Source organism: Euprymna scolopes, chromosome 35 (assembly GCF_053919585.1).
Source record: "Euprymna scolopes isolate OS-2025 chromosome 35, ASM5391958v1, whole genome shotgun sequence".
In the NCBI taxonomy this organism is placed as follows: Eukaryota; Metazoa; Mollusca; class Cephalopoda; order Sepiida; family Sepiolidae; genus Euprymna; species Euprymna scolopes.
The window spans coordinates 61,176,976-61,289,475 of NC_136516.1; the positions used below are offsets into that span (position 1 = coordinate 61,176,976).

Sequence of the window (112,500 nt, forward strand, 5' to 3'; positions counted from 1 at the left end):
ACACACACAGAGTTCTCAGGTTCTTAAATAAACAACGTGAAACCAGGTGGTTTCGTCTTACTTTCTAACCTGGGGGGGGGGACATAAAAATGGGGACAACTTTTTATAATTCAAATATACTAAATTTGTACTGAAGTTGATTCATAGTCATTAGTAGGGCTGTGACAACAACATTTTCTTTTTTTTTTATTGTTTTACAGAGTATATATCTAAAACAGTTACACATAGTTGTCACCCCCTTACTTCGTTACACCATCCGTATTTAAGTTGAAATCTACTTACCAAAGTATTCTTATGTACATCTATATCAAAAACACTTGTAAACATTTTTTTTTTTTATCTCCATACTTTGGGGGCCAAGCGCGAACGCAGACCCCACAATTTTTATGAACCACCATTCTGCCAGATCAAACATACCCATTCCTGTGTCTCGATACATCTTCTATCATTATATGTAATCAGTTTTTTAAAATAGTCAACAATATAGGAGCTTATTCGTGACCAGACACACAGACATTCAGCTTTATATTATAGACTAGCGGGGCATACCCGGCATTGCCCGGGTGTTTGGAGGTGTGTGTGTGAGTTGGGGGGGGGATAGCTCAAAACAACCCAGTTTAAAAAAAAAAAAAAACATTGGCCGGGTGTTTGGAGAAAAAAAAAGTTTTAGTAGAGAGGTAGGCTTGAACCCCGAACCTTTGAGGCTGAGGTGGAAAGGAAATGGAAAAAACAAACCTGCGACCTAACCATCTCAACCACGGGAACAGATAAATTGATAAGTGTGTTAAGTTGACGTTTATAAAAGCGAACTTAACAGGTGCGAGAACGTAAGTTGCGTGATGTTTGACCTAGTTTTGCATGGAAGCAAGTTTCTCTTTTCCCTGCTATGTGGCGATCAAAAAATATCTCGAAAATAGCTTGTAAAAGTCAGGTAAATTAAAGATAGCTGCAATCAGAGTTCCTTAGTCGTAGATATTATTATTTAGACAGCATATAAAAAGTTTTAAGAATGAGCGAGCCAACCGAGAATCACGACGAAAAAAGCCTTTTGTAGACATACAGAAAAAGCGAACACACATACATTTTAGCTTCTGTGTATATATATATATATATACACACACACAGACACACACATATATATACATATTGTGAGAAATTCCACATTTAACTGCCACGTTTCTTTTAGGCCACCTGCACGGTTTTGTAAGTGGTCTGTGATTGGTTTAAATTTGAATGTATCAGGTGATTTGACTTTGCGCCTTTTTTTGTATTCATGAATTTATTTTTCAATCTGAGAAAGAACACGGAATGATACAGACTCAAACTAGCGGTTCCCTCACTAGGGAGCCAAGACAATTCCTTCATGGACACCAAACAGTCAGTGAACGAAGGACATATCTCTAGAAGTAGACAACTTATTTTGCTAAACCTATTCAGATCCAGCATGACATTCAAGAAACTCTTCATGTTATTATCCAATTATTGGATCTTATTTCATCTTGAGTCCCAAGGGGCTCACATTATGCCTGATTATAGGCGCCATCATTCTCGCTGTGTTCTCCATGATCAGGAACAATGAACTAAAATTCCAACAATAGGAATTCATACTAAAGGCTCAATGCGTATGGTAGCAAATCAGGCCACCGTTTTGCAAAATGACTTACCAAAACTAAAGAACTTTCAATGCTGTTACATTGTGAATAAATTTTGAGTTTAAAGTTATGGCTTTTGTTTGTGCAATTCATTTGTTACTTTTGAAAAAAAAATTTTTTTATTACATTTTCACCCCAAACAAGGCGCATTGCCACTTTGGTGTAGGGGGCTACTATCAGGGGCAGCAACTAATTGGGCACTATGTTGGGATTTGGGAAGCAAGATGTCGGTTCACGTTGCACTTGAACTTCTGCATGTCAGTACAGTTGGGGAAGCAGGAACTTGGAATGGAATTCCAGAGTCTAGCGGTTCTGGGGAAGAAACTACTGGAGCAGAAAGATCTTTTATATCTAGGGATCTCTACTGTGTGGGGGTGGGATTTAGCTGCCTGTCGGGTTTGTCGAGGGTGTCTACGTCGTGGGGGCACAAGTGTCTGCAGTTCGTCAGAGCATTCACCATTAAAATACTTGTAGAACAGGCAGAGGGATGCAACGTTTCGTCAATGGGACAGAGGCTGAAGCTTAGATGCTAGTTCAGGGCCTATCAGATTTGCGACTTTTTTTAACCTTGTCTAGGAGCAAGAGACTAGTAGCAGATGCACCGGCCCAAATGTGACAACAATACTCCATACATGGGCGAATGGTGGCCTTATAGAGGTACAGGATAACTTTCAGGTGTCAGCAGTTTTCTAGCACGGTAGAGAGAGCCTACCTTTTTCGCAGCTGGCCTGGCAATGTTTTCAATATAATCGTTCCAACTCATGTTTCCTGTGAATGTTAGGCCAAGCAGTTTGAAAGATGTACTCTCAGACAGGGAGTCACTGGCCATTGCTTTTGGTGGCAGAGAAGGTTTCTTGTAATTATTGAAAGAAACCAGTTTAGTCTTGGCAGCATTGAATGTGACCATCCATTTATGTCCCCATTCCACTACAGATTGGAGGTCATCCTCTAGTGTTTTTGCCCTTTCTTTAGATATGTGTTCGTTTGTTTTCCTGTCATGCCTGTTATAGAGTGTAGTGTCATCAGCATATATACCCATCTCAGAGGCAGTTTTGTCGGGGAGGTCATTAATAGATAGAGGTCCAAGGAGAGATCCCTGAGGCACTCCTGCATTTATATCACACTGTTTAGACGTACGACCGTCGAGAACAACCTGGATTTTTCTCTTATCTAAGAAGAATTTAATTATGTTAAGTATTCTACCAGTGATACCGTATGATTTAATTTTCCTGAGGAGACCCTTGTGCCATACCCTGTCAAAAGCCTTAGATATATCTAGAGCTACCGCTCTGCCCTCCCCCGCTTTGTCCAGTGAATGGTATATACGTTCAGAGATTACAGTGAGGATGTAAGCTGTGGAACGGGCATGTCTAAATCCATATTGTTTGTCAGTCAGAAGTTTAGCATCTGTAAGGTGCCGGACTAGAGCATGGTTAATTATGGTCTCAAATATTTTGGCAAAAAGTGGGAGGAGGCTAACGGGACGATAATTTGATGGGTCAGTTCTTTCGCCAGAATTCTTGAATATTGGTACCACAGAGGCGGTTTTCCAACAGCCTGGAAAGCATGATTCATTAAGGCATTTGTTGTAGAGTTTGGAGAGAACTGGGGCTACTTCAGCTGAGCACTTTTTTAATAGCACAGCTGGGATGAGATCAGGTCCACATGCTTTTGAAGTGTCAAGGTTTTTATGATAGCGTGTACTTGAGCAGGGGTGATTTTTAGATCATCTAGCGTGGCGTCTGTTCGCAAAGGAAATTCAGGCAGGGGGTGGTTGGTAGCGTCCAGTGTGGAGTTCGAGGCAAACCGGATGGCAAGCATATTAGCCTTGTCGGTTGCTGAGCAAACAACCTCGTGATTGTTGGTTAGCGGGAGAATTGTTGATTGCCTATTATTTACTACACTGTTGTAGATTTTCCAGAAGTCACGATTTTCTAGTTTTTGTGCTTCGATGCATTTTTTAGTGGTTTCAGTAAATTCTCTCTTAGCTGTCGCTATTTCTTTCTTAACGTTACTTCTAGCTTCTATGTACTTCTGTCTGTTTGAGCTGGACTTATGTCGGTTAAATCTGCGGTATGCATGCTGCCTTTGAGCAATGGCAGTTCCGCAAGTCGAAGTAAACCATTGGGGAGAGTGGGGCTTGCTATAAAATTTCCGCATGGGAACATGTGCTTCCATTGCTGTATTGAACCATTCAGTGGTCTCATTTGCGCACTGTTCAGCAGGAAGAGAAAAAATATTTTCCCATGGTGCATCTCTGATAAGATCTCTGATGGCTTCCCAGTCAGCCTTTTTATATCTCGTTGTTTTGAGCACTGGCTCTTCAGTTTTGGGTCTAGAATTTAGGGCGATTTCTACCATTATCACTGCATGGTCAGCGTTCCCGAGTGGGCTGTCAGCATTTGTTGTACAATCCTCAGGAACTGTAGTCAGAAACAGATCTAGAAGTGATGCTTGTTGTTCTTGCTGGTCAGGGAAACGGGTTGGAAACGTAACCATTTGTGATAGGGAGTGAGATATAGCAAAACTATGTGTTGTGCTGCCCGCTGCATCTGTGTGAGTAGAGAATTTAAGCCAGTTTCTGTGGTGAGCATTAAAGTCAACAAATACATGTACCTGTGCGCTAGTGTCAAGGGAGAGTGTTGTGTCTATGCTGTCAGAGACTTTGTTTATTATGGTGCAGTCCTGGGTTGAGGGAGAGCGGTAGAGAAAATAAAAGTAGCTAATGTTGTTTTGTATGTTTAGTCTAAAGCACATAAAGGCTTGATTGTCCATTTCTAGGTTTGTTTCTCTAGTCAGGGGGAGGGTGTTACGAATGTAGACTCCAAGTCCGTGCATATGTCTGTCAGAGTCCTTACGGCAGGGTGGGAGATAGCCAGGCATGTTAAAGTAGTTAGAGGGGATGGAGGAGTGTAGGTTAGTCTCGCTTAGTGCTAAGATATCCGGGGTATTTGTTAGGAGAAATGCTTCAACATCAGCTAAATTAGTTCTAAGCCCACGGATGTTAGTGAATGCAAGCCTCAAGGGAGGAGGTGAGTTGGATTTGTTTGTCTCTAGGCCTGGTTTAAGCTTATTTTTTGATTGTACTGTCATCATGTTTTTAAAGAGTTTCAGTTAGATGAGGGGGAGCTGAACAAGAGGTTATGCAGGGTAACAGACATGCAACACAAGTAGACCATTTGGTGACCTTTCTTCAACTAGGACTGTGGCCTCGGGAAAGCCCATCGGGGATGAGTGCAGGGTCCCTTTCCATGCGCGACATGGCACTACAAACATCCCGATATTATACAAATGTTGATGTAGCAGCCGCTCTAAGCGCTACTAAAGAGTTAGGGCACCTGTACTACCAGTCGGAAACAGCAGCCAGGAACTGTCAATCCGGTACCCTCAGCCCATCAGAAGAAGATCACCCCAATCTAATTGCACAGGCATGCGTGGTACTCAAGCACTCCCAAGTGCCCAGTTATGAGGGGTGGGATGTGTCGGGAGTGGGGGAAGAAGGAGTATGGAAGCTGGCGATAGACAGAGCCTATCTACTCCTTAAGCAATTTAGGTTTGCAGATCGGTAATTTGTTTGAGTCACCAGCTCTAGGAAGGTTGTCGTCCAAGACTAGAGAGGCCTCCCTTCCTTTTGGTTTAGTTTCAGAGTTTTCCTTCTCCTAGACGGATGATCTGGGAAGATCTACTGGGTCCATCAGCCCTGAGAGGGTTTGCTCCGCGCCTGGGTCCTACTCCAGGTATTTCTGCGACCCCGCGTGGTTAGTTAATGTTACAGGGTTAGTTTGTAGAGGTTATATATCTAATGAATAGTTACACTCCTCAAAGTGATTTAGGGGCATGCAGTGGAAGCGGTTTTGTGGGGAGGCTTGTTAGAAAAGCATTAGTGCGGATTAGGACTCTTACCTGAGGTTTCCCATTTTTTTTTTTTTAAGCTTTATGTTAGTTTAGGTTCAGGATAACGTTATAGTCTGAGTAGGTATTAGGAATTGAGCTAAGAAATTTAGTCCAGTCACTGTATATTTAGGTTTACAAAAGTTAAGGTGTAGGTGCAGTACACTCAGGGTGTAACTGGAGGTACATTTTAAGTTATGGTGTATTTCGTATGTATAATTAAGTAAATAGATATTTGGGCAAGGTTTCAGTAGGTGCAAATAGAAGTTGTGTCAGTATTTCTACTATTGAGGGGGAGATAATTTCATTTTTCATTTAAGAGTCATAGAGAGTTTTGCATGACAGGGAGTATCGGATTTGGTTTAGTATTGTTTGTTGCAAAACCATCTAAGAAGAGGCAATTGTTATCTAATGAAGATCGCTTTGCATCCGAGTGCATACTTTGGCTAGTAAGTACCTAACTGGATAGGAATGAACTCTAATGTATGTCAGGGGTAGAAATGTATAGATGTTTAGTGAAGACTGTTAGGCGGTTAGTATGTGAAAGTTAGGAGCTGAAGGTTAGGGATTCCACTACTAAGGCGTATGTATAATGTAGGGTTTTAGTGGCAGCTAGTGGGGGGGGGCAGATTGTTAGCTTTCAAGGGTCAGGGTTATTTACTATTTTCAAATACAGTAAAGTTTCATTTGGATTTAGAGTTTACAGTATTGTTTTAGCTTGGGAGAAAATAAAATCTTCCTTTCTTTTCCCCTATTTTGCATGCAGGTTAGACATATGCAGTCATAATCTTATTTTAATCATAAGCTCGATGTTTGTGAAGATATGACAACAGAGCATATATATATATATATATATATATATATATATATATATATATATATATATATATATATATATATATATATATAAATAAAATAAGAGTTTTGTTATATAGCAAAGTCCAAGATTTTATTCATCTTACAAATCTTTTTTTTCCAAAACAAAACTTTTGTTATGTAAGGGTTTTATTATTATTATTAGACGAAAGTACCACTTGTGTGCGTATGTTATGTGAGTTCTTATTAGTAAAGATACGAGTCTTAAGTGTTCATGCTTAGTAAGAGATATTCGAAGGTTCATGTGTGTGATCATGTTGTGAGATATGGAAACATTAACAGGTGTATATAAAGAGAGAGAGAGTGTACATATAAATAAACTTTGAGAGGTGATTCGCTATCTAGATAGACAGACCGATAATTGAGAGGTTTGCATTTATGCCGATGGATTGACAGTTCGTATGAATGGGAGTGTTTGTATAACATAAATAGACACATTTACTTTCTAACACATATATTTTTTAGATGATGAATTTCAAATAGTTTGTACACATAAATAGACAATACCTTTTTCAAGTAATGATGGACACAGGAGACAGCAGCATAAAAACACATTGAACATTTATTCTTCCCTGACCGGTTGGGGCTTTGCGTCCAAGAATTCAAAGCTTCACATATTAAGTTTCAAAGTGACCGTCTCGCTTCCTAGACGTTCAAATTCCAAACTCCAAACTATCATCTGTCGTTCTCAAATGCCTCTGAGTTTCTCACTAACCCTCCAACTCACTAACTAACTCACTTCCTATATTGAGAAATCCATGCATGTCTGGCCAACGTGACCAAACTCACGTGCCACCAACATGCGCGACTTGCAAGTTTCCGACATTCTGATTTCCCAATAACCTATTTTTTCTTTTGTTGTTTTCACAAAGGAATTCAACCTGCATATCTAATTCATTTAACCCATATTTTATTATCCACATTCTTTCTAACAATTGAATAGTTTATTTATTATTTATTTCATCAGAATTAATAATTTACTGGACATTCCATTTAAACCTATTGTTCTTTAAAACTTATATCCAAGGTTCGATTTCTGCTTTTTCTCATTTTATTTTCATTTTAAGTAATCTCTCTATTTTTATACTTACATGAAAAGGGGACAGCCCTTATCATGTAACACTTTGACACATCTATTTTAATCAAAGGGAAACAACGGATATTTGTATGACAGTACTGGATATTTCCTCTTTGGACTCATCAGAACAAACAAAGTTCAGAAAAAAAAAAAATACAACAGATAAATGTAACAGATAAAATCCATAAAGAACAAAAACAGTTCACATTGACTATTTCCAGTTGTGGGAGTTTTTTTTTGTTTGTTTGTTTAATCGCTACGTATTATAGGCCACCATATATATAAAGTTTTGAAAATGTATATGGCAATTAAGCTACACAGAATTTTCAGTAAACACTGAAAATTCTGTGTAGCTTAATTGCCATATACATGTGAGAATTTCACAGCTAATAGTCACATTTCATCCTTATGAGAAGTCGTCAGAAGGATGAAATGCAGAAAATTCTGTGTGGCTTAATTGCCATAAATACATTTTCAAAGCATACATAGCTCTATTTTACAGATCAAACATTGTTGAAGTAAATACTGAAAACATATACATATATATATATATACTTTGTTTCAAAAAGCTAAATGATAAAATTATTGTCCAAGACTTATTCTCTATCTCAATAAAAACATTGTTTCCGAAACGATTGTACAATTTATTGATTTTGTTTGTTCTTCCTTGTGAAACCGATTTTTAATTTTAATTATAAATTACCAATCATCTTACTCAATATTAAAATAGCTCTAGGATATATATGCCTATCGAGCTTATTATATATCTACATTACAATGAGCACTGTTTTCTTTTATTTTATTTTAATTGTATTAATGAATGTACTAATACATTAAAATATACTTTGCTCTTTAGACTCTTGTTCTAATCCCCTTAAAAAATATATACACACACACACACACACACACGCACGCGCATGTGTGTGTGTGTGTGTGTGTGTGGTTGTTAATGCTGTAAAAACAATCAACCACAAATTGAATATATCATAAGTCTATGCTAACCTGTACTTGAATTTTAATTCTACATATTTTTTTAATGTTAATACGCAAATGAAAATGTTTTTGTTTTTTTGTGTAGTGGTTGTGAGGGGTCTGTACAATTTAAAATATTTCTACACATTAACTTACTGGAAAAAAAGAAAAAGTAAAGAATAAAGTAGTTGCATTTACTGCAGGGAGGAATTTGAGTGTGTAAGAAAGAAATTTCTTACACTTCTCATTTTATTGCAAAAACGGATCATTTAGAAAGATTCTTATTTTTGAAAAAAAAAAAAAAAAAAAATGATCATTTTATTGTAAAACGTGCTAGCTTAAAGATTCTCTTTTTGTTGTACAATGTTAAAGAAATATTCTCTCTTTTTATTGCAAAACGTAGAAAAAAAAAAAGGAAATGATTCTCTTTGTGCAAACGCTTAGATTCTCATTTTTTGGAAAATGGCTTGTTTAAATATATTCTCAGCTTTTTGCAAAGCGTAATAACATCTCATTTTTTTTGCTAACATAATGATTAGTTATAATTTGTGTCAATTCTTGATTTAAGACGAGTAGAATTTTTGTTTTCATAATTTGCGCAGATTAAAAGATAAAATTTTTTTTCTGTTTCGTTAAATCAGAATAGTAATTTTATTTTGTTAATGTTAACTTCTGTCGCTAAAAACTAATAAGACTTAGTAAGTTTCGATTGACAATATGTTTGCACTCTTAAAAAAGTAAGAAAAAAAATTGGAATTCTTCTTATGCTTAAAATTGCGTTAGATAATGATTTAATTCGACCTTGAAAGTGGGGTCGTAAGTTACTAGCGTATTATAGTTGCATTTTTTTGAATGAAGATCCTACGTGGATCATTTGTATGTGACTAAATTAAGAAGAAAAATAAAAACAAACCCCAGTTCAAATTCTGTAGATGTTAAAAAAAATCAGGAGGTAAAAAACCGTTAATGATTTTTTTTTTTGCAATTTACATGTTAATTATGAAGTCACACTATCTAAATGTGTTTCTTTTCACGCATTGAATATAAATTTAATTTTAGATTAATTTGCTAATATTTGATTTGTGGTTAGTGCCATGTTTTAATGTTTCATTGCATTTGTGCTACTGTTGTCATTTTTCAGAAATGTTAAAGCTTTATTTAAAAAAATAGTCTTGGTCTTGCTCGGGAATTTCAAATTCGGTTATAAATGTGTAGCTGGATCATATTCCTTAGAGCTTTGCACAAATTTTGACTTTATTAATTGCTGGTAGCCATTTCGTCAGCGTGGTTTATTTGTGATTACAATTCCGGTTTGGAATAATATTGGCAGTTTTTGCCACCTTAATATTTGCAGATAATTATATTTTATTAATTGTACTCTCAGGCGACATGTCCTTCTGAAAATACCTTCCCGTTGAATATTACAAGGTATTCCAGCTTATCTAAGGCAATCAGCGTCTTAGAAAAAGTGTTGAAATTTTATGATTTGTTACGCCACCGTAGTGCTGACAATTTTAATAGGGCCAAATTATTGCAATTTGCTAATATGCAAATGGAGGCTTTCCCTCATGAACTAGGTTACTTAAAACAACCATCCGGGAAAGTGCCTTCCCCTAGGGTAACTGCCTTAGGGTTATTCCTTGATAAAGATGGGTTAATTAGAACAAGAGGTAGGATAGAGAATTCTGATATTCTGCCCTTCGAAGTTTTCCCTTTTGTTGCGAAAAAAATCATTATTTAACAAAACTGGCGATTAAGGAAGCTCATCTTAACTGTTGCCACATGGGGGTTAATTCAACCCTCAATAAGTTAGGGCTGTCTGCGGTTTGGGTCCCTCAGCCGTAAAAGCCTTTGTGCGTACTTGCACCGTATGTAAAAAAAAAATAAATGCTCTGCCTTGTAAGACACCTGCAGGGTCATTTTTGCCTGCTCATAGGGTGAACTTTGTTCGTCCATTCAAACAAATCGATATGGATTTCACCGATCAATTTTCTATTAAAGTTGGAGAGGTAGAAGTTAAAATGTACATATTACTCTTTACATGCCTGAGTTTGTGTGCAATTCACTTAGAATTATTGCTGAATATGAGCACCCGCTCTTTCATGCTGGCCTTTGTTAGGTTTACCAATTTATTTGGTATCCCTATGCACGTATATTCCGATAACGCGAAATCTTTTGTTGTGTCTGGAATATTGTTATCAAATGTGCTCGAATCGGACGAGTTGAAGGAACCATTTAAATCCATACACATCATCCATCAAACAATCCCCCTTTAATCTGCCTGGCAGGAGGAGGGGGCGGGGAGAGACTAATTAAAGCTGTCAAGCAATGTTTGAGGAAACTGTTGGGCAGTGTGGTTAAAAGTAAAGAACCTTACCTCATGCATCGTGCGGCTAGTGTTAGGAGAGAAAAAAAAAAGAGAAAATAAAAATGGCCGCCCTCTGGTATTTATGAACTGATGATCACATGATGTGAGGAGAGGGGGGAGGGGTATGCAAATGAGATGTGGTTGGGTCTCTATAAAAGAGCCGTCTTCTTTATTTTGGGGATCAGTTTGGAAAGTGCAGTGAGAAGAGAACAGTTGGATTTTGGAGTTGAGTTCAAATTTAACGTCAAGCTATTTCGGCGCAGTGACAAAAATGGGTGACCGAGTAAGATTGAGCAGTGATATCCTGAGGCCATTTACTGGAGAAGGTGACGTGGTTGCGTAGCTTAACAAGCTGAAGTTGGTGGCAAGGCTGCAGAAGATCGAGGATGTAGCCACGTTAATACCTATGTATTTGGAAGGAAATGCTCTAGCGGTCTATCTAGAAATGGGAGAGATGGATCTGGCCATTGCTGAGAGCATCGAGAACCGGTTAAAGACCGCATTTTCCGAGAGCGCGTTTGAGGCTTACAACAAGCTCAAAAGAGTCACCTGGACTGGGGAGTCTGTGGACGTGGCAGAGATAAGGCGACTAGCAGGATTGGCTGGATATGGGGGACGCAGCCTTTAGAAGACTGTAAACTGGTTTCCCTGATCGCATCTCCATGGAACTGCAATGACTTACTGATATCGAAACCATGGAGGTGGAGGAGATTCTAAGGCATGCTAGAGTTTTGGCGAAACAGTCCAGTGAGCTGGGGGCGGTCACAGCTGCTGTGGCAAGCGGAAAGGAGCGACCAGTGATGAAGCAAGGCCATGGATTTACCAGTAAATGCTTTCGATGTTAAGGACCACACCTGATGAGAGACTGTAGGGACCCACGGCCAGACATTATCTGTTTTCGGTGTGGCCAAGTAGGGCACATTAGCAGGAATTGCCCTTCGCTTCTGGGAAACGAGTAAAGGGGTGCTATTGCGCCAGTAGTCACCCCTTTTATACTGAACAGGTGTATGAGAGTTTGTTGCCACAGTTAGTGATCACAATCAATGGAAAGAGGGCTAGAGCTCTTGTTGATATTGGATGTACAACAACCCTCATTACTACGAGTGTCGCCAACTCTTGGAATGGAACCAGCAACGTTAGAGCGGTGGATGGCAGATAAATGGAATGCTGTGGAGAGGCTGATGCAGAGATTGTAGTAAGGAATATGCCATTGCGGCTAAGAGTGATCGTACTGGATAGACTGATTGCAGGAATTGATGTGGTGCTGGGCCTGGACGCGATAGACCAACTGGGAGGAGCTACTATTGCTAAAGGCCAGGTGAAGTTTGGAAATCAGAGTGCACCGGGAATAACAGGAAGTGTAACCAGGGGTGATATCAACCAACCGTCGAAACCCCGACCATGTCTGATTGAGGATGATGACTTTCGAGCCTGCTTCGATGGCGAAAAATGGATGGTAGAATGGCGATGGACCGCGGAGCCACCTGTATTGATGAACCGGGTCAGCTGCTACAAAAGCACACTGAAAGGAGCTGTGGAGCCGCAGTTTGAAAAAGAAGTTGAGAGATGGATAGATGAAGGAACATTAATGCCGTGGTCAGGGAAAGTTGAAGGAATTTTGCCACTCATGGCTGTGGTCCAACCTATTAAGAGGAAAGTTAGGCCAGTGTTGGATTTCCGTGAGCTGAACAAGTTTGTCGCTTGTCACACGAAGGACGGAATCGATGTGTGTGAAGAAGTCGTAAGGAAATGGAGGAGGATGAAGCAGGCAACTAAAATGGTGGACCTGAAGTCAGCCTACCTCCAACTTCATGTGGATGAGAAATTGTGGAAATATCAATTGGTAGAGTACAAAGGTCAAGTTTATTGTCTGACCAGATTAGGATTTGGTCTGAACTCCGCACCAAAGATAATGACGGCAGTTCTTAAGACAGTGTTGTCCAAAGACGATGCAGTGAAGAGAGGCACCTGCTCTTACATTGACGATGTACTAGTGGACGAAACAGAGGTGACTGCAGAAAGAGTGAGAGAACATATCAAAGCATATGGACTGACGACAAAACCGCCTGAGTCACTGGAAAACGGAATGGCTTTGAGATTTCGACTACAGAACAATAAGGCAGGAAAATTGATGTTTGGGCGAGGAAATGAGATCCCTGAAGCCAAGGTTGACCTAGCCAAGAGAGAGCTTTTCTCTATATGTGGAAAGCTGGTTGGCCACTACCCAATAGCTGGATGGCTGCGAACTGCCTGCAGTTTTATTAAAAGGCAGACTGGGACAGACAGTTGGGAAGATGCAGTTGATCAAAAAGTGCTTCTCATGATACAAGTCATTGCAGAAGTGAAAAAAATGGACCCTGTAAGAGGAGAATGGCATGTAAAGGAGGGCCATGAAGGGGTGATATGGACTGATGCTAGCAGTGTAGCATTAGGGGTATTATTGGAAATGGGAGAAGTGGCTGTTGAAGATGCTGCTTGGCTACGCAAAAAGGATGATAGCGCCCATATCAATGTTGCGGAACTCGATGCTGTGATGAAAGGCATCAATCTGGCTCTAAAATGGGGCTACAGATAGTGAACGTTAAAACAAACTCTGCAACAGTGGTGTCGTGGATTAAATCGGAGCTGTCTGGTGATAAGTGGATCAAAACAAAAGAAGCAGCGGAGATGCTTATTAAGCGTAGACTTGGAGCGCTGGGAGACTCGGTTCGAGAATTCGAACTAAAAGGTAACTATTACCTTAGTTCCGTCACAAAAAAATAAAGCAGATGGGCTGACAAGAGTCAAGAAAGCCTGGCTACACAAGGAAAGAGACGGGGCTCCAGCATGTTGTGCAGTAGAGAATTTAAAAGACCTGCATAACCTGCATCATTTTGGAAAGGAACGGACCCTTTACCTGGCAAGAAAAGTAAACCCGCACGTCACAATGCAAGACGTCAAAAAGGTGGTGGAACAATGTAGGGAATGCCAATCAATCGACTCTGCACCGGCTAGACATGAAAAAGGGGAACTGCATGTTGAAGAGAATTGGCAGAGATTGGCCATTGACATCACACATTATCAACATGAACCGCATGTAACTATGATTGATTGTGGGCCTGGGAGAGTAGCGATATGGCGTAAAATCAAGAATGAAACAGCAGAAGAGGTAAAGAGAGTTGTCGATGAGGTTTTTTATGGAAAGGGGGCCAGCCAGTAGAAGAGGTGTTGGTGGATAATGGTACGTATTTCCGCTCTGAAGTTTTTAGAGACTTATGTGTGAAGTGGAATGTCGGGCTATATTTTAGAGCTGCATACCGTCCAAGTGGAAATGGAATTATAGAGAGGCACCATCGCACTATAAAAGCTGTGGCATCAAGAAGCCAGATTTCGCCCCAAGAAGCAGTTTTTTGGTACAATATGACGCTGAAGGCTGGTCAAGACAAAAATTCAGTGCCGCACCGGTCTATTTTCTCTTATGAATGGCGACATCCATTGGCTGTAACACAGAGAGAAGAACAGGCCTGCGTGGACATCGCAGTTGGTGAAGAGGTGTGGGTGAAACCACCCAATTCTCGTTGCACGACTCGCTGTGGAAAAGGTACAGTGACTGAAATATTCTCCAAAAACAAGATAGCGATTGACGGAATGCCTCGTCACATTTTAGATATACGGAGAGTCTCCTTGCCATCAGAGGAAGAGGAGGTTGATGCTGATGTTGAAGTGTCTGAAGAAGAGCCTCTTCAATGATCAGTGAACAAAGACGCCCAGCGTGGATGGCGGACTATGATACTAATTATTGATCTTAGAGATCAAGGGGGCGTGTGGTTAAAAGTAAAGAACCTTACCTCATGCATCGTGTGGCCAGTGTTAGGAAAGAAGAAAAAAAAAAAGAGAAAATAAAAATGGCCGACCCTGGTATTTATGGACTGATGATCACATGATGTGAGGAGAGGGGGGAGGGGTATGCAAATGAGATGTGGTTGAGTCTCTCTATAAAAGAGCCGTCTTCTTTATTTTGGGGGTCAGTGTGGAAAGTGCAGTGAGAAGAGAACAGTTGGATTTTGGAGTTGGAGTTGAGTTCAAATTTAACGTCAGACAGAAGAAAGTTGGATTATTTTGAATTTCTGACTGCACTTTCTGATGTGCAAAAGGCAATAAATGACAGAATCCTCACTTATATTGCTTCTGCTGACAAAGACTTTAGTATTTTAACTCAATCATTTTTTTCAAGCAGGATATCAACCTTGTTTGCTTATTAATAATAATTAACAATAATCGGGAGCAGTTGTCCCTCCAAGTTATCTGTTGGAGAGATAGCACTTATTAAGACTCCCAACAAAACCAGACAATTTTGGAATCTTGGTAAAATAATCAAATTAATTACTGAAAGCGACAATAATGTTCGTTCCACGGTTGTTTTTAAGGATGGGTGTGAACAGGTCCATTCCTTAAAAAACCTTGTGCCCTTTGAAATTAAGGGTAATGATGATATTGCATCAACTGAGTTTATAGAAGAAGGAGGTCCCTTTTTCTGTCCAACCTGTTCTGTTCCTAATGATGGAACATCGCCAATGTGCTGCGATTCTTGTGACAATTGGTACCATTTTAGCTGCGTGGGAGTTAATCATCAAGATATCTTAGGGGAGTGGTTTTGTTCTAATTGTAAGGATGAAGCTCCTCAGGTCAGTCCATATAATGGAAATTAGCTAATGTCTGGATGCATGAGAATTTTGAAGTTTAAACTGAAAATTGACAACAGACAGTGGCACAAATGTATTATTAAAAAAAAAAATTTAATTGAATTAAAGTTGTAATTAACTTGTATTGGGAAAAAGTAATGATTATCTCTTACTTTGTCGTCTCCTTCTTAGCAGTGTAATATTAAGATTTAACTGAATCAAAGTTATAATTTTGAGTCTCAATTTGAATTGTCAACAAATAACCATATTAAAATTAATAAATTTAACTGAATTAAAACATATTGAAATTATAAAATTGTCTAAGTTAAGACTTATGTTTATTAGATTAACTTCCTATTCGTCGTTTATCCAACCGTTTTATTAATTAACTTTTATTGGGAAAAAAGTAATGATTATCCATAACTTTTTCCTCTCCTCCTTGGCAGTGTATGAGAAATTCCACATTCAACTGCCATCTTTCTTTTAGGCCACCTACACTGTTTGGTAGGCAGTCTGTGATTGGTTTAAATTTGAATGACCTGGCGCCTTTTTTGTATTCATGCATTTATTTTTCAGTCTGAGAAAGAACACAGAGTGGTACAGACTCAAACCAGTGGTTCCCTCACTAGGGAGCCAAGACAATTCCTTCAAGGACACCAAACAGTCGGTGAACGAAGGACATCTCTACAAGCAGAGACAACTTATTTTGCTGAACCTATTCAGATCCAGGATGATATTCAAGCAAACTCTTCGTCATGTTATTATCCAATTATTGGATCTTATTTCATCTTGAGTCCCAATGGGCTCACATTATGCCTGATTATAGGCGCCATCATTCCTGCTATGTTCTCCATGATCTTCATGGATCCTTCCAAAGGAACAATGAACTAACATTCCAACAATAGGAATTCGAACTAAAGGCTCCATGCATATGGAAGCAAATTGGGCCACCGTTTTGCAAAAGGACTTACCAAAACCAAAGAACTTTCAATGCTGTTACATTGTGAATAAATTTTGAGTTTGTTTGTGCAATTCATTTGTTACTGCAGGGAGGAATTTGAGTGTGTAAGAAAGAAATTTCTTACAATATATATATATGCACAAACACATATGATGATGATAATTGCAACGTCTTTTCAGACGAGTGCCACTCCCTCAGACACTTAAAGTCCATGAGCCAAACATGATTTAAAAAAAAAATCTTTTTTTTTTTAAATTCTACCAGCGAATTCACACGCTCAAGACATGACACTGAAGACGGTCATTGCTATACATACATACATATGTATAAATGTACACCCACACATACATACATAATACCCATACATACACACACATATACAAATACACGAACATATATACAAACACACACACACATATATACATGCACGAACATATATGCATACGAACACACACACACACACATACGAACATATATACATACAAACACACATATACATACACGGACATATATACATACAAACACACACATACATATATATACACATACATACACATACATATATATACACACACATATATATATATATATGTGACCTTACACGACCTTAAACCTCTGATCGCGGCCCAGTTATGATCTGCAACCTGGTCGGTACAGTTATGATCTTAACCCTGGGTCGATGGCCAATTATGACTATCCTAGTCACCGGGTAATTAATTATGTCGACTGGGCAACCAGGTCTGCCAACCGTTGGTACGTCGCGTCACCCAGTGAGTCCTCGTCAAGGCGTTGGAGGACTCTTCTCGGTTGCACGGTCCTCAAGGCCTGTTCTTCTTGATCGTCTAGTTGGTCGTCCTGTTGACTGGGTGTTCGTTAACGGGAACGGGGTCACAAGTGGCAAGTAAAAGAAATGTTGTTACATGGAACAACAGCACATCAGCAAACAAACTCCGGAGGTTGGTTGATATATAATGTATTTAGGAAATTCATAAATGATTATCTACAGACGTATGTACAATTGAAGATTAAATGGAAGCAAGCAATTAGATTTGTGAATGAGCTTCTTGTTGTTGAAATACTCGGCCGGAGTCGCGGATTGTTGTAATTATCGTTAAGGTGTTCTGGCTGGTCTTTTCCTAGGTCCTCTGAATTCTATTAAGTTGCAAATTGAGCTCTCTGGCGACCAGCGAGGGGGAGAGAGAAGTTGGGTGGCTGGGTTCCTCTGCCGAGACCTTTGTCTCTGTCTCTCCAAAGATCTCTCTCTGTCTTCTCTCTTCTTCTATCTCCTATCTCCTTCTATCTGATTAAATCTAGTTTTACAGATCTTATATAATAAAACCCTTGAATAATGACGACGCCTACGTTCGTCTTCGACCAATCAAATTGATTGATAACAATCCACCTGATTCCTTCTCATTGGTCGATTTGGCCTGTGGCAGGTATTATTTTTCCGCCCCCCAATTTCCAAAATGAAATTGACTCCTCCCCAACTTGCCTGACCCCACCTTCTCGATAATGGTTGTTTTTTTCCATATTATCAACTGATAATCAGAGGAAATATTATTTTTAGCTTGTAATAGATCACCAGAATTCATCTATTTAAAAATATTCGTTTGATCTTCTTTCCTCTTTGAATTATTTGTTTTGTAAAAACATCCGTGTGATTTAAAAAAAAAAAATATTCTTTACATGTCAGAATTCCCCTTAGCGCCCAAAACAATTTGCTAAAAGACATTTTTAGATAAGTCATAATTGGAAATAAACACTGGCTTGCTTTTGAAGTCCTTTGTGCATCGGCAGATTGAGTATTTCCTCAAAATATTCTATTTACGCCCAAAACATATTATCATTCTGAAGTTTCTCAGATAATACATATTGGAAAACAATTCATGTCGGACCTTGGGCTAACGTCATTAATTCTTTTATCAGGCCCGATCTGTTTCGTGTGTGTGTGTTTCTCAGATCAAAAACGATCCGACATTTCACCTGTCAAACACCACATTTCAAGCCGACCGACATTTCAAATCTCTGTTTCGGAATATTTTGTGTTTAGTTCAAACGCGAGTGTATTTTGGTTAAAAAATGTTTCAAGTAATCTTTCGCTTTGAAGTTTAGCATGCGATTTCTATTTTTATCCCCCGACCGTATGGTATTTCAACAAGATTTTGACACATAAAAATATTAACTAAAAAAAAATTATTTTTTTTTTCTGTAACCGGCATTCGCCCGGGATTGAATATTACATTTAACACAAAAACGTCACATCGACCCTACTGATTTGATGTGGCCCCCCTTTGGTGTTACAATCGCCCCCCAGGGGGCGGCGCACTCAACAGGAGGACGACGCCCCATGTCTTTAACACCCAAAGAGATTCTCCCAACTAATAATACAATTATGGCCTACTCTGAAAGTGAGAATTAATTGCAGAATTACATGCAAAACAAACAACAAAAAATTCATGTCATGCAGAAGTGGAAAGTTCATAGTTTCGGATAAATGGCTACTGCCTTAACTCAGAGTGTTCAATAACATAGTTCGTGGTGGTGGTTTCATAAGCACAAAGTTCGTTTGTAAAAAAAAAAAAAAAAAAAAATTAGTAAAAAAAAAAAAAAATATTTTTTTTCCTTTTTGGGGTATTAAGCATGCAAGTAAGTCCTACATTTGAAATCACTAAATAGTGTTAAAAATATTCAGTAGGTTCAACTTCTTGATGTAAGGGTGGAGTTGGGGCAGGTTCCTCGTCGCTCGTCTGTAGCTTAGCCAGGTTAATGCGGACCCTTTGTGATTCCTGACCAGGGCTGCTCCCTTCAGGGCCATGGGCTACCAAGAGGCATCTTGAACACTCACTTCCACTCATCCACTTCTTCAAACAACACATCACTACCATCACTAATACTACTATAACCCCTACTCCACCCGTCAAACCCCCCACCATTACCCACTTAGGAGGGTCGCTCGTTGATTCTTGCTCAATTATGTGGTCCAACTGACGTTGTAAGCTATCTACATCGACGTCCTCAGTGACTTTTAACAACTCGGGAAGTTTTACCCTTGTTTGTAATTTAGCCTTCCTAATTAGGGGGTCCCATAAACTGGTGAGATTAGTGAAATAGGTGTTCACCCTTTCTAGCCCTGGTATCTCGTTAAGGTACCTCTGTTCCGATTGATAGAAGGCAGGCAATACCACACTCTTACCATAAGCTCCACACCCCTTCTCCAAATCCACCAATGTCATAGGGGGAGACACCTTAACGGAGCCAGAGGGCGCATCCCCACACACCCTCGACATCTCGAATTCTCTCTGGGTGGCCACTGCCCAAATGGCGTCTGTCACTCGTATGGCCAGGGGCAATAAGTTCTTAGTCGCGATTTCGACCCGGCACACCATGTTGATTTTGCTCTCTTCCCGCTGGTACAACGCCAGCACACACAACTCGTGATCTCCTGTTACATATATCGGGCTCGCTGATTGACAAGTGCCCAGCCCATTACTCTGGCATTTCTCAGCCTCCTCTTTATCCAATAGCATAAACCTGTCCCTAGCCATATTAAAATATAATTTCTGACTACACGATATTTGGCCACCACACTCAATTCCATTGAAAATCCATTGTTTGCTTTTTAAAACATAGCAACTTTTTATCGGGACATATTTTCATTCATAATAAGACATGAAAAACAGATGTGCGCAGGTGAGATTTATACAATAGATTATCATTATAATAGATTATCATATTCTAGGATTTGCTTATTAGCAGTTCAAGGATATTTTAGCATCAATTTGAGTTAAAAAAGGATATTTCTACTTGTTTTCTTATTAAATCTATTAAAAATTACTAGTTAACTTTTATAAAGCAATGTCAGAAAGTAAAGAAAATGAAAATACCACTTCATTTAAAATATGACAAGTTTTTCACATTTTAGTACTAAGTTGCAAAACAAAAGTTAGAATAAAAAAAAAAGAATATAGACATTGTTCTTTAACTTTTTGAGTATTAAGTTATAAAAGTATTAAGTTATAAAAGGAGTCAGCATTTCGAAAAAAAACAAAAAACAAAAAAATGTTGGATTTAAATTATGATAAAGATGCATTCTTAATTTTCCAAGAAAATAGCACTTTATCTAAATTTTAAGTTTTTCACCTAAACACTTAAACGTAATAAAAATACTGAGTTATAAAAGAAAATTTAGAATTAAAAAAAGTAAAAGCGAGATTTTTCCTATTTAAACAAACTGAAGGAATTTCTACCAATTAGCAGAAAACTTATCTCCAAGCATTATGAAAGCATAAAAATAAAATTGCATTCATTTACCTTAAGTGTACCACCAATCCAGTATGAATAACACGTGTCATCAGCCTTATTAGGTCGTCCGTGGAACCCAACTTGCTGTCGCAGGACACACCATCTTTGCAAATGTTTTAGTTCTTTTGGTGTAAAGACTTCATTTAATCGGCCCATAAGAGCTACGGTGGCCACAGCACAAAATGTGGGCCCTCCTAAAGTAAGATAAAGAAATCTAATATAATAACTGAAAACCAATGCATATAATTTTTTATAAGCAACCTCTCAAAATCAGAACTGAAACGAGATAGCAGACCTTGTAAACAGAAATGGCTTAATGTTTTGTTACACCTTGATAACAATAACAAATGTAACTTAATTTATTGTTAGATATTGTGCCTTTCACTACTTGTTTTATAATACATTTGCAAAGGTAAATACTCTTAAATATCTTTTATTATTATTATTATTATTATTATTATTATTATAGTTATGATCTTTCATGCTAGCTGTTTCCAGATTTGTCACAATTTTTCAGCTCACATTTCATACCCTCAAGATATTCAAGGAACACCGAGTTGCACTTAAGATTTTCAAATTTTTGGATCTGGTGCAAATTATGATGATGCAGGTTACCCTCTTCAAATTGTTAAATTACAATGATACCAGTTGTTAAATTACAATGATACCAGTTGTTAAATTACAATGATACCAGTTGTTAAATCTCAACCTCTGGTATGAGTTATTGTAAATAAATGAGCATATGGAAGAAAGAATGACAGACAAAGAAGTTTAATGTAAAACTTTTATTTTGGATGGGTTAGCGAGGTTGGTATTATCCTGTTAATTGTCAAGATGTGCCACTGTCCACCAAATTGGGAAAGGTAGCCAATTTGGTGTAGATAGCAGTCCTTGTTCCTGGAGCTGTTGATCATGTTGATTGCTGGCGATTACGGTGATGGCGTTTCTGCTTGATTGTTGAGAAGATGGCGATATTGTCAGCAGTGCTGCTTGACTATTGAAAAGATGGTGATGGTGGCAGCGCCACTGCTGCTGATTGTTGTGGAGATGTCGATGATGACGGCCGCGCTCCTCGAGGTCTGGGCCCACTTGCTATTTACGTTTTGCGTATGTAAATCTGGAGAGATATACAATATAACAATGCACTCCACCCCCACCCCAATCAGATTTACATAAAGCATATGGAAAACTGTTCCTATTTTTTCTTGCTGGGATTTTCCTGGTTTCGTCATCTTGCAAGTATGGTGCACAATTCTTGTCTGCGTTATGGGCAGAATTGTTCAAAGGCTGTTGTTTGTAGTTGTTGCATGGTGGAGGTGGAATGTCTGTGATAGATATGTGTGGTGGACGTGGAGACAGACATTGGATATGTGCGAGGTGGATCCAGACTGTGATGCCATTCTCATCATGTTGTTTGTCTTAGTGATTGTGAAGTCTCCATCCCAATGTAGATGGGATTATTGGACCATAGTTGATTGTGGCCGATGGAGAACTTTGTCTCTTACTTGAAGCTGGCCTTTATAGGTGAACTGCATTGCATTGTTCTCCATTTTTCGATCAGCTTCATCATTGGCCAGGGCAATGCGGTGGTGGATCTGTCTTAGCAGGGCATTGATTTGCATGCCATATGTTCCCGGATGGTTGCGCCTTTTCTGTGAAGTCAAAGTAGATCAATATTGGAGTGAAGGCCAGTGATCACATAAGTGGGGAGACACCAGTGGCCTTGTCGGTTGTGGCATTCATGGACAAAACAACAGATTTGAGAACGTCTGGCCACTCACAGTTTCTGTTCTTGCATAGCATGTAAAGGGCATTTAATCTTCATCATTCGGTGTTGTCTCTCAATGTTTCCTGAGCTTTGCAGATGCCAAAGACAAAGAAGTTACTGTGTAATAGACGCAGAATTTTCCATAGACTTCCCCTGTGAAGTGTGTGCATTGGCTGGAGGATATGATACATGGGATCTCTGTGTTGAAAGAAGAACTGGTACAGTGCATGGGCATCATCAATATGGTCTCTTACTGGCTGTGAAGTATCTGCTGAACCTATCCAATATCGTAAGGATATATCATTTTCCCTCTAAGTTAGGCATTTGATGAAGTCTATGAAGACAAGTTTGAACGGTCTCTTCCCCTGTTTGCAGTGATGATTTGGGCTAGTGGGTGCGTCTACCATGGTTCCCTTTGCATATTGCACATGTGTTGCAAGAATCCGTATATAATATAACCCTCTCTCTTCTCAGAGGGGCGGGCCGCATCCGTCGCTATCCTGGTTCACGGGAGCATACTTGTGATGTACTTCTGCCCGTGTTCGTTGCTCCCAGCTCACAGGACCATAGATGCAACCCAGCAGGGCTACATTCTTACTTGTCTAGTGGTGGACCCCTCAAGAGTGACCAGACTAACTGGTCACTGGAAAATATCTTTCTGCTGCTCAGGGCACACGAAATGTGCATGACCCTAAGTCCGTGTGGCAACATTGTCGATTTCGGCTGTCACTCTGGCTTTGTGCTGGATCCAGTCTGTCTCCATCATCTGGCGTCAGGGCATACCTGAAATAAACTGCATCTTCATCCAGGCTGGCAAATCGAGAAACAAAGAAAAACTCTGGGACATTTTTATATAACGAAACAAAATATTCATAAATCGTTTTACACTTGTTTAGTCGAGTTCTTTGATTCAAGCTTCATGATGCAGGTTGTATACTTAAGTTCCACTAATCAATTTCCCAGCTAAGAACAAGAGCTTTTATCTGCCCCTTCCTTTCACTTGTCAATTAGTCATAATTGGCATATATGCGACCTGCACCAGAAGCCTGACTCAAAACTAGTAATTCTCCAATCAGTCAATAAAAAGCAACTGAGAAAAATTTGTCCATTCAGCATGCAAAAATGTTCTGATCCAATAGTTCTGGTTGTACTGCTGTGTATATTACAATGTAGCATGTATGCATGCACAAGTACTTTTATGTAGTTCATAGTTCTTATCAGAGAAAATGAAACTCACTCAATAACCCAAACATGCATCCATGCAATTGTAAGCTTCCACAGCTCATGAGTCATGGATTTCTATACTCGCCTACACATGCATTTTTTCAATTGATAAACTCCCTTTTTTTTTTTTTACTTTACTAGTCCTTTTAAGGTGACTGCAACTACGTACATGCAAAACAGTTTCTCTTCTTTATTTTCAGTCCTTCTGTATAACTCATCAAACCATGTACATGCAAACATGGGGTTTCTTTCATTTTTTTTTTTCTTTTTTTTTCTTATTTACTTTCCGTCTATCTTCACGACTTAATCTATGTGCATGCAAAACATTTTTTTTCATTTTCGGTCCTTCTCTATGACTTAACCTATGTGCATGCAACCGTGAAAAGATAACCATATTCAGTTCACTATCAAAGGAGGGTTCATACACCCTTTAAACTACTTGCTCATTTTCTCTTTCTCACAAATCATAAACAATCAGAAAAATATTTGCGCTTTTGATATTTGTTTTTTTTTCCATTCTTTTTCTTTTTTAATAATGGCTTAGGGACTGACTTTGAGGTCCCTGCTTGTAACCTTGGGTTTTGTCGATGGTTGCAGCTCATGCACGCTATCCAGGTTTTGGTAGAGGGCACTCATTGGTATCCCCACTCCGCTCAGGTGCTGTTGTCAGTTGCCAGTGGTTTGTGGTTACCTGATTTCTTCCTACATTTAAAACCGGGGAATTCTTTCATTATTGACTCCCACATTTTTATCCAGCTATCTGCTAATTAAAAAAACAATCTCCAGATTTCTCTCACACCTCATTGAGTAAAAGAAAGGTCAGATCCTTTCCACACATCCATTTTTCTGATATTTCTCTTCTTTTCCAAATTTAGTTAGTCCTCAATTAAACTATTTCTTTTCAGTCAGAATTCCCAAATACAATTAATTCTCTCTCCTACGAGATTGACAAAAGTTTTCAGGCACACTACCCACATGCACATTTTCCCATGCATTGAGCCAACTGATGGTAATAAGATCTCATAATTCACACGGACTCAAACAGAGATCTCTATTCATTTCTGGTGTGATTTACCCTCTTTAACTTTGTCTTCTTTCAAACACTGTATCTCTGCATGACTAATTTATTGTTCCTCCGTGGGTCTAATTGCTCCCCTTCAAATCACTATCTTCAAAAAAATCTCACTTAATTCTCACATGATTATCTGAAGCCAACAAAATGAAAACGAGTTAAATGTGGTATTCTGGTGACTGAAATAACTCTAACCAACGTGGCACAGTCAAGTCACATTTACGCCTCTATTTATCTATTTCTACTTGTTCAATGGCAATCCATTCTTCAGCTATACAAAAATTCAAATTTACCATCAATACTGTCGGTTTCAAATCCGAGCGACATGTTGGGCACAAAAATTATTAGCTATACTCCAGTAGAGTGTTCGATTACAAAAATATCTAAAAACCTTCAGTGCCATAATTTGTCTCAGCAGCGCCATTCTAGCCAGGGACCAAGTGTAACAACTGTTCCAACACTACACTCAACATATTCAATCCCCGTCCTGTGAAGGAGAAATCCTTCTTGACTGAAGCATTTTTAATTTTTTCCAAACAGAATAATATCAGCACCATTAGTTTCTTTAAGAAATTCTACTTGACAGTTTAAATGCTTCAAAACTATTTACCATGCGATTGATTTCATTTTTTTCAATGTAAATTCCCAGGCTAAATGATTTTTTCTTTGTCAGCCTAAATATTTTAATGCCACTTCCAACCAATTTACCATCTCACACCCTGTGAAAACTCTGACCAAATAATTTTCTATTAAACAGTTTAAATGCCTTAACATCACTTCCAACAATATATTATTACATTTCATGAAAACTCTCAGGCCAACTGATTTTCTATTCAACAGTTTAAATGCCTTAACATCACTTCCAACAATATATCATTCACATTTCATGAAAGTTTTCACACTTAATGATTTTCTATTCAACGCAGGCGAGAATGCTACACAACAATTACACACAGTATCAGTCCTCATCTAAAAGAAATTTTTTTTTTTCCAAAACAAAATTAGTACATTTCCATACAATTATTAAAATAACGAAGCAGTTCCATTCATTTCTGTTTTTTTCTTCAATCAAATCACAGTTCTATCAAACTCCATTTGTTTTATCCTAAAAAGATTTAAGATTCAATTTCATGATACACATGTTTTAGTTTCTCTTCTGTCTATCCCCATTGGTTTCTATCTACTAGCACATCTGAAAGAGCGGCCCGTGCCACAGCCTGTCAATACCACGTGCGCACAAGGGCCCGACATGCACACAACAGCACCAACAGTTGCAACCCAGTCCATTATCAAATTGCTACCTGGTTAACTACTTCTGGTCTACCTGGTTCATTGTTCTTAGGCTGACAGGAACCTTGCTTCCCCCAATCTCAGTTTTTTTTTTCCTTTAATTTTAATAAAATTCTCCAACCAAACGTCCCTTTATTTGACAGTCTAAATGTCTCACCACTAATCTCAGGCAAATCATTACTTCAATTTATTCTTATGAGAGCTTCTATTCATTACAAAATCAGCACGGCATCGATACCGCCAGTTTCTATTTCTCTAAGGATCGGTATACTTCTCTCAATCCCTATATTGGTTTCCCTTTTCACAACCATTCTTCAGGTTATCTCGGCATGAGCGTCTTTCTTTCTCTCTCACTTATTGACCATTCTATCTCATGGTGCATTATTCTCAAGAGTTTCCCCGTTCATCAGTGGTGCACAGTGTCTGTCACTGCGGACCGGCGGAGAGATCACATATCTATGATATTCGTATTCTCACATGCCTTTTCCATGGCATCTCACGCAGACACACCCAGTGTCTCGTTAAATCTTTGACCACTCAATTCTTCATGCCTTTACGACTAGTACACCTTGTACATTTCTCTGTTTCTACTTTTATAGCTCATACACAATGCACTCTGCACTTTTTCACATCCCTCCCGGGGATCACGTCACACCCAGCCAATTCTTTCTGGCTCCCTCGACACATTTTTTCTTCTAAAACTGCCAACTGTCGTTCTCTTTCTGTCTTAGTTCATTTCTTTTTTTTTTTTAAACTGTCAACTGTCGCAGTCTCATTTCTTTTCTTCACTCATCTCTACTTTGTCTTTTCTTTTTCCAACACCGTTCGTTTCCAAACACGTTCGCCATATCTATCTACTGCTCTCTCCATTCTGCTTATTTCTTTTCTTTATTCATTTCTAGTCTCTGTTTCTCTCTTTTTTTTTTTCAACCACACGGCCACTAAACACTCTTACCGCTAAGCCTAACTCAAGGGTTGACCTTTCCTCCCTACCTTCCTCTTTATCATATCTACTAAATCTGTTTACTGCTATACCCTTTAAGGGGACTTGCCTCTCTCTCTCTCATATCAGTGACAACATATGCGTGTCTGTTCTTATACAACGACGGCATATCAACCAGTCTAATGAATACATATTTCATTTTCACTTTTTCCTTTGGGGGTGGAAGAAAAATCAACAATACTTTGCATATTAAGACAAAACTTTCGTTACGGGAGACTTAATCACTGACAACCGCACATAAAAAAAAATTTGAGCGAAGCAATAGGAACCAATAAAAATCTGCCCTTACCTCTCTTATCGTCTGCTTCGTTTCTTTCCATCTCTATTTTTCTGTCTCTCGTCGTCTTCCTTGTTCCTTGCAGCATAGCTTTTTCATGCATTCTGACGGCTGGCTATTATGTTTTTAGCTATGCCTTCAAAGTTCAATTTCAATCTTTCTTTTCTTTCCGATAAATTCAATGTCAGTCTTTCTTTTCTTTTCAATTGTTCTTTTTCCTCCCGATTTTTTTTTTTTTTTTAAAACATTTTTCTGTGCCATTTACCTTTTTCCTTATATTTTTCAATGTTTTTTTTTTCTAAGAAAACTGATTTCCAGACGCTTCAAAATGTGTTCGTGGTTACTCATTCGTGCACATCTCAGATGTGATGTCCTAAGTCATCGGCACCAAATATAATATATATCCCTCCTCGTCCGAGGGCCGGGCTGCATCTGTCGCTATCCTGGTTCACGGGAGCATACTTGTGATATACTTCTGGCCGTATTAGTCGCTCCCAGCTCACAGGACCATAGATGCAACCCAGCAGGGCTACATTCTTGTCTAGTGGTGGACCCCTCAAGGGTGACTAGACTCTCACTGGTCACTGGAAATATCCCTCTGCTGCTCAGGGCACGCGAAATGTGCATGACCCTAAGTCCATGTGGCAACATTGTCGATTTCAGTTGTCACCCTGGCTTCGTGCTGGATCCAGTCTATCTCCTTCATCATCTGGCGACAGGGCATACCTGAAATAAACTGCATCTTCATTTTAGGCTGGCAAATCGAGAAACAAGGAAAAACTCTGGGACATTTTTATATAACGAAACAAAATATTCATAAATCGTTTTACACTTGTTTAGTCGAGTTCTTTGATTCAAGCTTCATGATGCAGGTTGTATACTTAAGTTCCACTAATCAATTTCCCAGCTAAGAACAAGAGCTTTCAACTTAGCTCTTATGATCTGTGCAGATAATTAAGGAGCAGTTGTATAGAAAATAGCCGAATTTCAACATGGCCCACTTCACAGCATTCAGTGCGAATGCAACTGCTATGATATTCTTCCCGTTATCAATCTCTCACATTAACATTGTCCCACATACAACATCGTTGATCTGTAGAGAGTATGAAGAGTTTGGAGAAGTTTAGAAACGAGATGACAGGTGTAAAGGGAAAGTTGGTCTCTGATTTTTCTAAAGGACCTATTCAACATTCTCCGTCCAGTGAAATGGTTTATTAGCCTTATTAAGCTCATGTATCGGAGCTATGAGCTTCGAGAACATGTTCGATTTGATTTGTTCATGTAGACGTGTCTTGAGGAATTGTCTGATCCACAACAATCAGCTGATTAGACTTTGTAGATCTTTTTTTGAAATTGGGGCTTCATTTCTCTGATGGCATGAATGTATCTAGGGTCGGCCTTGAACTGTTCAGTATGTGTCCAAGGAATTTAGCTTCGCATATGAGGAAGGAACATTTGTCTGGGTTTAGCTTGAGCCCAAAGTTGTTTGAAAGTGAGCATGTACTAATTAAATGTTCTAGTCCGAGCAAAGTTTCCGTTGATATAGGGGAGAGATATTGTCACGTAATGTGACTGTGGCTAAAGCTTTTGTTATGCAATGGAAAAGATTTGTGCAGCATAGGTAAGGCTAAAAGCCAGGTGTGTGTATTAATAACACTCGTGTTTCATTTTGTGTTGGTCTTGTTTGTCAAGTTCGATTTGCCAATATCTGTAATATAGATCGAGGGAGGCAAAGTATATGTTGCCTTTGCCGATTTTGTTGAACAAGTGATCGATTCTTGCCATTAGATCCAGATCAACTAAGACTGTTTTAGTGTTCTTTTGAAATTAGCGACGATGCAGATTGATCACTATATTTTAATCTCGGAGTTGATATCAGCTTCCAAGGCTTGAGCAATCACATTTCTGGTTGCGTGACTAGCTGTTGGTTGGTATCCAAATAGTTTGAATGAATGAGCCCTTGCCACCGTTTTCCATACTAATGATGTCAGTGTAGCGAATGAGGTTAGCAGTAGCCTCTAACTCGTTTCCGTTGGGTTTGGTAGTGAAAGTCCCATGTTACGTTTCATTCATGTTAGCTTTTCCTTCAGGGTGCAGTCCTATAGTTGAATGATATTGGATGATGTTAGTATAGGTGCTGTAGATAGAATTGCAGGCCAAAGCATGTATTTAAACATCCCGTTGAACATCCTGAGGGCAAGTGTGCGTTTGAACTCTACTTTTGCTTTCTGGTTATCGATCAAGTAAGAACTGTGTATATCGTGACACAGGATATTTTGGCTTGGTGTAGCCTGAGTTGTTATCAGTATGTTTACATAGCTAAATACAGGCGAGTCCTGGCAGTCAATCGTGATGTCACAGGCCAGTTTGCCAAGGGGGATGGGGTCATGCTGTCATTGATTCCTTTCACTTGGACGTCAGAGTGGGTCATATTTTTGGCCTTGTCTGGTAACTGGAATGCTGGTATGATGCAGGTTGAGCATTCAGACGTTAGAGAAGCTTATGTGCCTGATGTTGAAGGTGGAGTAAACGAATGATGAATGGTGAGCGTGTCCCTGAAAGTTCAAGATGTGATGACTAATGTTGGAGTGGGCCAGAGAAGGCATCACATCTTGTCCTGACTGAAGGGAAAATCCTAGTCCTCTATCATTGGTACGTTGTCATCTGTTACTACGACATGTATTTGAGTAAGGGGTAAGTGTCAATATCTGCAATTGTGCTTATGTGTTTTATTGCTATAATTAAAATACATTATGACAATTTATTGTCATAGTAAAAATGTTTTTATCTCAAGAAGGGCATTTGAGCATCATGATGATTAACCGAAACTATAAAAATGAGAACTTTTGGGGGCATCAGAATCAGAAAAATTTTAACCATATTTCTGATTCCAAAAATGATGCCTTTACTTTTTTTCTTGACAAAAAACCAAAACACAATTTATTTATTAGAACAATGTTTGTTTAGAACATAACCACACTGAACCAAGATTTAACATTAACTTGCTGGATTTAACATTAACTTGCTGGATTTAATTTTAACTTGCTGGATTTAATTTTAACTTGCTGGATTTAATTTAATTTTTTTTTATCAGGTTGACAAGAAAGTTCTTGCAGTATTTAACTTTTATACTTAGATGCACATATCTTGGCTAAAACAAAAATTTATTGATTGAAATAAGCACCATGAGAAGAACACACTTTTGCCAACACAAAACACGTTTATTTATGCTAATAATGTAAAACTATTGCGTTCTGGTAGTGGTGAAGTCGCTGAAGACGTTTTTGATATTTTTTAGGTTTTTAAAGCATGTCTCATGTAGAAAGTTGTTGAGATTCTTGGAAAGTGGTAGTCGATCGGTGAGAAGTATGGAGAGTATAGCGAATAAGGCAGAGTTTTGTAGCCCAATTCATTCAAGTTCTGCAGGGTCGGTTTAGCGATGTGCGGTCGGCATTGTTGTGGAGGAGAATTAGGCCTTTTCTGTTGACTAATGCTGGATGTTGTTGTCCAAGTTTCCAATGCATTTCATCCATTTGTTGGCAGTACTTTTCTGCCATAATGGTTTTGCTTGCATAAAAAAAACTAATGAATGAGACCGGTTGCAGATCACCAAACAGTCAGCATGAGCTTGTTGCTTTATTTAACCAGCATATCAACCTTCGTTGGGTCATTTAATTGCTGAAGATCGTTTTGATTTGTTTTATTTGTTTCAGTGTGTTTGTTTATGTATTTTTTTTGGATGCGGACAAGGTTATCTGCTTTAATTGAACGTTTTTTTGTAGGGGCTTGAGGTATAGTTTGATCTCTTTCAGAAATAAGTGTTTTTAAATATGTCTTTCATATTGTTGGATTTTAGGTGGTGTTTTCTTGCGGTAGCGTAGGCACCACATTCCACAAAGATATGATCCGACATGTTAGGCATTGTGGTGGTTGCTCTTGCCTAATTAGCATAAGAGTAGAAATGTGGATATAATTCTCTAACAAGATTAAAGGAGGCCAATAACAAGATTAATCTCACATCTCACAACACAAAAAAACAAAAACAGTTTTTGAAAATGTTTCAGTTGTTAGACTGATACTCTCTTAGCAATCATATTTAAAAAGGCAGGAAACATTTTGGGAACTCCTTAAGTGTTCCTTGTTCCTTTTTGTTACCACTGTTATTTGCTTTACCCTCGTCATACTTAGATCTCTCCACTGATTGTAACTTTATCATGCTGCTATGCTGTAACGCTATATGAAAGATAAACTAATTCCTAAAATGATAACAAATTGCAAAGCACAATGGTACTACGAGCAGTGTGCATAATTACCGTGTGACTCTAATCCGGGTCCTTGTCCTATACCTCCATCATAAGACTGAAATTTAAAAAACATTTTTTAATAAGTTAAAGCAAGCTTTGTAATTAAATGTTTACAAATTTTTTTTCAAAGAAATTTATATACTTCATAACCAGGGTTCGTACAGATTTGCGATGTCCATTTTCAAAGACTTTTCAAAGTTTTTCAAGGCCTTCTCAAGATAAAATTGAGGTCTTCAAAATAAAATTTGGGATGTTTTACAATCCACAGCAATTCAAAAAGTGGTACAAAATCAAACAACAAATAAATGTTACGATAGCCAATAAAAGTTACTTTTTAATCGACCTGCATCATTATTTTTTTTTTAGGGGGTTTTAAATAGTTTAAAATACTTTTTTTTATTTTTTTTATTTCATCTCAAATATTAACTCTATGGCTTTTAAATTTCCAACCAAGATTGCTACTGTCTTGTCCATTTTATTCAATCTGATTTTATTTATGGCAGCCGCACTACCCCCAAATTAAATTATAAATGAAAAAAAAAAAAATAGAGGGAGATTTATTTTTATTTTATTTTTCACTAGCGGTGTGTTTGGAGGTGTGTGTGTTAAAAAGAGGTGTAAAAGAAAAAAAAAGTTTTGGTTGGAAGGTCGTATTGAACCCCGAAGCCTTGACGTGAAGGTGGAAATGAAAGGGAAAAAAAGCCAGTCACCTAACCATCTGTGCCACGATGGAGAGGAACTGATAAGGGCGTTATATGAAGGTTTATGAAGCGAAATGAACAGGTGCGAGGAAGTCTGACCTATTTTTGCGCTGCAAGCCAAAGCATTCGCGGACATACACAAGAAGAAGCGAACACACACATACACATTTTCGCTTTTATATTTATCAGATTTTTTTAATCTGAAGTCAATAATTAAAGAAAAAATTATAAAAAAAGAAAATGGTTGCAATAAAAATGTTGATATAAAAGTTTCATTTTTTTCATGCTAAAAATTTAATATAAGCATTTTCTTTTGCTGTAGTAGGTTGCCTAAGTAATTTGCTGCCAAAGTAATTTGCTGCAAAAGTAATTTGTTGTCAAAGTAATTTGCTGCCAAAGTAATTTGTTGTCAAAGTAATTTGCTGCCAAAGTAATTTGCTGTCAAAGTAATTTGCTGTCAAAGTAATTTGCTGTCAAAGTAATTTGTTGTCAAAGTAATTTGCTGTCAAAGTAATGTGTTCCAATTTACAAATCTTTTGTAGCTATATAATAAACATCAAGATTTGGTCCAATGTTCTGCTGGTTTGACAGGCTGAAAAACTCAGTGTTCCATTGAATAATATTGATGGAGAGGTACTTGAAAAGCCAAGTAAATTCATGATGATCCCATGTGTGATGTGATATTGATAGATCCAAGCAGTTGAGGAAGTTTCATGTATGTGAATCTATTGTTTCACTTGTTTTTACAGCAATTGGCATGAATACGAATCTGTCAAGAAGACGAGCATATTTTGATTGTCTGTGGCCCTTTGTTGATGTTACATAGCCAGAATTTATCGGCAATATCGTTATAGACATTGATGCAAACGTTAAATTGCAGCCCCTATTAACAACTTGCTGTTTCAGATTATACAAGCCATTTTCCAATCTCCATCATTGAGATTGACAAATACAAGAATCAATCGAAAGTCACCAATATCTAAGACTAGTTGGACAGCAACATTGAGTTTTGTGATTAGGAAATTTAATGGCATTCCTAAGAAACTAAATTTCCAATGGAGATAACATACTTCACTTTTAAACTGTAAACTTCAAATATATTTCAGCCATTTTAACACAGGATTTAAGTAGCTTTCTAACTTTTAATAGATAAATAAAATATTAATTCATTTGTTAAATACAGCCCCCCCCCTACATACATAACTTAAATTTGAGATAATGTTTCAGTTTTTAAAATCTCAACGAAAGATAGGAATTTATTTTTTATTGTTGACTAATATTTGAGTTCATGTTATACAGCATTTCTTTCTCCTGTCTACTCACTTTCTTCAGTTTTAATCTTTGTTCTTTTCACTTAATTAGTTCCTCACATCTTACTCCTTCATACTTCAAAGCACACCGCACATATATACATTTATGTATGTTATCCACATACAGTACATTTTGCTGTATCACAGCTTATCAGTGCAGCTAAACTAACAACTACCTCAAGCCAGGTGTAAAACTCGACTGCCTAAGTGACAGTCGGCGCTCCTAAGATGAGCATGTGAATTAATGTTCAAACACCTAAGCTCTATTTAAAGAGCATTGCTTAATACACTTGTGGCAGTTTGTTTATCACTTCCCAATATGCTCAACCCAAGATAGAGAGCATTTATAAAGGTGAGGGAGTTTGTCTGTTCTCTGTAGAAATGAATAAGTGTTCGAGTTAGTGAATCAGATACAGCTTTTCATTAAGAATTTAAATGGTGTACATAATTTTTTTTTTTTTTTTAAATATAAAAAGGTATTCAAGAGAACATGTAACACTCGGAAAAACATGTTTTAAAAAATTGCTATATTCTGGAATAATTAAAGGAAAAAATACTTGAAAATTAAACATGAATTATGATCCATCTATCAGAAATTAAAATAATTTAATAATCCATGAATCAAAATTTAATTAACACTATTTCTTTTCACTTAGAAACAATGAAAGAAATAATTTCCTTTCTCAGCATAAAATTGAAGAATAAAAGTGTAAAATTCAGCTAATGATACAAATTTTTTTTATGTCAACTTCCATGTTAAATTAGACATGGAAGGTTGATTAGAAAGATGATAAAAATGTGAAATGTGTCCACTTACCAAGCTGTTTCGTATATAAGATATTGCCAAATCTCGATCCATTCCACTCCAGTCATCAAGTATATAACAAATACAGGCTGCACAGTAGACAAACCTCATGTCATTTTCTCCTCCTTCAGTCACTGGACAATAACTTTAAAGAAAAAAATGGATGATTTTGACTTGGTTTAGAAAAGCCAGAGATAGAAAAATTACATTATTTTCACAGTATATCTACATGAATGTAGCTATGTTGTTTAATGCATTTGAAAGAAAAACTATGTTGGTAAGAGCATCATATATATACAGGGTGCCCCCCCCCCAAAAAAAAACATAGAAATTATATCTAGAACATATGCTGTAGAACGAAGAAAAAAAGGCCAAAGACCCTAATGTTTTGATGTGATGTTTTGAATATAATAAACTAGTTATGACCAAAGTTTCATTTCATTCGGACAAAACACTAAGAAACGGGGCCCAATTAGAGTTAAGGCCCGTTTTTTTGGGTCACCCTGTTTATATTAAACATAACATTATATATAAATTAGTCACTTGCATTTGCATTTTCTGAGTCAATAAAAAAAAAAAATCAAACTCAGGCTGGAATAATCCCCCTCCCCCCATTGATTAGTGGCTGACCTAATCTATATAGATCTATTATTTTACTATATATGAGTTCATGGACATTTATTTCCTTAATGCTTATATATATGCACACACATTACTGATATAATGGAAGATCCTGACACCCCATTGAGAATGGATTACTCAATCTATAAATGATGCTAGCAAGCAGTGACCAATAGGAGAAAGTAAGCTAATCTTGATACTCTGGCATTCACAAAACATTCAAGTGCCAATCTCTTATTTGTTACATTGTATCTTTTTGTACAATAAACTTGCTATAACTTACTCTGTGTGTTGAGTCTCATTTCATCTGATTAATATACACTGATTATATTCCCCCCAGGGATATCAAATTTGACAACAAAGAATTTGAGTACAAAATGATGTCTAATCTACAACAGATTGGCGAAAGCGGATTTAGAGGATCTATATAAAATTGGCGACTGGGAATTCAACTGCGAGCTTTTGACAAATCTATACAACAGAGAATAAGCTTTCAGCAGAATCAGTTTGTCTAACTTGGACAAACGATGTAGAGCTTTTCTGTCACTGTATTAGGTGGACGATCGAGAAATTAAAAAACAAAAACAAATTAAACACACCTGAAAATACAAGATACAAGATTTAAATTATTAAAAGAATTTCAAACAAGCGCAACTAAATAAAGTGTCTCATCTGAGGACGGATGAAAAATAAAACCAAGTGACATCTAAAAAAAAAGTTAAGGTAAGAAGTATATTTTTTCTCCCTCTTTCATCGAAAGAAAAAAGTAAAACTATGTTTTTTTACCTAAAATATTTAATTGGTTGGATTTTGTTTTACATGTATATATTGTTTTACGCTAAATATGGAATAAGTTACAGAATTGACAAAAACGCTAGGCACTGTGGTACAACAATTTTAACAAGAATATTTACAGAAACAACAGAGATGTGCAAAAACAAAAAGAACAGGACATTTTGCAAAAAATATTGTTAAAACAAGGCGAATGAGAGCAAGGTTCAAACATTTTTCCTGTAAAGGACATAGTGAACTCACTGTCAGAATTTATATATAAAAAACGGAATAACTTTTCCTGCATACTTCAAAACAATTTTTACAAAAAGTGTCAACTATGGTCCAATGAAGAAAAAAATTGTTAGTACTACAAAAGTTAGGCACGAAAAATTGTAGACATGAAAGTCAACGGTCGAAATATTGGATTATGTATATAAAAAGAAATTTAATCATTTTCAAATTGAGTGAAAGCATATCTTTTTTTTGCCAGTGGAAAAGGATGTAAAGAGAGAAGGAGAGAAAATCTATAAACAGAGAAGAGTGCAAATGGAGAAAAGAAAATAAGAGAAGAGAGAGTAAAGGAAAAGATCAAATGAATGGGTGAGTCCTTCCTCTCAGGACTCTGAAGTCTAGATAGATGGTGACTTAGTCATTGACCTGGTGAAGCCAAAGTGGATCGCACCTAGCTGAACTCTCATGTTAAGGAAGAAGAGACTAGAGACATTTTTAGCACTTTTTGGCAAGCAGTCAAGGCTAACTGATAGAGAATGAACAACAAAGAAAAAAAAGACAGCTTTAACTTTGATAAACATGGAACATGAAGTAAAACTAAACAAGCAAACTTGTTGACACCAGAAAAGAAAGAAGTGAAGAGATTAAAATGACAAAAAGAAAAACATGACTTGCAAAAATAAGTCAGCATTTAAGGGATTGCAGTGTCGGAAAAACTGCTTTCCTCATAAGACATTTGACTGGTGTATTTAAAAAGCGAAATTTGTCAATGTGAACTGAAGGTTAAATGGAAGTTTAAATTTGTCGATGCAGATGGCTGTTGACTGAGCAGCAAAGGAGATGAGGGCGACAATGTGCTCCAGAGTTATGGACATGTCTGTGAACATAATAAAGCAAAGCTAACCAATATGGAGAGAACAAAAAACTAAAATAATGAAACTTACCAACGCAAAGGCCGAGCACAGCAATACAACAGTTGAAATCCCACATAAAAAAGAATGAAATGTACGTTTACTCTTTTCCTCTTTCATGCGACGAATTGATGTTTCTTAATGTTTTGCATTTTTATTTATTTTTCTGCTCGGCATTTTTAGATATTATTAGGTTGACTAGAACGTTCTTGCAGTATTTTAAATTTGGATTTCGAATAAGTTTTTGTTATAATAGATTTACTTTGTATACCATTTTAAAGAGCGTTTTTCACTATCTAATTGTTTAAATTACAATCGTTTTAAAACAATTATGTATTCAACGTTCTAAAAAGAAGACAAGACGAAAAAAAAATTCTTATTTCAATTCATGCTAGGTTGAAAAGCTGCTGAAACAGCTTGCGATATCAACGAAGCGTTTGGTCTTCCAGGAACCATTACTAAAAGCACAGCACAATGGCGATTTAAGAAATTTTGTGCTGGCGACGAGAGTCTTGAAGATGATGAGCGTAGTGGTTGGCCATCAAATGTTGACAACGATCAATTAAGAGACTTAGTCGAAGCTAATCCACGCACAACTGTTCAGAAACTTGCTTCTGAATTAGATGTAACATAACTATTTCTAACCATTCTTTGCTGATGATATAGTACTGATGGCACACGTCCTCAGGAATTGAATGACATTCTAAATGACATCCTCTCTAACAGCAAACCGGTTAGCTTCAACATGCATCTTGGGAAGACCAAGGTGATGTTGAACCAGCATGCTGCTAAGTCACCAATAATTGTTGATGGAAAGACCATGGAAGAAAGTTGAAAGCTACATCTACTTGGGAAAGAAAATTATGAAAGATGGAGATCTTCCGGAGATAAAGAGAAGAAATTGGGAAAGTGGATAATAGAAGCCGAAAAGCAAGTATGGCAATCAAAAGTAATATCTTCAATGAATATATATTATCTGTGATGATCTACAGTAGTGAAACATGCGGTCTGATGTCTTACTAAAGTGAAGTCTTGGCAATAGCACAAAGAAAGATGAAGAGGATAATGTTAGGCATCACTCTACCTCTACAAGACAGAAAAACAAACATTTGGATCCGCCAACAAATTGACATCAATACTGCCATTAAAACATCGAAACAGATGGGCAGGGGACGTAGCCAGACAACATGACAAAAGATGGTCCATCAGGACAATGGAATCAACACCATGTGAACTTAAGAAGCCAAAGGGAAGACCAAGAACGAGATGGAGGGACGACATAATACAACACATGGGTCCCACATGGCAGGAGATAGCTCGGGACAGAGTTGGATAGCTAAAGTCTAGGGAAGAGGGTAGTTATTGATTGATTGAGATTGGAAAGACAAAAAACTTGATAAATGGATGCCTCACGAATTGAACGACAACCAAAATAAATGCTGTTATGAAATGTCATCTTCCCTTATTAATTGTCTATAGTTCTGGGATGAGGCGATTTCATTATGGATTTCGTTTTTTGGACTCACTTCCTCATCTTCAGTGTTTTTTTCCTCAACGTTTCAGCCAAGGTTCTCTATTATGATTAGAGGTTCCCAAATTGTGTTCAGTTCTATACTCAGTTTGCTCAGGAGGTTTTTATGTCCTAGCATGTGTGCTGTTTCTTTGAGTTTTCGCACTTTCCAGTGGGGCTCACTATTTATTATTTTAACTTCATCTCAGAGGGGGCGATGATCACCTTTTTCCTTCCATACATGGTAGGCTATACCTGACTTTTTCGTCTCCCCTCTAGTCACTGCTTCTCGATGTTACATTAAGAGGGCGACATGTTTCGCCCTTGTAAACCTTGCTGCAGCAAAAAAACAGTTCCCGAGTTCGAGATACACCTGAAGAAGGCTGAAGGATGACACGACCGAAACGTAGTGGAAAAAACACCGAAGATGAGGAAGTGAGTCCGAAAAACGAAATCCATAATCATCTTCCCTTCTTTTAAGCAATAAAAATAACCCGTTTCTCCACCAGGTTGTGACTTGCGATAAAAATTGAGTACTGCTCTGCTCAGTGGTTAGACGCCAACAAAGTTCCACGACACTTCCTGAGTTGCACCAAAAAAGGTCATGCTGACCGTTTGGTAGTCTGCAACCAGTCTCCTCTATTAGTTTTTTGAATGCAAATGAAATCATTATGGTGGAAAAGTACCATCAACAAATGAATGAAATGCATCAGAAACTTTGACAACACTCAGCATTATTCATCAGAAAAGGCCCAATTCTCCATGACAATGCCCGAACGTATGTTGCTAAACCGACCCTGCAGAAGTTGAATGAATTGGGCTACAAAATTGCCTCATCCGTCATACTCTCCAGACCTCTCACCTACCAATTTTCAAGCATCTCAACAACTTTCTGAGTAAGCTTTAAAAACCTAAGTGATATCAAAAACACCTTCAGAATGCAAAACTTTTACGTTACTGGCATAAATACACTTGTTTTGCGTTGGCAAAAGTCTGTTAACTCTGATGTTTATTTTGTTAATTTTGTTTGTTTGAGCCAAAAATTATATTCCTTTGAATTTAAAAAGTTAAAAACTGCAAAAACTTGGTCAACATGATAGCATCTCCACAATTTGTGTGTTTTTTTTTTTTTACTCCCTTATTTTATAAATAAAATTACTTAGAATTTAAAAATCTATGCAGGTTTTTCCACTGTTTTTTCGTCTGCCTTATTTTGCATTTTTTTTTTTATGGTTTGAAGGAGCTTACCCTCTCCTTTTTGTTCGACATGATACATGGAAAACCTTTTTCTTTTCATTGTTACATAACAATGCTTCTTCGTATCTCAATGGAGTAGTGTTCATAACAAATTGTGGTCTTGAGTCAATATCAACTCTTCCTCCATAAAACTCAAGACAGACCGTGTAGGAAAATGGAAACAATAGACGCAAAATGGCTGAGGTAAACAACATTATAGAATATCCCATGTTTGAGGGTTTGCATAAACTAAGAATGATATTATAATTTAGACTTCAGTCAAGTCATGAGAAAATACAGATTAGTGAGAATAGTGACAAAATATCTGGTCGACAATAACTTAGTTGACAAAGCAATGCTAGAAGTATGAGAAGAAAAGTGACAAGAATTCTACCAGGAAGATATTAACCGTAAGATAAATGCTGAAACATTCTCAAATAACTATGATGAATGTAAAAACAAACCTAGCAACTAGTCTAGAGGGGCTAGACAGTATATCAAAGCAATATGAAACAGCCATAAATGAGTAGTTATGCTAGTTCCTCGCCCCATCAGCTCTCTCCTGACCCCAGAATAGTGTGTGGACCAGAAAAACAGTAGTCACTAGTTACAAAGAAAAAGAATATGGAGGGGAAATCCTACTGCATTCTCACCATGCCGCCTAACCCGTAAGCAAACAACTGAGTACAATAGGTGAGTTTAAGTTAAAGTTGATTGCAACAAAAAATCTGTTAGTGAGGATGACAAAATCTGGACAACCAAATACAACAACAGTAGAATAAAAGTTAAAAAAGGCAAAAATTCTGTAACTGATTCTGAGGATGACATACAAAATTTTGAGAATGAAAACAATATTGATGATGCTGAAATAATTTTGAGAATGAAAACAATATTGATGATGCTGAAATAATTTTGAGAATGAAAACAATATTGATGATGCTGAAATAATTTTGAGAATGAAAACAATATTGATGATGCTGAAATAAGGTCACGATTTTTCTATTGTACAAGTGTTATAACAAATTCTCCACCGGAGATGCGGAACAAATAGCCTACCTGAATATTGAGGAAGATCGTCTCTACTAATACTACTACTACTACCAATGTTGCTACTTCTGCTAGTCACAGCTGCCACTGTTACAACCTATGCTAAGAAATGGTACTCACAGTATTTTTAGAGCTGCAGGAACATGCCATCTGACAAGAAGCCACATAATGCGTTAGTTAAGAAAATGTTGAGCGATGATGATAACGACGATAATTAGATGATAATAAAACTAAGCTGGACTACGTTGATGGTAATGATTATGAAGATTAAACGATGATGGTGAGGACTATGACAATGATGATGCTGATAAGTTAGATGATGGTGATGACAGATAAAAAAAAAATAATTCCAATGATAATGATAACCCTGATAATAATTAAGGAGATGACAAAATTAGGGGTGATAAGGGTGATAAAAATAAACTAGCTTCTGTTGGCGATGGTGATTGGAAAAATAAATTAAGCAGCAAAGTATGAGAAAGGAGACAACATAGCCAACCTACCCCTTATGAAAATATTAAATTACAATGTCTTTTTAGCATATGGGAATCTGCGAGGGAAGGGTGTCTCGCTGCTGGTGACACTGTCCACGACAGTAGATGTTGTTTATAGGGACAAGGTGGGCAGGTTGGTCATGGCCAATATTGCTGCCAAACAATGTGTTTTAAGTCAATGCGATTCATGTACGAAGCACTGCTTATGACAGGCTCCTTCTTCCGCAATCTCGACGCTTTTATTGTGCATAATTCTAGTTGTAGGATTGGAATGCCATTATTGACCCCAGGATAGATAATGCAAGAGAGGGAGCTAGAGGGTCAGAGAAGTGCAAAACCAGCCTGGCTTATCTGATGGCTAGATCAATCTGATCAACAGGTTCTGTGTTAAGCATCCTGGGTGGGAAATATGAACTTGGACCAATAGTGCCAAGTGCTGATTTCTATTTAAACACTTATTCAGATAGTATGTTAGCTAAAAGAGGAGACATAGATTTCTTAGAATGTCCTACTTTCCACTGGCTTGGTCAGAATGTCCTACTTTCCACTGGCTTGGTCAGAATGTCCTACTTTCCACTGGCTTGGTCAGAATGTCCTACTTTCCACTGGCTTGGTCAGAATGTCCTACTTTCCACTGGCTTGGTCAGAATGTCCTACTTTCCACTGGCTTGGTCAGAATGTCCTACTTTCCACTGGCTTGGTCAGAATGTCCTACTTTCCACTGGCTTGGTCAGAATGTCCTACTTTCCACTGGCTTGGTCAGAATGTCCTACTTTCCACTGGCTTGGTCAGAATGTCCTACTTTCCACTGGCTTGGTCAGAATGTCCTACTTTCCACTGGCTTGGTCAGAATGTCCTACTTTCCACTGGCTTGGTCAGAATGTCCTACTTTCCACTGGCTTGGTCAGAATGTCCTACTTTCCACTGGCTTGGTCAGAATGTCCTACTTTCCACTGGCTTGGTCAGAATGTCCTACTTTCCACTGGCTTGGTCAGAATGTCCTACTTTCCACTGGCCTGGTCAGAATGTCCTACTTTCCACTGGCTTGGTCAGAATGTCCTACTTTCCACTGGCTTGGTCAGAATGTCCTACTTTTCACTGGCTTGGTCAGAATGTCCTACTTTCCACTGGCTTGGTCAGAATGTCCTACTTTCCACTGGCTTGGTCAGAATGTCCTACTTTCCACTGGCTAGTTATGGTCCGTTTGAAAGTAGGGAAGAAGCCCAAACTAGGCAGGTACTGGAAGTTGAAAACCTCCTTGATGGAGATACAAGACTTCTGAGTGAAACTAGCTTGACTTATCCAAGAGGCTCTATTGGGGGCAGTTACCAAGTGTAAGTGGTGGGTTAACCTAAAATCTAAGATTAGGAATTTATATAGTACCTTGCCAGAAAGAAGAAGCAGCTGGAAGAGAAGATAACTTGGGTGGTGGGTGAGGGGGTACTGTTAGTCAGAAACTAGCTAAGCAGGACCTTCGATGCAAGACTATGCGACATGAAGGCTAAATAATGAGGGCTAGGCTTAGAAAAGTATCCAACGAAGCCGTGAACTCTGATGCAGATGTGCGTAGAGAAGTTTTCATACATGGCTTGGATAAGTACATCATGAGCGTCAAGCACCTGGAAGGACATTAAGATCCTCAGCATGTGATTCTGAGTACAGTCTCCAGTTTGAAAAGAATGGGTTGGAGGTATGGTCAAAGGTTGAAGCTGGTCGGCTTGTCGGTTCAAAGGAAACTTTTCTTAAAGGGTAGAGCAAAGGCGTGTGCCACTTACATCTCTCTTCTCATTCTCTACCGACTGGCCGTACTTCCTCTGCTTGTGAATTATATAAAATCTATCCTCACTTCCTTGGGACAAAGGTAGGCATTGGGTTCACAGACGGGTCTGTGTTTAACGTTCATGTGAGGGAGGCTTGGGACTGTCCAACTTGAGGTGTCATCGAGACGCTGAAAGACTGGCTTTCCAGAGTTGAACCTGTCAGAAGAGTCTGCATGGAGCTTCGCAGTCAATGGTGCCTTTCCTAACCTCATCCTCAACCACTTGATCAAGACTCACTGTAGGCCATGGATTGACATGCAGTTTATCAGTGAGTGTAGAGCCATGCTTAAGCATCTCCCAAGGTCTAGCTACCTTTCACGGCTTTCGAAAAAGAAACTCTATAGAGAATTAGTGAGGGAGTCCAACAACCTGCTTAAATGAGGAGATTCGCTCCTAGTAGAGCTGGGAGCTAAGTTCAAGTCATCTCAACAACTGAGTTTTCCTTAACCTGGCGATTAACTAGAAACATGTTAAAACCACAAGACCAACTCCTATCCACAGGAAAACAACACTAGAAAATACACTAACCCCATATCAATACAGGCCCCCATACTGCAGACCTCACAGCACACATCCACACACCAACAACCCAAACCTGAACCAGCTACCAGACCCGCTTTTCAACATCTTTGCACCAGAAAACAAACAAAACCCCACCTTTTAACTTATGGATGAACAATTGCAAAGTTGACCCCTTGTCTGGTGGTAAAGACCTGTCTTATAGACAGAGAAAGAAATTATAACCTCTAGTAGACTACCATCAAACACTGGGTAAATACATCAAAGAACTATCCAATTTCCCAGCTGCCTCTCTCGTGATCACCATCATTAGAATTCCAGCTGGTGGGAAAAAAATTCCATCTGGAAAATGCTAGAGAGCACAGAGTGGGTATTTCCAGATATAGATCTCGTTACAAAGAATGACCCTTCTCTGAACAAACTTTTGCCCGAGTGCAAGGGAAGAGTCTCAGTTTTGGTCCATCCAAGCATGTATGGGGATTTAAGACTAACATTTTCCCCAATATGTCGGTATCATGCAGCGAGGACATGAGAGTGCTGATGACTTTGAGAATGGCATATAGCATCGGTGTTCTTTTTACCGGCGGACTTTGGAATTGGAACCTTGATTCCAGTAAAGCAACTGGCCCTGACGGCATTCCAATTATAGTGCTGAAAAAGCTTCAACCAGAACATGCCCCCATACTTACAAAACTCTTTAAGCGTTGCCTTAAGAAGTGCTTCCCAACACCCTGGAAAACCTCGTCAGTATGCCCTGTATTTAAGAATTCAGGTAATAAGTCGCCTCCCTCTTAGTACAGACCAATAAGTCTCCTGTATGTCATGAGTAAGTTGCTGAAATCTATTAAATAAAGAAGTAGTCAACCACCTCAACAGAAATAACCTTTTTAGTGACATGCAATATAGTTTCCATTCTGCCAGATCTACAGCAGATGTGCTAATGGTTATATCTCATAGGATATGTTAAACTCTCGACAAAGGCTTCATTTCTAGGGCAATTGCTCTTGACATATTAAAGGCCTTCGATAAGGTTTAGCATAAGGGCCTACTTCACAAGGTATGACTGGAAATGTTTTCTCAACCATTACATCATTTCTCTCTGATAGGCTCATAAGAGTAGTGGTTGATGTGTAAAATTCAGAGGCTCACAGTATTATCACTGGAGCCCCTCAGGGGTCCATCCTGGGCCCAACTCTCTTCCTGATATACATCAATGATCTCCCAAAACACATACTTAAATCATTCGTTGACATCTATGCTGATGACACGACCATCTATGGCAACACATCAAAGGCTGTAACTGACAAAGTTCTCTCTGATTCTCTCTCCTCTGATCTTGAGCACATGGTACAGTGGGGGAAGAGGTGGCTGGTTACTTTTAATGCATCTAAAACCAAGATCCTATCTTTACATCATCAGCGCTCTGATCTCCATCTGGCATCAATTGAAATGGATGGCTCTCATCTAAGGGAAGCTGCATGTTTTGATAAGTTTCTGGGCTTGACCTTTACTCCTGACCTGAAATGGAACACGTGCATCAAGTCAGTTACCAAGGTCGCTGGAAAAATGGTAGGATCGTTCTACTGCTCCAGAAGATATCTCACTGCTGATGCAATTCTCTATCTATATAAAAGCCAAGTACGTCCAAGGATGGAGTACTGCTACCACATCTGGGCAGGAGCTGCTAAAAACAGCCTATCCTGCCTTGACAGAGTACAAAATAGGCTCTGTGGCAGATGCTCTTTTTTCTTCCATGCAACCTCTCTCCCACAGAAGAGACGTAGCGAGCCTGTCTTTGTTTTATTGTTACTACCATGGCAAGTGCTTATCTGAGCTCCAATCTCTAGTCCCCCCTCGCCAATCTTTCACGATAAACACCCATCTAGCTGAAACCACTGTCAGAAATTTTCCCCACTCTTTATCTGTGCCAAAATCAAAACGTAGATTCCATGAACAAAGCTTCTTTCTTAGAAGTGCACACCTGTGGAACTCTGTTCAGTATGCCTGTTTCCCTCCTTACTACAACCTGGATGTCTTCAAGCCCAACAAAAACCAATCCCTGATGAACCGCCCCCTTAAGTAAGACACTTTATCAAATCTCCAATACTAATGATTACTACGATACTATCCCATTGATTACTGTACATGCAATAACCCTTATCCCCGAGTGGCTTCCAGGCCTTTATAAGTGGTGACTCCCTTGTAAAAAAAAAAAAACAAAAACAAAAAAAAACTCTCCTACCTACCTCGATAAATTTTTTTTGTAGATGTTTATTTTGTTAAAAAACAAGTGTCAAGTATTTTTTTTTTAATTCAATTTTCAACCCAAACAAGGCACAGTGCCACTTTGAAGCAGGGGGCTACTATCAGGGACATAATTTGCAGGGGCATTATGAAGAGAGATGAGTAGAAAGATGTTTGTTAAGCATTACATAAGCACAAGAAAAAAATGGCCGTGATGTCTCTTGAAGTTTCGATAATGACTTAAAAATAAAAAATTATACAAAATAGTGGTAGAAACTCACCTGATAATTGTCACGGTAACTTGAAGCCATTACAATGAAATTTAATTATCCTAATTAGTTTAATGTACTCAAAAACATAATTGTAATCTGTACAAAATTTCCTTTCATTTCATATGCTACAAGCCATATTTTGTTAATAATTTCTTTGAATCGTGTCGTGATGGCCATCTTGGATTTCCTGGTTGCCATCTTGGATTTTTCTCAGTGTAATGATGACAAATGATAATGTCCATCAGAATAATATTTTGCATGATGATAAAGTCTTACCTATCATTTTTTAATTGTTTTTTTTTATGATGCTTCTACTTAAAGCCGTTAAAATGAAACTTAATTATGCTAATTAGTTTAATGTACTTGAAAACATAATTCTGATCTGTATAAAATTTCCTTTAATTTGATATGCTACAAGCCATATTTTGCTAATAATTTTTTTGAATTTTGTCACAGTGGCCATTTTGGATTTCTTGGTTGCCATCTTGGATTTCCTGGTCACGCTCTTGGATTTTTCATGATGTTATAATGGCAAATGATAATGTCCATCAGAAAAATACTTCCTATGATTACTTACCATTTTTCTTAACTGTTTCGATGATGTTTCTACTTAATGCTGTTAAAATGAAACTGGAATATGCTAATTAGTCTGTAAGTTACCAACTGAGATTGTAGTAAATAACACCAACTTAACCTTCATGGTATTATGGTAATAATGTTCAAAATTTCAAAATATCTTAAAAAGATCTGAAGATACAACTTTTTAAAGATGGGTTAGTCTGTAAATTGTGCAAATTTCTTACCATTTTCAGTCACAAGCTTATATGCATTTGAATAGGATTGACTTAAGGCAAATGTCCAGTGAACCACACATTTTTTGATACTTTGAATGGTCATAACTCCAGTTTTAATGGGTCAATTTTATTATTTCTTTGATTTTTATGCTCTTTTCAATAATGCTGGATTTGAGTTTATTTGATCTAAAGAAATAAATGGCATGGTATTGCTACTCATATGTTACGGACAGATTACAAGGACCAAACAAATATTTTAAAGTGCAGTTAAGATTAGGTAACACTTGCTTAACTATAGATGAATCAAGAAATTGAATTCAGTAACAGATACTTAATGTTAACTATTATCGAAAAAAAAGATAATGCATGGGAGGAAACTAATTGGCTTTTAAGCTAAGATCAAAGTGTAGTATCTATTCTCAGCAGTCTAGGGACCTCCCCTCCCTCAGTTTTGGTAATATGTCATGAACACAGTATGGATATCATATTTTAACACTACTAAACAAAGATAATGCTTGGTAGAGTTGCCTTGTGACAACAAACCAAACACTATTCCCCCCACTGCCACCTAAGAAAGTTCAGTAATCCCTTATGATTCCATAAAACTTTTTCAAATTTGGGTTTAACTTAAGTAGGACAGCCTCTTTAGTGGATGTGGTGACTGAGATAGTTCTAGTTAAGAGTAGGGTAGACAATTGTAAGTACATGTGACCAAGGATGACCAACAACACCCATTATGCCCACACTTTTTATTGACCTTGTGCCTAATTTGTAACTTTTTATATTTTATGCACATAAATATTTTAAAGTGTAGTTCTCAACATGCCAACGGCTCAATAATTTTATGGTTCTTTGGCCTTTTGACTAAAATCAAAATTTAGTATAAATATGATGATTGAAGAAATAGTTTGGACAATTAAAAAATTCGAATGACAAGGATATCTACAGCTCTATCTCCCCAAACTTTGAATGGCCATGTGTCTAATTTATTTGACTTTTGTATAATTTTCGTAAATAAATAAATTTGGAGAGAAGGGGTGGCATATAAAAAAAACGTACACTACTCTGCACGTACAGAAATAGCCACTACTGATAACATAAATCATTACATTGTTTAATATCTGGAAAATTACTGGTTTGTGGCAAAAATATGTGTGTGCATTTTTTTTATGATGCTGAAAGATAAATACGGAAATTTATTGAAAGAAATAAAAACTTTTTTTTCAACAATTGTATTTATGCTACATATTTCCTTTAATAATATTCCGTAATATTTTTTTCAGAACAAATCATTAGAAAATATACTCGATTATCTGGAAGCTAAACTTCAAAATATAAATATGTATGAAATGCATCGGTACTTTGTCACACTATAATCATTTTGGCCACAGGCATCACTAACAACCGTAGCTTTTTTTTTTTTTTTTTTACAGATGAGGTAGGGCATACTTCCTATCCACCCCCCCCCCAACCTCTGCTAGTTCTAAATAATAGGTACATACAAAATGAAGAGCTGATGTTCAAAACGCATCAACATTTTGACTCCTCCCTTTACCTAAAACTTCTCCAATTTTAATGAAATTTTCAATATTTATCAAATAATGTTCACGGAATATAATTAATCCGTTATTTTTATTTGAATCTTAGTGGAAATAAACAAAAAAACACCTTTACAAAAGTTATGGTTTTTACTAAAAAAAAAAAAAAAAAAAATATATATATATATATATATGAATTTATTTTTGCTTTTATGAAAATAAAGCATCGTAAATTGTACCAATAAAAGAAAGAAAAGAAAAAGAAAACAGACTTATTGTTTTCAGGAACATTACAAAAAAAACCCCCAAAAGTCTAATGATAAATATGAAAAGCAGGAACACAGAACAATAATTAAATAAAACAAAATAAAAATTATACAAATGTTCATGATAGGGATGTGCAGATGTACAGCTGAGGAAAAAAAAGAAACCCAGCATTCCCTACCTCCCCCAACAACCTGACGTCATTTTCTGACAGCCTTTTGACTTGGACATTTTGGGCTTCCATAGAAGCCATGCTTAGATGATTGTTTTTGCTTGAGTGAAGCCAGAATCTCATTTTTTGGGGACTAATTAGCTACTTTTTGTAAAAAACAAGGTGTTTTTTTTTTATGTTATTCAATGTCTTAGGACTTTACTAATTATCTTTGAAATATTCCCAAAAAACTAATATTTATCTTTCAAGGAATTTATTAAACTTCAAAATTTAACTGTATTACTTTCCGAATGTCACTGTGAAAAAATTTTTTATTATAAAATTTTTACCATGTACAAATACTTTTTAGTTTTTGGAAATTAACTTTAAGCTAAAATCTTCCAAATATAATCAAAAATAATTGGAAACCTACAAAAATTTATGACAATCTGGCTTTCAAAACTATGCCCCCCACCCATCAGTTCTCCAGCATTAATGCAGATACCTACTAAAGCAGCAAAAATGAATTGATCAATGCACATGATTTTTGGAATATATTCAAAAACTTTTACATATCAAACTCAAGCTGTTTAAAAAAGCTTATTTTGCAATGTGATCACGTCATAAGCACTCGTGGCTGTGTGGACAAAAGCGTTTGTATATAAGTTTTTGCTTTCTTCCTCTTTTTTGCGTTTGAGCCTGGACACCACAGCTCTTTTTTTTTTTTTTTTTGCGGTTGCACGTGCACTCCCTGCTATTTTGATTGAAAGAAAATTTGTTTTGATTCATTTATTTGTGTGTGTGTGTGTGTGGGGGGGGGGGGGGGGTCCAATGCACGGGCAACAAAAAGTGCTCAATATTCAGAAAATAACTTCTCTACGTAGCCCTTCCACCAAAACATCTAGTGGGGAGGTCACGTACTTCCTTTTTTTTGGACAATTAGAATTTTGTGTTTTTATCTATTCTTTTATTTTTGAAATTGTTGCCGGGGTATCGATGTTGCTCATGATGAAAGTGTTCAATATCTTTAGTATAGCAGGTGTGTCCAAATGGAACTTTATGGGAACCTGGGCAATACTAGTTCTAAATAAGCACAAAATTACTTGATCAATGTACATAAGTTTTGTAAGATGCCATCTTTGTTCCACATTGAATACATACATCAGAACGATTTTTTCTGTGTTATACTTAAGCAATAATATTACTTGATCAAATTACGTGATTTTGGAGTATAACATCTTTGTTCAGTGTCAGGTATTTACATAAAGATTTTTTCTGTAGGTTTTTTTTTTTCTTAAATAAGAAGCACCAAAATTAAGTGATCAATTTATGTGATTCTATGAATCTAATATCTATGTTCTGTGTTGAATATATACAGCAAAGATTTTTTTTATGTATCCGTTTTGTTTTAAAGAAGACAATACCTTGAAGGAAACTACTCATCATTACGATTACTTTGTCTTTTGGCTAAGATCAAAGTGTAGTATCTTTTTTTTCTTTGTTCTTTGCACGAAGGCTTCTATTGTTCATGAGATCTCAGGAACATTTTCATGTCGTAGATGCACTGATACCTTCGACTCTTAGGATTACTGGCATCACCCTAGACCAACCAGCCAACTTTGTCGATCTTTCTCTGCTCTTCCTTCCCCAGGGAGATCTGAGCTGATAATTCAACCTCCCGCAAGACCGGGGGGGGGGGGGAGCGTTAACAACACTGCCTCTTTTCTTCTAACACTCTCCTCCTCCTCTTAGTTCTATCTTCCACTCTTGCCACCTTTGGCACCAAATTCGACTCCCCCTTTCGGATGCCATCACCATGTCAGACAAAATTTTTTGGACTTTACTTTTTCTTTTTGACCGATCATGGAGATTTTGGATGCCGGAAGAGAGGAACCAACAGCACCTCCAGAAAATCCACAAGACCTCGGAGGCAAAATTAACACCTGAGGAGTAAAGGACCCTCAATATGACAAGTACAAGCAATACATAGAGGGAAATGTATTTCAACAAGTACCGGGTTCTGTCCTTTGTCACATCAGCTCTGAGGGCTAACTGCCTTCTTGGAGTTGAAAAAGAGGAGGTGGCAGAACTCCTAAGGAAGCTCAACATCCCGGCCACCTTTTGGCGAAGGAGCTTCACTATGTGGGACATCCTCCTCACCAACAAAGTGGCCGAAGATCTAGCCCAGAAGGAGATCAAGAATGACAGAATTAAGTCGTTCCCTTAATACCAGGGGAAGAGAAGGACCTGGGTTTGCATTTTCAACATTCTCCCCGAATTATGCGCCGAATACCTGAGCGCATTCTTGAGCAGTTCCGGGAGGTAAAACAAGTGGACCAAATGAGCTCCCACAACGGGATCCACATGGTGGACTCTGGAAATTAAGGAAAGAAGACCGTCTGGCAATTCCTGCAGTGTCAGTGCACAAAAACTGGAACATAATAGTGGTTGTGGAGGTACATGCCACAAGAAATTTGCTCTTACCCAGCCAGCATCATAAACTGCCCCAAACCCAGTAACGGAAAAACTGCATAGACTTCTCTGAAGTTGGCCCCATCACCCACCCCAGGAATGACGAAACATTGGGAAGAAATCAAGGAGTGGGTGGAGCATGGTTGTGGGTTCCAAGGGGAAAACCACAACCCCTTCCGTCGCAGAAACAACAACAGAAGCAGCAGCCAGAATTGCAGCCACAACAGCAGCAGAAGACCAACCAGAACCTCCAAATCTCTAACAAACAGGAGACAAAGAGGAAAACAGAGCGACAAAGGAGACAGAAAGCTAGAGGGAAATCAGAGATGTCACCTCTCCCTGGTTATTCAAAAAATTTTTTAAAAAGAGAACGAGGAAATGGTCATTGTCCTCCGTGAGTATGCACTCTCCCAAATGCCCAACAATAGCACCACATACACACCACCATCACCCGCTCCCATAACACCCACACAAACAACCCCACTACAAGCACTGGTCTCCAAACCCATCCCCATACCGCATCCACACACGACCACTCCTCCTGAACCGGGAAGAACCAGGGAGGAGGAAAGCCAATCGGCATCTCCCTCTCGCAACAACAAGAAAAAGGACATTAAAACACTTCCTTTTAAATCAGAGGAGGACATATGTAAAATCGACTCCCTGTTGGCATGGAGTTCCTGCTCCGACAGAAGAAATTTGAAGCTGTTGTTGAACTTTCGGCAGATAGGAGAAAAAGACACACAATTCATCACCAACTTCTCGGATGCCACCCTCGTAACTGCTTTCATCAGGTCGCCTGCTGGTCACAAAACCCGGTTTGACAGATGGTGGAAACCGCTAAGGAGACAATTTCGGAAATTAGTTAGAGACAATAACCCTTCCCTAGAAGAACTCTCAACACAATGAAAGGGAAGGGTCCAAATCCTGGTACACCCATTGCTATACCAAGCACTTAAATTAACATATCCACTGGACATCGGCGGCTTTGCATGCAGTGGACAAAACATCTGGGAACTAACAACACTGAACATACTGTCTGCATTCTCACACCAGAGGACTATGGGACTGTGGGTGATACTGCAGAGGTAAGTAACTAATATGGCTCTTAATTTGGAAAGTATGAATGCGAGGACTTGAGGTCCTCAAACTGGGTGGCTCATATCTGGAGTCCCTAGGAGTGGATATGACCGCGCTGCAGGAGATGCACTTAGCTTTGTCTTGATTCTCAGATGTTGTCTAGAGATTATGATGTCTTTTCAGCATATAGGAATCTGTGGGTGTAGGGCGTCCCCCTGCTGGTGAAACGTACCCTGTCCGCAATAGTTAGACGTCCATAGGGAAATGTGAGTAGGCTGGCCGGGAACGATGTTGCTGTTAAAAAGTGCATGTTTCGGGTCATTACGATTCGTGCGCCCATCACCGCTCAAGAGAGGGTCTCCTTGTTCTATGATCTTGACACTTTCGTCTGAAGCATGTAGTGCTAATAAGGGATTGGAACACCATCCTTTGACCCAAGTATAGATAAAGTAGGAGGCAGAGCTAGAGGGTCAGAGAAGTGCAAAACCAGCCTGGCTGATCTGATGGCTATATATGATCTGGTTGACAGGTTCTGCAGTGGGCCAGGATGAAAAAGCAGTTAAAAAAGCTAGTTAAAGCCACGGGTGTAGGGGATACTGTAGGTCAAGAACTAGTTAAGCAAGACCTTCGGCTAGCAAGCATTACGGAGGCCAAGTAATTAGGGCTGGGCCGAGAAAAGTAGCTAACAAAGCCGTGAACTCTGATGCAGACATGGGTAGGAAAGTCTCTATGCATGGCTTAGATAAGTATATTGCGAGTGTCAAGCACCTGGATGGACGCACCCTGAGATCTGCAAGGGGTTTCAAGAACATTTTGAAAAACGTTTCATGCAACAGCCCAATTTCCCTGCCCACGCATTTGGAGATTATTTGGCTGACTCTCCCCGCCTCAAAGTGGCTAGTTGCAAGGGCAGGGTAATAGAGGTCCTGATTGTGCTGAAGCAGGTCGGTTGCAACAAATCGCTTAGACTTGATGGTCTGCCCTATGAATTGGATTTGATTGAACCAGAGCAGATCTATGCCGTGAAGGGGAGATCTATTCAAAACAACTTGCACCTGACCCGTACGATCTTCGAAGGAGAGGTAGAAGAGGACATGGAAGTCGCGCTGATCAATTTGGATCGGTCCAAAACTTTTGATAGCGTCAACCATCGCTTCCTGGCATCTGTTCTAGAGACTGCTGAATTCATATTTGGTTTCTACAAATAAATCTCCGTACTGTACCGCATGCCGACGGTAGTGATACAGTTAAACAGAAATCCTTTGCCATCTCCTGGTCCATGCGTCAAGGCTGTCTGCTGTCTTCCCTGGTTACGTCCTCATGGAGGCACTACTTTGCAAGCTAAGGTGTAAGGAGGAAAGTCCGGTCCACTGGATCGCTCTGCCTTGTGAATTGAAAGCCAGGGTCTTCGCGTTCGCCGATGACATCACCATTTTTGCGTCATGCATTTTAGACATCAAAGTGGTGACAGAGGTGCTCACTCAGTACGAAAAGATCATGAGGACCAAAATCAACTGCAACAAGTCAACTGGTCTGCAGTTAAGGGCTTGGAAGAGCGCTGATATTCTTCTGGCTCCCTTTATCTGGACGACCAGTGTGGTTTGGACAGTCTCAAGAAGAATTGGTTGGAGGTACAGTCAAAGGTTGAATCCATGGTCGGCTTATGGGTTTGAAGGAAATTTTTCTTAAGAGGTAGAACAGAAATGTGTGCCACCTATGTGTTTCCTCTCATCCATTTACCGACTGGTTGTACTTTCTCTGCCAATGAACTGTATAAAATCCCTTCAGTATCAACTGTCCTTGCTTCTTTGAGAGAAGGACACGCATTGGGTTTGCAGACAGGTCTGTCATCAAGATGCCAAAAGACTGGTTTTCTCAGTCAAACCATTACAAAAGAGTCTGCGTGAGATCCTGCGGTCAAAGGCGCCTTTTCCCGATCTCATCCTTGACCACATTATTGAGGCACATCACAGACCATGGGACAGCATGCAGTTCATAAGAGAGCGTAGAGCCATGCTCAGGAACCTCTCAATGGCTCAGCGACCTTTCACGGCTTACTAGGAAAGAACTATACAAGGAACTAGTGGGGGGGGGCTAGTGACCTACTAGTTGAGCATCTGGTGTTGTAGAAAATTCAGCCCCATTTAGAGATTGACCTGCTTGTTTTTACCCCCATCAAACTGGGCAGTCTACCATCTAGAGAGGGTTGAGAGGGTCTTACTAACATTTTCTTGTTTATTTCCCCCCCCCCCAGTTCATGCCAATAAAATATCAATAAAATACTTTTTTATAGAATGCTATTTTTATACATAATACACTTCATTTAAAAAAATAAAAAAACAAAACAATTTGTCTTGGAAATCTTAAGTAGGACAACCCTCAGTGTGTTTACGGTATTATGGTGAATGAGAACTCTAGTTAGAGTTAGCAAATGTTAACTTATTGTTTGGGATGAATGCACAATGGCACATGAAAAATCACTGGAGGCTCTTGATCGATCTTTGCAAGATTTGCATGAAAATGACCGACTCTTTGGGAATGCAGTAATATTGCTAGCTGGAGATTTCAGGCAAACATTACCTATAATTCCTCGATCAACACCAGCAGATGAAATAAATGCTTGCCTCAAATATTCCACTTTTTGGCAATATGTGAGGACATTACATTTGACTAGAAATAAACGTGTCCAACAGCAAAACGATCAATCAGTAGAGTTATTTTCAAATCAATGGCTTGAAATTGGGAATGGAAAAGTGCCATCTAATCTTACCTCAGAGCTAATTTCATTGTCACAAAACTTCTGTAATTTAGTGACAACAAAAGAAGAATTGATTAAAAAAAAAAATTAAAAGAAAAATATATTTCTGAACATCCAAATTAACTATAAGAATCCCAGTTGGCTGAGTGAATGAGCTATTCCTGCAACCAAGAACAAAGATGTTCATGAACTCAACAATACTATTCAGTTGAACATTCCTGGTGAGTTAGTCACATACAATTTCGTTGACACTGTTATTAAAACAGACGAAGCAGTTAACTATCCAACAGAATTTTTGAATTCGCTAGATTTCCATAAATTGCATATTTAATTAGGTATTCCAAACCAAAATTTTATTTTCATTATATCTAAAAAAATTAATGTGGTCATATAGATTTTTCTAAACCATAAACAAAAGTACCAAATTTATTTTGGTAGCTCAATTAGCCATATCAAGTTATGATGGTTCAAAGTTTGTCGGAAAGTTGAAAATTTGCTATCACGGTCCAGAAGCCAAATTTCATAATATATAACTAAAAATGTAAGCTACTAACAAGTGAAAAATCCTTATAAATGTAATGTCATCTTGTAAAGGAAAATTAATACTAATGAAAACAATTATTAGTTGAAAACACTAGGCCAAATCCCACTACCAATGGGGAAAAAGTGCAAATATGACACGGAAGTGCAACTTTGACTGTTCATATCAATTTCATTTCAATAGCTAATGTATTGAATCTTCTTAGTATGATTCATAACACATTAGAGATCAAGATAATTTATAATTAAAAGAAAAAATTGATAAAACCCTCTCAATTGTGAACCATGTAAAAACAGGCGAACAGACAATTTGATAAAAATGGCAAAAAAATGGTTTAAAAGAATGAGTCAAAAGTATTCGTTACTGAAATTGCTGTAAAAATGTAACCATTGGAGGTAGAAGTTTAAAACATTGCAATTTTACTAATTTTTCGGTGAGGAACTTTAATATTTACCTTGTTTTTAATAACAAAACTTTCTGCCACAGAAATATTTTTACTTTGGGGGATTTAAACTCACCAAAAAAGGACCGACAACAATAAAATTTAGAAATTTGTTATACAAAAAGTCACAAGTCATTTTTCTGAAGCATTGAAAAACTTTCAACTTAAAAGACAAGTAAACAAGTAAGATATTTTATAGGCAGAGGTCTTACTACAATTCCTTTCCTTATTGATTTTCTCTCAGAATTCTTTCATAAGTTTCTGCTATGGTAGATATACCAAGAACACTCCAAATCCTACCATCACTTGAAACTGGCATTACCTCAAGACCCCACCTGTAAACAAATGCTGACTACTTGTGCAATGTCATCTGACAAAAGCCATTGAAAAAAATCTTTTCTACTTTTAGTTTGCGATAAAAATGTTATTACAGTGCTGAATGCAGATATAACCTCAATGACTTAGCCAATGTTGATGTCATAGTAGAGTCTGAATGTTCAGCAGATTCACTAAGGGACTTTTTTTGTTGCTTTGGAGGTGAAAATGAATTAATTGGATTTCTTTAGTCAGAGAGAGCAGCTTTTAGTTGAACTTTATTTCCACTGGTGTTGATTTTGACACCTAACACAACCTTGAGATATCTCAGTTCAAGTTTATCAAAAACACCTTATAAAACATATAGGTCTCAGTGTATTTACGGTATTATGGTGAATGAGAACTAGTTAGAGTTAGCAAATGTTAACTTATTGTTTGAGATGAATGCACAATGGCACATGAAAAATCACTGGAGGCTCTTGATCGATCATTGCAAGATTTGCTGAAAATGACCTACTCTTTGGGAATGCAGTAATATTGCTAGCTGGAGATTTCAGGCAAACATTACCTATAATTCCTCGATCAACACCAGCAGATGTTCTACAGTTTATTGCCGAAAATAGAGACTTTTTTTGTGCACCTGTTGTTAAAATCCAAGGGAGAAATCAGTATTTTAAACTATGACCGAAGCATAAACAAAAAAAAAAACAAAACAAAAAAAAATTAAACTAGATAATGATTTTTCAATTTCATTTAAATTAATTTGCTGTTGATCCTTTAAAATTCGAAAAAATGTTTCATTAAAATTATTTGTTTGGACCCCCCCCCCCCCAACTATTTTATAAAAATCCAATGCTGCTTTCATTACAAAATTGTTTTATTAAAATAATATTTTTTTACGCAAACTTTCCAATAAATGTTTTTACAATTATATTTTGATAAATTTTTATGCAGTAAATGTTTTGGTTTTCAAATGGCACTCGCCCAGTTTAGACAATTATGAATATGTCATTTTCATTTTCTGCTTTTAATAATAATGTCATTTTAATTTTCTGTTTTTAATAATTTTTCATTTTCTGTTTTTAATAATAAAAATTAATTAAATTGAAACATTTTCAATTAAAAAATTATAGATATATCTTCTCTTTCACTTTTACTTTTTTTTCAAAGTTCTTTCCGGAAGTAATTAATACAGGGTGACTCAAAAAAACAAAAAAAAAAAAAGCAAAGAAAAAAATCGGGCCCAACTCAAATTAGGCCCCGTTTCTTAGTGTTTTGTCCGAATGAAATGAAACTTTGGTCATAACTAGTTTATTATATTCAAAACATCACATCAAAACACTAGGGTCTTTGGCCTTTTTTTTCTCCATTGACTGTAAAATGTTCAGAAAAACAATTGAATGCCCTGTTTTTTTTTTAGTCACCCTGTATCCAGTTTAATGTTTTTGTTATTTATTTCTAACATCTGTCATAGTTTAAAATACTGATTTCTCCCTCGGATTTTAATGACAGGTGCATGAAAAAAAATGGTGTCTCCATTTTTGGCAATAAACTTTAGAAATACTGTCTCGGGAATTATTAAATAAAAAAAAAAAAAAAAAAAAAAAAAAAGAAAGATTTTTACAGTGAAATTAATTTTCATTTATGTGCCATGTGCATATAATTATATTTTCAGTTATTTTTTATGTAATTAAAAAATTTAACAAAATCTTCAAATTTATCAAAAACGCCCGATAGCACATAAACAAAAAAAAAAACTAATTTTTTTATTTACACATGACTTGTTGCACATAACTTAAAACTTAACTATATCTTGTTAATTTCATTTTTTTAAAGTAATGTAACTGCACTGTCTAATAAAAAAATAATTTAACAAAATGTTAGATATATCAAAAACGCCTGATAAAACATAAGAGAAATAAATTAAAAAAATGAGGCACATTTTTTAAAATGAAAAATTTTTTTCCGTCAGTCACATGCAACTAAAAATGATTTTTTTGGTTTAAAATGTACCCAGTTTAATTTTTAAAAGATAATTTATCAATGCTGAAGTTTATCCAACCGAAAAAAGATAAAGCAAAGAACATATGAATAAAGTTTGAAAGAAGATATAGAAAATAAACAACTGACATTATTTTTTAAATTGTAAATTTTCATTTCTTTTATTGACGCGCTTGTTGCACTAAAAATATTATTTTAAACAGTAACTTTCTATAACTTTGGAATAAAACAAATCCATGATGAAACAAGTTGTTTGTTTATGTCTTCGTTGGGTTGTGCAGCTGGTTCGTGCTGACAGTTGATTTTTGTGATGATACTTCATACTTCGGTCACTTGGGATTAAGTTGTAAATCTGAATGTGTGGGTACATTCACTTTTATTAGTGGTGTTCATTAATTTATGAGCGTAGTAATAGGAAACCAACAGAGGAGATATTTCTCTACAAAACGGTGCGATTTTCAGAATTTTTTCAATTGAATTTCTTCCATATTTTTTTCACTGAAATTTTCAAGTTGGATTTTTTTTGTGAAAAACAACTTACAACCCTTTTTTAAGCTCACCATATTGGTAAGTGACCTTTTTTCTTTAAAATGGTACTATTTTTTTTATACCTAGAGACTCACAATATCGCGCAAAAACACCAACATTTTTTTTGTGTAAAAAATGAAGCTGCGTTCACCAAAATTAGTGACATAACTTGAAGTAACCTAGAAAAAAACTATTAAAGACACAAGAAAAAGAATTATATATCTGTAAAGCAAAAAGATTAAATTTTATTTAAATTAAAACTTTATCAAAATAATCAAAAAATAAACGAGTTATCGCAAGTTGAAGTTAAAGGAAATTTAACTTTATTTACCAGTTTTCACATCTAGTTTGGGATACCTAATTCAATGGGAATTTTAAAGTTGAATGAGCAGTTCTTCCAGCTGGTAGTAATGTTGCAGCTATTCCAGATGATGCAAGAGCTAAGGCTATGTCATAATGTGATCAAATTGTTGCCAAAATTAATTTAATTAAGGTTTTACGAGTTCCTCTTGGTGCATCTAAGAAAAAAATTTCCCCCACCCCATTATTGACAGTCTGCATTACTTCTTTTTGCTCAGGTGTTATTTTTAAAAAATTTTTTTTCATATTTTAATGAATGTACAACAAAAGATCATCTGTGTTGTAAGTTTGTTCCAGATGCAATATGTTACATTCGTCTCAGTGTCCGTCAGTCTCCAATAAATTCAGAGCTTGACATGCACTGCGAAAAGTGGCATGTATAACACCATTGACAATTTTTAATTGCTAGAAAGACATTGAACCAGGGACATTTACCAACAGCATGCGAAGAAAGAAACCATCTTGTTTGGGATGAATAGTAGAATAGTATACAGTCAGGGCAATGTGTTTTCTTTGAATATTCCAGGGTGTTTATCTACTCTATCTCCTTGTTTGCATCATTCAAATAATTTTCTACTCCTATTCCATGTGTAATACATGGGCACTTCCGAATAGAGCAGTGTTGATGCAAAGGCATCATTTTGACATAGCGTGAAAAAAGCTGTTAATGTTGTCGCCGGTGGATTAAGAGCTATATGTTGCACATTTAAAGCTATAAAGTAAACGTGTTGTCCATTTTCTAAATGTACTGATAAGTGAACAATAGCTGGACTTCGTTCATGTATGGGAAATGAAAGAATTCGCCATACAGCTTCATTACTGCTTATGTATCTTCCAGCTTGAAACTGTGCAATTTCATCGATATGTATGCTTGCATTCCTATCATTGCCTTGAGTTTTCAAACCAAAAACTGCCATATCGTTGCCTTTATTCACATACTTTCAAATGTATTTGATGGACTTAACGGAGCTACAGTATTCCACATTGTGCGATTTGTTTGATAGCAAAGGTGAATATGGAACAACCCACCGGTTATCGTTTTCAATGTCATTATTTCGCATTTGTATGATTGCTAATTTACTGCCATTTTCTATCGATCTTCTTCTGTTTAAAGGATATCCATTTCCTGTAACTGTATTTGATAGTAATGCCCATGGATATCGCTTAGAGCATTTTCCATCTTTCATGCATGGTGAATTTGGATTCAATATTCAAGGTCATGTATCATATTTTCTGTCACAACTTCATGCAAATCTTTATCAATGCCAGCATCAGGTATTTCAGCACATATTACATTGTCGATTTCATATGGACTGATTTTGTTATAGAGCCACATTAGTATGTGCGAGTGTGGTAATCCTCTCTTTTGCCATTCCACGAAATACATCCAGCAGCACACAGACTCCCAATACTTTATGTTTAACAATGAAATTTATTAGCGATTTTAGCTGTTGTCTGAAAACACATGCTGTAATCTATCCACTGATCATTGTCCAGGAAGTAATAGTTGCAAGCAAGAATTCCAAGCAGAGTTGCATGTGAATGTAATGAACAGGTCAAGGCGGCCATACTGACGAACATATGCAAAAGCATCTTGAGTGAACTCATGCATATGACGTGGACTACATAAATATGAAGATGACAAAATTGTTAGTCTTCCAACGTTAGTTGTATTACAATCAATTTCAATTTTTTTTTTTTTTGCATCTCGCAAATGAACATATTCTTCAGAGCAAAGTTTGGACCAATTCAAATGGATGAATAGCAAACGTTCAGATTAAATTTTTGTGTACATGTCTACGATGTATTGGTAGAACAATTGGTGACATTTCAGAATGTGATTGGTTTCATTTTCCCGAATCATTAATCGGTATGAATAATAGTTCATTGTGCTGCATATTTTATTTGCTTCTGCACCACTTACTGGATTTATCATGTTAACATTGAAATGATATCCATCAGCACCATCCCAAAAAATGATTGGATATTGCAGGGCATTGTAGCATTGATCAGTTTCTGCAATGTTTGTCAATTGATCATTTTTCCTATGAAGGACAATATCCCTAGGTTGTAATTGATCTCCAACAATTGCCACTTCATCTATGGTTGGATCTTTGCACATGTTCTCCAGCAGGAGCTTTGTCAGCACGAATAACAATCTTGTGTATCAGATGGCATCATTTCAATTGCAGTTTTGAATAAATGTATAAACGCACTAGTGGTGGGACGATTAATCGGAATCGGAATCGTTAATCGTAAGAATCGTGTATTTTGGGAGGCATCGGAACCGGAATCGCATCGTTAAAAAATACCTTAATTTTCCGATTCCTTCAGTTGAAAAAAATAAAAAAATTCCTGATATTTCTAACTGCAAGAGAGAAATGTAGCATGTTATAAAAAGAAACCAAAGAAATTCATTATTAACAGGGCAATGCTTAGTGCCCCCTCCCTTACAAGGTTCATTCATTCAGATCTATTGTGATCAAAACTACAAAAGAGTTAATTTGAAAAGAAGTATGCAGGGCTCTACATTGCGAATAAAAATAAAAAAAAAAACGCTTATCTTTTTGGCGACTGTTTTTTTTACTGACAAATCTTCAAATAGTGAATGAAAATGCTTTTTCAACTTATATTTTCTTAAAACGAGCAAAGTCAAATTATTTAAACAGTAAAAGGTTTAATAGAACAATATACTTTTTTTCTTTTTTTTAAAAGAAGGCTTTTGAAAGAAATATCTCAAAAATGAAATTGATCACGTATTATTTCGCAAAATTTGGACAGTAGTCGGCTTTTTTTGAAGTTTAAAAAAAACCGACCCCATACCTATCTCTTCCAAACCTAAAGTTATTAAATAACCCCTTCGTTAATTTAAGGGTAATTAATTCAATTCAGTCAAGTTGTTTTTTTTTTAAATTTCATTGAAATAAAATCCATTTTTTAAATTTTTTTCTCCAGAAAGATAAAACCCTGAATTTGATTATATTAAAAGCAGAATAATATAATCTTTTTTCTAGAATTTTAAATTGAAAATTAAAAAAAAAGTGTTTGATGCAGTTTTTTGCTGAACGAAAAAGAAATTAATATATATTTTTTAAAAGGTGTTGTAATCAATTAATTTTTATGTCTAAATAATATTTACAATTAATTAAATAATTTCATTTCAAAAAGTATTTATAAATAGAATTTTACTTAAGTTTAGCAATATTGAACCGCATCAACCATGTGTGAATTGAACACAGTCAACCAAAAAAAAAAAAAATTCAAAAGAAATGCATATTTGCATTTCATTATGTAAACTTTTATACATTGGTTTCAAAAATTAAATTCTATAAGTTTTTGTTTTTTTTGTTAACTACTGGTTGGTACAATTTACCGCTCCATCCCTTTATATTTTTTTCTTTTTGTCTTTTTTAGCGGATTATTTTCAATTAATTATCCAAATAAATGACTAGCTTTAAAACAAAATTTAATAGTAATTTATTTGTTTACAGATAAACTGAATTTTCTAATATGGCCTCAAAGTCCAAAAAAAGTCTTGCATGGAAACATTTTGAAGTTTTGCAAAGTCTGTCAAATTAAAATATCGCGAGGAACAAAACCATCTAACATGACCACAACGAACATGTTAAAACATTTAACTATGAAGCATCCAAATGAATTGGAGGAGCAAAATAAAAAAGAAAAGGAACAAAAAATTACCAACTAGTCACTCAGAGCAGTTTTATTAGTGAGGGTCGAAATCGCAGTGTCTTTTTTTTTTTTGCCTAAGTCACCAATTTTTTTAACCTTCCTTAACTTCAAAGAGTAAATACAATATATACAACTAAAAAAATAATTTTTTAAAAATGCTGATTCTATTCATGAAAAATTCTTTTAACTAGAAATTAAAACTTAGGTAAAGATAGCTGACTGACAGCAACAGGAGCACTGGTTAACTACTGAACCACATGGAAAGGTGTGGGGGAGGAAAAAAGGAAATTAAAGGATGATAATAAATTATGATAACCGTCTTTGAAAGGTACTAAACTCCTAAAATTTACTTCTTTAAAATTTTAGGCGGCATTCCCCGGCGATTTTAAAGAACTCTCTCTCAAAAAAAAAAAAAAAAAAAAAAAGATTTAATTTTTAAGTTTGGGAAAGATATATTTATTATAACCGAATTCCTGTATGAAGACTGGATCTACTTTATTGGACGTTAATTTGTGAGATAAGTAATTTTTCAATGTTTAATGTTTTTAAAGTTTCAATTATCAATTAAATTTTTTTAATTGCGTTTTTTTTTTCAATTTATTTATAAAAAAAAAAAAACAGGGTTTAAAATGTATTTTTCAAGGTAACAAGCTTCGAAATAAGTCTAATTAAAAAAAATCACTTAATTTTTAATTTCGACAACCCTAAGAATTTAATTATTAAAAAAATATTGAAATGTGACATTTTTTTTATTTAACATTTCTATTAGTTCAATTAATTTTCTTTCAATAATTCATTTCACTCAACAAACTTCACCATTTTTTGTTTTGTTTTATCTTTTTCTGTAATTTTGGTAACTATTTTTGCTCAATTTTATCTAGTATTTCATTTGTTTTTATAGTGGTATCATTTTTATATGTGTTCCTTTGATATACCCTATTTCAAAATTAGTTTGGCTAAACTTATTCTTCACGTTAGAAACAACGTGTAAAAGTAATGAAAAAGTAAGAAAAAACAATAGGTGTTAACTACTCTTTGTGAATTATGGAGGCCTGAAGAACTGCCGTCACAAATACAACTATCAATAGCCAAACAAAAAATCGTTTTTGAAATTCCTTTACTTGTAACTTTTCGCTATACCTACCTTTTGGTATAAAACACAAAAACTTTCGATTAATGGTATTTCTCAAATATGGTCGTTAACTTTGGAAGGGTTATTTTGTATCTACAGCGCCATGTCACGTGGTATATTGTTTTTTTCATTACGCACGTTCATTTATAAATTATTAAATTAAATATTTATCTTTTTTTATATTTAATTAGTATATATTTTCTTTCTCTTCCGCTATATTTTTTTATTTAATTCATTAAATCTGTAAATTATGAGGACCAAAATAATGAATTGTGTTAATTTATTCTCTAATTTTCTTGTTTTTGTTCTGTTATATAAATTCTATTTTATTTGTTTTTGCTCTGAAGGATAAATTCTATTTTCTTTGTTTTTTTTTCTGTATTCCAATTAAGTAAAATAAATTTTCTCTAAAATAAATTTTGCTAATTTTTCTGTTTAGTTTACTATATAATAATTTTATTTAAACCAAAACATGACGGTGTAGACATAAAATATCTCTTCCAAAGTTAGGGAACATATTTGGGAACTACCGACCATAAGTATAAAACTACCTGGTATATTTCAAAACAATAATTCCCTAGGAATCGGAATCGTACTTGGTATCGGAATCGTTAATCAATATTTTCCTGGAATCGGAATCGGAATCGTATAAAAATTAGGAATCGTCCCAACACTAAAATGCACTAAATTGTTTTTATTACGGAGCAGCTCTTACAGTTGGGAAACAATGGACCTTCTTGTGCCAGTCGAAATTCCACAGCGTGCATTCAGTTCATCAGTTATCATCAATGAAATACACTTGTAGAAATTTATGATAACCATATGGGAAAGGAAACAGATCCAACTTTATGGTAAATTTGCCTCTTTACTTTAAAAGTTGGCATGAATTGAACTATAATGATTTCTGCACTGAACGACGTAATTTGGAAGCACGAGTTGTATTTCTTAATGTTCGATAGAAAATGCTTTGATTCAGCAGTATATTCAGCAAGCAAAGTTTTTAATGGTTCTTGTGGTTCTTCAAGTTGAGGTAGTTTAATTTTTCTGTTGCCACAACACAGTCCTTTAGTTTCTCCCTTAAATTTCAGAGCCTTGCAATAGGGACACACTTCAGTCATAGTGCTGATGTGAACATGGCGACTCAAACTATAATCATCATCAGGATTGTAGTGGAATGCAAGCCAATCCCAATCCCGGTATTATTGAGCATGGAGTAGTGTTTGATGCTGATCTGCAGTTTCTCATTAACATCTCAGCCTCCCACCTTCATTCTATTGAGATCGAAGCAGAGCTCTAGAGGCATTACGGGATTGTTGTACCCGTAATTGTGCCTCCTCAAGTCTGGCAGCATGTCACTCTGCTACTTCACTGGCATGTATCTGAATCATCCTTTGTCTGCTCCGTTCGTTTGCTGATACTCGTTGGTAATCTGGCACAATCTAAGTGTGATCTGCTGCAGGGCATTTTAACAAAAAATACTGTAACAACGGTACTTACCAAGAACGTCTTATATAAATGAGAAAAATTTTAATAGGAAACAGAATAATTGTTTTAATAGATGAAAAGAACATCAACAATGGAAAACAAAAAGGAAATTTATCTGTGTAAGCGAAGAAAGTAATAGGAAAGTAATGAATATGTTTTGTCCTAAACTGTAACTGGACAATTTTTATGAAAAGAAAGAATTTTTAAGGTTTTTTGTTTTTTTTAAATAGACAACAATTTTTCACTAATAAAAAAAAATGGATGAACAAAATAGATTCTGTATAAACAAGAAGTTCCTTTGTGTATTTTTTACTTTATAATTTATTTTATTAACATAAAAACATGCCTGGATTCTAAAGAGGTAATGGCAAAGAAGGTAATAAATTTAATTCTTATACTGTAACGGGATAAGTTTCAAATAAATTTAGCAATGAAAATAAGGAATAGAATACATACATTCACACTAACAGGAGTTATAGATAAAAACAAGTGAAATTATGCTTAACATCTTCATATAAAATTTCTATCTCTCCCTTTATCTTCAGCCATCTCTTTATCTCTCTCTCTCTCTTCTCCTTTTACCATGTTTCTCTGTAACAATCTGTACCTTTGTCAATTCATTCCTCTCATTTGTTTCACTATGCTGAAAAATTCAGATGAAAGGAGGTGACTGACCTATTTTAAATGTAATATTGTATTCCCATATTTATTGTATCTGGGCAATGCTAAATAGAACAAAACAATAACATTCTGGAATACAGGTAATTTGGGTTTGTATTACTGTACACACAGATTCGAAAAAGTTGTCACAAAACAAATATAGAACAAATAAATGTTATCAAAGGCAAGATAAGTTACTTTTCTACCAAACTGGATATGTTTTTAGTGTTTATATTTAATGTAACATGTTTATTCAACTCGAAAAACATACAGTGTTTACCGATGTATTGGAAAATTCAAAATGGTGGCCGACTCTCTCTCTCGGTGACGGTAAGTTTGGGAAAAGGAGTCATAAATAAAAAACTAGTCAAAAAACTGTTAAAAACCCGCCGAATATATGTCAGCCTATGTCATGGTAACATATATTGAGCGAGTTTCTAACAGTATTTTGTCTGTTTTTTTTATTTATAACTCATTTTCCCAAACTTACCACCTCAAAAAGAGAGTCAGCTGCCATTTTAAATTTTCCAATACATCGGTAAACACTATATTTTTCGAGCTGAATAAACATGTTACATTAAATATAAACACTAAAAACATATCCAGTTAGGTAAAAAAGTAACTTATCTTGCCTTTGATAACATTTATTTGTTCTATATTTGTTTTGTGACAACTTTTTCGAATCTGTGTACAGTAAAACAAACCCGGTAATTCCGTTCCCTCCACCTGCTTTCACAGTATGTAGAGAGATTATGCTAATAATAACAATAGACCAAAAAGATATAATTCACAATTAATGGTTGTGTACATCAGCTAGTTGAATCACAAGTTTTGTATCTCTCATTCTCTCACCAAATATAATACAGTAATATTAATAAAGACGTGACCATGCAATGCCTGGAACCTCTAGATACCCCCACCCATCCACAAGGAAACAATTTATCTTGGAAATCTTAAGTGGTGAATGAGAACTCTATATTGGGTTAGCACAGACCAACCAACCATCCATTGATGAGGATGACCATGTCCCTCTCCCCTATTTTTGAGTGGCCTAGTTTTAGATTGTAAACAGCTTCAGCCATTCCCGGAACTGACTCTTATATACCCCCCCCCCCTAAAAATATATTAAAGTGATTTTTATTTTGTAAACTACTACAGTTCTAACTGTTCAGTAATGACGAGTAAAGAATTTGTTTCATTTTCATATAAATTGAATACTGTACAAGAAACATTTCTTATTTAAAAATAAATTACTTGATTTTACATGATTTTCAATTTTAATAACTTATGTATATCACAGGTAAGATTTTCTTTATTTTCTTATATAGGTAGAATACTGTACAAGTACCTTATTTCCTGGGTAGAATACTGTAAAATACCTTATTTTTTATTTAAAAATGAAATTACTCGATTTTACATAATTTTCTGTTATACTAACTGGACATGGGTACAAGTGTTTTTTTTCATATAGGTACAATATTGTAGAAGTACCTTATTTCTTATTTTGAAATCATATCATTCAATGATTTTATGTGATTTTCGGTTTTAATAACTTTTCTGAATGTTACAGGTAAGTTTTTTTTCCTTATATAGGTAGAATACTGTACAAGTACCTTATTTAAATTTTATGTGATTTTATTTACTCCCATAGGCATTTTTTTTTTATTTGCTTCCACATGCATTCAACATGTGGCACAAGGTCGTTTTTTAATGTGGGAGAAAAAAACAGCTCTCCAAAAAAGGGCACTTTGGCAGTATACAAAAATAAAAATTACTTTCGCATAGAAAAGTTTCCTCTTCATTGACCAAGGACAAATTAACTTGAGTGTAACATCAGAACAGATGGAGAACACTTGGATCTTATATAGAACATATATATCTGTATATATACAGAACACTTGGATCTTATATATTTAGTTTATTGAACACTGAATCAATACAAAATTACAATAATATACATTACAATAACATTGAGCTAAACTGTCAGTAATTTGGAAAAAAAACCCTTCAAAAAACAATACTCAGCAATTACAATCATTTTACTAGCTGGCCCTTGCTAGTTGTGATGATTCAAATCAAAGCAAGGGAATCTAAATTCAGCTGGGCTGATTTGAAATTTATAATACTTGAATACTAATATTAATGTAATGTATGGCACAATCACGTTGACACACCGGCTCTCCCAGATCACAGAAGTTAAGCAACGTTGAGCCTGACCAGCACCAGATGGGTGACCATTTGGGAAGGCTAGGCGCTGTATGTACCTGCTGGGAAGGTTGGGCGTGGGGCCAGCACCTTCAACCTGTAAAAAGAACTCCTCGCTACAAAAGCATCTACAAAAGTTGTAGATTGCCTATGCCCCTCCCCCAGGGGCGCAAGGCTATGGATGGATGGAATGTTAACATAAGATAATTGTTTTGTGAGAGATCGTAGTAAGTTATTTTGGGGTTTTGTCAAGGCACATGTGAACCTTAGGTCAAAATTTCAAAATTTGCTTGGTGTGAGAAACCTTTGATAGGAAATTTAGTTAATATGCATACATCATGTTAGCAATTTGGCTAATCAGGGTAAGTTTGGTTCTGACGAGGCAGTGACTGATTGGCTCAACAGGATGCCAGGTCGTGTCAACCCTACACCTCTACCGACTATAAAAAGCTATGCAAGAGCTAATTTTTCAATCTGAGCTGATCTCTTAAAAGGTTTTGCTTTGATTTGCTGAGGATCGACCAGGTTGAAAACGCTAAATTTAAACTTCCTGATTTTGTAATAGAAATCATCACTCTCGCAAACGACCTCGTGTTTGTTTAGCCTGTAAAATTCCAGCAAAAAATGTAGAAAAGACAAGCATAATTTTGTAGGTCGCTCATTAGTGAACAACATATGCCATTAATTTGCATATGTGTACACAATTGGTAACTGTTAAATAGGACGAATTCTAAAGCATGGGAGTTGAGTTTTTTGTTGGACAGCTTAGAACATGAACGAACAGTGGAAGATAATATCGAATACACAAGGATTTATTGCAAGTTAAGGAAAGAAAGGAAAAAGACTTTTGTGTGTTGTATCACTGCCAGTTTTTATTTTTATTTTTGTTCCCTTTCCATTTTATAGATTTGAAGAAAGCATTTCTTCTACATAAATTAGATTACTTTGCTCTCTGTCCCCCTCCTCACTTGCATCACCTCTGTGACAAGTTGAACATCTTAACGCTTCAACAGAATGGGACTAACAGCTTTACCGGCCACCAGAATTAAGCTTGTATGTTGTTAAGAGGAACCTCAAGCTTCGTACCCATGGCTGGTTGCCAGGGAAACGACAGGTCTATTTATAGATCTCCAGCAGTCAGGCAACAAAGTAACTGCTGAAAAGTGAGAGAGAAAGAAAATACTTTTGCGACAGAGTTCTTAGGGTTTACAAATTTATTCAGTGCTGACAAACTTTCAAACTAAACCGAATTATGTTTTATTGTTGTGATACTTTGTTCAACAGCACATCGCACCTAACCTTTTGAACAACTTATTAATTATTTCTCTTGGTGAAAGGACTACTGGTTGCAGTTTGATGTATGGATTTTGAATTATTTACTTTAACGGGACGCCATCATTGGTCTTGGACTATATCTTATTGAATTGACTACTTCACTTATATGTTCTACTCCATTATGAATTTGATCTCCATTTGTTTCGGTCTTATTATTCTCAAACTCTGTATTATATAATTTTTGATATAAAACGAACTGAAGATTTACTTTCCTAGATGCTGTTTAATATTTGTTGAAGGATTGGAAGGGTCAACTGGATTGATTTTCAGGACACAACTGAGGTGATCACCTGCCTAATCAACCCATCAGGAGAAGAGTGTGGCTCATGGATCTGAAAATACAGCATAGGCGTGGTGCCACATCCATCTGCCTGGAGTATATTGATTTGTTTTGTTGCTTTTTGCGGACTTTTCTTTTCCTAAAAGGAATGACCAGTTACTGTCATCAAACCCTATCCGTGTGTAGTACGATCAAGGCCAACCCATTGTATTATGCTAGTTATACTGGGTAACCAGAATGGTCATTAAACTTTTTAACTGACGGGGTTACACCGGGGAACTAGTCGTTTTATATTTGAGTGTTCCGGGACTAGGATATACCTGAAGTTAAACTTTTATACCAAGGACACCCTCTGGAGCCTTCATCGTGCTATATTTGGTGCCTTAAGACACAGGATTTTGACCCTACCCGCAGTGGACTTCTGACTTGAGTTTTTTCTTTACTTCTGTTGTTGGTCTTGGATGTGCTGAGGCGACAATAGAGTTAATTAATAATTTTAAAAAGAGGAGGGTTGAGTAATAATTATAAAAAGAGAGTTGAACAATTAATAAGGAAACACACTCTGCAACATACAAATATCTCTGCGTGATGTCGTCAAGCTAATCAAGAACCTTGATTCCAGTAAAGCAACTGGCCCTGACGGCATTCCAATCATTGTGCTGAAAAAGCTTCAACTAAAACTTGCCCCCATACTTACAAAACTCTTTAAGCGTTACCTTAAAGAGAAGTGCTTTCCAACACCCTGGAAAACCTCATCAGTATGCCCTGTATTTAAGAACTCAGGTGAGAAGTCCTCTCCCTCTCAGTACAGACCAATAAGTCTCCTGTGTGTCATGAGTAAGTTGCTGAAATCCATATTAAATAGAGAAGTAGTCAACCACCTCAGCAGAAATAACCTTAGCGACATGCAATATGGTTTCCGTTCTGCCAGATCTACAGCAGATGTGCTAACTGTTATATCTCCCAGGATTAGCAAATCTCTTGACAAAGGCTTCCTCTCTAGGGCAATTGCTCTTGACATATCTAAGGCCTTCGATAAGGTATGACATAAGGGCCTACTTCACAAGATTTCCAGCTACAGTATAACTGGAAATGTTTTCTCGATCATAAAATCATTTCTCTCTGATAGGCTCATAAGAGTAGTAGTTGATGGGCAGAAATCAGAGGCCATCAATATTATTGCTGGAGTCCCTCAGGGGTCCATCCTGGGCCCAACTCTCTTCCTGATATACATCAATGATCTCCCAAAACACATACTTAAATCATTCATTGACATCAATGCTGATGACACGACCATCTATGGCAACACATCAAAGGCCGTAAATGACAAAGTTCTCTCAGATTCTCTCTCCTCTGATCTTGAGTGCACGTGGTACAGTGAGGGAAGAGGTGGCTGGTTACCTTTAATGCATCTAAAACCAAGCTCCTATCTTTACATCATCAACACTCTGATCCCCATCTGGCAACATTTGATATGGGTAGCTCTCGTCTAGGGGAAGCTGCATGTTTTGATAAGCTTCTGGGCTTGACCTTTACCCCTGACCTGAAATGGAATATGTACATCAAGTCAGTTGCCAAGATCGCTGGAAAAATGGTAGGATCCTTCTACCGCTCCAGAAAATATCTCAACCCTGATGCAATTCTCTATCTGTATATAAAGGATGGAGTACTGCTGCCACATCTGGTCAAGAGCTGCTAAAAACAGCCTATCCTACCTTGACAGAGTACAAAATAGGCTTTGTGGCCTAGTGGGTGATGCCCTTTTCTCTTCCCTGCAACCTCTCTCCCACAGTTGCGAGCCTGTCTTTGTTTTATCGTTACTACCATGGCTCGTCTGAGCTCCAATCTCTGGTCCCCCCTCGCCAATCTTTCACAATAAACACCCGCCTAGCTGAAACCACTGTCAAAAATTTTCCCCACTCCTTATCTGTGGCAAAATCAAAACGTAGATTCCATCAACAAAGCTTCTTTCTTAGAAGTGCATGCCTGTGGAACTCTGTTCTGGTTGCCTGTTTCCTACCTGATTACAACCTGGATATCTTCTAGTCCAATGTGAACAAATTCCTGATGAACCGCCTCCTTAAGTAAGACTTTATCAAATCTCCAACACTAACGTACTGTACACACAATAACTAGCAATACACATGGCGGTTAAAATTATTTGGATAATCACAGATTTCAAGGGGTTTCTGCTAAAATAGTCATATTTTAAAAACCAAAGCACTTTAAGTCTTCAAAATACCACCGTTTTGTTCAGAAATGAAGATACTTTCAAATGAATTAGTAAATAAAATGCATTATATAGTTTTAGAGTTTTAAGCAAATAAAGTGATGAAATGTGAACATCATAAAACAGCATTTTCAGTAAGATTTTGTAATGATCCCCCCCCCATTTCTAAACATTCGTACAGTGTTTCTGTTAAGAATTTTTTAACGAAATTTGGAAATTAGCAAAAAGAGATGTCATTTTTAATAATTTCGAGTGCCCGAAATTCATTTGACCACTTGTTTTTTTGTTCTGTTAAAAAAGATTTCAAAATGATGAGTATTGAAAATTTTCTTCAGACACTATTAAATAAAACAATGTTTTTACTATGTTTATTCGTTAAAAAGATGATTGGACAGTGTTTTCTCTAGTGGTACGTAGCAATTTAAAAACATAAGATCCAAAAAATCGTTATGAATTTGAATCAAGACTTCTGTAGTATTAGTGATAGCAGCAGCGATAACCTGGCATAAACAGACGTTTTGTTTTTGTTTATTTTTATTAAAAATCTGATCATAAAAAAAATTTCTTACATGTTTAGTTAGAGCTATTTTGTTACCAAACATGCAAATATTTTTTAAAATTGGGTAGTAGTAAATTTTAAAATATTTTAACAAGCGAAAATGTGAACTATGATTGTTTTGATTCACATGTATGAACGGTAAGACACTTCTAATTTTTGTCCCTTAAAAATGTTTTCAGTGAATTATTATCAAATGGAAACTAATCTACCCGATTAAAAAAAAAAAAAAATAATAATAATAATCAATATTTAAATAGTTGTAGGAGGTCCTCAGTTAAAAAATAAAAACTGTAGGAAAAGACATGAAATGTAATTAAAAATCAAAATAACATTTAATTCAAAATTTTTAACAATTTGTCAGCTTTAGAAAAAACATGTTTCTTTTTTTATATTTAAATAGAATTTAAATATGTGATATTTTTCCAAGCAACATATTTTCTGTTAGAGGGACATCACTTTTTTAAATAACATTTATTTTTGTCTGTTTGTCATAATTCTTGTAAAGTTTCACAATGGGTATCAAACACCCTCTTAAAAAAAAACAAAAAAACTTGCTTAATTCTATGTCTAATCCTAGGTATGAGTGGCAAGCCTCCTCCTAAAACCTTTAGCCTTAACAATAATGCTAAGTACAAGTGGCAGAGCTCCCCACTAAACAAACTTCCTCTGTAAGCTCATAAGCGTAAAAAAAAAATAAAATAAATAAAAATAAAAAAAGCATAAAAAGCGTTTAAAGAAAAGTGTACATGATTAATCCCCCCCCCCCGCCCAAATAAATTGGTCAACTGTCCTAAAACACTAGGATCGTCTTGAAATGGTTAATTATTTTACATTTATATGAAACCAACCCCCACTCTAAATTCTAAAATTATTTGTTTCTATCAAGTATTCAGGATGTTCACACAATTTTCCTTAGCCCTGTCATTAACCCAAAGTCAGAGTGGCAACCTCCCCACCTTCTGATATTTGCACAAAGACCCTCTTAAAACCATGCATCTGAGGATTAGACATAGAATTAAGCAAGTTTTTTTTGTTTTTTTTAAGAGGGTGTTTGATACCCATTGTGAAACTTTACAAGAATTATGACAAACAGACAAAAATAAATGTTATTTAAAAAAGTGATGTCCCTCTAACAGAAAACATGTTGCTTGGAAAAATATCAAGTATTTAAATTCTATTTAAATATAAAAATAGAAACAAGTTTTTTCTAAAGCTGACAAATTGTTAAAAATTTCGAATTAAATGCTATTTTGATTTTTAATTACATTTCATGTCTTTTCCTACAGTTTTTATTTTTTAACTGAGGACCTCCTACAACTATTTAAATATTGATTATTTTTTTTATTTTATTTTATTTTTTAATCGGGTAGATTAGTTTCCATTTGATAATAATTCACTGAAAACATTTTTAAGGGACAAAAATTAGAAGTGTCTTACCGTTCATTCATGTGAATCAAAACAATCATAGTTCACATTTTCGCTTGTTAAAATATTTTAAAATTTACTACTACCCAATTTTAAAAAATATTTGTATGTTTGGTAACAAAATAGCTCTAACTAAACATGTAAGAAATTTTTTTTATAATCAGATTTTTAATAAAAAAATTCGATTGGGAATAAAAATAAACAAAAACAAAACGTCTGTTTATGCTCAGTTATCGCTGCTGCTATCACTAATACTACAGAAGTCTTGATTCAAATTCATAACGATTTTTTCGGATATTATGTTTTTAAATTGCTATGTACTACTAGAGAAAACACTGTCCAATCATCTTTTTAACGAATAAACATAGTAAAAAGATTGTTTTATTTAATAGTGAGTGTCTGAAGAAAATTTTTTTTCAAAATTTTCAATAGTCATCATTTTGAAATCTTTTTTTTAACAGAACAAAAAAACAAGTGGTCAAATGAATTTCGGGCACTCGAAATTATTAAAAATGACATCTCTTTTGGTTAATTTCCAAATTTCATTAAAAAATTCTTAACAAAAACACTGTACGAATGTTTAGAAATCAGGGGGGGGGGCGGGGGGCGTTACAAAATCTTACTGAAAATGCTGTTTTATGATGTTCACATTTTTATCACTTTATTTGCTTAAAACTCTAAAATAAAATAAAATGCATTATATATATAATGCATTTTATTTACTAATTCATTTGAAAGTATCTTCATTTCTGAACAAAACGGTGGTATTTTGAAGACTTAAAGTGCTTTGGTTTTTAAAATATGACTATTTTAGCAGAAACCCCTTGAAATCTGTGATTATTCAAAGCATTTTAACGGCCATGTGTATTGCTACTATGAATGCCATGTCAGTAGGTATTCATAGTCAGAGAGAGAGAGAATATTTAATGATAAAGTCAGAATGTTGCATTTGCACTAAAGTAACCGCTTTTTTCATCAACTCACTAAAGAGGGCTACAATTTCTTATTACAAGTATATTTTAAAATAAATAGTAACAATTATTTTTATATCTAACTTTATAAACAGTGACAACACAATTTATTTTAAAGACAAATACAAAGAAATGTCTTAATTTTTTCCATTAATAAAAAACTTATTCTGCATTAAAATTTTAAAATGAATGTTTTGTTTACTTTTGAGAGTGTAAATGTTTCACTGACGTTGGGTATGTTGTCATTCTAATCTTTTACCTTTCAGTTTGAATGCTAAATTTATGTAGGATTTAAACTTAAAAACATTTTATATTATTCTAAATTCAATCTCATTGACAGCCAATGTAAGGTTGGCATAAATCACAATGGATGGTCCAAAACTGTAAGCTCACTAAGACGGTTTTATATACAGCATTCAAAATTTCCCAAATAGTTTTCCATCTAAATACATAGTAGCAACAAAGAAGCAGTTGGAAAAGATATTAGATAGTATATTTTTTTATACTTCCTGGTCCAGAATAAATCCTATCTAATTTTATGTAGACCTTTAGACATGTTATAATTTATAAAAATGTTAACCTTTTATATAAAACACACTGTATAAATGTTAAACATAAAAAACAATTAAAATTCTTAAAATATCTCAATAATGGTATACATAGAGCTTGATGATCTAAGTAAAAATATTTAAAATGTTTTAAAATCTGACTAAAAATAAATAAAAATTACGATTAAACCAGGTGCAAACTCAAATAAAACCAAATCGCTTCCTCCCTTGAGGGTTGCATTCACGAATATCCGCAAACTTAGAACTAATTTAGATGATGTTGAATCATTTCTCCTAACAAAGTCCCCGGATATCTTGGTGCTAAGTGAACCTATGCTCCTCCATCCCCTCTAACCACTTTAACATACCATGCTATCTCCCACTTTACCATAAGGACACAGACAGACATATGCACGGACTTGGAGTCTATATTCAAAACACTTTCCCCTTAACTAGAGAATCAAATCTAGAATCAGACGACGAGGCCTTCACGTGCTTTAGACTTAACCTGCAACATAGCGTTAGCTACTTATATTTTCTCTACCACTCTCCCTCGACCCAGGACTGCACCCTAATCAACCAAGTTTCTGACAACATAAATACAGCACTCTCCCTTGATACTAGCACACAAGTATATGCATTTGGTGGCTTTAATGTCCATCACAGTAATTGGCTTGGTTTCTCTACTTACAGACACAGCTGAAAGCATAACACATAGCTTCTCTGCATCTCATTCCTTATCACAGACAGTTATGTTTTCAACCTGTCTCCCAAATCAATAAGATCAACAAGCCTCACTTTTGGATCTATTTCTGACCACAGTACCCAATGCTTGTAGAATAACCCACTGAATGCTGATCACGCTGTGATAATAGAAGAATCACCCTAAACTCTCGACTCAAAGCTGAAGAGCCGTTACTCAAAACGACAAGGTATGAAGGCTGACTGGGAAGCCATCGGCGCTCTCATCAGAGATGTCCCATGGGGAAAAATCTTTTTTCTTCCTCCAGAACAATGTGAAAATGAGACTACTGAATGGTTCAAAGTAGCAAATTGAAGCACATGTTCCCACACAGAAATCCCAAACCCCACTCTCCCCAATGGTTTACTTCTACTTGCACAGCTGTCATTGCTCAAAGGCAGCATGCATACCACAGGTTTATCCAACATAAATCTAATACAAACAGACAAAAGTTTATAGAAGCTAGAAGTAATTGTAAGAAAGAAGGAGTGACAACTAAGAGAGAATATACTGAAAACACCAAAAAACGCATTGAAGTGCAGAAATTAGGAATTTGTGATTTCTGGAAAATCTACAACAGTGTAGTAAATAATGGGCAATCAACAATTCCCCCACTATCCAACAATCATGAGGTTGCTTGCACAGCAATCGAGAAGGCTAACATGCTTACCAATCAGTTTGTCTCAAACTTTACATTGGACACAGCCCCCCCCCCCCCCAAATTTACCTTTGCGGAGAGAAAACACTGATAATCTGAAAATCACCACTTCTCAAGTGCCTGATATCATAAAAAAAACCTAGACACCTCAAAAGCATGTGGGCCTGAACTTATCCCGGCTGTACTATTAAAAAAAATGCTCCGCTGAGGTTGCTCCAGTTCTCTTCGAATTCTTCAACAAATGCCTTAACTGCTTGTTATACCAGTTTACAAGAATTCTGGCGAAAGAACTGACCCATTAAATTATTGTTTCATTGCCTCCTCCCTCTTTTCACCAAAATATTTGAGTCCATAAATAATCAAGCTCTAGTCCACCACCTTACAGCTGCTAAACTTCTGTCCAACCAACAATATAGATTTAAGCAAGCCCGTTCTACTGCAAATATCCTAATTAATCTCTGAATGTATTTACCACACACTGTATAAAACAGAGGAAGGTAGGGCAGTATCCCTAGATATATCTAAGGCTTCTGACAGGATATGGCACAAGGGTTTCCTCAGGAAAATTTGATATGTTAAGTATTCATTCAGTAATACCACAATTAAATCCTTTTTAAGTAAGAGAAGAATCCAGGTTGTCCTAGATGTATGTATGTCAAAACAGTATGATATAAATGCAGGTGTACCTAAGAGGTCGATCCTTAGACCTTTATTTTTCCTGAGATTCCTAAATGACCTCCCTGTTAAAATTGTCTACAAGATGGGTATATTTGTGGATGACACCACGCTCTATGGCAGGAATGAGGGAAAACAAATGAACATATCTAAGGCAATAACGGAAACCCTTGAGAAAAGCTTCCAGTTTGTAGTGGAATGTGGAAAAAAATAGCTGGTCACATTCAACGCTCTCAAGACTAAGCTTCTTTTCTTTAATAACTACAAGAAACTTTCTCAACCACCAATAGCTATGGCTAATGATATATCACCTGAAAGTACTTCATTCAAACTCCTCGGCTTTACGTTCACAGGGAACATGAGCTGAAACAGATACATTGAAGGCATTGCCGCAACTGCAGCGAAGAAGGTGGGCTCTCTCTACCGTGCTAGAAAATTACTTACATCTGAAAGTATCCTGTATCTCAACAAGGCCACCATTTCTCCATGTATGGAGTATTGTTGTCACATTTGAGTTGGTGCATCTGCTACTAGTCTCCTGGACCGGATCCAGAAAAGAGTCGCCAACCTAATAGGTCCCAAACTGTCAGTTAGGCATCAGCCTCTTTCCCACACACAAAATATTGCACCCTTTGCCTGTTTTATAAGTATTTTAATGATATATGCTCTGATAAACTACAAGCCCTTGTGTCCTCTCGACATAAATACCCTTGACAAACCTGACAAGCAGCAAGATCCCACCCCAGTAGGCATACCAGAAAGCCTTCTACTATAATAGTTTCTCCTTTAGAACTTCTAAACTTTGGAATTCCCCTCCGGGTTCCTGCTTCAGACTGTAATGATATCCAGAAGTTCAAGAATGCAAACAGACAACTTGCTGCTCAACTCCATAGTATCCCTGCAATTAGGTCCCAGATAGAAGCCCCCTATATCAAAGTGGCACTGTGTCTTGTTTGGGGTGAAAATGCGATAAAAAATAATAAAATAAAAGCAGTTACGACTGTTTTTATGATCAGTTGTATACTTTTTCCTCGTAAGTGGTCCACCATATGTTTTACACAACTTTTTCAGTAAAAATGTTATATCTTTGTTTAAATACAAGATTAGGCAATGAAATATGAATTTTTGTTTTTACACCAAATTAGGCAATAAAATGGTGTCACAAGATTAAGCAATATTTTGTTGTTAAAATAAGATCAGACAAAATGTGTTTTTTAACACAAGATTAGGCAAGAAAATATGTCTTTATGACACCAATTAGATAATAAAGTTACAGGCAACATAGCCGTTACATTGAAATGAACAAAAAAAAACTATCCTCATTTTTTCTTTTCCAATAAATGTTTTTATTACCGTTACTTTGGGTACCACTTAAAAAGTCTCTCACTGCTACATGTCCATTTTAGTCTGGACGTATTTCTCCTTAACAATGCATGCCAAACGGAGTTACTCGCCTTTGCTTTACGTGCCCATTCTTCAACACGGTCACCATTTTTCTTGAGCATGTGTTGCATTTTTTTTCTTTTCCCTTCCTCTTCTCGTGCACACTTTCTAATTTGTATATGTGTAATTTTCTGCTATGGCTTCACAAGAGTAGACAATAAAATGCTTTATCTGTTATGACACGATTAGAAAATAAAATGCTTTAAGATTAGGAAATTAAATCCTTTATCTTTGTTTATGACAAGATAAAGCAATAAAATGTTTTATCTTTGTTTATGACAAGATAAAGCAATAAAATGTTTTATCTTTGTTTATGACAAGATAAAGCAATAAAATGTTTTATCTTTGTTTATGACAAGATAAAGCAATAAAATGTTTTATCTTTGTTTATGACAAGATAAAGCAATAAAATGTTTTATCTTTGTTTATGACAAGATAAAGCAATAAAATGTTTTACCTTTGTTTATGACAAGATAAAGCAATAAAATGTTTTACCTTTGTTTATGACAAGATTAAGCAATAAAATGTTTTATCTGTTATAACACAAGATTAGGAAATAAAATACTTTATCTTTGTTTATTGGCTTACTTTTTGTTGATAATATCTTTTCTATTAGAAAAGGTGATAAATCTCCAATCTTTTTTTTTCTATTCACTCAATAACTAGGAATCTTGGGAAGTTTTCTTCGCCTGTAGATGGTATGGTTTTCCTAGTTATGGATTTTTGTTCCTTATCTGAGATAGCAGGATCAGAGTCATTAGAATGGTTTCTTTTAAGGGTTTTGAGGTAGGGAAGTATTTGTTTTTTTCAACCATGTGTTTTGGAGTTTATTTTTAATCAACCATGCTCCCTACCCATCTCAGAGTCCAAAATTGGGATTTAGTAAGGGAGAAACCCATTTGTCATGACCATGTACAGACTGTGTGGAGGATACACTTTTTTGGTAATGAGATCTCAAGCATTTTCTATTTCCTGTTCGTTATGCCCTCAAAAATATGTTCAGATGGAGTGTTGAGTTCTTGTCTTTCCAAATTGATTGACCTTTGCCACTGCCTTCTAGCACTTGATTTGCCTATTTTTGGTAGTGAGGAAAAAAGATGTTGAATACGTTTGAGTTTTGTTCTTGGTAGTTGGCATTTTGGATGTAAATGTTCGGGCTTAGCGTGACTGGCCGGATCGGTCCTCTCTGACCGCCCTTCTAGCCAAAGAGCCAAAGTGATGTGTTGTGGTGCCTAGACTTCTACGCACCCGGGTTTAGGTTAGCTCAATCACCAGGATCTTCCTATATTTAGTCATGGGTTCTGATTTACTGATTTTGTAGAGCAAGATAGAGATAAAGGTAAAGATTTGTGGTGGATTTTGTTGTTTTTATTCCTGACATGATTTAGTTCTGCAAAGGGAAAGGGTTTATAATGTTCTTAGTTAGTGTGTTTTAAGTCGGGAAGTCAGTAGGGAAGTAGAGGTGAAAAAAGAAAGGGAGAAGAGGGGAACTGTAGTTTTTGTTTTGGGTGTTGCAGAATGATTTAGTTGTCCAAAGAGCTAAAAAACAGTGTTAATGTAGGTGCATTTGAGTCAGGAAGCCATCTTCAGACAACCTGATCTGGTTGAACCAGTAGTAAAAGGTAGACGTTAAAGTTATTTTTAAGAAAGGAAACTCGTTATGTGAACCTAGGGTTGATGTTATGGTAAGTAATTATTAATTTTCTTTTACTAACTTTTTAGCATGGAAAAATTTTAAACATATTTGGGATTAACTGCCCTAAAAGGAAATGGAGGGCGACATTTTATGTTAAAATGCTGAATTTTTTTTTTTTTTTGTGACAAAGGGTGAATGTGGCAATCATAGCATAGAGACTATTATAAAACTATAGCAAGTCAACTACACAGACTCCCTCACCCTAGTCACATGAATTTGTAATTGACATTAAGCAAAACAAAGATCAAAGTTTCAGAACAATAATTCAATAGTAATTTTGAATGATCAAATTTAGATTGTTTTCATGAAATAAAGTTCTAATTTACCTTATAATGCAGTGAAAATCAAATACTAATTCAGTGTTTTAACTGCAGGCAGGCATTGTTGTTGACCTTTTAAAAATAATTTTTGAATGAAAGTTATTCAAATTTGAAATTGTGATAATGTGCATACATGCAATAATTCATTCAATTATAAATAAATGTGAATAAATAAAACCATACACATATTTAATGAAAGATGTTATTTGACTAGTTCGTATTGAAATTCACTATATTTTGATTTGATGGTGTTGTAATAATATTTATAAAAAATAATTCATGATTGTTTGAAAGCTAGAAAATTACTTATGGGTGAAAAAGGTTGTTAAAAGCAAGAAAATTATGTGTAAAAGAATCGTGTAGATGGTGACATTCTGCAAATGATTGTGTTCATAAATTAAAGCAAAAGGGTTGAAGAAACGAGTATTTCCAACATGTCGAATATTTGAACGCCTATATTTTTTGATTTTTTTGATTTGGAAGCTTGTATGTTATGTAAAAGATAACAAGTAGATTGAACTGAGATAATTTTGGTGTTTTAAAATTATTTCCTTTGTATTAAGGAAGGACCTGGTGTATTTGAGTTATGTGGGAGGAGATAAATATAACCGAGTAGAAAGGTTTGCTACATTCTTTGTGAGAAATGCATTTACAAGAGGCAGGGAGATCAAAATATATATAAGGATTTTTATAAAGAAACAAAATGTAATTCTTTTTGCAAAACATGCAAATGTATAACATTAAGGTTTTAGTGTGAAGTCTAGAATTGGTAAAAGAGAAAAAAAAACAACTACACTTCATATGTTAGATAAGAGACAAAAAATTCACCTTCCATCTTTTCTTTGCAGATTCCATAATCCGGTAAGTATTCCTTTTCGATTAATTCTAGACAAATCATCTCCTAAAATGACGAGAGAGAGCAATGCACAATATGTCATTGCAATATGACCACTGTCAAATGGAATACCTTGTTTACAAGCCTGGAATAGAAAAAAAAAAAAAAATGAATCAAATAAAAAAACAAACCCAGAAAAAAAAAAAAAAGGAAAATAATATACTGCACTTTAGAGGTACTGCTTTAGCACACAATTTTAAAGGCCAACTTTTCTATCTTTATAAAAAGAAACCTCATTTCAATAAAAGGGTTTAGTTGATTTATTTTGTATAAAATTTTAAAGTTGTTCTTCTATAAATACATTGTAACATTGACCATTTCAGGTAAATATCCAGTGTTATGAAAAAAGTCTGCCTCAAAACTTTGCTTAAAGAGACAAATTTATATCAGAATGTATTTGAGACATTTCTATAGAATTGCTGGGATAATGAAAACTCAATTCAAATTCCAGACTAAGTCATTTATGTTTGGTCAAATGTTTTCCCACCATTTATCTCTCCTTGTTTTCCACTCAACTTATAAATCAAAGATTCTCATCACAAGATTCCAAAAATTCTAAATGAGCTTCAATTAGGTATGTCAAAGTTATTTGAACAAAGGCGGGTGAAAAGTTTAAGTAATTTTGTTCTTTTGTGTTCCACCAATTCTGATTTTCATCATATTCGATTCAATAATTGTTTTTACAAACTGGCATATGTTTAACAACTTTTAGAATGTGACTTTCAAACCTATTTCTGTCCAACTCTTTATTTATATCTAAAGTCCATTATTATAACTTTCTCCAAAAGTTGCCAGTTTCTGATGGGGCTGATTCATATTTTTCTGAATTATCAATGTTATAATCTGGAAATGACATCACTGGTGGTGGTAGTGGATAGAATGAAGCATGATTATTTTGCTTTTAAAAGTGCTCTGGAGGTCTCCAGGGATTCATATATGTATTTACATTACCTGCCTGAGAGTAAGTAAAATTTTAAATGTGTGTTGTACATTACCTGTCCTAGGAAAGGAAAAACTATTCCATATACGTGCTGTAAATTTCATGTCCTACAAAAAGTACAATTATTTCATACATGTTGTGTAATACCTGTCTTAGGGTAGGTAAAGTATTTTTTTGCTTGAGATAGCTAATGATACAGACATCAAAAAATCTTCTACACTAATAATAACAGTCATGTTAAAAATCAACTTCAATTTTCTCATTGTTTTATATGGTTTCAAGCAATGCTGTGTGGCCCTGCTAGTTAAAAATAATTCATTAAATTTGGAATTCTTGTTCATTCTAATCACCAGTTATCAAGGAGTTTTAAGAGATCATTTACAATAAAAAAGATTCAATAAATTCAACCTGAAAGAGAATATATTTGTTTATTTGCTGTTATCTTCATTATTTCACAACATTTCGATCAACTATTTCTTTGGCCTTGTGTTTAACCACAAAGGGATAGGAATAGTGAGTTTTAACTGTATCCTCAGTAATTATTACTTTCCGTAGTTGTCTCTTTTGGCCAACTAATCCTCTGGTCGATGTTGGGTAGGATTGAAATCACTATCTTCAAAAGGGCTCACCTGGAACCATAGAGATTAAACGCCTCTATCCAATGTGCCACAAGCCCCGAAAGGCGATCTAGGTTGGATTTTTTGGTCTTATAAATCAAAATTTTTCATTCTTATTTGATCTTCCATCGTTGAGTCCGTACCGAATAGTGTATTTATTTTTATTTTATTATTGGAATCCTTTGAGATGAGTAGTTTGTATATTTATTAATTTGCAGATTTATCTTCATAGTTGTTATTTCATGATGAGGCTAACTATTCCTCTGGCCTTATCAGGTGGTTAACTGCGACAGAATAGGAATGGTAAATCTTAACTGTATACTCATTAATTACTGCCTTTCATAGTAGTGAAACTGCTATCTTCAGATAATGCTCACCTGAGACTGTAGAGATTCAATGCCTCTATCCATGGATCCCAAAAGGTGATCAAGGTTAGATTTTTTTGGTCGTATAAATCCAAGTTTTTGTTCTTATCTGATCTTCCATCGTCGGGTCCGTACAACAACTTTGACCACAAACTTTGATCCTCTTTGGTGACCGTCACGCAGAATTTCGACCCTGTTACATCTGTTGGAGTACACCAGTTTGATCCTGTTATAGTTGGTGTCAATCACACAAGATTTCGCCTTTGGAGATTGTGTCAACCCTATGGTGGACAAGAGAGCTAATTTTTTTTGTGTACAGATCAAATTTGTTTTCAAGTACATTAAACTAATTAGCATAATTAAGTTTCATTTTAACGGCTTTAAGTAGAAGCATCATAAAAATAGTTTAAAAAAAAAAAAAAAAAAAATGGGAGGTAAGACTTTATAATCATGCAAAATATTATTCTGATGGACATTATCATTTGTCATCATTACACCAGGAAAAATCCAAGATGACAACCAGGAAATACAAGATGGCAACTAGGAAATCCAAGACGGCTACCACGACACGATTCAAAGAAATGAACAAAATATGGCTTGTAGTATATCAAATGAAAGGAAATTTTGTACAGATTACAATTATGTTTTCAAGTACATTAATCAGTATAATTAAATTTCATTTTAATGGCTTCAAGTTATCGTGACAATTATCGGGTGAGTTTTGTATAACTTTAATTTTTAAGTCATTGTTGATACTTCAAGAGACATTACGGCCATTTTTTTCTTGTTAATGCTTTACACTGTTTTTTAACAGAATAAACATTTATAACACCAAAAATTTATCGAGGTAGGTAGAAGAGTAATTTGCCTTTGATAACATTTGTTATACATTTAGTTTTTTTTTTTTTTTACCACTTTTTCATACTTCTGCGAATTGTAAAACAAAGCTAATAAAAGTTATTCTTTTACTTAACTGGATAAGTGACTTATGCGTTTTGACTCATTGAAAAGCGTGGTCATTGTCAGTCATTCTTTTTCCAAGAATTTATTTTTTAAAAATATTCTTTTCCTTTCCATAATTAAAAATTTATATTTTCTAAATAAAAAAAAATACAAAAAAATAAATGAATACTTTGTTATTAAATTAGTTGACGAACGATTTGTTTACAGATTTTTTTTGTGCACATCAACTTTGAGATATTCTAACTTTTGACTGGAAAGACGTACGTGTTGTGTTCAAATTCTGTAGCAAAGACAATTCTTTTCTCTAATTAACAAAAACAATTAGAAATGTCGATGTGTACATCTTCTGCTTCGAGTATTTATGTGAAGTGAACACACCCCGACTGCTTATTTGCAAAAGTCATCTACCGCGAGCAGGCATGCTATGCTGGCATGTTTCGTCATTAATAGTAGGATTTACAAATCACAACAAAAAATATTAAAATACCATTTTAAAGTAAATTTTATTGTCAATCCAGTTATATAAGTTTTATTTTGATGGACATAGGAGAAATGTACTTATTACTGATTTAAAGACTATGTGTGTCAAATTAAGTAGCATTGTGTGCCTTGTCCAGCACTGAACGTTATGGTGTCTAGTATTACTTCATGAAGTATGATAAGCATGATAATGGTTCTGATTGCGATGTTGGTAGTGGTGATGTGATATGTAAGAAAACGAGTAAAAGAATGCGACAGTAAGAAATGCCTCAAGGTTGCCTGCACCAGCGGCGAAGGTAGCGCTCGTCAAAAGTCACCTGAAGCTGAGATGACCCCAACCAGAGCAGATGCAAGCTTCGATGCCACTTAAGAGGAAGCAAACACCCTGTACCTCAAGATCCAGGAGAAGAACGAACGAAGCAAATAAAATTTAATTTTTTTTTTTTTTTTTTTTTTGTAATTTCTTTTACAGGAAAATGAAAAAGACTGCACTGACCCCAGAAAAGACAATGGTCTAAGGGGAGATAATTGGAAAGAAAAAATATATTATAAAAGGCGAATGGTCACCCTTAAATAGGCTGGTTGCATGTTTTTTTTGCAGGGAAATAAACTGGAAGAACTGTACTGTAGAAATCACCTTACAGCTGCTAAACTTCTGACTGACCATCAATATGGATTTAGGCACAGCAGATATCCTAACTGTAGTCTCTGAACATATATACCATTCAGTGGACAAAGCAGGGGAGAGTAAAGCGCTAGCCCCAGATATATCTAAGGCTTTTGACAGAGTATGGCATGAAGGTCTTCTCAGGAAAATCAGATCATATAGTATCACTGGAAGAATACATAACATAATTAAATCCATCTTAAGAGAAGAATCCAGGTTGTCCTCGACGGTTGTACACCTAAACAATATGATAGAAATGTGGGAGTATCTCAGGGGTCTATCCTTAGACTTATTATTCCTAATATTCATAAATAACCTCCCTGATAAAATTATCTCCGAGATGGGTATATTTGCTGATGACACCGCACTATAATAGGCATGAGGGAAAACAAATGAACACATATCTAAGGAAATGGCAGAAAAACTAGTGGAAGACCTCCAACCTGTAGTGGAATGGAGACATAAATGGATGGTCACATTCAATGCTGCCAAGACTAAGCTTGTTTCCTTCAATAATTACAAGAAACCTTCTCTCCCACCAATAGCAATGGCCAAAAACATTACCTGAAAGTATTTCTTTTAAACTCGTTGGCCTAACGTTGGAACAGATACATTGAGAGCATTGCCAAGGCTGCTGCAACGAAGGTAGACTCTCTCTACCGTGCTGGAAAGCTACTTATGCCTGAAAGTATCCTGTACCGCTACGAGGCCACCATTCGCCCATGTATGGAGCATTGTTGTCACATCTAGGCTGATGCATCTGTCACTAGTCTCTCACTTCTGGACAGGGTTCAAAAAAGAATCGCCAACTTGATAGGTCCTTAACTGTCATCTAAGCTTCAGCCTCTGTTGCATCTCTCTGCCTGTTCTACAAGAATTTTAATGGTGAATGCTCTGCTGAACTACAAGCACTTGTACCCTCTCGATGTAAATACCCCTGACAAACAGCTAAATCTCACCCCTAAATAGAGATTCCTAAGTGTAAGAAAGCCTTCTACTCCAATAGTTTCTTCCCCAGAACTACTAGACTTTGGAACTCCCTTCCAGGATTATGCTTTCCCAACTGTACTGACATGCAGAAGTTCAAGTGTAATGCGAACAGACATTTTGCTGCCCATCTCTCTTCATAATATCCCGGCAACCTCTGTCCCTGATTGTAGCCCCCCTACATCAATAAACCATGACCCCAGAAAAGACAGGGAGGTAAGGGGATGTAATTGGCGGTGGGCGACTTTATAAAAGGCGAATGCTCGCCCTGATTTAAGACTAATTTTTTTGATTTTCTAATGAACTCAAAATTTTGTAAGGTTGTTGGATACAATTGGTTGGCGACGGACATTTTTTTATTAGATATAACAACTTTTGCATGATCAATGCCTGTGGAATTAAATGTTGATTTTATTACAGGTAGATGAAGAGTTGTACACTATCTGCTATAACTTGTTAATTGATAGAGTATCATCTGATGTTATCTGTCAGTGACTACAAAGTTACATTAACTAAAGGCTGACTAAAGATGTGTCAGTGATGACTGAGAAATTTATGGACAGGTTAAACCCACCCATTTCCTGTGAAAGCTGGGTGTGCTAAAGGGGCAAATGTGACCGAACCACCTATAGTGGTTGGATTTTACAGTGAGTTAGAGCTTTTATTATGTAAACAATCCCGGGCAATTCTCGATTACCTTGCTGACTGCATTTGTTTGGTCAATGACTCAAACCAAAACAAGGAAAAATACCTTCAGCTGAGCAGATTTGAGAGTGATAATATTTTGATACTAACATTGTTTTGCTAATGTAATTTGAGAGAATGGTAGTGAGTTTTGGGTTCACTGAAAGCTGGGATGACCTTTTAGATCAAGAACTAGAATTGGCTTGGCATGAGAACTTGTAAGAAAATTGCATGATTGTGTAATGTGGCAGTGACCCATCGATGAAGAATGATTACTGATTGGTGGGAAAAAAACACTAGTTTGCCAGACCCACAGTTACTCAGTATAAAAACGCTGGGATGAGCAAATTTTGACAGAGTCTGAACTAGCTCCTAGCTACCGACACTGTTACATTCAGCTGTAAATATTTGCGTTGTTGGAAAAAAATCTATTCGGAATTTAATTCCACTGTATAATACCAAAACATCGTAGTTAGAAGTTTTATTTAATAATACAATTTTTGTAAAAACAAGAACTAACAACTGGAGTTTTTATTGTCTATGGCATTTATAATTTAGCTATGATGCTGAACAGTCCACTTGAGTTATTTTCTCACAGGAAACAATGAGCAGAAAGGCCACCTACCCTAGCGCTAGGAAGGGCTGTGGCCCACGGATCTAAAAGAAAAACAGCGTGAGGCATATGCCACACCTATTTCCCTGGAGACTGAATTATTTTTCTTTATAGTTTTTTTTTTTTTTTTTACTTTGTGAACTACTTATGAAAAAGAAATAACCAGAATAGCGCATCAAACCATGTCATCATATAGACGATCAAGGCCAAACTGCTGAACTTTCTTGGGAGTTCCAGAATCGGAATGGCCTAGAACTGCATTTATGTATTGGTGGACACTCCTTGGAGTCTTCGTCGGGTTACAGCTGAATGGGTTACAGCTGAATGGGTCTCAGAATTTGTAGTTTTCATGTTTACCTTATGGTGGCTGTTTCATTTTAACATATTTTTAAAAATGTTTCATAAGCTTTTGCATTTAAACAGAGTTAAAAGATTTTCTGATATTGTTTTTTAAATGAATTTGGGACGCTGAAAACTTTTTATCCTTACGCACTTATGAACGTTTTACAGTTTGCGAAGCGCTGAACATGACATTTTTTTTTACTATATAGAAAACTTGATTATAATTTGAAAATACTGTTTAAAAATTAGCACTAGATAATAAGTCCATACACAAAGAAATAATTGATATTAACCGTTTTTATAGTAATTTATGAATATTTGTGGGAAGTGAATTTAGGTTGCTGAAAATGTACAAATTTTTAAAATTATTTTTTTTAGATGTTTTCAAACGTGACTATATTTCTTCCCTTTGTCTTATACCTGCTAGCTTTATATAAAAATAATTTTATAAAATTCACAGTAGATTCTCTACAGTGTAATGTAGACTACAATATATTGTGGACTAAGTCACTGTGGAGAGACATGCTTCCTCTAAGTGCACAATGATGGGTCCCTCTCTAGAGCAGGCAATCAATCAATTTAATTGAAAAATGGGTGATTTTACAGATTTTAATGCAGCAAAAAAAAAAAAAAAAAAAAAAAAAAAAAAAAAATCAGTGGAACGTTCATTAATTCTTATTCAATTCCAGGCCAGGTCAGGTCTTCTTGCTAATGTATAAGTGTAAAAAAAGTTTCACATTAATCTCACAGTATTCTTTTTAGTATTTTAATCACAAAAAAAAGATTAATCATTTTGTTTTGTTAAGAAACAAAACATGAATAAAATAAAATAAGGGCATTTTACACTAATTTACAACCAACAAAAAATACTCATCCTCTGAGCAATAAATAAAGCTGTAGCTTTCTTTATAAAGAAAAAAATAAAGAAAAAGCAATTTTCATTTCATATTTTGGAGAAAAACAAAAAGATGATTGCTATGGTGTTATTTGATATATTTCAATGTTGAAAAAATTTATATAAATATAGTGACAGTTTATTAATTAGGAAAAAACAAAAAAGTTGATTTCACATGATCTATTCAATATTCAAAGTCGAGTGATTTGATTCTGTAAACATATGAAAATGGATTCCCCATTAAAACGTGATATCTAATGAAATGAATAAACGAAAAAGTGGAATGTCAGTTGCTTGGAAAATTATTTAGTGCCTTTCACCTTAAAAAAAAATTAAAGATAAAAAAATGAATCTATTTTGTAATTTAGAAAAACGAGAAGGTAGGCACTTTTCTTTTTCATCGCAAATGTAATGACCGTTATTAACAACAACAAAGTAGTTTTTAAAATAATGCAAAATTTATGCTTTAAAAGAAATTATTCCAAACTCCTATGCAAACTTAAGAGTTATTTGAATTTCAAAATATAAAAATCAAATGCTTCAAATGTAAAAAAAAAAAAAAACACTTAAAATAGCCATTTTTTTTTTTTTTAAATTACTGTTACTATTAATACCGAGAAAATTATTCCACACACATAATCAAATCATAAATATCATGAAGTATTAATTTATTATAATAAATTAAAACTACTACTCAGCCTTTCTTGGTGATTAAGCAACCTTTCAACATGTAATTGGAAATGCTACACTTGTAGCAAGCAGATTAGTTACTATCATCATGCGCCTTTCAATTCTGCAGGGTCTTCATTATCAGTCATGATGTCCCATGCCTAGGTAAGCAGTTGTTCTGTACTCATTATTTCTATCCTGGATGAGGCATAAAGTAAGTAAATGTCTAGCATGTGGTGGTCCAGAGGCAAATGCATATATTAGCCAACAGGTAACAGTCCACTATCCAACTGGGTCCGGCATTGCAGTTGAGCAAAATCTTTTCCATTGTCTCATTCAGGCGCAGTTGTCGAGCAAAGAACTGGTTGTATGCATCAGCAGGATATGCAGATGAGGGTCCGCTTGATCTGTTCTGTGTCCACTTTCTGCTCTTACCTGCATATGGCTTGTTATGAAGTAAATAGCTATGGTTACAACCAACAATGAAACTATGAAAGATGCTTAGCTTTGTAGGTTCGCATCTTTCCTTCAATAAAATTTCTGGCACTTACACAGCCTTTTGTTCTCTTCCTACATTTGCTTCACTCCATGGTGTAACTAAGATTTTTTCCTTCTTTCCGAAACAACACTTTCATGAATATTTTCACTCATTCAGCAAAACCTACACACAATACCTCAAATTCTCGTGTTTACATTTGCACAAAATAAAGATTTTATCGACCACACGAATTCAAACACACTTAGAACTTGGACATTTTTATACATTCTTCAGCAATTAAAATTGTATACACAATTCCACCACCAAAATGGAAATAGAGATTTATGAGAGAATACCCTCGATAATTACCGATAATTGAAACCGTTATTTTAATTTATCTATCATCGGTAAAGCCATTTTTTCCATGTCATCGCTTAGCAGCAATGATAGAACGGGCTGTGAAAATTCTACTATGGCTAAGTTGATAACATTTTTTTTTTTTTTTGTTTTTGTGCATGATGTAGGTTAAAACCCAGCATGTAAATTTCTTAATGTTTTTTTTTTTGTTAACTAGAAAGAAGTTTATTTATAAGATTGAAAAATTTACGTGTGCATATTTTTAAAATATTTATTATTTTTGCAATATAAAACTGGAATATTATGGTACTTTAATTAAACTTTATAATTGATTATAGAAAAAACAAAATTGTAAATTAAGCAAAGATGATTTCTTTGTTGAAATAAAAAAATACATTTGAATTCCACTCAAGTCACTTAAAATAATAAAACTTCAAATAAAACTTTTTATAACTAAGTTTGCTTTAAACTAAGTGTTTGGTATAAAATGATTATTTTCTTTAATCAAAAATTCACAGACAATAATGCCTGAAGCAATTGCAGTACAAACACATGTTTTATATTAAAAAAATTCTTCCCCCTGGCTGTCTACTGTTGACTTTTGGAACATTTGACAAAAATACAGCATATTTTCAGTCACTTCCAGAAACAAAAAACTATTGAAAATGATTTCTGACACTTCACAACAATCCACTGATTGCTTGTGTGCTTCATACAGCATATCTTTGCTAATTGCTAGATCTGGCAAGCCTCATACAATTATGGAGGAACTTATTCTGTCTGCAGCGAGAGGTTATGCACACACTTGTACATAAGTTACATGACCAAATTATAAAAGCCATAGCTCTCTGATAACTCGGTTCAAAGAAGAGTACATGAAATGGCTGAAAACATTGAAGAAACATTGTGCAATATTCTTGCCACAACAGAATTTAGCTTGCAGTTAGAGGAGTTCACTCTACCAGGAAATTAATCTTTGCTTCTCACATATGTTCATTTTATCAAAGATGAAAAGTTGGTTCAAGAACTGTTATTTGCAAGACACCTTTAAACAGACACTAAAGAAGAATCAGTATTTCATGTTGAGAATTTTTTCAAAGAGAAAAACATCTCACTTTCTAACATTCTTGTGTGTGCAACAGATGGAGCACCATCCATGATAGGTCGTCATCGTTGCTTCAGTTTCTTGAAAAAAGCTGTACCTGGTGTACTTACAGCGCACAGTGTAATCCATAGGCAGCATCTCGTAGCAAGTGGTCGATTTCACAAATGCATATTGTTATCACGGCATCAAATAAGATCAAGGCACATTCTCTCAATTCCAAACTGTTTTGACAGCTTTGCATTGATAATGATGAAGAGTTTGAACGTTTATTCCTACACACAGAAATTAGATGGCTTTCAAAGGAAAACTGCCTGAAACGTTTCTATTCTTTATTTAATACAGTTGTAGAATTTTTCCAAGAGTCTAATACTGGGCTCTGAAAAAAAAAAAAAAAAAAAGCAAGAATGGCATTGTCAGAGATATTCACAAAATTTAATGAAGTTAACTGAGTTGCAAGTAAAGGATGTCAATCTTATCAAAGTCAAATCTACTATTTACACCTTCCTATCTAAGTGCAAGTTATTCAAACGAAGCTGAAGCCATCATGAACTCTACCAGTTTTCAGGCCTCTGTGAATTGGATAAAAGAACAGAGCATATCAGATGACCTTGCACTCACTAAGAAGAGTTGCAAAGAGACATATCTGAAAGATTTCAAGATCTTTTATTGGTAAAAATACCATTCTTAGATGTCAGCAGTGAAGAAACAGGAGAGACAGAGGAAGAATTAATTGCAATCCAAAACACTAAGTCTGAAGTTCAAGAAATTGTATCAAGACTTGGCTACAAAAAAAGATCTGACTTCTATTATGGAACAAGGTGAAGATATATTTTATGCTTTTCCAATATCATATTTGGTAGAACGAGGCTTCAGTGTTGTTGCCTTTCTTCTTTCCAAGCAAATGAACAAACCCAGAATTACAGAACGTGGAGATCTACATCTTAGTTAGTTCCAACCAGATGGAGAAATTAATATCCCTACACCAAGTACACCCATCCCATTAGCAACAATTGTGAAATTGTGTATTTAAGTAATTAAATAAAATTGTTGATTAAATTAAATATATTTTTGAAAAACATCTTGTATCTAATGCTGTTGTTTTCAATTTAAAAATAAATGCTTGCATGTTTGTATCGGAGGTAATTGTTAAGACCAAATAAAATGGTTTATTTGTTTTTGAAAAAATATATTTGTTTAATATTGTTGCTTTCAATTCGAAAAAAAAAAAAAATGCTCTTCTGTGTTTATCGAATGTAACTGTGCAAACCAAATACAATGGTTTATTAAAAAAAATTGTTTTTGAAAAACAAATTTTGTGTTTAATATTGTTGTTTACACTTTCCAAAAAAGGTCACATGTGTAAATTAAGGGTAATTGTGAAGACAAAAAAATGTTAATTAGATTGTTATTTTTGAAAAGCAAATTTTTGTGTTTAATATTTTTTTTTCAATTTGAAAAAAAAAAAAATGTCTGCTTGTGATTATTAAAGGTAATTAAGATCAAATAAAATGTTTACAAGCCAACTAAGTCAAGCTTGTGTACTGTATCATTGTTTATAATACTGTTGTTTTCACTTCAAAAAAAAAAAAAAGAAGAAAAAATTTCACTTGTTTATGGGGTACGGGGCGCTAGGAGTCTATTCTAGAAGCCAAGGGGGCACCAGCCTTAAACAGTTTGGGAAACCCTGCCATAAACCAATAGTACGTTTAATTCCTGTATGCAAAAAAAGGGCGGAAACAAACTAAGAAACTTGATTAAAACATATGAATATGGCACTCTCAAGGAGGGACTAGCGCATGGCTGAATTGTGATAGGCACCAACAATAATAATGAACGAGCCAGGCTGCTTGGTGAATCTGGACTTACTTTAGACCAGGCAATCGATATTTGCAGAAGTATTGAACAGGCTGAACAGCAACTCGGTAAAATGAACAACTCAGTAGAGACTGTCCATTACCCCAAGATGCCGCAAAGAGGGAATAAAGCTCAACTCTGAGAAGCTCACCTTAAAAAAAAAACAAAAAAACTTTCAGTTATATGCGACATCGGAGATGCAATGTCCTACAGATATCCAAAGTGTTCAGCGATTACCAAGAGTTGTAAACTACCTAGCCAAGTTTGCACCTAAACTTAACACAATATGCAAACTACTGCAATGCCTACTGGACAAAGAATGCATGTTTGACTGGCTGCAACAACATGAAACACCATTCATTCAAATTAAAAACTCATCACCAAAACCTCAATTCTTCATATGAACAAGAAGGTCTCACTTAAATGCAACAGGTCAGAAATTGGTTTCGAAGCAGTCTTAACACAGGATGAACACCCCATCGCATTTGCATTCAGGACACTTACAAAAACTGAACAAAACTATGCCAAGATTGAGAAAGAGTGTCTATCATTTTTGCTGTGGAACAGTTTGAATAATATATCCTCAACAAGAAAAAAGTCAAAGCATTCTCTTACCACAAATCATTAGAGACACTACAAGCAAAACCCATTCACGTGAGCCCAAAGTGACTCCAGTAGATACGGCTAAGGCTCTACTTTCTAGATGTTAGATACAAGCCGGAATATCACTACTTACTGCTCCTTCTTCAACAGAAGAGAATTTCACTATGTTCCAACTATAAGTACAGGAACTTGCGAAAGAATTAGAAAATATTAATATGAAAGAGGCCCACCTCCTCCCTCAGATTCAGAAGGAAACAGGCCAGGACAAAATTTTAACATAAAAGTCACAAAAAATGGTTGGCCAGAGGACAAAAACAACAGGCACTCAATATCAGAAAATACTGGCCATACCATGATGAACTACCTTCTGAGGTACAGTTTATACCAGCTAAACATATACGTAAGATCACCAGGGTGCATAGATTTCACTTTGGCATCCAGTACACACTGAATACAGCCTGCAATATAATGTTCTAGCCACAAATGCATGCGAGATCACTGAAGCTGTTTGAATGTGTGAAATCTGACTCAACTGCAACAACAATGACAACCTTTGATCACCAGTTCACCCCTGGTAGTCTGTTGCCAGTAACTATTTGAAATAAACAGCAAACAATTTGTTGTATTAATACTATATATTAAAATTTTGTGGAAGTTGACCAGCTCCTAGATCTAAGTAGAAACTCCCTTGTCAAAGTGTTCAAACTTATTTTTCACACATGCCACACCAACAGCAATGATTACTGACAATGCAACAAATTACACTACAAGTAGTGATTTCCGCAAATTTCTAAATACCTGGGACATCAAACACATAACCTCTAGCTTTCATCATCACTAAGTGAATGGATGGATTGAAAGAATAGCAAAGCTGATGACAGGAATTATTAAAAAAAACCCATAAAAATCAACAAAAACGTACAGACATCTAGAAAGCCATACTAGAATGGTGCAATGCAATTAAATCTAGTATGCACAGTCCATCAGCATAAAGGTTATTTTTAAGGTGCACCCGCTCCATTCTATCTTGCAAAACCACACCCAACTACACACAAGTGCAAGTAGATGTACAGCAGTCACTCGTATGACCATCACATTAAGCTGACAAGCTGTATGATCATCACATTAAGCTGCTACTGGGCCTAACTATAGGACAGCCTGTTAAGATGAAATGTCGTCCACAGATCCCTAATAGCAATTGGAAACCTGGTACTGGCATTGGCAAAGAAATACCACACAGCTACGGGGTTCAAGTGAATGAGAAAATCTACAGAATGAACTGAATTTACATCTGTTAACCAACCACCCTCAAAAGCTAGTGCACCCATCATATCCTAACATTTCTTCATACCAAAGTCACCAAAGGCTAACAATCTCTATGTGAAGCTAGTGCTGCAACAACGCCCAACACATGAGAAACAACTTTGCAGGTCTAGCCGTGTTGTCGAACTTCCAACACGACCAAGAGACAAATCAGACTGTGAACCTCAAGTAAAATTTTTTCTCTTCAACCATAATACAAAGAATGAAAATAATCCAACACGAAAAAAAAATAGCAAAAAGAAAATCAAAAACAAGCACAGTGTATTTAAAATGCACAAAAAAATGCGTAAGCAAAGATTCAAGCAAGTACTGATTGCAACTTGTACATTTCAATCAAACCAATACTACATCATTGAAGGAGAAGGATAGTGTGAAGTATGTAGCTATGACTGCCACTATGTGAAACATGCCCAACTCCGTAGGTTCACATCTTTCTGTTAATAAAGCTTCTGTTGTTTAAACTTACAGCACATCTTTTTGTGTTCACTTTACTACATGACTAGAGCTCCATCTCGCAATGGCAAGATGCACTCAACATTATCCATAATGAATGCATCGTCAAGTTCACATTTTCAATCCACTCAGAAATGCGCATGTCAGTCGCAGTATTGCTAAACTCTGGAATCAGTTTGACATCAAAAGTCTTGCCATTCATTGCTAGAAAATGACAGCACTCCCTTTTTTACTGATGCTGTAAATAGCACAACCTAACTTTGCTGTATTTTCTCAGCTTCAAATGTCATGCCTGAGCGTAGCATGTGTGTACAGCTCATCTTCCTCAAAAACCGACCCAACCCTTCTTCAAATGGCTTGCTTATATGCAGCCCAAGATCATCTAATTTGCATGTGATCAGTGAGAATTTGCAGTAGTTTGAACAACCGTTGAAGATAAAATCAACTAGGTGTCACCATTTTGATTTTTTTCTATTATTCAGAGGCTGAACCTTACAAGATGCACATTTTGGGCATTTTTAAGGCAAGTAAGTTTTGTGCTCATTACAATTTTCTCTACTTCATAATATAGTTGTGATAAATGAAAAAACTTTCACATTTATTAACTTAAAAAAGTATTAAGCTGCTATATTTTTTAAAATTGCTTTAGTCATTTGAATTAAAGACAATATTTTTAAAAGTCTTAGCATTTTTCATATCATTTTAAAGAAAAAAAGTGTATCAAAAGAACAAAGTTTAAACCTCTTTCCAATTTCTTTTGTGATTTTTCAGCTGTTTAAGTCCCCCACCTCTCATGCCCGAACAAAGGGGCAAAAGAATAAAAAGATTCAAAATTTTATTCTTCATAAATCTATCATAAAATCTTTTTTTGCTTGTTTTTACTAATGATTCATTGCTAATAGATAAGGATACAAATTAATGATTGGACGACTATTGAAGCTAATGAATGAAATGCATAAAATTAGATTTACATCATAGCAATCTTGTGACAATGTGTTTCTCAGATCAAAGTGCTTGGAAATAGAATTGTGTTGCAAAACAATTTCTTGTCAAAGGAGATATCAGAAAGTAAAATTCAATTTAGAACTTTTCATGGAAATAATAATGTAGCAGAAAAAGACTAACAATGTATCTTCTGTGGAAAAAACGTTGTAGAATACAGAAAAAATTATCTCCCATTAGATTGCAAATTTGATTTTTTTTTTTTAACTCTCTCAAGAAAAGAAAGAATGCTCTGAGTGGCATCTTCTCAGATATGACAGCAGTATTTCATCTTGGGACATATCTGCATAAGAATGCAAATAAAGGATTGCATCAAAAGTTTAATACTTTCTGAGGAAGTAGATTTTCCAGTAACTTTTACAACAGATTGGACACAAAGTCTTCCATTTTAGATTTGGAGGGAAAGTTAGTCAAAGACAATGCCATTCAACTGGTGCAAAACAAAAGATGTGAATGTTGGTAAAAGAGGATAAGATTAATTTAAAAAATCTGTTAAAAGAAACAAGCTACTTTTTCTTCTCATTACACCATATGTTCTAGATCAAAAGAGCAAGAATCAACAAGATCTTGATGAACAATGCTCTTTATACAGTTGTGCCATGTTCATAGATGTCAAAAATGATCTCAGAATAGGATTTGGAATATCATTACTGATGAGAGTGTTAGGCCTAGAATCGATCTTTGAAGCATGCCAGCAATTGAGGCTATATGCTTCCAATTAGTTTTATAAACCTATCAAGAAGAACAGATTTGATGGTTATTCCATAACTAATAAGTTTGTGAAGCAACTTTTATCCCAGATTCTATCACAAGTTATGTAGAAATAAAGGTCCAATTGAAGGAGTCACTGATCTAATGTGATTATCATCAGCATGTCAACAGTTGATTTTGCAATACCAAATCCATATGGCTTATCGCTAAATAAATTGCTTTTGCCGAGGTGATTGACAATTTCTTTATAAAACAACTTACTAATCATGCAGAGGAGAATGATCGGTTTGTACATAGATGTAGACTGATTATGAGTACTTTTAAATATCTAGTAGACTGAAAAATTTTTCCAAAGAGATGTAAAGCATTTCTCTTTTAAGCAACAACTGAATAGTTTTGTAAAGGAGCAAGTTCTAGCAACAGATTTTTAAGAACAATGACTTTACTGGCATCACTTAGAATATTTTCAGTCATAAAGAGAAATTCTCGGAGTAGGTGGCCCAGATCACAAAAAAATGGAATTTAAAGCAAATTTTGTGAAAAAAGCTTTGCATTGTAAAATGCTGAGGAAATCATCTCAAATCTATTAATGATGGTTGGGATAGAAACAGCTATTCAGTACGTTGTTTATTTTCTAAAACTTCTGCAAACAAAATTTCTACATAGGTTTCTTCCATGCCAAAATGATAAAGTTTTAATTTAAAAAAGGACACATTGGATGTGGTTTTTAAAAAGTCACTCCTTTTCTATAATCCCTACAATTTTTGAAGACCTATAAAGCCATTTGATACTTTGTTTAGAAGTATTACGTTCAGATTGATGTTATTGAGAAAAATTATGGTTCATACTAGGACGTTTCCTAGTCTTACTTGGAAGACTGTCACTCAGGTAGTTTTTGATAAATGTTGGCATTCTGCCTTTTAGACCTAGTTCATTCAGGTCTTTTAATATTCTGTACTTCTAAGCGGTATCAACCAAATAGAAAATAAATGAAAAATCAAAAAAAGACAAATCCCACTCCACATCAAAAACAAGAACTACAGACCAGAATAAATTTAAAACCTTGGAAACAAATGAAATAGATAACAACCACCAACCCCCCCCCATAATCTAATCTATATATCTATAAAAGTGAAAGTGTGTGTGTGTGTGTGTGCACATTTCCCTACCAAACTACTCTCTCAATTTTCAGTCTACAGGCTCGAAAGGGGTATTAAGATTTGGGAAAAAAATCTTTTAATTGGTTTTCGGCCAGAAATTTGGTTGTCAAGGAGTCAAAGTTCAATGATTTGACCTTTGGAAACTCTACCAAAATCATCCACCAATTTTGGGTCTAAATACTTAAAATTTTAGATGTCGGTTCTTTGGACATGGATCAACCTTTTTAACTTGATTTGAGCCCAAACAATAATATCAAAATTGGGATCAAAGTTAAAAAATTTGACCTCTTAGGCAATTTTTGGTCTAAACATTTGAAATTTTACATAAAGTGTATTCAGACATAGGGCAAGCTTTTTAATTGACTTTGGCTGAAAATTTGGCTACCAAGGGGTAAAAGTTCAAAAGATTTGATTTTTGTGATCTCTAGCAAACTATTCAGCAAATTTTAGGTCTGAACATGTAAAATTTTACATAAAGGGTATTCAGGCATGCAGCAAGCTTTTTAATCAGTTTTGGCTGCAAAGAGATCAAAGTTGCAAGAATTGACCTTTGCAGACTACCAAACTCCTCTGCTAATTTTGGGTCTAAACACTTGAAATTTTAGATGTAGGTTACCTGGACATGAGTCAAACTTTTTGAGATATATATGCACATAAAGTTATGAAAAGTAAATAAGGCCGGAGCAAAGCTGGGCTGAACTGCTAGTTTATAACAAAGAGTATCTTACACTTATACTATTTTATTGAAAGTAATTGAAATAGTGGTTTGTGTGAGCAATGGTGACAGCACATTCTCAGGTGCACCATGGCTTTTAGTTTGATTTCTGCTGAAATTTCTTGGAGGGTATGAAACGCTCAATCAATCAGTTAACTTGGATACAATATAGGACACATTATTTTCAAACATGAAATGCAGAGGTATTTCTGGTATGGAGAAATGTCCAAGTCAGCCATTAGGTGTCAATACACTGTGTCATGGAGAGGGATACTGTGAGGAGTATTGGTACACTTTGTTTTTATATTGAGATGACTGAGTGATCAGAAGATCACAGCAGAGACAGAACAATGGATAAGTGATTATAATTTATAGTAGTAATAGTCATTGCACTAATAGTTGCATCTTTTTTTATACAAATGACACCTACAGTTTATAAACATTACATTTCAAAATTTGATAAGTCATTCAGGGTTTCAAAGAATAAATTATCTGAAAAAACTGCTTCTTTTAGCGATAAAAAGAAAATATTGTTGCAATATTTTTGCTAGATTATGATAAAAGGTATGATTAAAAAAAAAAAAAAAGAATTGGAAGGTCCTATTTATAAATAGGGTGATAAGAACTAAACCAATCCAATGAAACCATGCTCTGCCACCAATCAATCAGAAACCAGAATCACTGAATCTCTTAAAAATTCCTGCAAATAACTTGACTTCACACAAAAAAAAATCTCTGCTAAAGACCTCTTTTTCCAACAGAAAATTTATTGGTCGTTTTCATCTGCAAGCTTTTACAATTAAAAGATTCTCTGGAATTGATACTGCCATTTTGTTTCAAACAACATTTCTTTCTAAAACTAAAATGGCTTACAACACAAAAGGTTATGAGCCCAGCGAACAACTTTACTTCGATGGATCGGAATCGAACTTTGAATTGTGGCAGGTAAAATTTTTGGATTATTTACAAATTCAAGAACTACACAGTCATTCAGACAATCTGAAAATCCAAACGACCCAGAATTTATTGAAAAGAACAACTGTTTTTGTGAAATTGATAGTGCTTACATGATAGAAGTATATCTGTGATAATGCGAAAAGCCTTGGATGATAGCTGCAAAGCATTGAACATATTAAAAGAGCATTATTTATTGAAGAGAAAACCTAAAATTATTTTTATATACAGAACTGACACCCTTAAAATGTATGGAAGCCAAGATGATTACAAACTATGTTATAAGGGCTGAAACAACGGCAACTTCATGGAAAAATATCTGGTGAAATAAAATCCTTTCAGAACCATGGAAATCAATAGGCTATCATCTATTGATTTCCATGGTTCTAAAAGGATTTTCTGAAAGATTCTGAAAGGATTGCAAGGCAATTGTAAGCTATTTACAACCGTGATAACCCAGAAAGAAAAACCCATGACTTTTAATCAATTCAACTAATTAATTAAGGAACTAAGGAATTATGAAGAAACCAAAAAGATGATAAAGGAAAATTAAGAATTGACAAATATCGTGAAATTCAAAAAGCCCACCAAATCAAATTATACCTTTACCCCAAATAAAAACTGCAACTTTTCAAAGAACAATTTTTCTCCTCAGAAAAAGCCACACATTATATTATGGACGACCCAATTACAAAAGTTTTCTATGTAGATTAAAAAATTTCAAAAATGTTGAGAGCTGCTGCATTTTTATTTGCATGTACGTTTGACACTTCAACAAACAATAACTTTCTTGTAGATTGTGGTGCCACCGTGCAGGAATCTGATTTTATCAATTTGGATTTCAGCTTCAACCCCCAAAGTCACTTTAGCCGATGGCAGTAGAGTAAATGATATAGTTTTGAAGAGAGGTGATGCTAAAATCTAAGGAATAATAAAGGTGAACATTGTTTCTGCATTCTGGAAAACACTTCTAATTCCAAAGTTTAAACAAAATATGTTTTCTGTACAAGCTGCCATTCAACAAGGCAAACTTTTGGAAACTTTAGCCCCAATAAATCAAAATTTGTGTACCCAAATGAAACTATAGTCAATATCAAAGAAAATGGAAGATTATATTATTTAAAAAGTGGTATTCTATCAAAAACAGCCTACCATGATTTGGAAACTTGGCATAAATTCTAGGACACTGCAATATTCCAGATATCAAGAAGTTGCCTAATGTGATTGATGGAATGAAAATAAAACCTAAGAACTTGACAAACTGCAATGTTTTTACACAAGGAATAATGGTGAAGTACCAAAATAAGATGCCAGACACCACCAAAATTTTTTCACTGATTAATTGCAAATTGAGCTGTTCTACAGAACTAATGGGCAAAGAAAACCTCAGATATGAATTTTGTAGAATTCCAGTTTAATGGTTTATTTCTTAAAGAACAAATCTGATGCCAACTAAAAAATGCTTATCTGACATAACCCCTTACAGAGCAGTAACGTGTATTTACTCTGACAATGGAATGGAATTTACAAACAGAGATTTTGAACTTGTATTAATCATAGTCGTAAACATAAAAAAATCAGCACCTCCCTAACCACACGAAAATGAGACTGCTGAAAGATCATAACAGATCCTTTATTTATTTATTGCATCTAAAACTCCAATTTATGGGCGTATGCATTAATGGTGACTGCATATATACACAACAAATCTTTTAATTAAAGACTAAGCAGAACCTCATACGAAGCGTTCTGCGGCAAAAAACCCTAAAAGCAGGATGCATATATTCAGTTCAACTTGCTTCACATTCATAGATAAGAAAAGTAAATTAAATATTTAAAGTGAACATGGTAGATTTCTAGGCTATGACAAGTGGAGTCCAGCCTATCTAGTATTTTTCTCAGACAAAAATACAATAAAACAAATCCGATGTGTAAAATTCACTGACATTTAATTTCAAAAGCAAAAAATTTATTATATGAAGAAGCATTAATATTTATCCAAATTCAAGCAATGACAACGATGTCATAGCTGACAAATACATTCACTAACAAGACCCATGCACTGACATTGGCCAATGAACAGATTCGTTGAAAGCACTCCACCCTCTCAAAAACAAATGAAATTATAATTATGTAGCATATTATCGTAGACTGAGCTAATATTTTTGGTTTTTGTTTTCCGAAGTGGTATGTTAAAAAGCATGTTAATTAATGTATAGGAGAATGTGCTTCTGTTATCCTTTCCAAGAATATTAGATAAGTGAAAATGAGATTAGGATAAGCCTAGAATCGAACCCTGTAGGTAAAGTTAAGAAATGAAATGTTAGAAATTTAGTCTATTGTTAAATTCTATTAGAATAGTTAAATATTGTTTATATCAGAAAAAGAGTTGATTGTCCATTCTTTAGAAATCTGAATATTAAATATGTCAGTAAAAGAATGAACAATGAAAATTAAAAATATATTGTTAAAAAAATAGGTTAGGAGAGGATTCTTTTGTTTGCAGAAGTGTGTTTGGACAAACATCCACATGAAATTAGTCACATTTAAAAAACACACTTCTGACATCATAGACAAAGGGAAATTCTCCATATAGTTCTATGGGTTCAGATTTTAGAGTCAGTCAGAGTCAGTTAGCCAGTCAGTCAGAGAGAGTTGATCAGCCAAGAGTTGACATAGTCAAAGAGTCAGAGAGAGTTGAGAGTCAGTCAGTGGTCAGTTAATCCCCTGAAGCGAAAGGATAGAAGATTAACCATGTAGATACAAGTGAATTCCTGACGTTCATCGACCGGCCGATCAGATGAATAAAGCAATCACCATGTTTTGTGTTGTCTCGTGTCGTCATTCAGTTACAACAGAAAAAGGTAATGTGTTTATCATCAATTATAATGAACTCTTGTGTAAACTCTTCCAAGTATTATGTGTCCCCATCATCATCATAAGTATATCCTCTCATCTAAATATGTGTTAAAGGAACTGTAATATGAATGTATTCTCTCCATCATCATCACTATCGTTATGTCTGTATTTTTTTTTTTTTTACGTAGGCATCACCACTTAAAAAAAATTACATGAGTATTACATGAGTCCCGTTATATATGTGCTCAAATATGAACTCCCCGGCATCATCTCTTTAATATGTACCCTTATGCAACACTTCCACCCATCCTGTAATAGAAAAAAATTGTTTACAAAGAAATATTTTAAGCTATTGTGAAACAATGAACAGAAATGTAAAAATGCCTGTTAAATTTTAAAAAAGTTTGCATATGTGTATGGCCTCTCTCCTCCAAAGTAAAGGAAATTAATGCATAAGGAATGTTTACAAAGGCATATTTCAATTAAGTCTGAAACCAATTGTTCTGATGTCATTGTAATGGAGAAATTCTTATAGACTGAGATAAATTTACTTTATTTTGAAGAAGTGTATTAGCAATAACCTGGAATGGAAACTTATACAGCCAGGTTGGTAACTCCTTTAAGGAAGGAAAAAAAATATCTCTAAAAAATTAAATGTAAAAAAGGCAGAGTTAACATTGTACAAAAAATGTGTATAACGACAAAAAAAAAAAAAAAAAAAAAAAAAAAAAAAAGTGTATCCCCCACTCATCTATATATATAAAAGGCAAATGTGGCGCGCGCATTTCTGTATGTCTCGCAAAGGATTTTTTCGTCGATGGTCCCGGGAGGGGGGGGGGTACTATCGCTTAGAAGTGTTTATATACCCCCTAGATAATAATATCAATGATTTGGGAACATGGGTCACGTCTAGATTTATTTGCGACGACTTTTACAAAATTATTGCTATTTTGGCTTCTCACGTGTTGATTCGGCTTTTTCGTATAAAAAGCGAAACTAATTCAAAGCAAAGACACTGTTCTCGGCAATTGCACCGGGGAATGTCCGGAAGCAATCAGCTTTGATCAATGTGGGGCAAAACTCCTTATATCAGACAATTGCTATTCAATTTGGACAATCTTTTTATGGAGAGCTGGTTTCCCCCTCCCCAACATCTTGGGGAAACAACCAGCCAAAGTTGGGTAAACAAACCCAATAGCTCCCCCGCAGTAAAACTCTGCTACTTCTATTTGACCTCATTAATGAGGTCAAAAAGAAGGAGCGGAGCTAACTTTTATTGTCAATTCTGTTTTTAATACTTAAATAATTTCAAACGTGTTTCAGTTACTTTTTCTTGCTAGCCAACGTGTCAGGTTTTTTGCACACTTTATTTTCCACCTTTGCCCCAAGGCTTCGGATTTGATCCTAACTACTTATCAACACTGTTTTTTTTAAGCACAAGCACAGTTTTAACATTGTTTTATATATATATATATATATAACATTTAAACAGGGTTGTTACTTCGCTTATTCTTTTGTTTTGACCCCCCCCCCCAAACACACACCTCTAAACACCCTGGCAATGCCGGGTACTCCTGCTAGTCTATAAATATAAAAGCGAAAATGTGTGTGTGTGTTTGTGCGTTTTCGTGTATGTCCAAGACAGGCATTTTTCCGAGAAGCGATCGGTCGACTCACTTCTTAAAACTTTTTATATCACGCCTAAATGAAAATACCTACGAGTTAACAACCGGGGTCGCCTGTCTATTTAATTTGCCCGACTTTCAAAAGATAAATATTCAAGATTTTTTGATCGCCGCATGTGCATTAACCTTTTTCGTATATAAAAAGAAGCGAACAGACTCACGGTCAAAGTTGTTGTCAAAAACGGGCACCTGCCATTAAACGTCGCACATTGTTTTTTTTCACACTTTATTATTTTCCAACTGTGCATCAAGGCTTTGTTTTTTTTTAAACAAACACCCGGCCAACAATTTGTTTTCATTTACCCAAAAACACACACACCTCCAAACACCCGGGCGACGCCGGGTACCCCACCCCCCTAGTCCCAAATAAAGGAAAGTAATAAAAAATGTGAACGTAGGCATATTACAATAAATCCTAAAACCATTAGTTTTGGTGTAATTTAATGAAGAAATCCTAGACGGAGTTATTTTTGTTATTTGTTTATACATAGGTCATTAAGTCAAGAAAATGATAACTGCACATCAAAAAAAGCATGGTTTCTAGCGTGACTGAGAAATTTTAGGCAGAGATGCCTTTTTTTTCTTATGAAGTGGTCTAGAAGTTAAGAAAATAAATCCCACTGATAAAATGAAATGTAAACGATAGTAAAAACTGTAAGACAAATTGAGTGTAACCATAATATTTAGAAGAGTATTAATAATAATAATGGAATAAATAAAATACTACTTATTTATGAGTAGTATTTTATTTATTCCATTATTGAATAATGCTAAGTGTTGAGACATTATGTTGAACAAAGATGGTGGTGAAGAATCAGTGCAGTTCCCCATCTTGAGTGTTAAGTAATTCCTAGTAACAAAGAATCAAATGCAAGTTCGTGACAGAGATGACGACAAACTGATTGAATCTAAAATTCAACAATTTTTATAGTAACTTTAGAAGCTTCTGATTGGTTGGTTATTATAACTTGTAGTTATAAAAACGATCGAAATTATTGGTATCATACCCCCATTAGGAGTCAAAAATATTTTAAGATGCCAGCAAAACTTGAGGATTGTTACGAAGGCCGCGGTATGGACCTATGGTAAAGAGTCAGCGATGTTTGAGGTCAGGCATTCGACAGGGTTGTGGGACATTCTAGCCTATACTATTCAGCTCTGACAACATCCCTCTCAGCACCAGTTATCCTTTTTGTTTTTCTGCTTTGAAGGGCTGAATGACCTCTTAAAAAGTGCTGCGGTAGCACATAAATTGGTCAAAATGAGGTCTTTCCTTCCATTTGGTGCCTTTCTAACTATGAAATTTGGATTCCTCACCCTTGAAAACATGATTGGGTGACATTTAAGTCCAAAAGGATTATTTTTAGCCCCCAAATTGCAAATTTTCTAATGTCCGGGTTCCAAAATAGGGTGCCATGGTTCACAAATTTCAATCCTCTGAAAAAAAAAAAAAAAAAAAAAAAATGGGTTCCTTTATTCAAATATAACCGAAGATGCAGATTTCTTAGTTTTTACCTAAATTTTATAAGCTGTTCATAAGAAAAAAAATCTGAGAGGGGTGGTATCAAGGGTGAAATGAGTTGGAATGTCTCTTGTGCCCTCACCCTCACTCTTTTCAAACTATGCAATCGATTATATCCTCAATGAAGTTCTTCAAGGACATGACGGGGTTGTGCGAAACGTAACAGCGACTGATCTTGCTTATACAGATGATATTGTCCTGCTTAGATCGACTAGTGAGGAAGTTCAAACTATTTCAAACTACTGCTTACAGATCAGGGATGCGCATCAACGCCTCCAAAAAAAAGATTAGCATACAAGTTGATTTTTTCTTTTTAGATAATTGTTATTTTATCAACTTGCCTGTAAAGAGCTATGTAAAAGATGCTTAAAACCGTTCGAATTATCCAAATACCATCACTAGTTCAAAAGTTATGAGAATTTTAAGTGCCAAAATTTAGGCTTTTCTGTGGACATTTTTCTTTAGAAAAAGTGGGCTAAATTACGGACATTTCAAGAAATTCGGTAATTTCGTCACCATTTATTGATTTTTAAAGCTATTCTCATGAAAGTTGGTACTCTTATGTCAAATTGTGTGCTCTTTCAGATTATGCAGTCAAATCTGATGTATCTCTTTACCATAAGCCATGAATTATAAATTAAGATGTATAAATTCCAATTCTTTTTAAACTGGCACATGATATCATACACCTTAACATTTAGAATTATTATTTTTGTAGGTTTTAGCGTATGCTGAAAACGAATGTCACAATTAAATTTCTGCAAATAAGTAGTTTTCTAAATATTAAGAAATGTTATTTCTTATGTTATTGCTGGTGGCCATCTTGGTATGTACAAGCGTGCAACTGCAACCCTGAGAAACTATGCACAAACGTGCATACCAAGATGGCCACCAGCAATAACATAAGAAATGACATTTCTTAATATCCGAAAAGCTATTTATTTGCGGAAAATTTAAATGCGATCTTCGTTTTCAATATACCTGAAAACCTTCAGAGGTAATCATTTTAAAAAAAAATGTTAAAGTGGAAACAAAGTAAGAATTTATAAAATGAAATTCTTTATCGAACCACCTAATTATTATTATTCAGATATCCTCTGTTAAAAAAAAACAAAATAAAAAAAAAACGGGTTTGTTTTACAGATTTGAAAAAATGGTCTTGACAAGGAGTTAAAAATTAAATTTTTAAAAAATTATACAAAATACTATTAGAAACCCGCCCAATAAATGTCACGAGGACATTTATTGGTTGAATTTTGTATATTTTTAAGTCATTGTCGAGATTTCCAAGACCTGAGATATCACGTGGCTATTTTTCTTGTGCAACGCTCGACACTAATTTTCAAAATGTACATTTCACATTAAATAAATACACTAAAAACTTATCCAACTAGGTAGAAGAGTAACTTATCTTGCCTTTAGTAATATTTATTTGGGTGCTTATGCACTTATGTTACCGTGCTATTTTTTAAAAATAGTATTTTCAAGTTAAATTCCAGTTTCATGATAACTTTTATTTAATTGTTAGGTGAAAGTAAAGAAGAGTTACAAAACACCCTTCCCTCCTGATGTTAAGAATGGGTTTCTAAATAACGTTATTTAAGCATGATAGCATAAGTGCACAAGTACCTTTTATTTATTATATATATTTTTTTTTTTTACTATTAAAAAACACAATTCTACCTTAAGTACAAGTAAGAAGTTATAAATACCATAACAGAAACGCATGTACTTAGTAGATTTTGTTGTTTCTTAATGCTTTTAATACAATGTACTAAAAGCGTTAAAAACAACAAAATACTATTGTTTTAAAATAAAATTTGAAAAACTTGAAAATAATTCTTTTTGAATTGACAAGCTCAGTATAAAAATGACTAGTCTAGTAAAATGAACGCAGAAAAAGTTTTTTTTTTTTTTTTTTTTTTTTAAGAGAATACAAATGAAACTTGCTAATGCACCGACTTTAGTCAGCTCAGCACTGGTCAGCGTATTAGCGCTTAGTGAGTCGTTTTTTCATTAAGCGGATTTTAATTTCTATAAAAGATAACATTTTAAAGAAATTTCTTCACAATTAATAATTATCGAATATTTACATATTATACATGAAAATAATTCTGAAACTATTATCTATATTAAAATGGATGATATATACCGATTTATCTTATCAATTTTGAAATATTCTTTGTCAACTTTGCTCAGTCATAACTTTGCTTCCTGTGGTCATAAAAATAGGAATCAAAGTCCAGTAAAAATGGACTTCTATTTTTGTATAGCCTGTAAAATTTCAGCCATATCTAATTAAATTTAACCTCGCGCATATGTATCCAAACATAACGTACAAAATGTGAACATTGAAAAAAGTTTCCCTTTTTTGCTATCGTCACACACACACACACACATATATATATATATATATATATATATATACATATAGCCAGTAGAGTTTAGTGTCCTAGAAGTACATCCAATGAAACAACATGTGTCTACCAAAGAGTGCTCAATAAGTTAACAGAACAGGTATATGACATAGTGACATAATGGATTACTACCCGTCAATCACAAAGGATCTCTTTGGAAAGGCAATTGAATTTGCTAAGACCTATACCAATGTCTCCGATGAGGATTTTGATATCATTACGAAATGCTGCACAACTGTCCTTGTCTATAACGGAGAACAATGGGCAAAAAATGGGCAAAACGATTTTTTCGGGGTATCAATGGGATCGCTGGACTCTGCAGAGGCAACAGATCTCGTTGGACTTTATATCATTTATAATTTAACAAAAGATAATATTATTGATAGAAGGGACATGGGCTTATATCGTGATGATGGGCTAATAATAGTGAGGAATGCTACAAGTGTTAAATGTGATCAGGTTAGGAGAGCAATCCATAGGGACATGAAAGATTTTGGCCTAAAAGTAGAAGTTAATGCTAACTTAAAACAAGTTAATTTCCTTGACGTTACTTTAGATCTTGATTCAAATACTTATAAACCATATATGAAGGATAACGCTAATCCTATTTATATACACCCACAGTCTAACCATCCACCATCAAACATATACTGTTATCTATTGAAAGTAGAATAAGTAACAATTCATCTGATGAAGTAACTTTCAATGATTGCAAAGCTATTTATAATACAGCACTTAAAAATAGTGGGTATAAAGACATAGAGATAAAATATAAAGTAACTAATGCTAGCACAAATGGATCTAGAAATCGTAGTAGGAAAATTATTTGGTTCACACCCCCCTTTAATATTATGTTGAAAACAAAACTTGGTACAAAATGTTTACAACTTATTAACAAGCATTTCCCACCAAATAATATATTACATAAAATATTCAATAAAAATACATTAAAATTAAGTTATAGCTGTAGTGATAACTTAGAAAGGATTATAAAAAAGCATAATGGAAGAATCTTAAGGATGACTAATAGAGAAGGTGTAAATACTAGTGCAAACACGGCTGTGAATAAATGTAACTGCCAAAAGCCTGAGGAATGTCCAATAAAAAATGAATGTCTGACCTCATCAGTGGTATACCAAGCTAGGATATTCCCGGTAGAGAACCCAAGGGACGAAAGATTCTACATAGGGAGTACCCAAATGACTTTCAAAAATAGATTCTATGGACATACACGCTCGATGAGTAATCAAACATATGAAAAGGACACTTCCTTATCGTTATATTACTGGAAATTAGTTAGAGAAGATAAAATACCTAGTATAGAATGGAAGATTATTAGAAGGGCCAATACTAGCCACTCATTGAACTCACCATGTCCATTATGCTTATCAGAAAAACTTGAGATAACTAGGTTTAAAGATAGGGATAAATTATTAAATATTAAACAAGAAACTGCTATATCCTGCAAACATTTCAGAGTACACGCACTTAAAGAACTCTAAATTAATAGACCAGAACAACTATGAGTACAACTAACCTCCATCAAATAACCCCCCCCAAAGAGGATAAGTGAGGTCGCAACTATGATCCTACCCGTATGGATTACATAAGTCGCTTAATATTCTACTTCATCAAGCAGTTATATTATTACTAACCTAAATAAATACCTGTATGAAAGTATATTTGAACCAAACGAGTAATAGATTGTTTTGGGTGACCCTCGTAATAATGTATGCATATGGATATTTTTGGGTGTATGCATGTATGGATATATGATCTTTATATTCCTGGGTAGGAAAATTAATTTAATTTAAAAAAAAAAAAAAAAAAAGGATAAATGAATAAATAGATGAAAGAAAGTAAGGAATGAAGGGTGAATGAAGGAAAAGGGAATAAAAAAATAAGGGTGAATGAATAAAGATGAAGGTAAGTCCTACAATATATAAGCTTGTATACTCAGTTTGTATAACCTAAATACTCTGATTTCTGTCATATGTTATTATATATTATTATTGTATCGTGATACATCTTATGTATATCTGCCTAACCATCGAAAGAGTGCTTGCTTAATATGAAGATAGGCCTATGAACTTTAAGCTGAATTCATTATAATTTTTACGTAGTAAAAAAAACCTACAACTTAGGAAAAGGTAACAAGCGGGTGGGGCCGTGTAATATAACTATGCGTGTGGAGTTTGATAGAAAAAGAGAATTATGTAGTAAATGAATTCATGTCTATTTCTACTTTAGATGTATCATTTGGTGGCAGGGTACATATATATATGCCTGTATTTTGTGTAAGTATGTATGTATAAGTGTATTTATATATGCGTGTATGTTTGTATGTATTTGTGTGTGTATGTATATATGTGTATGTATATATGTATATACATATATATATGCATGTATATTTCTGAACTATTAAAATAGGCTATCTTGTATATGATAGTTGTAGCAATGTATATTACAAGTATGTATGGGTATTTGTATGTATGTTATATATGTATATATACACCCGTGTGGAGTGTAGTGGCATGCTATTTCATATATAAAGGGGTTACCACGCTACTGAAGTAAAAAGGCACCTTATTATTATTGTATTTGTGCATGTATTGCTGTGTTTTCCTGCGTTGTGAGTGAGCGGGTTTCTGTGTGTCCCTGCGCGTGTGTGTGTATGAAGTGGTCTGTGT

At 35.5% G+C, this 112,500-nt stretch overlaps 1 protein-coding gene across 1 annotated transcript; it reads right to left on the minus strand.

Moving 5' to 3' along the window:
* Positions 1 to 20,715: 20,715 nt before the first annotated feature.
* Positions 20,716 to 84,372, minus strand: LOC145259879 (geranylgeranyl transferase type-1 subunit beta-like). Its single transcript, XM_080117758.1, has 5 exons — positions 84,325 to 84,372; positions 82,324 to 82,475; positions 34,531 to 34,663; positions 31,712 to 31,757; positions 20,716 to 20,958 (listed from the first exon to the last, which is right to left on the minus strand). Exons 1-5 carry the CDS (start codon positions 84,355 to 84,357, stop codon positions 20,738 to 20,740), a joined length of 585 nt encoding a protein of 194 aa, XP_079973884.1. The 5' UTR covers positions 84,358 to 84,372; the 3' UTR covers positions 20,716 to 20,737.
* Between the last annotated feature and the right edge of the window lie 28,128 nt (positions 84,373 to 112,500).

Excerpts from the sequence above, each read along its gene's own strand:
- LOC145259879 (XM_080117758.1), bottom strand. The coding sequence starts at position 84,357 with ATGGATAGAGGCATTGAATCTCTACAGTCTCAG. Across the intron at positions 82,476-84,324 it reads TTGAATCTCTACAGTCTCAG|GCTTGTAAACAAGGTATTCC; the intron begins GTGAGCATTATC and ends TTTCTATTCCAG. Across the intron at positions 34,664-82,323 it reads CTGCAAAGAAAAGATGGAAG|TTATTGTCCAGTGACTGAAG; the intron begins GTGAATTTTTTG and ends TTTTCTTTAAAG.